Genomic DNA, 144,179 nt, shown 5'->3' with positions numbered 1-144,179 from the left:
AAAGAAAGGAGGAATGAAGGGAGAGAGGCAGGGAGGGCTCCCTTGGAAACCTGCTTTTGCATCACATTAAGAATTAACCTGAGACTGTTCTGCTCAGTCTTTGACTGTGATTTACAAAATGCAAATATACGCTTGTATCTGTAGGGTAATATGTCATAGACTGGGGAGATGTCATTCCAACAGGGGAAACATTGTTTGAAATACTAAGCATGTCTCTTCTCTCACTACCATTAATGATACCTCGGTCAACCACAGAGACCTCATGGCATGACTTTTTTTTTTTTTAAATAAATTTATTTATTTATTTATTTATTTATTTTTGGCTGTGTTGGGTCTTCGTTTCTGTGCGAGGGCTTTCTCTAGTTGCGGCGAGCAGGGGCCACTCTTCATCGCGGTGCGCGGGCCTCTCACTGTCGCGGCCTCTCGTTGCGGAGCACAAGCTCCAGACGCGCAGGCTCAGTAGCTGTGGCTCACAGGCCCAGGTGCTCCGCGGCGTGTGGGATGTTCCCAGACCAGGGCTCGAACCCGTGTCGCCTGCACTGGCAGGCAGATTCTCAACCACTGCGCCACCAGGGAAGCCCTGGCATGACTTTTATTAGGGCCATGTCCTATTAGCCATGCCCAAAATCTAGATTTTGCTAGGTCCCACTGCTGAAGATATGAAAAAGGAACATAATTTACCATTCTGCAACAGTGACGAACATAGAACTGGGTAGAGTTTGGCTTTAACTTACTAAGCTATAAAGGTTTGGTTTATATATATATATATATATATATATATATATATATATTCTGTGCTATATAATATCAGAACAGCTATTATCAGGAGTTGTTATAATAAGCATCATAATAACTACCACGTAGTGAGTGACCACAAATACGAGGCACTTGGCTAAGCTTTTTTTTTATTATTGTGCTCAATTAATTACAACAGCCCTGCATGGTAGTGTTGTTCTGCCTATTTTGAGGACAGGGAAGTAGAGGTTAAATAACTTTGTAAGGAGGGGATCCAGTTATTTCAACTCCATCAGTCACCAAACCTCCTTCTCATTCCACAATCCCCACACATATTCAGAACCACTATATTCATTGAAACGTTTTTGAGTGGCCACTACCATAAATGGTATTTGGTTTAGAGTACGTGTGAGTTCCCAAATTTATTTAGACAAAACTGCCATTAAAGTTTTCCTGTGGAAGTCCAAGCCCTAGAACTTATTTCTTTCTTTATCAAAGTCAGTTTCATGGATTTATAATTTATGTAAGACTATTCAAGTTGCCTGAATTTGAGGACTCTAAGAGCAAATGTTGGATCTCAGAATTTCAGGACAGGATTGATTAATTCATTCCACACTAACTGTGTAAGCACTGAGTTTGACACTGAGTATACAGAAGTAAGGACGTGCAGATAGCCTTGACCTTGATGAGCCCACAGTGATACGTTTCCTTTAAAGTCCAATGAAACAAAATGCAGTAATGTTATGAGGGTGGGGAAAATGTATTAAAGAGAACAAATGACACTAATCATTTGGAGGCCCCTGAATTGCTAGGTCTGGAAATTGTTGAACTGCTAAATTCAACACCAGATTGTCTTGGGACAGGTAAAAATATTGATCTCTCCCAGGACCGGCACTTAGGCTCCCTCTTTCAAAATAAATATCAAAATATCATTCTATTATGAATTCCCAGACAGAAATGGAAGCTCACTGATGCACTTTAAATTCCATCAAAGGATTAAAAAGGAGAAGAAATATAAGAGAAGCTTTGGACATGGTTGGGTATCCTTAGATATTGTTAATACATCTTAATTCTGCTTGCAAACACTCTTTATATTGAATAACAAGAAGAAATTAAGATGTGGTATAGTGAAGCATGCTTTGCCAGAAGCTGTTTAATCCATAACCTATGACATGGACTTTCTTATCTAATACTTCTTTTTGAAACCTTTCTCCGCTATACCCCTGTATAACTGTAAATACATCATCCTGTTTATTCCTCCTGCTCTATGCTTCCAACTCACGTCTCCTTCAAGTTAAGGAAATAGGCTACCCCTAGAGTAAAAATATTACTGACAACTCCGAAGTGAAGACAGTTCTAATGGGAAATACCTTAGTACCATTTCAGGGGGCTACCGGCTGTTTCTGGCAATCAGTTAGGAACTAGCAGATGTTAAATTGACATATGTTAGGAAATAGCTTTCAGAGACTCATGTTTCAAAACGTATAAAAGAAAAACAGATGATACCACCTTTTTTTGGCTTAAACTGGATAACTAGAAAATCACACCGGATGTGTTAAGATGTTTCCCTTTAGAAATATTTTCTGTTTCCTGAGAAAGAATGAGCAAAAGCAGAAGCGACATATGTGCTCCTCAAAGTGCTTTGGTCTTCTTTTGTAAATTTAAATTTCTATTGTGAATAAAATATTTGACCAAAAATAATGGGGCAAAAAAACAATGAATTCAGTATTTTTATAATTGGTATAGATTTTATAAACTGATGTATTATTCAGTTCTTCATAAGGATTAGTTAGTGGGAGATCTAAATAGAATCCTAAGGGAAAACACATCATGGAGAAGCCTGAAATATGAAAAACAATTGAATGAGATAACTTATTCAATTCAATAAGAATTGAAATGTTAATCTCACTCCCCTGACATTTTTATCTTAAATGATTCATACTCACATAGGTAAGGTATTAACACAGAAAAACATACTTAGGTTGTTGGCATTTTCACTGTACAGATTACAATTTGACAAAGACATTTATTGTTTTTGCCTGTTTTGTCATTGCTCTCCTTCAGGTGACAGCACGTCTAATATATATTTGAGGAACCATCCCTTTTCCAGACTCTATGTAGCTGTTCTCCACACCTGGACTGGCTGGTCTCCAGGGGTGAGTAGTAATCTGAGATTGGCCAATCAGTGGATTCTAATCTCATAGCTGCAACGATTGACTCAGTGTTGGGCACATGGCTCAAGTTAGGCCAGTAAGACACATCCATGAAACTCTTGGTAGGGTCATGAAAAAAAATGGACTTCTCTTCCTATTGGAATTCAGCTTGTTGGATATAATCATTGAGCTCCTAGAAGACATTTTGCCACCATGAAAGAAGGGTCTATTCAAGAATTAAGCCAACACAGAGGAAAGCAAGGGGATGGGGGAGGAGTAGACAGGGGAAAGGAAGAGCAAGAAAGAGGAAGAGAGAAAGAAAGAGAGAGAGGGAGAGACTGAGAGAGACTGAGTCCTGATGGTACCTTTTTAGCCTGTGCATCTAACCTATTCTTGAACTTCTCAATTAGTTAAGCTAATTCCCCCTCTTTGCTTAAGACCAGTTTGCACTGAGTTTCTTTCATTTGCCATCAAGAGAGCATGAAGCTACATGAGAAATCACCTTAGACTGAGGGAATTAGGGACGTTCCATGGAGGAAGTAGTACTGGGCAGGATCTTGAAGGAAGCTAGACTGGAGTAAGCAGAGATGGAGAGAAGGGCATTGCTGAGCTCAGCTGCATGATCCAAGGCATTGGGGTCGATCTGAGAAGGGAAGTTACTGCAGGGTCATAATCTCAGGATCCATGAAGGACTCCACATTGGCTCTTAGTCCCAGTTACCCCATCTAGACCCCAAACATCCTTGTTGACAGCACAGTATTCCATGAGGTGGGATGTACTCTCCTAAAGAGAATGGATGTGCTTTCATGTGAGGAGACACACAGCCTGGAGCCTGCATGAATAGACACTGTGTACAGTAGTAATGGAGACATAAGCAGAGGGACCAGCCTGTGAAGCTGGGAACCCCACATCCATGGTCTGAAAATCCTGGCCCAACCAGCATGGGACCTTCAGGACTTCCCTATAAATATATTGGTTGCTCAGGGAGAACTGTGGAAGTCTAGATTGGCTGGAAAAAGGTCACCACCTAGGATGGTGGCTTTATAACATTTTTGAGCAGAGTAAGAAAGATATGTTATATCAGAGCACATATACAAATAAACCAAACAAAATTTACACGATAGGACTTACTTTCACTACTGGTTATGAACCCTGAAATTTTCTATTCTATTTCATTCTACATTCTATTTCTTTCCTTCTTTTTTTGAATGCTAGTTGAACCCACTAAAGTGATTTCATGGCCCACTTTCAAACTAGCAGTTTTAAAAACATTGACCTAAAAGAGATGTTGGGAAGTACCAGCAGATGTCACTGTAGGTGACCACACCAATGTAACAGCTGCAGCAGGTGACCATGGCAACGGCAGCTCCCTGCCAGGACAGCATCCAATTTAGTGTGTTTATTGTCATTTATTTTTTTATAGGCCATGTAGTAATAAGGTTCTACAATTCAAAAATGTAAAAGGACACACAGGGAAAACTCTCCTTCCCATTCCTGCCTCTCAGCCCTCCTCAAGAGCAATCAATGTTACTAGTTTCTTCTGTCATCTTCCAAAGATATCTTCTGCATATACAAGCATAAATATACATTCTTTTTCCCCTTATTTTACGTGAAGAATAGCATAATTCAGGACTTCCCTGGTGGCGCAGTGGTTAAGAATCCACCTGCCAATGCAGGGAACACGGGTTCCAGCCCTGGTCCGGGAAGATTCCACATGCCGCGGAGCAATTAAGCCTGTGCGCCACAACTACTGAGCCTGCGCTGTAGAGCCCACGAACCACAACTACTGAAACCTGCATGCCTAGAGCCCGTGCTCCGCAGCAAGAGAAGCCACTGCAATGAGAAGTCCACGTACCACAACAAAGAGTAGCCCCCGCTCGCTGCAACTAGACAAAGCCCACGTACAGCAATGAAGACCCAATGCAGCCAAAAATAAAATAAATTAATTAATTAATTTTAAAAAACAGCTCTTAAAAAAAAAGAATAGCATAATTACAACATTGTTCTGTACCTTTCTTATCTCCCCTTAGCATATCTTACTGATTATTCCACCAATACAAAAACAGAAGGCATCCCCATTCTGTTTATGGCTGCATAGTATTTCACTGTACCTTGTGCCATTATTTATTGAACCAGACACCTACTGACTACATATTTAGGTTGTTTCCAATATTTTGCTCTTGCAGACACTGATGTACTGAATAATTTTCTGGCTCATGATTTTCCCCATATGAGAATATTGATGCCAATATCCTTAGAAGTGGAATTCCTGAGTAAAAGGGTATATACATTTGTAATTCTGATAGATATTGTCAAATTGCCTTCCAGAAACTACTTTTCTAATTTGTACTAGTTTTACACTTGCATGTTCTTAATAATAGTGTTATTTAAGTTTCCCAGTGTTTGCCAATGATTAGGTGAAAAGTGGTATCTCAATATGGTTTTAATTTACATTTCTTTTATTATGAAAATGACTGATCATTTTTTCTATATACTTAAGAGCCAAGGGTATGTTTCCTGTTACTCTTTTTTTACTTCCTTTACATCCACTTTGAAGAGCAATCATCAGCTGACAAGTAAAGCAAGCACTAGTACTTGGCTTAGCTTGTCTAAATAGCAAGTAACTGTGTATTTATTGAGCAAATACTATATCCTTGAGACCATTGTGCAAAGTACTATGGAGTAGAAAAAAATGTATCCTAGTTATCATTAATCTGTGTGGAGACAACCTAATTATTTCAGCTGCTTTCATAGCTGATAACACCCTCAAAGTCCAGACAACTCCTAGTCCAATATCAACCACTGGATCAGATGAAATAATCTGCAATCTAAATCCTAAACATACTACACTAGGTGATGGTGATTCAAAGATGAATAAGATAGAGTTTTGAGGGGAAAAAATAAACAAAATATAGCAACCAAATTAAAGCTATCTGTACTGAAAGTTGTTCCTGGTACAACAGAGGATAAAGTTGGGAGTGGCCAGTTCTGCTGGGGTGACAAAGTTCACTGAAGGAGTTGTTGCAGATAAGTCCTCAGAGCCCTTTCTTGAGAGGTCTGCTTGGTTACAAAACCCTTTCCACCTCACCATCCTTGCTTGCTTGAGTTCTCATAACTTATCTGATTTTCTCAACAACTGAATGCTAGCTTTGTTCATTCCTTCAAATTACTTGCCCCATTTGCTTTACATTGGTCACTTATCATCCTTCTAAGTTGTAACCATCTGAAGGCAAGGATTAGGTCTTACTTATACCCAAACCTGTGCAACGTAGGCATTCAGTAGATACTCTTGAATGGGTGAAAGGAAGGGTGAATGGATGAGTACATTCCTTCCAAAAGGTCCTGTCTAGTGACAATTACCCTACTCACCACATTATTGATCAGCCAAAGCCATTCTTTGCAGGTGCAACACTCTGCAGATGTCAAAGCCAGCCCTGAACCCTGCTCAGAAGCCACTGAGGGACCTATCTCTCTAAGGGTGTCAATTATGGAACAACCCCTGATTATGGAATATTATCAGGACCCTAGATTATCAAATGGCTGTATCTGGGTCAAGGAGGTGTTACAGTTTTTATAATGTCTCAAAGAATTATTTAATTCATAATTTTGGAAAAGACAGGTAAATAATAAAAATGTTTACTGAACTGCCAGCTTAGGTATATGGTTATGTATATATCCCAAATGTTCCCTAGGATTTGTTTATGAAAATAATGAATATGTCTACTATAGGTACAGTCTTGTTAACTAGTAATCTCATTTTACCTGGGAGTTACATGCATATAATTACATATACAAATTTAAAAAAATAAACCACTAGAACATTTCCTATAAGTGCCTGATCTTCAAAGGGACCACAACCTTGGACCGCCAGCTAGAAGGCCCATGACTAGTTCTTTGAGCCTTAAGTTTAAGGACCCCTCCAGATGTCTCCCAAATTTCTCTTATCATACTGCCCATCTTGATTCCAATGGCTATGCTGGCCATGGGAAGGCTTAACCCAATTTGGTCCCCTGAATGGTACTGGCCACACAGTGTTCCATGGCTGGCTCTCTCTTGGCTCCTCTGACCATTGGGTTTAATGATTTCTGTGGCTTATATTCTAGTACATTGCAAAAATATGTCTTCTGTCCATGTTTTGAGACTAGGAGGAATAGCTTACAGAAGAAGCTACTTTCTCTGCGTTCTTTTCCTCTTCCCTATAAAAATTGCTTTTAGTTCCCCGGTCCACAGTTATGACTTGGTAACTAAGGCTGCTGGCAGGAATTAACAAACAAAAATCTTTATCTTTTGGCTAGTTCTGAGTCAATGGAAGCTCAAAGCTCAAAATGTGCTTTTCCCCTTGTTTCTCAAGTTAGATTTTGCCATCAGTGTTGTTAATAGCAATGTGAGATAAGAAATCTCTTTTGTGGAAATTTTTTAAAGCTTAATTTTCTTGCTTCTCTGTTTATCTATTTATTTATTTATTATTTTGGCTAAAGTAAGTTTGCCTCACTTCCAACAGTAAAGTTACTTTTCAGGGTTTTGCCTGTTACTTATTTGAGACTATAAAGGGTCCAGGAGCCACGCTGAAACTCATAAATATTGTACCAATGCTCAGACCTGCCAGGCCAGCTACTGTATATAACCCTTATGTTGTACCCAGTAGGTCAACCCACAGACCTCAAATGACAGCTATATGGTCTGTTCCAAGTGCCCTGTGAAGCAAGGAAAAGTATAGGTATGTTAGATATATGGCCATTGATTCTCTTTTGTACCCAGGATGTCTTCACATTAATAAAGCAAACCAACAGCAAATTTCTCAGCCTTCTCTGACTGCACTTTAAAGTTTGGAAGAGAAACTTTTGTTTCAAAAAAATTCATTCTGGTGAAATTCAAAATAGCCTGAAACTATAAAATTTGGGGAAATTTGGGTTCTTATTTTAGGTTAAAAATGCTCCCAGACGAGAGAGAATTTTAAGTTATGAAAATACCTCATTTATCTCTGTGATGTTTATAGAGTATTTTTATTAGATATAATTTCATTTTTGTTAATGTAGGTTCTCAACTCCATCAAATGCTTAATGCAGTAAAACTTTTAAGTTTTATTATCAGAGGCATGCAAACCTTTTTGATGGTAATATTTTTAAAAGCTACACAAAAGTCACGGCAGGAGACTCTCTCTCTGCTTGGCAATACTAAAAACTGATATATTCTTACATCTGCAGTCCCTCCTTATTTGCAATATCCAATTAAAATAAAACAAATTATGACGTTAAATCTTGAAAGCAATAACACACCAGGGATGTTCACAAATCCCATTACCGGATGGTCAGTTGTATGTGAGTACATGGATGGTTGAAACATTTCCATCATAAACAGAAGGAATCAGAGATGAGTAACAGCTCTAATTTGGTTTCAGTCATAGAGGTTCTCCTTCTCCAAGAATATTTGGTACTAGAAAAAGTACTTTCAAAGGGCTTACACTTAAAACTGTGGCAAAGGCAATGCTTTGTGTTCACCTAGTCTATTTCATTTTCTCTTCCTGAACACAAGGAAAAATAGCATTTTACAACTTTCCTTATGGTTGGTTGTGGCCATGTGGATAATTCTGGCCACTGGCCTGAAAGTGGAGTGGAAGGTGCCTCTACCACAGCAATGACGGCCACCTGTTGAGATGGCAAACCCACAAGATGGGAGCTGCCTGAATCCCTGAGTCACTACATGGTGGACAGTATCATTCTTGCATTAGCATTTTATGAACAGGAAATAAACCTTTGTTGTGTTGAGTCATAGAGATTTCAGGATTCGTTTACTACTGCAAGATAACCTAGCCTGTCCTAAGTGTCCTAATCAGAAAAACAAATTTTCAATATAAATAGTGGAAAAATTATTTGATTGGGACTTTATCTTAAAAAGAAAAATTATGGAAATCAGTTTATTTTCTCTTATGACTAATAAAATTTAGATTATAATGTTATAATTGTGCTTAAAATGGAGAATGAATCAAGTGTTGGGCTTTTGACATTTTTCCCCTTAAGGACTCATATATGCCTACTAGACTTCAAAAGACTACTCTAAGGTTGGAGTATGTCCCTTTATCACCCTTTGGGACTATATAATACAATACACAACCTAAGGATTTCTCTTAGGTAAAAGTGTGGAATTTAACCATTGGAAGGCAGTCTTATTTTTAAAAAGTTAAAAACTGTTAACTTCTTGGAAAATTCTTTTGGAAGTTTTAGAAAAGTTGGTATATAAGCAAGTATTTTACATACTTCTTAAAAAGAATAGATACTATCATTTTTACTGAACTTCAGGGAATTTCCTAACTCTAGATTTTAATTAAAAAATAAAAATAAATTGGAATTTATTTTGGGCGGCTCAGCTAAAATCAGTGAAAAACAATCTCTTGTTTAGCTACAAATAAGCCCAGAAAGGAGGGTCTGACAGGTTAGATGTCATCCCAAGACCTCACACAGGGGGTTTGATACAGAAAGAGAAAGTGACTGCAGCAAATGGCATAGAAACATTTTGAAAGCTTGAATACACAGAAATTATAATATGTAACCAGTGCATTAAAAAAGTGTCCATATAGGCAGCGCTAAGAACCCATAATGTTAGAATATACCACATATAAAACAAGAAAAAAAATCCTTAGCCTATCTGATGGAATATTTTGGACACAAATACTTTGACAAATATTCCTTGGAAAACAGAATAATTCTATCATTTTCATTATTTCATTTTCCCAAAGGAAAGTTGTGTTTTTAACATTCTTCATTCTTATATAAACTCCGTGATGAACATAAAAATTTGATACCTCATTAGGTATACATAAATCTTGTATTTCAGGTGCACTTCATTTACTTTAAAATAAAAGGATTCCAGAAGCTTTGTGAAATCAAGGAAATGCCTTATACAATTGGAAAACATCCTCTGTTTTCCAATTCAGTATAATAAACAAAGGAAAAAATTATTTTCACAAGAATTTATTGTACAAATTTCATGCAAGTGTTGATTAGATCATTTGACCCATTAAACTCAATTTTAATTTCATATAAAAGTTTTAGAAGTTTGTATATTTTGCTAATTTGATATGAACATTAATGAGTTACAATTAGTCTAATTAATGTTAATTTAATTTACTGAATATGTATTACATTAACAATTCAAAACTCAATAACTTTAGAAGGTATGCAAAATGTAAAAGTTAACCTTCCATCCATATTCCTCATCTGCCCAGAGCCTACTCTCCTCTGTAGGTAACCAGTGTTCTTAGATTTTTATGAATCATTCCAGTGTACTCTATGTGCATTGAAGGAGATACAAATATAAAGCAATGATTGTTTTCACTTCTTAGCTTACTTGTTTTCTCTGCAGCAGTGAACAAGGCTCACTATGCTCTATGTCTGGAAACAGTGGTTCCTTGGCTTCTCTCCTGTTTTTTCTTGTATCTCTCTAGCTGTTCCTTTTCCTTCTCCCTTGCAGGCACGGCTTCCTTTGTATGTCCATTTACAAACCAATTCTTCTTTTTTCACATGACATGTTCTTCCCCAGTGAAGATCATCTATTCCCATCAGGGAGTAAATAAAGGTATTGGCATCAAAGTAATTTGTGGACTAAGAAAGTCTTTTCAGAAGAGATTAGTCTGCAGGATAAGGAGGAGTTAGGTAGAAAAGAAAAAGGGTAAGGATATTTCTAGATGGAGGGAAGAGTATACATATCTAGAAAGACATATAGATAAAAGAGGAACAAAATTTGCAAGTCTAACTTAATAAACATTTGCTGTGAATATTGAATGAAAGAATGAATATTATAAAAGGATTTTTTACCAGAAAAAAAGTAATTATTTTGCTAAATCAGCCGTGCAAATTATACAACCTGAATGAAATTAAACTAAACCTATAAGAACTGGATCTGTGAGTAATTTGAATGAATAAAAGTGAAACTATTGAATCCTCTAACTAGTAAACTAGTGTCTCAATCTGCTGGTAATTGTCAACATAGCACTGTGCTTTAGGTCAGCTTGATATGTGGGAAGCTCGTCTGGACAGCTTTGCAGATTGACAGTCTGTGAACCTCTCTCCAGATGCTATAAAAGATTTTGCAGCAGAACCTTAAAGTATACTTCACCACAGGGTGGAAGACCTTCATTTTTAGTTGTACCGCTTTTTAAGCCTATCAACCATAAGGGCATGTCAAAATCCAGTTGCTTTCAAATGTTAATACCCCAATGACACATGGAGTGTTGTGTATCCCCTTTGCGGATACAATTTTTAAAATAAACATTTTCATTTTCTTAGACTTCTCATTATCTCAGCTGAGAGAATAGAATAGTCTCTCAAAGTTACAAATTCATATCCAAAAGCCGGAATGAAAAGAAGCCACTCTCAGCCTCTCTGCCTCTGTGAGGACAGTATTTTGACTAGGTAGGTCATGGGATTTTTGCCTTTAACAGAATACTTCCTGTTGTTTAATCTTTATGTTTTTTTGAACTGACTGTTTCCATGTCTGTAAGATTCCTATAGCTGCATCAACAATGACTAAGAGCTTGAGGAGCAGTTCCCTGTGCAGAGTCAGAACTTCAACCGAGTCCTGTTGTTCCATTTCTCTGGACCGCATCGTTCTCATCTGTGCTAATATCACAGACCTGTTAAGAGAATCATATAAAATAAAATTGCTTCTTTACATCGTAGAATGCTATCATAGAGTTGTTATAGAAATCTCCTAAACTTACAGGAATTACCTCCTGTTTGGGTTAAATTTCTTTTTATTGCAATGATAAAGAATTAACAGGATATCCACAGATAGAACATTTCATACTCCCTTCATTCCCTATGAATTCCCAATTAATAGTTGCTCCTAGTTCTTTGTCTAATGGTGAGAATCTTGTCTGAGCTGTCCTGAGCCCCAGAGCTGAGGTCTCTTAGGTGGCAACTGGGGAGTATATAACAGAAAATGTTTATTCATAGTTCTAAATCCAAGTCTCTATCGGGTGGGGGGGGGCTCCCCACATAAAGAAGAGTATATTCTGACCCTTTTTATTATTTTCCACATGGTAAAACTGTGACCTCAATGAGAAATTCAATTATAGATTCATTGCAGGAGTTGCACAGATATTACCCACATACTCACACTCCAGACATACAGCCTCTTTTTCAGAAAAGGGCCCTGTGACCCTGGGATACTTTGCTGAAAAACAATGGTCATGAGCTAATAATTCCATGTTCCCATAAGAAAAAAAATCATCGCATAGAAACACCAGAGGTCTCAAGCCCATTTGGGAATTTTTAGGAAGCTCTCTCATAACAAGTAGTATAGCATGATTGCATAAGAACTGCCCCAAAGTAAGTAGAGCTGGATTCTAGTCTGGTCATCCTACTCTGTATTATGTAACTCGGACAAGTCACAACTTTTGCAGTGTATGTTTCTTTACCAGCAAAACAAGTCCATATGATCTCCAAGACCCCTTACAACTCCAACATGCCATGATTTTTCTCATTACAGCTGTCTTTAAATACACAAACGCTGATGTCATGTATTGGAGGGGAGAACAAAACAGAGTTTGACATTGAAATTATTGCCCTCGGTCATCCATACCTAAAAACTTAAGGTCTGAATAAGCATACTTTATAACTTTAGCATACCTAAATGGTCAAAATTGTAGAAAGGTAAATAAACAGTCTCATAAAAGCAGTAAGTTATAAAGAATCTGTTTTATGGAACAAGATTAAATTTTTTGCAAAGGAAAAACTAAAAAAATAAAAAACAGAGTTTGAATCTCTGTCTGTTTCAATGACTTAAAAAATTACAGTTTTTAATCAGAACGGCAAAATCTTTAGTGGTGATAATGAAGGACCAATAATGATTTTCTCTTCTTCATGCAAACGTAGAAGGATGTTATCTGCATAGAGGCTAATTTTGTACACCACTGAACCAGAACAGATCCAATGACTAGGCCTGAACATGTATCTCAGTGAGATTGCAAAGGGCATTGATGAGAGAGGAGGTGAGAGGAGATGAGGTCTCTGTATCAAGTAAATTATCTATTTGCATCTAAAAGCCACAGTGTCTATTCAAATGCCATGTTTTTGAAAGGGACAAATATTCCTTGGCTAGTTCAAAAGCTATGAAGCCATTTTGGGGTTTCTATTCAATAGAATAAAAGGGAAGAACCAAGAATTCTAAGTTCAGTTCAGGATTGAAATACTCCTAAGTGTCAGCATGCTGCTAAATATATGCTACATGCATGATTTCCCAGACATCAGTATGTCTCTCAGTTTACTGATAACTTTGAAAAATTAATTTGATTCAGTATCAAAAGTTGTCAACGTATTATTTTAAAGTAGTGACATCAGGGTTTAAGTATAGGGGAAGTCATCTTAGAAAGGTTGAACTTAAGAAAAAAGCCTTGATTTTCTCCATACAAAGATAATCTTAATAAATTCAGATAAAAAATTTTTTTTAAATTAAAATCACCTGCAAGCCCACCAGTCCATTAATATTATCATGTGTTTTCCTTTGAATTTTTTCATATATAGGTGGGGTTGCTTTTTTTTTTTAACAAAAATGGGACCATGGTGCACATATTGCTTTTTAATTTGCTTTTCTCACCAACCCTGCATATTGAACATCTTCATAAATCCCTGAATTTTCATGTATAAACAGTTTCAAACTGGCACTTTGAAGAGACCTAGAGCTTCCTCTGAGATTCCTGAGGTGTTTTCAGGGTTTGGACTGTGGCTGAGTGGACAGAGTGCCTCCCCACCCCAACCCCATCCCAATCCGACCTTCATCAATAGGAGATTTTTTTTTAAATATGCTTTACTTTTTTAAAAAACAACTTATCTCTTTAAAGGGTTCTGCTGCTAAAAAGAAAAATTAAAAATCACTGCTCTATATAAATTTTAATGTCTGTAATTTTGGGCATATACATATATATATGTATATCATATTCTGACTAATAGATCCCTTTTGACATAGTAGGTAAGAGTCACACTTCCTAGGTTTGAATCCCAACTCTGTCACTGACCAGCTGTGTCACTATAGTGGTCTTAAAATACCCACAAATTCTTTGACACTCCTGCCATAAGTATAGATATAGATAGATATTAATCAAGAACCTGTATTAATCAGAATGCATTCAACTTCAATGACAAATAATCCAACCCAAAATGATTTGTGCAAAAAGAAAAAAAAAGGAATTTATTTATTGGCTTACATAGCTATTCATATTAGCTTCAGGTAAGGCTGGATCCAGGTACTCATCAAATCTCAGTCTGTTTCTAACTCTTGATCATTCAGTCATCCTTTCTTTTATGCTAACTTTATTTTCAAATTTATCTTCTTGTCAGGGCCCCTGAAATTTCTAGGTTTATATCTACCAGTTTTACATTATAGTCAGAGTTCTTACTTGTAGCCACAGACTCTGAGTCTGAGGATTAAACAGAAAGTGAGCTTATTAAAAGACTACTTTGTAGGCTACAGAATGGTAAAGGCTAAAGAACCATGCCAGCAGCCAGGCTTCCAACAAGAATGGTCTAAAGAAACTACCACGATGCTGCCACTGACACCACCAACACTGGGTGCTTTGTTTACACTGGTGCCAAAAGCTCAAATGCTGATGGTAGTAAGGCCACTGCCAGTCCAGAACTCAACCGTGCAACCACTGCCACCCTCAAAAGCCATACATCTTAGTCGTTATCCTCGACAGTCAAATAGGGCCCCCAGAGCTTCCTTCCTTGAGTTGTTGACTTCCCAATCAAAGTTTCACATGACAGAGTGATTGATGGAGGCATGTAGGTCATACGCCTGTTTCCTCACTGCTAAAGAGACTGGATTTTCAGTGTTCTACCTTGGTGAGGCAGACCTCATAAAGTAGAAATTCTGTGAAACTTGGGCATTTGTTCAAAAATGCTGGGCCAAAAACACGATGAATATCCAGAAGAACAGCTCCAGGGTCGAGTGACTGTGCGGGAGTTACTGGCTTAAATACAGAAGCAATTGCTCTATTATCCACACCCAGAGCATAGTTTGACTTCAGCCTCGTCTCCTCTTCAGAGTCAGAATATTAGCCTGTATGAACCAAAACCAAGATGGAACGGTGTCTTCTTTCCAGAATCCTTCCAGCAGGCAAGCTATTTCATACAACTAACGTATTGTGAGCTTTAAAATAAGTGCCATGTGAGAAAGGAAGTTAACCTGGCAAATGGTCAAAACGTAAAATTGCAAATGAGTTAATGACATTTCATAATTTTAAACTTTGCCTCTTTGAAAAATAGTTGAGATTTACCACTATCTCATACATGAAAAGTTTAAGAAAAGAAGAAGAATGCGCAGATGCCAGCATCTGAACAATTTTTAGCTGATAACATAGTTCCTTTGGTATTGTTAACATGCTTGGATCTCTCACTCAGATATGTGCTATGGTCTTCACAAAAGGGTTTTAGGACATTAATCACTCATTCTGGAAACAAATTTACCCTCATTTGATGCTGATTGCTATTATACAGTTAATAAGATAAAAATGCATCAAATATTAAAAATCAATTAAGTTACAGAAAACATGATGAATGATCCAAAAGGACTGAATGCCGTCTAGACTAAGAACAAATTTTTGCTTTGATTGTTTTATGGATATATCTTTTATAATTAATTTAACCTGGCAACTCAACATTTTTGCACCTGTCTATTGCATTTCATAATATAAAGATAAATTTCTAAGGCTATTATCCATGCTTTTCTTGCATGTTTTTCTCCATATGGAAACAAATTTCTTACATGCTTTTCTCCATATGGAAACAAATTGAAAGTGCTGTGCTTGTCAGAAGCTAGATTTGGTGTGTATAGAGAACTATATATAGAGGTGGCCCTCAAGAACTTAGAAATGAAGGAAATGGATTGCTTTATGAGACAAACTGTAAAATGAGCATAATTACCCTATCTTTGATGGGCAAATTATCCTGCAAAAGAGATAACTTTCTAGCCCTTCAGAACTATAAAGTTTGGATGACGTTTATATCCATACCTGTCATGTCAGCTCAGGAAATCCAGAAAAGGAGAGTCATGGAGTGTAGTTTGGGATCCTTCCCTGCACACACAAAGGAGAGTTATCAAGGATAACATTGGCAGTGTCCATCTCAATGGGTTCTTAATGAGAGGGAGTCTTAGGCATCATACTTTGATTACTGTCTCTAGGGCAAGACTATGTCCATGGAGATTTGGACACATCAGCCCTGATAGTAACAATCATTTGATTTATCTATTGCCTGTTGCTAAAATTTTTATGTTCAGATAACCTTTTAATCACATAAACTTGATTATAAAGAGGGAAAAGCTCTTCATTCTGACTGTGGGTCTTCTAGTTCCCATGACAGTTGTTTTTCATTTTTAGTTAGTAAATTCGCATTCTGATATCTCCTGCAATCTCCTGGACAGCTTATGTTAAATTAGTGTCACAGGACTTCTAGAAATTGACCATTATCAGTGGCCTCTCCCTGAGCCCACCTGCAAATGTTGATCTATCTGGGAATTTCTGTACTTGATCCTAAACTAAGCCACCATGGCTACAATATTAGAAACCAAATCAAGGTCTGTAAACCACAGTTTGCTAAGAAAAAAAAAATTGGGGATGTCTGATATCACAAGGTGGATTTCAACATCCACCACTGTGTAGGCGGCCCAATCAACTGAAACCTACAAATGAGCATATTCTCAGAGCCTGGAACAGATAGATGTATGTGGCTCAAGCAGCCCTTGAAGTGAGATGTTCCTCCCTGCATAACTGTTAGCTTTATGGTGAACAGTGTGTGTGTGAGAGAGAGAGAGAGAATCTAAATAGATTTTCCTGATGCCTGACCTAGAAATCAAACTAATACCAGCTCATAATTGTCACTGTGGTGGCCATTGTGATAGGTATCGATCATGCAAGTAAGAAAGGGGGAGCAGGGTCGGAGTATGTCTCTGTGTAGCTGTGTATCATATATCCTGGGCCTGACCTACTAGAGGATCCTGATATATGTATAATTCCCCGGCCAGCATTGCTGCCTCCATTATGCCCACTATGGTCACTATTACCCTCTTTCCAAACTCCCAAACCTAGGAGGGGACTGTGTTTCCATTTCAAGCTGTCCATGAACAGAAATTTTCTCAAATGTGGGTTTTGCCACAAGTCAAATAACAATTTACTAGCTGACATTAGCGGAGTGCTTGGTATGTATCAAGTGGTTATGACTGACCCTGTTAGCTAGAACTACTGGGATGGAGTGGGGTGGAAGAACACTTTTTAACAAAAGGTTAAAGGCTATCTCCAAAAGAGGAAAGATGTTCTGCAAAGACAAAATTAGAAATGTTTTAATTTGTATTTCTCTAATATAAGTGAAATTGAACAGCTTTTCACATATTTAACAGCAATTTTTATATCTTTTTTTGTGAATTGCCTGTTTCTCTCTTTCCCCCATTTTTTCTAATGATTTTTGATCCTCTCCCCCTCTATTTTTTATCTTATTTTATTTTGAAAATAGACATTGTTTTAGAACAGTTTTAGTACTAGTTAAATATTCCATATGATGTCCCACTACTGGCATTTGTCTTATGTTTTCCTCATGATAAGACTGGGGTCATAGGTTAGGGGGAGGAAGACCCCACAGGTCAAGTGTTGTTTTCATCACATTTCATTGAGAGTATGTACTACCAGCAAATGATTTATGAATATTGAGGTTGATCTTGATCACCTGGCTGAGGTAGTATATGTCACGTTTCTCTGTTGTAAAGTTACTCTTTTTTCCCCACTTTCCATACAGTCCTCTTCAGAAGGAAGTCACTGTGCACAGACTGCCCTTAAGGAGTGGGGAGTTATGCTTCCCTTCCTTGAGGTTGGAGTATCTACATAAATTATTTGAAATTCTTCTGCACAGATTTGTCTCTTCTCTCCCATTTGTTACTTTATTTAATTGTTTGTTTCTATCAGTATGGACTCATTGATATTAAGTTTCCACTCTGGGCTGTAATCCATACTACTTTATTTTCTTGCTCAAATTGTTCTCACTTTGGCCAGTAAAACCTTGGGTATGGAGGTTTCTCTTTTAAAAGGTTTTAAACTACTAATTCAATTTCTTAGATAGTTATAAGACTAATTGTTATATATCTTATCTTTTGGTGTTAAGGAATTTGTCCATTTTATCAAATTATTGAATTTACGTGTGTTGGGGGTTATTTTAGTGTTCCTTTATTATCCTTTTAATTTCTGCAGAGTCTATAAATATCCTCTCTTGAATTCCTCATATTGGTAGTTGGTGTCTTCTATTTCCATTTGTCAGACTTGCTAGAGTTTTATCAATTTTATTAATCTTTTCAAAGAAACAGCTTTTAATTGATTTTTCTCTATTGTTTTTATACTTTAAGTCTCATTAATTTCTGGTCTTTATTATTTTTTAATGCTTGCATTGGATTATTTTGTTCTTTTTCTAGTTTCTTGAGGTGGAAGCTTTATTTATTTGAAACTTCTTTTCTTATAGTATAAGAATTTTAATACTATAAATTTACCTCTAAGCACTGCTTTAGCAGTATCCCACAGATTTCACTAAGTTGTATTTTCATTTTTATTTAGTTCAACATTTTTTATTCCCCTTGAGAATTGTCCTTTGAGTAGTGAATTTAGGACTGTATTTTAAATTCCAAGTGTTTAAAGATTTTTCTGTCATTTTTCTTTTATTGATTTCTAGTTTAATTCCATAATAGTCAGAATGCATTTTGCATGACTTCAATTCTTTTACAGTTGTTAAGGTTGTTTTATGACCTAAAATACGATCTATCTTGGTAAGTGTTTGTGCACTTCAAAAGAATGTGTTTTCTGCTGTTGTGGATGGAACACTTTATAAATGTAAACTAGATTCAGTTGGTCGATAGGATTCAGGTTCTCTCTGTCCTTGCTGATTTTCTTTCTACTGGGTCTATTTTACTGATAGGAGAGTATTGAAGTTTCTCCTCCTTTCTTCAGTAACAGAACTTCCAAATTATAGCCGGGCATTTCACTGCCTAGCTAGAAGTCGCATTCTCCAGCTTCTTTGCAGCTGAGTGTGAACTTGTGATTAGTTCAGGCAATGGGATGTGAGCTGAAGTGATATGTCACTTCCTAGTTATACCAAAAAACAATGCAACTACCTTACTCTTATCCTTTCCCTTTTTATTTGTCTGGGAAATGGGAAGAGCTAGAGCATAACTATCTTCATCCCACAGATGGAAACCACATGTTGAAGATGGCACAATAGCCTTGTACTGCCCAACTTTGGACTATTATGTTGAGAAAGAAATATGCTTTTATCTAGTTTTAAGCAACTCTGCTTTGAGGGGGTTTGTTACTTCTATTTAGGTTACGTACCACTAGATACCAAAATTTAATGAATTATATTTATATATTTCATCATGTATAAAAGCCAAAAATACAATTTTCAGTGAAAAGAAGTTGTTGAATGATTTATACAGGTTTATATAAGTGTGAAAATATGAAAAAGAAAACTACGTATTGTTTATATATAAATAAATAAAATTATAAAATGTATGCACAGGAATGATACATTCAGGTTAGGACATATATCTAGGGAAGGTGGGAGGGAAATGAGATTTAAAAAACTGCACTCAAGGGACTTTGTTATATTTTATTTATTTTTAAAAATACTGAAGTAAATAATTATATCAATAAATATAATTGCAAAACTGTATGGTATACATGTATATTCATGATAAATTTCTCTAGATTTTTATAAATGTTTGAAATACTTCACAACTAAAAAATAATTAAAAATAAAAGCCTACATGGAGAAAGTGGTATTTCCCTTGAAGGATATATGGGATTTACACAGTCATATTTTATCAGTCTGTATTAGTTTCCTACTGTTGCTGTACCAAATTGCCACAAAATTAGTGGCGTAAAACAACACAGATTTATATCTTATAGTTTTGACGGTGAGAAATCCGAAATATGTCTCACTGGGCTAAAATGAAGATATCAGCAGGGCTGTGTGTTTCTGACGGCTCTAGGGAAAAATCCATTTCCTTACCTTTTCCAGCTTTTAGAAGCTGCCCACATTCATTGGCTTATGATTCCTTTCCATCTTTAAAGCCAGCAATTGCGGGTCACATATTTCTCTTTCTGATTCTTATGCTTCCCTCTTCCCCATTTAATATTGTGTGATTACATTGGGCCACCTGGAAAAATCTCTTCATCTTAAAATCAGCTGATTAGCAATCTTAATTTCATCTGCAACCCTAATTCCCCCTTGCCACGTAGCATACTATATTCAGAGGTTCTGGTGATTAGGTTGTGAACATCTTTGGGGAGCCATTATTTTGTCTACCACAGAGGCCATCAGTATTCTTTGTTTACAAGCAATAGAAATGGTCTCTAACTTAAGCAGATAGAGAATTTATTAGATGGATAAAGGTTTAGCTCATAGAATTACAGAGAAGCTGAATAATTTTGTGTTGGAATGGATGTGAAACAGAGCAGCTCTGGATAGCTAGAAAGTAGGAGATGTTTGACAATCTTTTTAATAGACACTACTATCTTGATGAATAGTTCCAACTATGTTTATTCTTATGCTGCTCAAGATTGAAATTCCAGGGAGAGAGAGATTCTGACTGGCTTTCCATAAGTAATGTATCTACTCCTTAGCCAGAGTTGGGATGAACACCTTGATTGATGGACCCACAAACATTGTATGCAATGAGAGGAAGTTCTTCCTCAATGGAAAATCTAGATATTATTACCAGAAGAAGGAGAAATGTATGTTAGGCAGGCAAAATAAGAGATGCCTCCTGTAGTAGGAAAAGGTATTCTGAGTAATAATAGCATTGTTAGCCAGTTGTAGTGGAATCACAATAAATTATATATATTATGCATAAGTTTAGTTTGGCTAACATAGAGCATGTAAATAGCCCTTCCAGTATAACAACAGGAAAGTAGGCTCAGCTGTGTAGAACTGTCCCTGAGTGTGCTGGTGAGAGATTTTACCCAATGTCACAGGGCATAGACAGCTACCAAATGCTTTAGGATTGAGGAATACTAATAGCCACTGTAGTTAAGCAATCTCAGGTCAATGGCTTTGGGAACAAACGGAATAGCAAGTTAGATTCAAAATACAGCTATGCCACTAATAGCTAAGAACAAATCTTACCTAGTTATTTCCATTTTCTCTTGCATTAGAAACAAAGTTTCTAGTTAGTGAAAGACAAGTATGATTTCCTAGAAATCAATTATTCCTTCAGATCTTTGGGGAAGAAGGCAAGATTCATGATTTTCTGTAAAGATATATCTAAAAAGTCCTACACAGAGACTCAGCATAACCTTCCATAATGACAATCATAGAAGCAAGCATACACAAAACCTTCTTTATCCTATCCCGTTAATTTTTGTCTTTCAGGCCCCTTAATTATCTACCTCATCGTTCTTCCTACCCAGTAGCCATTTTTTCCCAGTTATTCAGTAAAGGAATTTGTACATTCATCCTAGCCAAATCCTTAACTAGAATATGCTCCACACAAAATTGTTAGATGATTTTCAAAGAAACTAATTTTAAAAGTCACACGTTTGAAGGTTGATGTTTAGGCTTCACAAAGAAAAATTGCTAAAGTAAGTAATTCGATGCTCAAAAATATTTGCAACTTCCATCCACGACAAAGATAAAAAGAATTCCTGGCCAGAACTACTACTCCTCAGGAATCCTGGAAGCAATATGAAACTCAAGCTGTGAATCTGAAAAGGAATGTAAAGTATTAACAAGTACTATCAATGTACCATCATCATTGCCTAGAAATATTTTCCCCTTGCTTCTGAAACATCATCCATTTTTATCTGGATTATAACAGCTCCTCTTCTGTCTCCCTTGTTTTGTTGGCCAGTGGAATAGATGAGTCATTTCACCATCTGGGCTAGAGGAAAAGGAGATGTATGGCTGAATAAAGCTGAATATTATCTGCATAATGATGGCCCTGCAGTCCAAAATATCTCTCTTTCTCAGTGTCCTCATCTACACTTAGTCTTTCTTCAAAACAAAATTAAGGGGTATTCTACAAAAGCAATTTCTGGCTACTTCTTCCCACCTCTAAGTCAACATTTCCAAACTTTTGGCAATATAAACTCCAGGCAGCATTGACTTTTCAAAGTCTTAGTAATGGCTGAAAAGCCTGGATTAAATTAATTTAACAAAACAAATACACCATATTTTTTGAGGTGCCATTCAAAATTCTTCATAACAACATTCCTCAAAAGCAAAGTCAGCACTTGAAGAGATAAATGTCAGTCTTTGCTTAGAGGTAGAATTAGGGTTGCCCAAATGTTGCAAGTTTTCAGTTCATCGTGTGTGTGTGTGTGTGTGTGTGTGTGTGTGTGTGTGTACATTCATATATACTTTGCTGAATGCCAGGATACAGCGGAGAAAAGAAAAGACACATATCTTGTCTTCATAGAGTTTATAGAGGAGTGTGATCAAACATACAGACTATCTACAGAATACATATGTATTTCTAGGAATATAAGACCTGTGTTTAAAACACAGGTAATCGTATTTTGTTTGTGTAAGACTACTTTCTTTTCATGAGTTAATGCAAGCCATATGGTTCATAGCTTTATATTGTTGTATTATATATATATACATATATATGCTTATGCTCTATTTTCAATTTTTAAAATACAACTAAGAATTTCAGTTATCTGAAGAAACAAGCCTACTAATAAAATAATAGCTTGAGTACTGACAAGCATTGCTGAGGAAACGTGACAAATGCTGTGAAGAGTCTGTTAAGTTATACAAGATACAGTTGAGGGATCTGGTAATGTTCAGTATGAAAAACAGATGACATGTGTATACAGAATCTCAGAAATTTAGAGCTGAAAGGGGCTTTATTAAGATAATTTAATCCAAATATTTCATTTTGCAGAAAGAATGATATGGTAACTTCTTTTAGACTATGGAATTGGTCAGTCGTAGAATCAGGATTGCAACTGAAATCTCACAACAGTTCAGTGTTCTTTCTTCAGTTTCATTCTACATTTTCATGGCAGCTGACTTTCAGTTTCGGAAATGCTGTTATCATCATCATCATCAGTCAGTCAATCATTATCATCACTAATATTTGTTGAATGCTCACTCTGTGTTGGTTACTGATCTAAGCACTAAATTACTACCTTATACCTCATAATAACTCTCTAGGGTAGATGCTGTTATAATCCTTGTTTTTCAGATGAAGAAAATAAGAATTAGAGAGGTCACCCAGCTAGTAAGAAACAAAGTCAGGAATCAAATATTGGTCTGACTCCAGTAGTTAAAATAAAACTTTTAAGTATTGCACTCTATTCTGAATAACTAGAGTCATCAGATCTAGGATTCATGGGTGGATGTTATAAGAGAGAAAAGTTCATCTTATATAAGGAGGAAATTTCTAACATCACACTACTAACAAGTCCGTTGGAATGAAACCCCATTTCAATGAGCTCCCTAAATACTGCAAGGGTTCAAATGGATCTTGGGGAAGGATTTCTGCATTGAGTAAGAAGCTGAACCATTGATAATCAACTCTTTTAAATCTTCAGATTTTTTATCTTTCAGAAATCATTTGATACAGTGTTGTAGATCTCACAGCCTATTTATCTCTGCATTTTGCTGTTACTATAATTAGAAGAATCTATTTTCTAAACATATTTAAGCATTCACATTTCTAAAAGTTATGCCGAATATTGGTTCTGAATATCGGCTATGTGCTCTGAGGAGGCCATTTATTACTTCTTTTGGTTACCTGGAAACCAAACTTCTTTGCTGTTTGAGGAATTTCTTACTATACAAATCCTAAGGGAAGGCAGAGCTTCCCATTATAGTAGCAGAAAATGCCAGATACCTGCTTTCCTACTCTCTACTGGCACATGACTTAGGCTCTGGTAATCAGATGCCCCCTCCAGTGATTTTGACTCAGGAGCTGGTGATGTAAAGAAGCATGGTCAGGGAAGAATTCTTTTGGCAATAACAGCAACCAATTTTCAGAGGCAGAGTTGCCAAGAGCAAAATCCAGCACTGGTGCAGGCTGTATCATCCAGTGCTCAGTGGGGTGGCAGCAGTGTACTGATAGCGTGGTTATATGGCATATCTTAGACTATGATTCTGCATGCCCAACCTCTATTTGTCCCTGCCATTTTCCCAAGTTACTTCTCCAGTCTTCTATACACTTCTGGGAACTACCCAATATATATTTTTAATTGAAGTATAGTTGATTTATAATATTATATTAGTTTCAGGTGAACAACTTAGTGATTCTAATTTTTACAGATTATACTGCATTTCAAGTTATTATAAAATATTGGCTATGTTCCCTGTGTTGTACAATATTTCCTTGTAGCTTATTTATTTTATGCATAGTAGTTTGTACCTCTTAATCCCCTACCCTGATCTTGCCCCTCAACCCTCCTCATTCCCCACTGGTAACCACTAATTTGTTCTCTATAACTGTGAGTCTGTTTCTGTTTCTTATATTCATTTGTTTGTTATATTTTTTAGATTCTACATATAAGTGATAACATACAGTATTTGTCTTTCACTGTCTGACTTATTTCACTAAGAATACTATGCTCTAGGTCCAACCATATTGTTGCAATGGCAGAAATTCATTCTTTTTTGTGGCTGAGTAATATTCTATTGTATATATTTTTAAAACGCATCTTCTTTATCCATTCATCTGTTGATGGACACTTAGGTTGCTTCCACATCTTGGCTACTGTAAATAATGCAGATCTGAACATTGGTTTGCATGTATTTTTTGGAATTTGTGTTTTCATTTTCTTTGGATATATACCCAGGAGTGGATTTGCTGGATCATATGGTAGTTCCATTTTTAGTTTGTTGAGAAACCTCCATACTGTTTTCCACAGTGACTGCACCAATTTACATTCCCACCAAGAGTATACTAGGGTTACCTTTAATCCACACCCTCACCAACATTTGTTATTTGTAGTGTTTTTGATGATAGCCATACTGACAGGTGTGAATTAGTATCGCATTGTGGTTTTGCTTTGCATTTCTCGGATGATTAGTGATGTTGAGCATCTTTTCATGTGCCTGTTGGTCCTGTGTATGTCTTCTTCGGAAAAACGTCTATTCTTGTCTTCTGCCCATTTTTCAATTGGGTTACCTTGGGGTTTTTTTTGATACTGTGTTATATGAACTGTTTATATGTTTGGATAGTAACCCGTTATTGGTCATATCATTTGCAAATATTTTCTCCCTTATAGTAGGTTAGCTTTTCATTTTGTCAGTGGTTTCCTTTCCTATGCAAAATCTCTTAAGTTTAATTAGGTCCCATGTGTTTATTTTTGCCTTTGTTTCCTTTGCTTTAGGAGACCGATCCAAAAAAAATATTGCTATGATTTATGTCAAAGAATGTTCTGCCTATGTTTTCTTCTAGGAGTTTTATGGTTTATGGTCTTACATTTATATCTTTAATCCATACTGAGTTTATTTTTCTGTATGGTATGAGAAAATGTTGTAATCTCATTCTTTTACATGTAGCTGTCCAGTTTGCCCAGCACCACTTATTAAAGAAACTGTCTTTTCTCCACTGTAATTCTTGCCTCCTTTGTCATAGACTAATAGAATAAGTGCATGGGGTTATTTCTGAGCTCTCTATTCTATTCCATTGATCTATATATCTGTTTTGTGCCAGTACCATGCTGTTTTGATTTCTGTAGCTTTGTAGTGTAGTCTGAAGTCAGGAAGTATGATACCTCCAGCTTTGTTCTTTTTTCTCAAGATTCCTTTGGCTATTCAGGGTTTTTTGTGGTCCAATATAAATTTTAGGATTATTTGGTCTAGTTCTGTGAAAAATGTCATGGGTGTTCTGAAAGGGATTGCATTAAATCTGTAGATTGCTTTGAATAGTATGTACCTCTTAATAAAATTAATTCTTCCAATCCATGAACATGGGATATCTTTCCACTTATTTGTATACTCTTCAATTTCCTTCATCAATGTCTTATAGTTTACAGAGTATAGGTCTTTCACCTCTTTGGTTAAATTTATTCCTAGATATTTTATTATTTTGGGGGCAATTGTAAATAGGATTGGTTTTTTTAATTCTCTTTGTGATAGTCCATTATAGTGCATAGAAAAGCAACAGATTTCTGTATATTTGTCTTATATCCTGCAAATTTACTGGATTCAGTTAGTAGTTCTAATAGTCTTCTGGTGGAGACTTCAGGGTTTTCCATATATAGTGTCATGACATCTGCAAAGAGTGACAGTTTTATTTCTATGTTTCAAATTTTGTTGCCTCGTATTTCTTTTCCATGTCTGATTGTTGTGGCTAGGACTTCCAGTACTATGTTAAATAGAAGTAGCAAGAGTGGTCATTCTTGCCTTGTTCCTGATTTTAGAAAAAAAGACTTTCCGTTTTCACCATTATGATTTTAGCTGTGGGTTTTTCGTATATGACCTTTATTATGTTGAGATATGTTCCCTCTATACCAACTTTGATGAGTTTTTATCATGAATGGACATTGAATTTTGTCAAAAGCTTTTTCTTCATCTATTGAGATGATCATATGGTTTTTATTCTTCAGTTTGTTAATGTGGTGTATCATACTGATTGATTTGCAGATACTGAACCATCCTTGCATCCCTGGATAAATCCCACTTGATCATGGTGTGTGATCCTTTTTATATATTGTTGAATTCAGTTCAGTAATAGTTTGTTGAGGATTTTGCATCTATATTCATAGAAATATTGGCCTACAATTTTGTTGTATGTGATGTCTTTGTTTATAGTATCAAGGTAATTGTGGCCTCATAGATGAATTTGGGAGTGTTCCATCCTCTTCAATTTTTTGGAATCATTTGAGAAGGATAGTAGTAGATCTTCTTTATATGTTTGGTAGAATTCCTCTGTGAAGCTGTTTGGTCCTGGACCTTTGTTTGCTGGGAGTTTTTTAAATTACAAATTCAATTTTACTACTAGTGATTGTTCTGTTCAGATTGTCTATTTCTTCCTGATTCAGTCTTGGAAGATTGTGTGTTTCTAGAAATTTATCTATTTTTTCTATGTTGTCCAATTTGTTGGCATATAACTGTTCATAGTATTCTCCTATTATTATTTTTATATCTCTGTGGTATTGGTTATTTCTCCTCTTTAAGTTCTTATTTTGTTTGTGAGCTCGGCTAAAAGTTTATCATTTTGTTTATCTTTTAAAAAAAACAGCTCTTTGTTTCATTGGTATTTATATTGCTTTTTTGGTGTCTATTTTATTTATTTCCTCTCTGATCTTTATTATTTCCTTCCTACAGCTGATTTTGAGCTTTGTTTTTTCTTCTTTTTCTAATTCTTTAAGATGGTAGGTTAGGGTGTTTATTTGAGACTTTTCTTGTTTCTTGAGGTATACCTGTATTGCTATAAACTTCCCTCTTACAATTGCTTTTGCTGTGTCCCTTAGATTTTGGAAGGCTGTGGTTTTATTTTCATTTTTCTCAAGGTATTTTCTGATTTCCTCTTTGATTTCTTCATTGACCCATTTGTTTTTTAGTAGCATGCTGTTTAGTCTCCACATTTGTGTTTTTCTCATTTTTCTCTCAGTAATTGAATTCTAGTTTCATAATGTTGTGGTCAGAAAACATGCTTGACATAATTTTTAGCCTCTTAAATGCATTGAGACTTGTTTTGTGGCCTAGCATGTGATCTATCCCGGAGAACATTTCTTATGTTCTTGAAAACAATGTGTATTCTGCTGTTTGCGGGTGGAATGCCCTGTAGATATCTGTTAAGTCCAACTGATCTATTGTATTAATTAAGACCGCTGTTGCCTTAATGATTTTATGTCTGGATGATCTGTCCATTGGTGTAAGTGGGGTGTTAAAGTCCCCTACTATTATTATATTATTGGTGATTTCTCCCTTTATGTCCAATAATATTTGCTTTATATATTTAGTTGCTCCTGTGTTGGGTACATATATGTTAACAAATATAAAATCCTCTTCTTGTACTGATCCTTTTATCATGATATAATGTGATTCTTTGTCATTTGTTATAGATTTTGTTTTAAAGCCTATTTTGTCTGATATGAGTATTGCTACACCCACTTTCTTGTCATATGTTTGCATGAAATATCTTTTTCCATCTCCTCACTTTTAGTCTCTGTGTGTCTTTAGCTCTGAATTGAGTCTCTTATAAGCAACATATAGGTGAGTTTGTTTTTTTTTTTAATCCAGTCAGTAACCATATGTCCTTTGATTGGAGCATTTAGTCCATTGACATTTAAATTGATTATTGATAGTGCTTAATGTAATTTTTTAACTTGTTTTCTGATTATTTTTATAGTTCTATGTTCATTTCTTTTTGTTTTAGTTTCTTTCCTTGTGGTTTGATGTTTTCTTTAGTGGTATGCTTGTTCCTTTCTCTATGGTTTTTGTGTATCTACTGTAGGTGTTTGATTTGTGGTTACCATGGGGTTCATATATGTTGACCTAGAACTATATTTACTTGTTTTAAACTAGTAGTCATTTAGGTTCAAAAAGAATCTAAAACATCTAAAATATCTACATTTTTTACTCCCCTCCCCTACATTTTGTGTTTTTGATGTCATGTTCTACATCTTCAAGTTTATCCCTTCACTGTTTATTGTAGTTATTGTTTGTCTTACTATTTTTGTCTTTTAATCTTTGTACTATTTTATTTAAGTGGTTCATCCACAGCCTTCAGTATACATTTGCTTTTACTAGTGGGATTTTTCCTTTCCTATAGATTCTTACTTCTTGTTGTAGCCATTTTTTTCTACTTAGAGAAGACCCTTTATATCTTTTAGGGTAGGTTTAGTATTGATGAATTCCTTTAGTTTGTGCTTGTCTGAGAAGTTCATTACCTCTTCTTCAATTCTAAATGATAATCTTGTTGGGTAGAATATCCTGGATTGTATGTCTTTCCCCATAGCACTTTGAATATATCATGCCACTACCTTCTGGCCTGCAAAGTTTCTGCAGAAAAATCAGTTGATAGCCTTATTGCGGGGGGGCAGGGAGGGGATGTCTCGTGTATATGACTCTTTTTTTTTCTTTTGCTGCATTTAGACGTCTTTCTTTAACTTTTGCCATTTTAATTATGGTATGTCTTGGTGTGGGTTTGTTTGGGTTCATCTCTTTTGGGACCCTCTGTGCTTCTTGTACCTGGATATCTGTTTCATTTTTCAGGTTCAGGAAGTTTTCAGTGATAATTTCATCAAATCCATTGTGTACAACTTTTTCTCTCTCTTCTCCTGGGGACCCCTACAATGCAAATATTTGTACCCTTCATGTTGTCCTAGAGGTCCCTTAAACTGTAAAGTTTTTGTTGTTCTTTTTGCTGTTCTGAATGTGTGATTTCCATCATTGTATCTTCCAGATCACTTCTGCATTTTCCCATATCACCCAGTCTGCTATTAATTCCTTCTGGTGTATTTTTTATTTCAGTTATTGTATTCTTCAGTTTTGACTGGTTCTTCTTTCTTTAGTTCTGACTGCTTCTTCTTCATATTTTCTAGTCCCTTGCTAAAATTCTCACTGTGTTCACCTACTCTTTTCCCTAATTCACTTAGTATTTGTATACTAATGCTTTGAACTCTTTATCTGATAAATTATTTGTGTTTCATTAGCTGTTTTTCAGGGTTTTTCTGTTGTTCTTTCATTTGAAATAAATACATTTGTCCTCTCATTTTGATGAAGTTTCTCTTTCTCTATGAAATTAGGTGAAATAGTTACCTATTGCAGTCTTGAAGGGGTTTTCTTATGTGGGAGTGTCCCTTTACAGTCTTTGTGTACCCAGTGACTTTGGTGGGAGAATTGGATCTGATGTGAACATGAGTCATGCCCTCCTCCAGGGTGTGCTGATGGCTATCACCTTGGTAGAAAGTGACATTGGATCTGGAGGGACTAGAGTCAGAGGCAGTTGTGGGCCAGGGCTTCTCCTCTGCTCAGTGGCCAACACCACCCATCACCTTATGGGGGCAGGGTTGGGTCCCAAGTTGCTGGAGCAGAAGTCTTGATGGTTGGGTCCAAGCTGGCTCTGTTCTCTGTAAGAGTGTGCTTTCCTCCATTGCAGCACTGACACTTTTGGCCCAGAGGGGAGCAATTCTGGAGCAAGAGCATCTGGAGCAGGTGCTCGGTGTGGAACGGGGTGCAGACTGTGTCAGAGTCCTGGACTGCTCCTGATCTACTGCCTTTATAGGCACCAGCAATGACCACCCTTACCCCATTCAGATGCCATTCTGGGTCAAGGCTTGTACTGTGCCTTAACAATTCCACACTACCATCAGCTCTGTCAGCCCTTACCTTAATGTGGTGTTGTGCCACAGAGCAAGTGTGGCCAGAGCGGGCGCTTGGCTCAGACTGGGGGGCACACAGTGGCAGTCACAGGAAAATGGCCACAGTCCTGGGCAATTTCCATCTGCTTCCTCTGCCTTGATTTGGGAGTAAGCAAGTGTTGGCTCACCCTTCACAAGAAGAATCTAGGTTTCTAACAGCCCTCCTGCTAGTCTTACTGGTTTTCAAACCAGCTAAGCAAACCCATCTTCCAGGTTTGGATCCCAGGGCTGTGGTGCCCAATAGGGGACTCAAACCACTCATTCCCCAGGGAGGATTCCCCTCTTCTTCTGTGTTCCCTGATGAGTGAACAGGTCCTGACCTTTCTACCTATTATGTGTGGATTTTTTCTTACATCCTTGATTGTGCAAGAATCTTTCTGCCAGTCTCCACTTTGTTTTCAGTGAGCATTGGTGTACCTACAGATGTATTTTTGATGTGTTCATGGGGGGAGGGTGACACCATGTCCTCCTAATCCACCATTTTGATCTCCACACCAGTTTCTTTTTCAGTACTTTCACTTACCTCTTTAATTAACCACTTTGGGTTAATTACAACCTTAACTGATACAGTCCCCATCATAAGGAAACAGAATTCATCACTTTCAGTTTAAATATATACTCTCTTTCTCTTACAAGTATGGATTCATTAGAAATTAAATGAATCCCTACTGTTTTTAGTGCTCCTTGCCTGGCAATGCTGAAGACATATCCGAGTATAAGATCCAGAGAAAGACTTCTAGGCTTGAATAATCTATTAGATCAAAGAGTATTTTTGAAACAACATGTTATCTCCTCTTCCTCTTGAATCTACATGAAAATAATATTTTTTAAAACTTATAAGTATAAACCCTAAATTATAAAGGTAATAAGAGGAAGGACATCAGCACATGAGAGACTTCAATTAATTTATAGGAAATAGAAATCAAATGGAAAATGTAACTGATGGAACCAGTCAGAAAAAAGCTAAAATCTCAAGGATACTTAGAAGGAGTTATAGCTGATGTGGGAAATTAGCAAACTTAAAAGAGCTTCAGACATACTTGGTATTCAGCAAGCTAGATATTAGAAGTACGAAAAGCATAAGTAAGATACGGAACTGAAAAAAGATAATTGAAAGCTCTATATAAATGCTAAGCAATAGAAATATACTTTGAGCCACATATATAATTTTAAATATTATAGTACCCAAAGTAAAAAGAAACAGTGAAGTTAATTTTGATATATTTAAATTAACCCAACACATATCTGAAATACTAATATTTCAGTAAGTAATCAATATAAAAATTTTAATGAGTTTTCTTTTTTGTACTAAATCTTTACAATCTGATGTGTATTTTATACTTACAGCCATCTTAGTTCAGACTAGCTACATTTCATGTGCTCAGTAGCCACATGTAGCTAATGGTTACTATATTGCACAATGTAGCTCTATATGAAATTCCATGGGGAAAAGTAAAACAGTCAAGTGTCCATCTCCAAGACAGAATAGTTAAATGTGCTTTCACTCCCCTGAAGAAACTGAATGGCCCTGGAGCAATATTTTGGCATTTTAATATCTGTGATTCTCACAGCAAAAGAGCTTCCTCCGCTTAAAGACAAATAAAAGGCTGTCTTCCAGTAAACAAGCCCCATTCATATTCACAGAACTTAAAATTTACTTATTATTTTCAAATCAGAACACAAATCAAGGGTCATCATATATGTAAAGAAAGCTTGTAATAAAAGGGAGAGGAATATTGAGATTAAAAAATACTATAAATAACATCGAAGGAAACATAACAGAAGGGAGCTTTAAAAAAATAAAAGAAACCTTTAATTAGAATTTTTGGGGTCAGCAAGATGGCAGAATAGGAGTTTTCTATCATCATTTCCCCCACAGAACATTGATTCTGATAACCACCCATGGATAAGAGCACCTTTGTGGGAGTCCAGGAGTCCAGTGGAAAAGTTTCAGCACGCCATTGGAACAAAAAAATCCAAGAATAGGTGTATTGAAGAAGGTACGAAGAATAGTTTCACTGTACCCATGATAACCCTTCCCCAAGGCAGCACAGCTCAGTGCTGAGAGAGGTCCCTTTAACCAACAATTTCTCCCACAGGGGAAAGTGAGAGCACAGTGAATGAGTACCCACAAAAATGAGACAAATAGATGTATCTATCTATGGAATATTATTCTACCTTTTAAAAAATTGCCATTTATACATGTGTGAACCTGGAGGACATTATTCTAAGTGAACTAAACTAGACACAGAAAGACAAATACTGCATGATCTCACTTACTTGTGGAATTTCAAAAAGTCAACTCATAGTAACAGAAAGTAGGATGGTGGCTACCAGGATGAGAGAATAGGGGAGATGTTGATCATAGATACAAACTTTCAGTTATAATATAAACAAGTTCTAGAGGCCTGATAAATAGGCCTAATATAATATATAGTGTCTATAGTTAATAATGATGTATTGTATACTTGAAATTTGCTAAGAGGGTATATTTCAAGTGTTCACACACACATGCACGCACACACACATAAAGTAACTGTATGATGTGATTACTATGCTAATTAGCTTGATTGTGGTAATCACTCCAAAATGTATATGTATAGCAAGACATCAGATTGTATACCTTAAATATATACAATTTTTATTTGTCAATCATACTTCAGTAAAGCTGAGTGGGGTGGAATTAATCTTTGGAAAGATTCAAGAAAAGATTACATCCAAAAAATAAGAGCAGTATGGCATAAAAAAGGAAAAAATCTTAGAAATAAAAAATATGAGGGCTGAAAAAATAATTCAATAGGAGGAATTAACATTTACAAACTCTTAGAAAGCTGAAGAAAATTTTAGAGGATGAAAGAGTGAGAGCAAAGAATTGAAAGATATCTAGAGAGAGAGCAAAGAAAAGAGAGTGAAGGAAATTATCAATTATAATAATATTAAAAAAAATTTCCCTGTGCTCAGATTTAACTCTTCATACCAAAACTTACCCAGTGCCTAGCACGTGAATCAAAATAGACCCACAATTTAGAACAAATTGTTGTAAAAGTTTAGAACACGAAAGATAAGGGAAATCTTATCTAAAAAAAAAGTGCTAAAAGCTTCCAGAGAGGATAAACTACAGGTCACCTACTATATCATTTAGAAACAGTTTCAGAAAACTGAAATCCACTCTAGTAAAATTTATTATATGATAAAAAATGGCTGGGAGGAAGGGCTGATGAAATAGGCTCTGATTTGGGCATCCAAGAACTATCCACAAAGTCACACTGAAAAGCTGGACCACCAAAAGAACTTCTGCCCTTGCCATGAACAGAAAAACAGAGTATCAGGAGCTGTTTGGCAATTCAAAGAAATGATCACCTTAGTTCCCAGCTCCAGAACTGGCATGTCTGCTCTTAAGTTTTGTGGCAGGCCAGAGTTAGGAGGTGAGATATCCATTTTGTTGGTGTCGATTGTGGTGGAGATGATGTTAGCATACGGTATTTGTTTTTCTCTTTCTGACTTACTTCACTCTGTATGACAGACTCTAGGTCCATCCACCTCACTACAAATAACTCAATTTTGTTTCTCTTTATGGCTGAGTAATATTCCATTGTATATATATACCACAACTTCTTTATCCATTTGCCTGTTGATGGGCATTTAGGTTACTTCCATGACCTGGCTATTGTAAATAGTGCTGCATTGAACATTGGGGTGCATGTGTCTTTTTGAATTATGGTTTTCTCTGGGTATATGCCCAGTACTGGGGTTGCTGGATCATATGGTAATTCTATTTTTAGTTTTTTAAGGGACCTCCATACTGTTCTCCATAGTGGTTGTATCAATTTACATTCCCACCAACAGTGCAAGAGGGTTCCCTTTTCTCCACACCCTCTCCAGCATTTGTTGTTTGTAGATTTTCTGATGATGCCCATTCTAACTGGTGTGAGGTGATACCTCATTGTAGTTTTGATTTGCATTTCTCTAATAATTAGTGATGTTGAGCAGCTTTTCAGGTGCTTCTTGGCCATCTGTATGTCTTCTTTGGAGAAATGTCTATTTAGGTCTTCTGCCCATTTTTGGATTGGGTTGTTTGTTTTTTTAATACTGAGCTGCATGAGCTGTTTATATATTTTGGAGATTAATCCTTTGTCCATTTATTTGTTTGCAAATATTTTCTCCCATTCTGAGTGTTGTCTTTTCATCTTGCTTATGGTTTCCTTTCCTGTGCAAAAGCTTTTAAGTTTCATTGGGTCCCATTTGTTTATTTTTGTTTTTATTTCCATTACTCTAGGACATGGATCAAAAAAGATCTTGCTGTGATTTATGTCAAAGAGTGTTCTTCCTATGTTTTCCTCTAAGAGTTTTATAGTATCTGGTCTTACATTTAGGTCTCTAATCCATTTTGAGTTTATTTTTGTGTTTGATGTTAGGGAGTGTTCTAATTTCATTCTTTTACATGTAGCTGTCCAGTTTTCCCAGCACCACTTATTGAAGAGACTGTCTTTTCTCCATTGTACATCCTTGCCTCCTTTGTCATAGATTAGTTGACCATAGGTGTGTGGGTTTATCTCTGGGCTTTCTATCTTGTTCCATTGATCTATGTTTCTGTTTTTGTGCCAGTACCATATTGTCTTGATTACTGTAGCTTTGTAGTATAGTCTGAAGTCAGGGTGTTTGATTCCTCCAGCTCTGTTTTTTTCACTCAAGACTGCTTTGGCTATTCGGGGTCTTTTGTGTCTCCATACAAATTTTAAGATTTTTTGTTCTAGTTCCGTAAAAAATGTCATTGGTAATTTGATAGGGATTGCATTGAATCTGTAGATTGCTTTGGGTACTATAGTGATTTACACAATATTGATTCTTCCAATCCAAGAACATGGTATATTACTCCATCTGTTGGTATCTCTTTAATTTCTTTCATCAGTGTCTTATAGTTTTCTGCACACAGGTCTTTTGTCTCCCTAGGTAGGCTTATTCCTAGGTATTTTATTCTTTTTGTTGCAATGGTAAATGGGAGTGTTTCCATAATTTCTCTTTCAGATTTTTCATCATTAGTGTATAGGAATGCAAGAGATTTCTGTGCATTAATTTTGTATCCTGCAACTTTACCAAATTCATTGATTAGCTCTAGTAGTTTTCTGGTGGCATCTTTAGGATTCTCTATATGTAGTATCATGTCATCTGCAAACAGTGACAGTTTTACTTCTTCTTTTCCAATTTGTATTCCTTTTATTTCTTTTTCTTCTCTGATTGCCGTGGCTAGGACTTCCAAAACTATGTTGAATAATAGTGGTGAGAGTGGACATCCTTGTCTTGTTCCTGATCTTAGAGGAAATGCTTTCAGTTTTTCACCATTGAGAATGATGTTTGCTGTGGGTTTGTCGTATATGGCCTTTATTATATTGAGGTAAGTTCCCTCTATGCCCACTTTCTGGAGAGTTTTTATCTTAAATGGGTGTTGAATTTTGTCAAAAGCTTTTTCTGCAACTATTGAGATGATCATATGGTTTTTATTCTTCAATATGTTAATATGGTGTATCACATTGCTTGATTTGCGTATATTGAAGAATCCTTGCATCCCTGGGATAAATCCCACTTGATCATGGTGTATGATCCTTTTAATGTGTTGTTGGATTCTGTTTGCTAGTATTTTGTTGAGGATTTTTGCATCTATATTCATCAGTGATATTGGTCAGTAATTTTCTTTTTGTAGTATCTTTGTCTGGTTTTGGTATCAGGGTGATGGTGACCTCTTAGAATGAGTTTGGGAGTGTTCCTTCCTCTGCAATTTTTTGGAAGAGTTTGAGAAAGATGGGTGTTAGCTCTTCTCTAAATGTTTGATAGAATTCACCTGTGAAGCCATCTGATCCTGGACTTTCGTTTGTTGGAAGATTTTTAATCTTTACTTGTGATTGCTCTGTTCATATTTTCTATTTCTTCCTGGTCCAGTCTTGGAAGGTTATACCTTTCTAAGAATTTGTCCATTTCTTCCAGGTTGTCCATTTTATTGGCCTAGTGTTGCTTGCAGTAGTCCCTTAGGATGCTTTGTATTTCTGCAGTGTCTGTTGTAACTTCTCCTTTTTCATTTCTAATTTTACTGATTTGAGTCCTCTCCCTCTTTTTCTTGATGAGTCTGGCTAAAGGTTTATCAATTTTGTTTATCTTCTCAAAGAACCAGCTTTTAGTTTTATTGATCTTTGCTATTGTTTTCTTTGCTTCTATTTCATTTATTTCTGATCTGATCTTTATGATTTCTTTCCTTCTACTAACTTTGGGTTTTGTTTCTTCTTCTTTCTCTAGTTCCTTTAGGTGTAAGGTTAGGTTGTTTATTTGAGATTATTCTTGTTTCTTGAGGTAGGCTTGTATAGCTATAAACTTCCCTCTTAGAACTGCTTTTGCTGCAGCCCATAGGTTTTGGGCTGCCGTGTTTTCATTGTCATTTGTTTCTAGGTATTTTTTGATTTCCTCTTTGATTTCTTCAGTGATCTCTTGGTTATTTAGTAACGTATTGTTTAGCCTCCATGTTTTTGTTTTTTTCATTTTTTTCCCTGTAATTCATTTCTAATCTCATAGCGTTGTGGTCAGAAAAGATGCTTGATATGATTTCAATTTTCTTAAATTTTCTGAGGCTTGATTTGTGACCCAAGATGTGATCTATCCTGGAGAATGTTCTGTGCGCACTTGAGAAGAAAGTGTAATCTGCTGTTTTTGGATGGAATATCCTATAAATATCAATTAAATCTATCTGGTCTATTGTGTCATTTAAAGCTTCTGTTTCCTTATTTATTTTCATTTTGGATGATCTGTCCATTGGTGTAAATGAGGTGTTAAAGTCCCCCACTATTATTGTGTTACTGTCGATTTCCTCTTTTATAGCTGTTAGCAGTTGCCTTATGTATTGAGGTGCTCCTATGTTGGGTGCATATATATTTATAATTGTTATATCTTCTTCTTGGATCGATCCCTTGATCATTATGTAGTGTCCTTCCTTGTCTCTTGTAACATTTTTTATTTTAAAGTCTATTTTATCTGATATGAGTATTGCTACTCCAGCTTTCTTATGATTTTCATTTGCATGGAATATCATTTTCCATCCCCTCACTTTCAGTCTGTATGTGTCCCTAGGTCTGAAGTGGGTCTCTTGTAGACAGCATATATATGGGTCTTGTTTTTGTATCCATTCAGCAAGCCTGTGTCTTTTGGTTAGAGCATTTAATCCTTTCACGTTTAAGGTAATTATCGATATGTATGTTCCTATGACCATTTTCTTAATTGTTTTGGGTTTGTTTTTGTAGGTCCTTTTCTTCTCTTGTGTTTCCCACTTAGAGAAGTTCCTTTAGCATTTGTTGTAGAGCTGGTTTGGTGGTGCTGAATTCTCTTAGCTTTTGCTTGTCTGTAAAGCTTTTGATTTCTCCATCGAATCTGAATGAGATCCTTGCTGGGTAGAGTAATCTTGGTTGTAGGTTCTTCCCTTTCATCACTTGAAGTATATCATGCCACTCCCTTCTGGCTTGTAGAGTTTCTGCTGAGAAATCAGCTGTTAACCTTATGGCAGTTCCCTTGTATGTTATTTGTCGTTTTTCCCTTGCTGCTTTCAATAATTTTTCTTTCTCTTTAATTTTTGCCAATTTGATTACTATGTGTCACGGCGTGTTTCTCCTTGGGTTTATCCTGTATGGGACTCTCTGAGCTTCCTGGACTTGGGTGGCTATTTCCTTTCCCATATTAGGGAATTTTTCGACTATAATGTCTTCAAATATTTTCTCGGGTCCTTTCTCTCTCTGTTCTCCTTCTGGGACCCCTATAATGTGAATGTTGTTGCGTTTAATTTTTAATGTTGTCCCAGAGGTCTCTTAGGCTGTCTTCATTTCTTTTCATTCTTTTTTCTTTATTGTGTTCCGCAGCGGTGAATTTCACCATTCTGTCTTCCAGGTCACTTATCCGTTCTTCTGCCTCAGTTATTCTGCTATTGATTCCTTCCAGTGTAGTTTTCATTTCAGTTATTGTATTGTTCATCTCTGGTTTTTTGTTCTTTAATTCTTCTAGGTCATTGTTAAGCATTTCTTGCATCTTCTCGATCTTTGCCTCCATTCTTTTTCCGAGGTACTGGATCATCTTCACTATCATTATTCTGAATTCTTTTTCTGGAAGGTTGCCTATCTCCACTTCATTTAGTTGTTTTTCTGGGGTTTTATCTTGTTCCTTTATCTGGTACATAGCCCTCTGCCTTTTCATCTTGCCTATCTTTCTGTGAATGTGGTTTTTGTTCCACAGGCTGCAGGATTGTAGTTCTTCTTGCTTCTGCTGTCTGCCCTCTCCAGGTGTAAGATTTAGAATAAATTGTGTCACAGGCTGTAATTGGTATAGTATTTGTAACCTCTTTTTCAACTACCTATTTCATGTTTCTTTTGCCCTGTTGGTGGTCAAAGTTCTTTTTAACTGTTCGGTGGGGAGTCTCAAAACAAACTTGCAACACGTGTTTGTAGATGACTCAGGCTCTTCCAGGATGGGTGATTGAATTACAGTATAAAGAAGTACCTCTCCCCCATCCCCTTTCTCTCCCAGCAGTAGGTGGTCCTTATGTCTACAGGAAATATCAATAGACTTCTCTTGAGTTACTCCATAACATTTTAGGCTTTATCTGTTACATTATCTAGTTTTGCTTAATTAATACAAGATTTCTTATAACAAAATATTGTAAATACATGGCACTGACCTAGAAGTTGGTCAGCAGATGGTAAAGTATCTGACAGTAGATGCTAGAAAAATGGAGATCCATGCTATGCAGTCTCAAAGCATTTGGTTAAAAAAGAGCTATCACTGTGGTAATTTGGGAGGCAGATAAGGTGCCTTCAGAGTCTACAAAATTTTGAAAACAGAATGTCAGACGTGTGTGCTGTTGCCACCGATGGTTTATCAAAGTATAAGATGAACGAGATGAGCTCAGGCAAGAAATGGTTGTATGTAAATAGGAATAGAGAAATTCAGAAGTTTGGAGCTGCAAATTACTGGAAAAGTGGACTTCCACTCTAAGCTGTGAGATAAAAGACTGAGAAAGGTTTTGATCAATACAGGCCAATTAAGACTAATCTTTAGTCTTTCCCACCCAAGCCTGATGGCCTCAAGGTAATCACCATTAAATGGAAATAGAGAGGCATGGAGGTTAGAAAGCAAAGAATTAAACAAGACTTAGGAATAAAATCTGGGAAAGAAGTCTTGATATGGCTAATATCACCTAAGACTGCATGGAAGAAAAAATGTCAAAAGTTTAAGATTTGAAAGGAATTTTATTGATAAAGAACCATGATTCTAGATGGTTCATGACTAAAAATGCGTTTCCTTGTTCAAACTTTAAAACAGTCATCTGGTGTACTTCTGGTTGCAACCACAATTGATATACATCCATCAGACTAACCTTCCCACTGAAAGTAATTATAAAAATGGGGAAAATATATAAAACAATGTTTGAAGGCATTGAAGAGGTACCAATACAGGTAGGAGTTAAGAACCTATGATTCTTGAGAGAAGTGAAACATATGGGAAGCTTCACATTCATCCTGGATTTTTCCTTGAGAGCATTTACCATATTGTGGTGCCAAGTACTAGAGTTCAAGCCAAAAGTGGCATTCTTAGTACACAAGGAGACAAGAAGTCAGAAGACAGAGGGCTGTACATAAATGATATTATTACCAACGGTTTACACAATCCAGAATCAGCATTCCAGGGAAATAAGATGGGTGTTTTCAGTAAAAAAAAAAAAAAAAAAAGGTGTGAAGAATGGAAATGCATTTTGTTAAAGGGGAAAATGCTAGTTTTGTCCTAGAGCTGGTTGTTTCTGAATGGAAAAGAAAATAGGGGACGGATTAATATGGATACAGAAAGTTATGCAAGGTTTGTGGAAGAGGAACACTGAGGGAGTTTTGTGCTTGGTCAGGATTGGCTAAGATAAGATGGAATTTAATTAAGAAAATGGATTTAAAGGTAAAGTGTTACTAAACCTGAATTTTGTTTTCTCTCTAAGAGGACAAAGTTTTCTTAAAATATTGAACTGCTTTTGATTAATAGGTTGTGTGAGTTTCTTTGTATTTAAGTGATTTATTACAACTTTTGAGATCTTTTATTGTCACTTTGGTTGCGTGAATGCATATTGTTTCACATCGACTTAAGATCCTATTTGACCAGGTGTTTTAAAACTTCTTGATATTTTTGACAAATTCCCAAACGTCAAATTTTAAATAAAGTTCATTTGACTTCTAGCTAACTTTGAGGTTTTCCAAAGGGTCCCTGAAACACCTCAAAATATTTGTTTTTTCTCTATCTCAGAGAGTAATATTAAAATAATTAAACTTATTTGGTACGTTGAATTACAAGGGAAACATTATTGAATGAGTGGTGATAAAACTTCTTTGGTTGTATTATGTGGGTAAATGTTATTAACATAGATATTCTAGAAATTATATGGAACTCCTAAAATTGTGGTATGTCCTGGTAAAATGTTATCAGTCATATTTCTAGTAATTATCTTAAATTGCTATATGTCATAGCAGTAGCCAAGTTTCTTTTCAATTGCATTGTAATCAGTTCTTTAACCTCGACTTTTTAAGTCTTTTGTCATTTATTGTTGTACTCTGATGCTTTTTCAAAAATGCTTTATCTTCAAGAAGATTCATAGAAATGACTTTTTGACAAGTACAGGTTTCTGATAACTTTCAGATCATACCACTGAACTGGGTAAGGAATTAAAGAATTCTAATGGAAAACCTGATGACTTCAAAAAACTATTAACAGAAGATTAAGATCAAGGATAAGTTACATAGGACTGAACAAACTTATGAGTATGGTTATAATTTTTCTTTCTGTCTGAAATATCACTGTTTTTTAACCTGTGTTTTCCAGATATAAGGAAAGCTTTAAATTATACCTCAATAAGTAGAACTGAAACATTTATCTTTCCTCTCTACCTGATCCCTCCAGAATTTGGAAACTCTTAAGTTCCCAGAAGCTTTCTCACGCATAAGGAAGGCCAATTTCTAAAAGGTGCCAGAATCTCAAGGTATTTGGCAACCTCCAGAAGAGAAGAATTCACCCAAATCCATCACCCAAATCTGTAGATATCACAAGTGGAATCTATGACACACCCCTGGTGTGGCTTTCCTGGCCTTGAGAGTTTTTGTTTTTTGTTTTTTTAAAGTTCAATCTGAGATTACTTATGAAAAGTTCCAGCACAGCCAGTTTGAAAAAGCCTATGTCATCAATTAACCAGACTTATTTCGCAAACAGATTAGTCTTAATTTGGCTATATTTGGTAGAAATGAGGGTAATTTTAGGGAGAAAAAGATTATGTTTTAGTGAATATTAAATTCTAGTTTTGTTAATTGAGGTCTGTATTTACTGGCTAAGACTCACTTTCTAGATAGCTCCTTGTAAAGTTTAGTCATTAAAAGGACACTCTAAGTTTGTTTCTGAAGCTTATCACAGTGATCTAACTTTGGCTGAAAGTCGGATTCACCATGACCTGCAACCAGGAGATTATGCATACTGGAAAAGATTTCACATAAAGGACTCTTTACAGCCACCTTGGAAGAAACCATCTCAGGCCTCTCCTGGATGAACTGCAACTCCTGTTTTTGACACTTGACTACAACTAAGACCAGCACTACCAGGGATGAGAAGAAGATGACATCTGAAGTATACAGCTAACCCAGGACACCGGACTAGGCCTGTATACTGATTACTTTGACAATTGCTCATGCTTTTGCTTATAAACCAAATGTATTTCTTCTTTGTGCTCAATCTTATGCAAGTTTCAAAAACTAATCAAATTGCTGGGTTTATGGCCAATTACCTATGTCCGTTACTCCCTGTTTGCCTTGGTGGATTTCTCCTCTCCAGGGTTCTAACTGGATGGCTCTTAGAAATTTTTATTTTAAAGGAAAGAACTCTAGCACCACTCAAGCTAACGTTACCACCAATATCACTGAGACCCTCTTACCCCGTCAATTAATAATGCCTATTCTGACCTTGGCCATAAATACTCATTTTTATTAGATATTGAATATTGGGTGGCTCCTAACAGGACCTAATGGATTTCTGGAACAAGTTTATGACCTTGGCTCTCTCCAGGTTGCTTAGGAAGGTATATAATTGGTGAAACAGCTCCTGCCAATCTGCCAATCTGCCTTTAATGCAGGCACATGGGGCTTGATCAGTTTTCCAATCATCAAAAGAAGGGTACGATCATTTGATCTCAATATTTGTTCCTTCACTTGGAATAGAAGATATCATTATTCATATAAAGGCTTTAGCAAAATTCACTCAGCAAGCTTTGAATGATAGTAATCAAACCATTAGCTGCTCAATTCGGAAGTCTCCATGATGAAAAAAGCAGTCTTACAAAATTGCATAGCCCTCAATATTTTAGCTACTTCCCAAGGGGGAACTTGTGCTGTAATATGTACTGAATACTGCATCTTTATACCTGACGAGTCTTCAAATGTAACCAGTCTTATGACCCATAGGAAGTGTCACATTTCTGCTCTGAACAATCCTCTTCCCAGTTTAGGGGAAACATTAGGAAAATGGTTTGATTCAGGAGGATCTTGGCTTAAATCTTTGCTAATGATGTGGTTGATCCTACTGGCAATTTTATTTACAGTTTGTGGAACTTACAAGGTAAGAGTTTCTTGCCTTTCACGCTATGTGTCTCTTGCTCATACTAAGATAATGATGTCTAAATGACTTGAAACTATAGATTACACCAATAGTTCTCTATAAAATAATGGACATATACAATGCACATGTGAGAAAAATTGGCTTAAGTCTTACTGGACAACCTAGAATTGACTGTCAGTCCTTGCCAAACATTCTGCTATTATAATCCCCCAAAAAAAGAGAGAACCAGGCTGTTAAGACTTGGCATCGGGACTTCCCTGGTGGCGCAGTAGTTAAGAATCCACCTGTCAGTGCAGGGGACATGGGTTCGAGCCCTGGTCCGGGAAGATCCCACATGCCGCAGAGCAACTAAGCCCGTGCACCACAACTACTGAGCCTGCACTCTAGAGCCCGTGAGCCACAACTACTGAGCCTGCGTGCCACAACTACTGAAGCCCACACACCTAGAGCCCGTGCTTTGCAGCAAGAGAAGCCACCGCAATGAGAAGCCCGTGCACCGCAACCAAGAGTAGCCCCTGCTCTCCACAACTAGAGAAAGCCTGTGAACAGCAACCAAGACCCAATGCAGCCAAAAATAAATAAATAAATAAATAAATCTGTTAAAAAAAAAAAAGACTTGGCATCAAGGGACATGATGACGCAGTGCAGGCAAGCAACCACCCCGGAAAATATTTGCTCACCTACTGCTTTCTATCGAAAGGTTAATGATCAAAAGGGGGAAATTGTGAAATAAAATTCATATTTCATGACAAGACAAGAAACATTTAACCATAAAAAAATTTTTATTCTTCTCCCTTTGGCTTCCTCTCTCCCCTCTACTGTGCATTATATATTGACCAAACCTCCCCCATCAGCAGAAATATCTGCTCAACCATAAAGAGCAACATTTTCCTGACATCAACAAGACAACTCCTTAAAAGATAACATTGCTTCTTGATCTTGTAAGGGACCACGATGATGCTTAGATATGGATTATGTAAACCGTCAATAATACATCATTTAATGCACAGCCCTGTCTCAAAAAGCTTATATAACTGTGCCTTGAATTCTAATGGGCAGAGTATTCTCAGAGCTTTCTGAGTTGCTGTTCCCTGGGTTATAATCCTCAATTTGTCTTGAATAAAATTTTCCATTTCTTTCTTATATTGACTGATTAATTTTTCATCAGCAGTGGTGTGTGACCATTGATGATTCTGTTTGGTTAGCTTCATGCTCATCTAATGATTAGACAGAGATTTCCTTAGATGCCTTGAATCAGTATGTCTCCCAGGGTTTGTTGAGGGTATGTGTGTGTGTGTGTTTTGGGCAGGGCTTCAACACCAAGCCAGGCAGTTGACAGTTCTCCCTTAGCCTTCACTTCTTGCTTATGCAAAGCCTCAAGGTCAGCCTTAGGTGAATGTTTAGGGCCTTCTCAGGTCTTTCCTGAGCTTATGCACTGCTTAGCACAGCCCTGGGCATGTGTGTGAGTTTCTGGATTCTCATGAATATGTTGGAGCTTACAAAGTTCCTACAGACAAATCTCTAGCTTTTCCTTTTAAGCTTTTTGGTTAACCTATTGTCTGCCCCAACCTGTTTCCACTGCCTAAGGTGTGGCAAAGTTAATCAAGTCCCTTTCATTGTGTTATTTTTGTTTGTTTGTTTGTTTGTTTGTGTTTTTTTTGTTGTTGTCTCTTTGTTTTGTTTTGTTTTTTACAAACACTTCTGGGGAAAAGGCTTTTCCCCAGAAAACCACTGGTTTGGCTCTGAATCAAATCAAATCAGGATAGGCTTGCAAGTGAGATCTTCTGGGGAACCACCAGATAGGTTAAATGATGACTCTTCTCTTGGAATTAGGCTTTGGAGGAGTTCCAGCCTCATTCTGCCTTGTCTGGTATCTGCCAGGCTGCTCCTTTTCACCATGATTGTCAACTATTGTTTTTCAGTGCTATAGTGGAGTTGGAGATGATGGGATTAGATTATAACAAGCCAAAACATTACAAACCTTGCTCTTCTTACTGAGATTCAGCTGTTTTCTTGAATAAATGCTTCCTGGGTTGCTGCAAGCCCTTGGTTGATTTCCACAGTTCTGAAAAAGTTGACTCTGACAATTTTGCCAGTTTTCTCATTGCTTTTATGGAGAAAAGAATTTTCAGAGGTGCTTACATCTCCATTTTTGCTGATGTCACTCTAAGGATATAATTTGAATTCAGGTCCTCTCACTCCTTTACCAGTCCTCCTTCTGTTACATCTGTGGTTCTCCAACTTTGTGTGCATCAGAATCACCTCAAAGGCTTGCTAAGATACAGGTCGCTTGGCTCCACACCTAGAGTTTCCAATTCAGGTCTGAGGTTGGACCTACCTGAGAATTTGCATTTTAAAAAAGTTCCCAGGTAATGCTGATGCTGTTGGTATGGGGATCACTCTTTAAGAACTACTGCATTACATCCTGTGGTACCTTCAACTCATTGCCTTAGGGAGTGTTTCCCACCTCTGAAATCAATAATAATACATATGTCATTAATACATATCTCTCTCTATATATGTAATAATATAATACATAAACCACTATAAATATGTATTTAGTACTTACTATATGCTAGGTATGATATGTTTCACATTTATTAGGTTATTTAGTCTATAGTACAACAGCTCATGAGTAGGCTTTATTACTTTCCACATATTTAAACTGGAAATTGAGGCCAGAGGTGTAAGAGTCCAGAGGCACTCAGCAATAAATGCGGGAGCTAGTATGAGAGTATAGTCTTTTGATTCTGGAATACATGCTATAAGCCTCCACAAGAGTGTTTCTCAAAGAGTAACATAGATCACTTCTGATGCCTTGGATAACTTTAGTTGGGACATGCATGCAGGATTAAAAATAATGACTCACATAAGTGAGAGAGTGATTCCTATTTTGGTTCTATTTTTCTATCCTTTGATTACATCATGATAAAAATGCCATTTGCCTACCTGCTTTTTAAATGTTTCTAGTGCTTGGTAACCCTCCCTTTTTACAGGGAGTAGTCTTTAGGCTGAGAGACCTTAGTAGAAAACATACTCTCTATCCCCAGAATTTTAAAACATTGTTTTATGTTCACTTTTCTTTCAGTTACTTTCAACTTAGGAGAGGTGATACAGGTTTTCCATTAATAGTAATTTATAAAGGTTTTACTCTTTTTTTAAAAAATTTTATTTATTTATTTATGGCTGTGCTGGGTCTTCGTTTCTGTGCGAGGGCTTTCTCTAGTTGCGGCAAGCGGCAGCCACTCTTCATCGCGGTGCGCAGGCCTCTCACTGTCGCGGCCTCTCGTTGCGGAGCACAGGCTCCAGACGCGCAGGCTCAGCAATTGTGGCTCACAGGCCTAGTCGCTCCGCGGCATGTGGGATCTTCCCAGAGCAGGGCTCGAACCCGTATCCCCTGCATTGGCAGGCAGATTCTCAACCACTGCGCCACCAGGAAAGCCCAAAGGTTTTACTCTTAAAGAAATTGAAGGAAAGACACATTTATTTAAAGAAAATAAATACTACTGCGAGTGGTATACACAGATATGGTATGAAAGAGATTAAAATTTGGGGAAACCCTGCCCCAACAAACTGGTTAGTGTACCCAATTGAATCAATATGCAACAACCTAAAAGGAGATCAAGGAAATGTGATTAAAGTATCAATTCTCTTTCAAAGAAGGAGAGACTTGGATGGAGAAAGAGCCACAACTTCTAGAGCAACATGTGTAAAGCAGAGAAATATCAAGTGGGAAATGGTTTCTGGGTAAGAAATGTACTACAGGAGTGGGCTGAGAGTTAGTTTGGCTTCACAAAATGTCAAGCAAATTCTCATAGTCCAAGTTTTATAGGAAATCTGGGATAATTTGTTTTCATCAACAGCAAAAAAATTAGTCTTGGTTCACTGGCAGGAGATTTCGCAGTTGCCAGGGACAGCACAAGAAATGGGGTTCTTAACTCTTGGCGGAGGGGATGCGATAAATGTATCTTGGGCATTGGGCATGTGTGCGGAGGGGGTGAAGAGGTGAAGAGAGTTGGGGGTAAGATGGGAGGAGAGTGGTACTGTAATCAGAGAAGCGGACACGTTCAGGATGAAAAAGAGGACCTATGCAGGACGAAGAAACAATTTAGCATCAGTGACATGACTGACTAAACTGTTATCCTTGTTTAAATTAAGCAAGGTATCCAGGGACTACAGCTGTTGTATTTATTTTGGTTGCATGTGATGTTACTTCCCGGCTTGACAACCCATCAGCCCCAAGGTGCAACTGGAAGGCTCTGGTCAGGCCATGGCTATACAGAGGAAACGCAGGCATCCCCTATAACCCGCCCCCACCCCAAAAGAATCAGAAAAGAGGGGACAGGCGACTGACTGGGGGACTGCGGAGTGGGAGGGGAGAAGGCACTATATAGTGCGCAGGCAAGGTGGGCAGGGAGGAAGACCTGCCCTTCTTCCGTCTGCTATTTTCTCTTGGCCCACCCATATCTGAACTGCAAAGGTTTGAACTTTATGCCAGGAGACCCTAATCTTGTTAGTTAAGTTTCCAGTCAAATTAGGATTGATTCTAACGCCTCCATCTTGGTTGTTGCTGTTGGAATTTCTGAAAGTCTAGCTGCGCCAGTTCTTCCTTTAGCTCTCCACACCCCCTTCCCTTTCCCTGAGACCCCGCCCTTTTCTCCCAGCCCAAACCACAAAAGGCCTGCTGTTCCAGCCCTAGCATGGTGCCCCGCCCCCCCCAAACGTCGCAGTGCTGCAGGGAAAGGAGGCGGGGCCAGGCAGGGGTGGGTTTCGTCCTTCCGCTCTACGGCCAATCGGTGAACTTCTCCCTGGGCGAGGAAGGGGGACCAGGGTGTAAAGACAGTCCAAGTATTTTTCCCTTTTTCTGCCACGTCCCAACCATTGACGTGAGCCCACTCCTCAGGTTCCGATTGGGTATGTGGATTTGTCCCTCAGAGGTCCTTTAGGCCTATTGGTCGACTCTGCTTTGGGGGCGGGGCTTGAGTTCCCTCGTCCTTCTCCTCTACCGCGGCGCAAGGGGCGGGACGCGCCGCGGCCGCTTCTGCTTCCGCCGCTGGCGCCGCCGCCGCCGCCGCCGCCGCCGCCGCCGCCGCCGCCGCCGCAGCCGCCGCCGCCGCCAGCCGCTGCGCGTTCGGCGGGGGAGGAGTCGGAGGCGGAGAAGAAGGCGGTGGTGGCGGGTGGAGGTTCGAGGGCTGTTCTCGCTCCGGAGCCGCTGCACAGTTCGGTGAGGGGATTTGTGTGTGTTTTTTTTAATCTGGCTTGTTTTCAAGTTGGGAAGGTGAGGGACAAGGCGAGGAAACTGCTGCCTTCACCACCTCCGTTTCTTAATTTCTGTCCTCGAGAAGGAGTGGGGCCTGTCCCTGGCCCGCCGCGCCGGCCATGGTGGGTGGGGTTGATGGCTGGGAGAGGCCTTCTTCGCCTTCTGGGCCCTGTCCAGCCCGAACCTGGGGCCACGCTCTTGTCGGTGGCCGCAGCGCCCGCTGCCTCCGGCGATGGCATAGATTGGTATCGGGGTCTCCACCGGCCGCTCTTTCTCGCTGCCTCTTCTGCTGTCCTTGGTGCCTTGGCCAGGGACCCCGCTGCCTTTCTTCCTACAATCGCGACTGTTAGAAGAGTGTGTCCCCTACTAACACCTCTCACCCGCCCTCTCTGCCCATTTCCAGTCACCCTGTGTAGAGCTGATCCATCTTACGCCACAGGCCTGCATCAGCACCCCTTCCCCGAAAAACCTTCCGTTGCCGTCGCTCTACTGACTGTATTTGCATTTTTCCCGATTGTCACCGAGGCTCTGTCACGCAGACACCCTGTACAGACCATAACAATCGTTCTTCTCCCGATATTAGCACCATTCCATCAATGCTTCTCCCAGTTAGCGCTGTCAGGTCAGAGCCCGCCTCTGGCGGATGCACCTTCAATTTCGGCCTCCCTGAGATTACTGCTTGTTAATCATTTTGCGCACATTCAAAATGGTGCGTTTAAAGCCGCTCAGACCAAGTTGAAGAGGGGAGGAGGAAGTCTTTTTTACTGAGAGGAAGAATCTATTTAGGAGACTTAACCTCTCCAGGCATTTTTTTTTTCTTCTTCTTCTTTTTTAACGTACGCATAGGCACTGCTTTGAGTCTGCTGGTTTATTATTTTTTTAAAGGCTTAATATGTTGTTATTTTTATCATAACTGGTAAGTTAAATTTCTTTACATTGGCAGCCACCTCTGGTGAAAACTATAGATCATTTGCAGAGTATGTAAATAAACATGAAGATAAATGTTTTAAAGATTTTTATAAACGTTTAAACTATTTTTTCCCATGTCCTCTGGAATTTATCACTTTTATATGAAATAACTTTAATTTTAAAAAATTAATTACAGACATACGAACTAAATGTAAAATTCAGCAATACAGAAAATGAACTTTAAGTAAAATGTGAACATTTCCTTTCATCCCCCAGTCTCATTCCAGTGTCTAGAGTTAACAGTATTGTACTTTTCTCATGTACACTTTTAAACACATATGCATACATGTAAAGTTGGGGGAGCTTGGTGGGGTATACCAAACACATTGGTATATCACTTGCTTTTTTCACTAAGTTACATACCTTGGCCATCTTTACTTGTTAAACCTAAGTCTCCCTGATACTTTTAAAAAGCTAAATGATATTTCAATAGCTTCAATGGGCTGTAATTTACTTAACCATTCCCTTACTGAAAGACATTTGAATTAATTAGTTTCTTTTTCCTATCACAAATAATGCTTTATTTGAAGCCAACTTTTACATTTATTTGTTTTTAGTTACAAACTTTAAATCTTCTTAAATTTTAAGACTTCAGACAGTATGGAAGACTGTAAGGTAAAAAGTGTACCTCCCACTTCCCCTTCTAGTTCTACCTTCATCCTAAGAGTCAGCTGTTCAGGAAACTTCCTCTTTATGTGATTATTTCTGGAGCATGGATTCCTAGAAATGGAATTGCTGGGTTAAAAAGAGAATGCATATTTAAAATTTTGATAACCATTTCTCCCTCCTTATTACTCTTTTCGAAGTTATTCTTGACTCTTATGCATTTCTTCTCCAAATGAACTTTCGACTCAACTTGTAAATTAAATAAAAAATCCTCAGGTATTTTGAATGAGGTTATATTGAAATTTTAGATTAATATGGGGCAAACTGACCTTCGTGATACTGAGTCTCTCCCCTCAGAAATATATGTATGTATGGTATGTCTCTACATTTTATTCACACCTTGCTTAGGGAAAGTTTTATAGTTTTATTCCCATATGTATGACATTCCTTCTTAGTATTCCTAGCTATTTTATGATTTGATAGCTCTGGTGGATGGAAACTTTCTAGTAACATCTTTTCTCTTTTTTTCCCCCTACAGTTACACGAAAGCTTTTGAATTTTTTTCTGCTTATCATGTATCTAATCACTTTAATAGAGTTGATTATCTGAAAATACAGTTTTGTGGCTTTCTTTTAAATTTTATAATTTGTGTGTTTTCCTCATTGCTTTGGCTATTATACGTTTTATATAATGTTAAATAATAGCAGTGATAGTTCAACTTGGTGTTGTTTCAGACTTTAAGGGGATTGTTTCTGATGTTTTAGCCATCAATTATGATGTTTGCTGAAGCTTTCTGATAAATGGAGAGTATAATAGGTTAAAATGTGTTCTTGTATTCTTAGCTTTCCAAGATGATTTTATTGTTTTTCATTTCTGATGACATTTTAAAAAACCATAAATGGGTATTGAATTTTATTGATGTTTTTGATATCTTTTGAGTGGTCGTATAGGGGCATCACCAGTATTCCCTGATTAATATTTTCCCAAGAGAGCTCTTTTTTAAAGAATCAACTTTATTGAGGATAATTTACATACAATAAAATGTACAGCTCGGTGTGTTTTGACATGTATACATCCATGTCTCCACTACCACAATCAAGAGTAGAATATTTTCATTACCACAGTAAAGATACAGAATATTTCTGTCATCCCCAAAAGTTCCCTTCTGCCCTTTTGCAGTAAGTCACATTTTCACCCTCAGCTCTAGGAAACAGTTTGTCCTCTTTTTCTCACTATAAATGGGTTTCGTTTGTTCTAGAATTTTATATAAACAGAATTATGTAATATGTATTCTTTTGCATCCATGTTTTTTTCTTTCACTGTGATGTTTTTGAGGATAATCCATATGTTTGTATGTTTAGCTGGTTCACCACTTTTTTTGCTGAGTAGTAGTTTATGGTATTGATTTACCACAATTATTGACCATTTCACCTATATATGGATATTTGGATTGTCTCCAGCTTGGGGTTGTTATTAGTAAAGCCTCTATGAACATTCATTCATGAGTTATTGTGTGAACATACGTTTTCATTTCTCTTGGGTAAGTACTTAGAAATGGATTTGTTGGGTTGTATTGTAAACAAATGTTTAATTATAAGAACCTGCCAAACTGTTTACCATTTTACAGTTCTAGTTGCTCTACATTCTCATCAACACTTGGTTGTTTTATTTTTTTTAATTTTAGCCTTTCTAGTGGATATGTGGTAGTATGACACTGTATTTTAAATTTGTATTTTTCTGATGATTAATGATATTGAGAATTTGTTCACGTGTTACGGGTCATTTGTATGTCTTCCTTTGTGAAGTACGTGTTCAAATCTTTTGCCCATTTTTAAACATTGAGTTGTTTGTCTTACTGAGTTGGAGGAATTCTTTATACATTTTTCTATACAAGTCCTTTGACCCACACAGATGCATATACAGAGAGTGCAGTCTGGAGCTTACCTTTTCATTTTCCTAACTGTTTAAAATAGAGGGGCTTTTAATTTTGACTAAATTCACTTTGTCAGTTTTTCCTTTTATGATTTGTGTTTCTGTGTTCTGTTTGCTCAGTGCAAAGTTACGCATATTTCCTCTTACATTTTCTTCTACAAATGTTATAGTTTTTATGTCAAGGTGTATCATCTATTTTGAGTTAATTTTTGTATATGGTGTGAGGTAAGGGTCAAGCTTATTTTCCCAATTCTAGCACCATTTTTGGGGAACACTTTCCTTTCCAACATTGAATTAACTTAGTCAAAAATCAATTGACCGTGTATGTGAGTCTGTTTCTGGACTGTCCCCTTGATCTTTGTATCTGTCATTTTGCCAATGCCACATTGTCATGATTATTGTTGCTTTATAGTAAGTTTTAAAATCAGGTAATGTAAGTCCTTCAGCTTTATTTTTTTCCAAAATCATTCTGGCTATTCTAGTTCTTTTGCTTTTCCATAAAATTTTTTAGAAATGACTAGTTGGTTTCTACAAAGAGTACTGAGGGGATGTTAATTGAGATTATATTGAATGCATGGATCCATTTGGGAAGAATTGACATCTTAATATTGAGTCTTCCAATCAGTGAACACAGGATATCTCCATCTATTTTGTTTTAATCAAAGATCTTCATTTCCCATCATTAGCACTTTATAGTTTCAACATACAGATGTTGTTGTTCATATTTTGTCAGATTTATATCCAAGTATTTCATCACTTCTGATAGTATTATAAATATAATTTTCCTAAATTTCCATGTCCAGTTGTTCACTGACAGTATTTAGAAATACAGTTGATTTTGTATACTGACTTTGAACCTGGCAACCTTGCTAAACTCACCTATTCTAGTAACTTTTTTTTTTTTTTGTAGATTCTTTTGGATTTTCTCATGTAGGTAGTTGTATCATTTGTGGATATAGAACAGTTTTGTTTCTTTTGTTTTCAGTTTGTGTGTAACCACCTCCCCTACCACCCTTTTTTTTTCCTTATTGCACTGGCTAGGCCCTCCAGTATGATGTTGAACAGGAGTGGTGAGAGCAGATATCCTTGTCTTGTTCCTGATCTTAAGAGAAAAGCTTTCGGTCTTTCATTATTAAGTATACTAGGGCCTTTTATCAGGTTTTATTATATACTACATACTATTATATTAAGTATAATAATCCTTTTATCAAGTTAATGATGTCCCCATTCTGTTTCTAGACTGCTGAGAGTTTTTTAATCATGATTGGACATTGTGCTCAAATGTTTTAACTGTACTTATTGAGATGATCTTATAGTTTATCTTCTTTGGTGTGTTAATAACATGGATTACATTGCTTTATTTTCAGATGTTGAGTCAACCTTGCATTCTCTAGATATGCTTCACTTGGTTGTGATGTATTATCATTTTCATAAATTGGTGGATTAGATTTGCTAATAAATTGTTGAGTGTTTTTTGGTATCTGTGTACATGAAGAATACCTTTTTGTGTAATATTTTTGTATCAGAATAATGCTGGCCTCATAGGTTTAAAGTGTTTATTCCTCTTATATTTCCTGAAAAATCTTGGATAGGATTAGTATTATTTCATAAATGTTTGTCAGAGTTTGCAAGCTAACTCTTCTGGGCCTAGTTTTCTTTGTTGAAAGCCTTTAAAGGATAAATTTAATTACTTTAATAGGTATAGGATGGGTAGGGTTATCTAATTTTTTCTTAAAAACTTTCAGTCTTTGACTATGTGAGTCACCTACTCTATGAGCTTTAGTAGTTTGTATCTTTCAATGAATTTGTTTCTTTCATCTATTAATTGCCATGAAGTTGTTTCTTTATTGTCTTTTTAATGTCTATAGCATCTATAGTGTTGTCTTTTCTTTCATTCCTGATATTGGCATTGTGTCCCCTCTTTTGTCTTTATTAGTTTGTTCCACGTTTATCAATTTTGTTAATTTTTCCGAAGATCCAGCTTTTTATTTTATTACTCAAAAAACAAATGTTTTCAATTTCATTGATTTCTGCTCTTTACTATTTCTTCTTGTGTGCTTTGGATTTAAATCCACTCTGTTACAATTTTTTAAGGTATAAGCTTAGGCTGTTGATTTGAGACCTTTCTTCTTTTCCTTCTAAGCACCACATTAGATGGTCCCACAATTTTTCTTTTTAATTTTATTTATTTATTTATTATTTTTGGCTGTGTTGGGTCTTCATTGCTGCGCGCGGGCTTTTTCTAGTTATGGCAAGCGGGGGCTACTCTTCTTTGTGGTGCGCAGGCTTCTCATTGCGGTGGCTTCTCTTGTTGTGGAGCACGGGCTCTAGGCGCGTGGGCTTCAGTAGTTGTGGCTTGCAGGCTCTAGAGCGCATGCTCAGTAGTTATGGCACATGGGCTTAGTTGCTCCATGGCATGTGGGATCTTCTGGGACCAGGGCTCGAACCCGTGTCCCCTGCATTGGCAGGATTCTTAACCACTGTGCCACCAGGGAAGCCCTGATCCCACAAATTTTTATGTTGATATTTTCTGAGTTCTTATGTGACTTTCACATTGACCCATGGGTTGTTTAGAAGTATATTGTTTAATTTCCAATTATTTGGTGATTTTGCCTCTCTTTCTATAATTGATTTCTATGCTTAATTTTGTTTTAGATGGAAAGCATACTTTGTATAATTTTGTTTGAATTCTTTGAAGTTTTATGACTCAGAATATGGTAAGTCTTGGTAAATGTTCCATGTGCAATTAAAAATAATGTATATTATGCTGCTTTGGGGTAGAATATTTTATAAATTCTACATTCCATATTAAATACTAAATTATATATTTATATGAAACATTCTGTAATTGTCAGTTGACTGGTGGTACTTGTTAGTTTTTCTATTTCCTTACTGAGGTTTTGTCTACTTGTTTCGTTGGTCACTGAGAAGAATTGAAGTCTCCAAATATAATTGTGGATTTGTCTGTTTCTCCTCTTTGTTCTAACTATTTTTGTTTCATGAATTTTTAACCTTTGTTGTCAGATGCATATATGTTTAGGATTGTTATGTCTTCTTGGTGAATTGACCCCTTTATCATTATATAGTATCCTTCTTTGTCTCTGGTAATATTTCTTCTTCTGCAGTCTACTTTATCTTATATTAATACTGCCACTCCATCTTTCTTTTGATTCGTGTTTGCATGATTAAAGAAAAACCGAAACACCTTTAAAAGCATTTATTTAAAAAAAAAAAGCACTTTAAAGGCACACATAATATGAAAGTAAAACGATTGGATAAATATTGTTTGCAAACACTCACCAAAAGAAGGCTGATGTGCCTATATTAATATTGTACAAAATAGACATAAAGGAAGAAGTATAAGAGATAAACAGGAAAGTATCATAATAAGTAGGTCCATTCATCAAGACGACATAATAATCCTAAGTGTGTGTTTACCTAATAACATAGCTTCTGAATATAGAAGTTAATATAATTAGCAGTAAAGATAGGTATGCATTCATAGCTGGAGATTTTACATATACATTTGATGTAACTGATAGAACAATTATATAAAAATATCAGTATGGGAATAGAAAATTTGAATGACATGATTAATCAACTTGATATAATTGACATTCATAGAACATTTTATCTAAAGACTGAAGACTATACTTTTTTTTTCAAGTGCACTTGGGACATTTGCCAAAATATTCTGGTCCTTGAAGTGTGATCAAATTTCACAGAATTGAAATTATACAGTACATGTTTTCTGATCACTGTGGAATTAATTACAACTCAGTAACAGAAAATAGCTAGCAAGGCTCCAAATGTTTGAAAATTAATCAAGACATTTCTAAATAGCCCATGAATCAAAATGAAGTCACGATGGAAATTAGAAAATATTTTGATCTGAAAAACAACAGAAGTATTACATCAGAGCTTGTTGAGTGTAACTGAAGCAGTGCTTTGAAAGGACTTTATTGCTTTATACAGGCACGCTTCGTTTTTATTGTGCTTTGTTTCATTGCACTTCGCAGATACTCTGTTTCTCTACAAACTGAGGTTTGCGGGCAACCCTGCAATGAGCAAGTTTATCGGTGCCATTTGTCCAACAGCATTTTCTCACTGATAGTTAGCACTTTCTTGGCAGTAAAATATTTTTTAATTAAGTTGTGTCCATTGGTTTTTTTTTTATCCACAATGCTGTTGCATGCTTAATAGACTACAGTATAGCAGAAATGTAACTTTTATACACACTGTGAAACCAAAAAAAATTTACTTCCTTTGTTGCGCTGTTCACTTTATTTTGGTGGTTTGAAACTGAACCCACAATATCTCCGAGGTATGCCTGTATGCATATATTAGTAAGGAAGAAAAGTTCAAAATCAGTGGTGTAAGCTACAACTGAAGGGAGCAACAACTCAAACCCAAAGAAAGCAGAAAGAGGGAAATAGTAAATATAAAAGTAGAAATCAATGAAACAGAAAAATTTACAGTTTGTTGAGAAGACTTTTAAAAAATAATAAACCTGTAGTGACTGATCAAGAAAAAATTGGGGGACAACAGAAAATACCAATACTAAGAATGAAAAAGTGAAACATCACTACAAATCATATAGATATTAAATCGTTAAGGAAAATTATGAACAATTTTATATTAGTACATTTGATAACTTGAATGAAAGGTCATAATCTTTGAAAAACAAATTGAATTTATTAAAAACTTTTCCACCAAGAAAACCCCAGGCCCAGATGGCTTCACTGGTAAACCTTTCAAACATTTAAGTAAGATAATAATGCTAATTTTACACAGACTTTTTCGAGAACTGAAAAAGAAAACATTTCCCTGAACATTTTATGATTTTCGCATAATCTTGGTAGGAAAAACCTAACAAGAACATGAGAAAGAAGAGATAATTACAGGCCAATATTTCTCAAGGACATAGATACGGAGATAATCCAGTGATATGTAAAAAAGATATCACAGATTTGTTCCAGGAATACAAGGTTGGTTTGTTGTTTTACAATTAATCAATGTAGTCCGTCTCTTTAACAGTGTAGAAGACTCATACGATCATCTCTGTAGATAGAAAAATCATTTGACAAAAATCACCATCTGTCGTGTTAAAAATCCTCATCAAATTAGGAATAGAAGAAAACATTGTTAATTTTCTGGAGTATCAACAACAATAAAAAAAACCCTACAGCAAATATCATACTCAATGAAAAACCTTGTTTCATGTCCCATATCTTTTTTTCTATTTAACATTATGCTGGAATTCTAACCAGTGCCCTCAGGATAAAAAAAGTTAATTTTAAAAAATGGAAAAAAATTTAAAAAGTGTTTACCAGCAAAGTTTTAGAATAAGTGAATTTAGCAAGGTGACTGGATACAAGGACAACATGCAAAAATTAATTGTAAGTTGTGTGCTAGCAACCAAAAAGTATGAAATAAAATTAGAAAAGTACATTTAGAATAGCATCAAAATATGTAAGATACCTAAGAATAAATATAATAAAAATTTGGGCAAAACTTCTACACTGAAAAATATAAAACAGTGCTGAGACATTTTAAAATACTTAAATAAGTGGAGAAATATTCCATCTTCTGGTTCCTACCAGTTCCATATGGTAGGAACTCAATATTGTTAAAATGTCAGTTTCCCCCAGGTTGAGCTATAGGTTCAATACAATTTCAATTAAAATCCCAGAATTAAAAAATTTTAATCAAATGGATTCCAAAATTTATATCAAAATGTAAATGTCTCAAGACTTGCTATAAAGTTACAGTAATTAAGACAGTGTTATATTAGCACCAGGTAGACAAAAAGACCAATGGAAGAATATGAGTGTCTAGAAATAGACCTTCACATATGTCGTTTCTTGGTTTATGACAAAAGCTCCACTGAAGTTAAGAAAACACTTTTAATAGTGTTAGATAAATTGGATATTGGATATTTGGGAAAAAATGAACCTTGATTTTTACCTGATACTATATTCAAAAGCTCATTTGAGTTGTATCATAGATCTAAATGTAAGAGCTAAAATTATCAAGGTTCTAGAAGAAACCTAGAAGTATATCTTCATCACCTTGGGGTAGGCAAAAATTTCTTAAATGGAACATAAAACTGATAAATTAGACTACAATCAGTCGAATTTCTATTCATGAAGACATCATTAAAGAGAAGAGGCAAGCCACAGACTGCAAGAATATACTCACATTAAGTAAATCTGGTGAAAGACTTGTATCCAGAAAATATAAGTAACTCTTGAAAATCAAAAAGAAAAAGGCAAACAACACACTTTTTAAAATATGCAAAAAAGCAGGCAGATCTTCACAAAAGAAGTTATCCAAAAGACCAATGTGCATAGGTAAAGGTGCTCTACATCACTGGTCCCCAACCTTTTTGGCACCAGGGACTGGTTTCGTGGAAGACAGTTTTTCCATGGACCGGCGAGGGGGGATGGTTCAGGCGGTAATGCGAGCAATGGAGAGAGATGGGGAGTGGCAGATGAAGCTTCCCTCTCCCGCTGCTCATCTCCTTCTGTGCGGCCTGGTTCCTAACAGGCTGCGGACTGGTAGTGGTCCACGGCTCAGGGTTTGGGAACCCCTCCTCTACATTATTACTCATCAGGGAAATGTCACAATGAGGCGCCATCACACCCCTGCCAGAATGGCTGAAATTAGAGACTGACAATATCAAGTGTTGCCAAGGATGTGAAACAATATCAAGTGTTGCCAAGGATATGAAACAACTGATACTCTTATATATTGCTTGTGGGAATGTCAAGTTGTTTCAGCCACTTTACAAAACTGTCAGTATGTGTTATAGCTAAACATAGCTCTGTACTGTGACCCAGTTATTTCAGGTCAGATGTACCCAAGAAAGGTAAACAAAACAAAACATGTACAAGGATGTTCATAACGTGAATGAATCCCAGAAACATTGTGTCACGCAAAAGTAGACAGACACAAAAGAGTTCATGATGTATGATTCCACTTGTATGAAGTTTAAAATAGGAAAAACTAAACTGGGGTAATAGAGGTCAGGAGAGTGGTTGCCTTTGGGTTGTGAGGAGTCAGTGTCTTGGAAGGAGAGAGAGAGAGAACCCTCTGAAGTGACGGTATATGATTTACATCTTGACCTAGGTGGTAGTTATTCAGATATATACCTATGTAAAAATTCATTGAATTGTAATGTATACTTGAGTTTTATACTTTATTGTATGTAAACAATTTTTCAACAAATGATTGCAGAGAAAAGGAAAATAATTTAAAAGTTTTTATCATGAAAATTTCTAAACAAATTTCTATAGAGTACAAGGAACCCCCATGTACATATCATCTTGCTTCAACATTTTGCCATGCTTGTTTCTGTATCTCCCCAACCCCCATTCACATATGTTCCTTTTTTTTTTTTTTTGGTAGTGCTCACATCTAAATGTCTATCACAGATACATTAATTTATTCTGAGCATATTTTGTGTTTTTTAACATCAAATGAAGTTTGCTACCTTTTCGCTACCTTTTCGTATACATAACATTTTATTTTTTATTTTCCTTATTTCCTGTACCCTTGTTTTTTCTTTTCCTGACTCATTGACATGAAAATAAATCTCTGCAGCTTTTTTTTTTAATTGAAATATAGTTGATTTACAATGTTGTTAGTTCTCTGCAGCTTTTTTATTCTGAGCTGAATTGACTTGCACATCTCAAAAGAGGGTAGGTTGAGCAACATCCTTATTTGTGACACATTTGAATCAGAGATCTTCCTATCTAAATGAGAGGCAAATTTGAAGAATGTTCTTCATCTTGTTTTTTAATGAATTGATACTATATTTTTTCATCTTACTTTTCTTTTGTTAATCTTTTTCCCTCTTAGCCAATTACGCTTCCAGTAAAACACAGAAAATATTGTTCTAGTGTGTTGGGTATTGGGTGTATGCTCATTCAAGTCTTTCTTCAAAGATTGCTGTTGATAGTCTTTTAAAAAAACAGTATTTTATAACACTTCTTTTTTTTTAACAGAATGAGAAGTTTATAAACACTTGGTGAGATAGAGGGTTTACCAGAACAGAATTTGAAAATACAGTTTTTTACCTACTTAAATATAACATTTTTGGATTATTTGTTTCTGATTATGTATGTTTTATGTTTGAGTTATGTTTTGTAATGTAATTTTCACTGTACCAATGCTGAGTTTACTGTTCCTCTTTTACAGTGGTTTACAAAAAAGTTTAGAGAGAAGAGTAGTAGTTAATCAAGTATAGCCTTCTATCAGGTTACCTCTTGTAACTAGGGATAGCAAACCCATTTCATCTTGGAAGTTTAACAGTTGTACCTTAAAATTTCTCTCTGATTTAGGTATTATCATTTCTACAGCTGTTCCTTGCAGAATTTGCCAGTCATAGCCTGGAAGTTTGCTTGTGTAGCAGCTTGTAACTTTCAAGTCTTGTGGTTGATAATAGATTACTTGATTTACTGCAGTTAGTTTTAGTAATGTGTCCAGTTGCTTACAGTGATATATGGGAGTAATGTCACCTCAGTCCTTATTTATTGTTTACTAGTTAGATGTACTGAATATTTTGCAGTTGTATATATGTATAAGCAACCATTTGTGCTTGTGGATAGAAGACATGAAAAATCTGGAGATACATTAAAAATAATATGTAAGCGTGAAACAGAATCAAGTGCAAGCTTACATTGTTCAAAATGAATACTTTATAATCTCTTGGGATATTTACTTTGCCTTAGCAGCTGAAAGTGGAACGATGAGATAATGTTAGGAAGCTAGATTTCAATGTAATTGGTTCCAACATATATGAAACAGCTTTCTAGTGGCATTTGTCAGAGTTTGTCATAAACTCATTTTGTCATGAAGTTTTTATTTCTGAATTTATAGCTCAAGTGTGGTAATAATTACAAAATTTTGTATGACTAAAGAATTATCTTACTAAAAGGAAATGCAGGCTAGATAATTATAAAAGTTTGTTTTAAGATGAATTTTAAGAAACATTTCTAGGGCACTTTGGAAGCATATATGTAAAGCTAAATATGGGAGAATATAAAATAAATATTCCAGTGGGCTTGAGTAATCAAGACTTCCTTCTTCAAATAGTTGGATCAGATTGTATTTGTTTCTGAACTAATTTTTTGTTTTGTTCTGTTTTTTATATAACAGTATCTGAGTTTTAGGTGTCCAACATTATGATTCAACATCTGTGTTCATTACAAAGTGATCATTACCAAAAGTCTAGTTACCATTCCTTACCATATATTGTTGGTGGGAATGTAAATTGGTGCGGCCACTATGGAAAACAATATGGAGGTCCCTCAAAAAATTAAAAATAGAACTATCATCTGATCCAGAAATTCCACTTATGGGTATTTATTTGAAGAAAATGAAAACACTAACTTGAAAAGATGTATGCACCCCATGTTCACTGAAGCATCATTTACAACAGCCAAGATATGGGAACAGCCTAAGTGCCCATCAGTGGATAAATAGATAAAGAAGATGTGGTGTGTGTATATGTATGTGTGTGTGTATATATGTGTATGTATATATATATATATATATATATATATATATAGAATGGGATATTAGCCATTAAAAAGAATGAAATCTTGGTATTGTGACAGTATGGGTGGACCTTGAGGGCATTTTGCTAAGAAATCAAACAGAGAAAGACGAATACCATGTGATCTCACAGATCACATGTGGAATCATATGTGGAATCTTAAAAAACAAAAAAACCCAAACTCATGCATACAGAGAGCAGATTGGTAGTTGCCAGAGGTGGGGGTTAGGAGCAGGCAAAATGGGTGAAGGGGGTCAGAAAGTGCAAATTTCCAGTTATAAAATATGTAAGTCATGGGGATGTAATGTACAGCATGGTGACTAATAGTTAATACTTCATAGTACTATGTGGCATATTTGCAAGTTGCTAAGAGAGTAGATTTCAAAAGTTCTTTTCACAAAAAAATTTCATAACTCTGTATAGTGACAGATATTAACTAGTGATTATTTCACAATATATATAAATATTGAATCATTATGTTGTACACCTAATACAATGTTATATGTCATTAACACCTCTTTTTTTTTTTTTTTTTTCCAAGTGAGTTTTTTCTGGCTCCCAGCAAATGGATCACAGTGGTATAGATACAGGCTTTCAGTTGAAACTTTTCCTCTGGAAGTTCAACTGATTTCTCTCGCCTTCTGCCTAAAACTTCATTTAAATTATTTAGATGTAAATTCTAAAAGTAAGTGTTCCTGATCCAGTAGCTTTTCAAGGTGATAGGTGGAGTGTAAGTGCTAAGCAGCAGTTCTGACACTGTCAACAAGCAAAAGACCAGTATAATTCATTTTGGTACTGTCATCCCTAACGTGGCATTTTCCAAGCTGAGAATAAGTAGATCTTTTAAAGGGAGAAAATGTACTTTCATGAGATGGTATTAGAAAATCTTCGTTCTGGTGATAGGTGGAAATATAACAAAATTCAGAATCTAAGTACACGTAATTGAAATTGCTTGTATTTATCTAATACAGGATAATTTGTTATGCAGCAATAGACCTAGCAGCTCAGAACATTTATTATCTCATAGTTTCTATGGGTCAGAAATTTACGAGCAGCCTGGCTGGGTGGTTTTGGATCAAGGTCTCATGAGGCTACAATCAAGATGTAGGCTGGGACTGCAGTCATCTGAAGCCTTGACTGGGGCTGGAGGATCTGCTTCCTAGGTGGTTCATTCACATGGCTATTGCCAGAAGACCTCAGTTTCTTCTGGCTTTTGGCGGAAACTGCCAGTTCCTCATCACATGGACCGTTCCATAGGACTACTTGAGTGATCTTATGATGTAGCACCTGGCTTCTCCCAGAGAGAGTGAGCCAAGAGAGAGTAAGGAGGAAGCCACAATGTCTTCTGTGTCTGAATCTTGTACATCGTACACTGTTACTTCTATCATTTTATCTTCATTAGAAACAAGTCACTAATTATAGCCTACACTTAAAGGGAACAAATTAGGCTCTGCTTTTTGAAGGGAGAAGTATCAAAGAATCTGTGGACATATTATAAAACCAGCACATTATTCTAACAGAGGTATGGTGATGTTACTGAAGTGAGTGGGCTACATCGCAAAAATAATAATAATGTGTAAGTTTTAAGTATTATACAAGCTGGTCTATTAGTTGACTACTCAGTGGTGTAGGAGAACTATGATTCTGAAGGCAATTCAAGGTGTAGGCTTAGTATGTATCAACTTCAGTGTATATTGTGTTCATTTATATATGTACACTCATTATTCTGTTTGCTTAAGTCTTTTGCTTTATTACTATTTTATTTTATTTTTTTAACATATTTATTAGAGTATAATTGCTTTACATTGTTGTGTTAACTTCTGCTGTATAACAAAGTGAATCAGCTATATGTATACATATATCCCCATATCCCCTCCCTCTTGCGTCTCCCTCCCACCCTCCCTATCCCATCCCTCTAGGTGGTCACAAAGCACTGAGCTGATCTCCCTGTGCTATGTAGCTGCTTCCCACTACCTATCTATTTTACATTTGGTAGTGTATATATGTCAGTGCCACTCTCTCACTTCGTCCCACCCTACCCTTACCCTCCCTGTGTCCTTAAGTCCATTCTCTATGTCTGCGTCTTTATTCCTGTCCTGCGCCTAGGTTCTTCAGAACCATTTTTTTTTTAGATTCCATAATACATGTGTTAGCATGCGGTATTTGTTTTCCTCTTTCTGACTTGCTGCACTCTGTATGACAGACTCTAGGTCCATCCACCTCACTACAAATAACTCAATTTCGTTTCTTTTAATGGCTGAGTAATATTCCATTATATGTATGTGCTACATCTTCTTTATCCATTCTTCTGTCAGTGGACACTTAGGTTGCTTCCATGTCCTGGCTATTGTAAATAGTGCTGCAATGAACATTCTGGTACATGACTCTTTTTGCATTATGGTCTTCTCAGGGTATATGCCTAGTAGTTACTGGGTCATATGGTAGTTTTTTTTATTTTTAGATTTTTTTTTTTTTTTTAAACATCTTTATTGAAGTATAATTGCTTTACAATGGTGTGCTAGCTTCTGCTTTACAACAAAGTGAATCAGTTACACATATACATATGTTGCCATATCTCTTCCCTCTTGCATCTCCCTCCCTCCCACCCTCCCTATCCCACCCCTCTAGGTGGTCACAAAGCACCGAGCTGATCTCCCTGTGCTATGCGGCTGCTTCCCACTAGTTATCTATTTTACATTTGGTAGTGTATATATGTCCATGACACTCTCTCACCCTGTCACATCTCACCCCTCCCCCTCCCCATATCCTCAAGTCCATTCTCTAGTAGGTCTGTGTCTTTATTCCCATCTTGCCACTAGGTTCTTCATGACCTCTTTTTTTTTTTTTTTTTTTCCCTTAGATTCCATATATATGTGTTAGCATACTGTATTTGTTTTTCTCTTTCTGACTTACTTCACTCTGTATGACAGACTCTAACTCCATCCACCTCATTACAAACACCTCCATTTCATTTCTTTTTATGGCTGAGTAATATTCCATTGTATATATGTGCCACATCTTCTTTATCCATTCATCGGATGATGGACACCTAGGTTGCTTCCATGTCCTGGCTATTGTAAACAGAGCTGCAATGAATATTTTGGTACATGACTCTTTCTGAATTATGGTTTTCTCAGGGTATATGCCCAGTAGTGGGATTGCTGGGTCATATGGTAGTTCTATTTTTAGTTTTTTAAGGAACCTCCATACTGTTCTCCATAGTGGCTGTATCAATTTACATTCCCACCAACAGTGTAGGAGGGTTCCCTTTTCTCCACACCCTCTCCAGCATTTATTGTTTGTAGACTTTTTGATGATGACCATTCTGACCAGTATGAGGTAATACCTCATTGTAGTTTTAATTTGCATTTCTCTAATGATTAGTGATGTTGACCATCCTTTCATGTGTTTGTTGGCAATCTGTATATCTTCTTTGGAGAAATGTCTATTTAGGTCTTCTGCCCATGTTTGGATTGGGTTGTTTGTTGATATTGTTTGTTATTGAGCTGCATGAGCTGCTTGTATATTTTGGAGATTAATCCTTTGTCATTTGCTTCATTTGCAAATATTTTCTCCCATTCTGAGGGTTGTCTTTTCATCTTGTTTATGGTTTCCTTTGCTGTGCAAAAGCTTTTAAGTTTCACTAGGTCCCATTTGTTTATTTTTGTTTTTATTTCCATCTCTCTAGGAGGTGGGTCAAAAAGGATCTTGCTGTGATTTATGTCAGAGTGTTCTTCCTATGTTTTCCTCTAAGAGTTTTAAAATGTCCGGTCTTACATTTAGGTCTCTAATCCATTTTGAGTTTATTTTTGTGTATGGTGTTAGGGAATGTTAAATTTCATTCTTTTACATGTAGCTGCCCAGTTATCCCAGCACCACTCATTGAAGAGGCTGTCTTATCTCCATTGTATATTCTTGCCTCCTTTATCAAAGGTAAGGTGACTATATGTGTGTGGGTTTATCTCTGGGTTTTTCATCCTGTTCTATTGATCTATGTTTCTGTTTTTGTGTCAGTACTGTACTGTCTTTATTATTGTAGCTTTGTAGTATAGTTTGAAGTCAGGAAGCCTGATTCCACCAGCTCCGTTTTTCTTTCTCAAGATTGCTTTGGCTATTCAGGGTCTTTTGTGTTTCCATACACATTGTGAAATTTTTTGTTCTAGTTCTGTGAAAAATGCCATTGGTACTTTGATAGGGATTGCATTGAATCTGTAGATTGCTTTGGGTAGTATAGTCATTTTCACAATGTTGATTCTTCCAATCCAAGAACATGGTATATCTCTCCATCTGCTTGTATCATCTTTAATTTCTTTCATCAGTGTCTTATAGTTTTCTGCATACAGGTCTTTTGTCTCTTTCGGTAGGTTTATTCCTAGGTATTTTATTCTTTTTGTTGCAGTGGTGAATGGGAGTGTTTCCTTAATTTCTCTTTCAGATTTTTCATCATTAGTGTATAGGAATGCAAGAGATTTCTGTGCATTAATTTTGTATCCTGCTACTTTACCAAATTCATTGATTAGCTCTAGTAGTTTTCTGGTTGCATCTTTAGGATTCTCTACGTATAGTATCATGTCATCAGCAAACAGTGATAGTTTTACTTCTTCTTTTCTGATGTGGATTCCTTTTATTTCTTTTTTTCTCTGATTGCTGTGGCTGAAACTTCCAAAACTATGTTGAATAATAGTGGTGAGAGTGGGCATCCTTGTCTTGTTCCTGATCTTAGAGGAAATCGTTTCAGTTTTTCACCATTGCAAACTATGTTGTCTGTGGGTTTGTCATATATGACGTTTATTATGTTGAGGTAGGTTCCCCCTATGCCCAGTTTCTGGAGAGTTTTTTATAATAAATGTGTGTTGAATTTTGTCAAAAGCTTTTTCTGCATCTACTGAGATTATCATATGGTTTTTATCCTTCAATTTGTTAATATGGTTTATCACATTGATTGATTTGCATATATTGAAGAATCCTTGCATTCCTTGGATAAACCCCACTTGATCATGGTGTATGATCCTTTTAATGTGCTGTTGGATTCTGTTTGCTAGTATTTTGTTGAGGATTTTTGCATCTGTGCTCATCAGTGATATTAGCCTGTAGTTTGAGAAGGATAGGTGTTAGCTCTTCTCTAAATATTTGATAGAATTTGCCTGTGAAACCATCTGGTCCTGGGCTTTTGTTTGTTGGAAGATTTTTAATCACCATTTCAATTTCAGTGCTTCTGATTAGTCTGTTTATATTTTCTATTTCTTCCTGGTTCAGTGTTGGAAAGCTGTACTTTTGTAAGAATTTGTCCATTTCTTCCATGTTGTCCATCTTATTGGCATATAGTTGCTTGTAGTAATCTCTCATGATCCTTTGTATTTCTGCAGTGTCACTTGTTACTTCTCCTTTTTCATTTCTAATTCTGTTGATTTGAGTCTTCTCCCTTTTTTTCTTGATGAGTCTGGCTAATGGTTTATCAACTTTATCTTCTCAAAGAACCAGCTTTTAGTTTTATTGATCTTTGCTATCATTTCCTATATTTCTTTTTCATTTATTTCTGATCTGATCTTTATGATTTCTTTCCTTCGGCTAACGTTGGGTCTTTTTTGTTCTTCTTTCTCTAATTGCTTTAGGTGTTAGGTTAGGTTGTTCATTTGAGATGTTTCTTGTTTCTTGAGGTAAGATCAGATTGCTATAAACTTCCCTTTTAGAACTGCTTTTGCTGCATCCCATAGGTTTTGGGTCATCGTGTTTCTAGGTATTTTTTGATTTCCTCTTTGATTTCTTCGGTGATCTCTTGGTTATCGAGTAGCATATTGTTTAGCCTTCATGTGTTTGTATTTTTTACAGTTTTTTCCTGTAATTGATATCTAGTCTCATAGCATTGTGGTCGGAAAAGATACTTGATACGAGTTCAATTTTCTTAAATTTACCAAGGCTTGATTTGTGACCCAAGATATGGTCTATCCTGGAGAATGTTCCATGAGCACTTGAGAAGAAAGTATTTTCTGTTGTTTTGGGATGGAATGTCCTATAAATATCAATTAAGTCCATCTTGTTTAATGTATCATTTAAAGCTTGTGTTTCTTTATTTATTTTCATTTTGGATGATCTGTCCATTGGTGAAAGTGGGGTGCTAAAGTCCCCTACTATTATTGTGTTACCGTTGATTTCCCTTTTTATGGCTTTTAGCATTTGCCTTTTGTATTGAGGTGCTCCTATGTTGGTTGCATAAATATTTACAATTGTTATATCTTTTTCTTGGATTGATCCCTTGATCATTATGTAGTATTCTTCTTTGTCTCTTGTAATGATCTTTATTTTAAAGTCTATTTTGTCTGATACGAGAATTGCTACTCCAGCTTTCTTTTGATTTCCATTTGCATGGAATATTTTTTCCCTCCTCTCACTTTCAGTCTGTATGTGTCCCTAGGTCTGAAGTGGGTCTCTTATAGACAGCATATATATGGGTCTTGTTTTTGTATCCATTCAGCCCCTCTGTGTCTTTTGATTAGAGCATTTAATCCATTTACATTTCATGTAATTATCAATATGTATGTTCCTATTACCAGTTTCTTAATTGTTTTGGGTTTGTTATTGTAGACCTTTTCCTTCTCTTGTGTTTCTTGCCTTGAGAAGTTCCATTAGTATTTGCTGTAAAGCTTTTTTGTTGGTGCTGAATTCTCTTAGCTTTTGCTTGTCTGTAAAGGTTTTAATGTCTCCATTAAATCTGAATGAGATCTTTGCTACGTAGAGTAATCTTTGTTGTAGGTTTTTCTCTTTTATCACTTTAAATATGTCCTGCCACTCCTTTCTGGCTTGCAGAGTTTCTGCTTAAAGATCAGCTGTTAACCTTATGGGGATTCCCTTGTATGTTATTTGTTGCTTTTCCCTTGCTGCTTTCAATATTTTTTCTTTGTATTTAATTTTTGATAGTTTAATTAATATGTGTCTTGGCGTGTTTCTTCTTGGATTTATCCTGTGTGGGACTCTCTGCATTTCCTGGACTTGATTGACTATTTCCTCTCCCATGTTAGGGAAGTTTTCAACTATAATCTCTTCAAATATTTTCTCAGTCCCTTTCTTTTTCTCTTCTTCTTCTGGGACCCCTAAAATTCGAATGTTTATGTGTTTAATGTTGTCCCAGAGGTCTCTGAGACTGTCCTCAATTTTTTTCATTATTTTTTTTTTTATTCTGCTCTGCTGTAACTATTTCCACTATTTTATCTTCCAGGTCACTTATCCATTTTTCTACCTCAGTTATTCTGCTGTTGATTCCTTTTAGAGAATTTTTAATTTCATTTATTGTGTTTTTCATCATTGTTTGTTTGCTCTTTAGTTATTCCAGGTCCTTGTTAAACGGTTCTTGTATTTTCTTCTATTTCCAAGATTTTGGATCATCTTTACTATCATTACTCTGAATTCTCTTTCACGTAGACTGCTTATTTCCTCTTCATTTGTTTGGTCTGGTTGGTTTTTACCTTGCTTCTTCATCTGCTGTGTATTTCTCTGTCTTTTTCTTTTGCTTACCTTACTTTGTTTGGGGTCTCCTTTTTGCAGGCTGCAGGTTCATAGTTCCCGTTGTTTTTGGTGTCTGCCCCCAGTGGGTAAGGCTGGTTCAGTGCGTTATGTAGGCTTCCTAGTGGAGGGGACTGGTTCCTGTGTTCTGTTGAATGAGGCTGGATCTTCTCTTTCTGGTGGGCAGGACTGCATCAGGTGGTGTGTTTTGGGGTGTTCGTGAACTTACGATTTTAGGCAGCCTCTCTGCTAATGGGTGGGGTTGTGTTCCTGTCTTGCTAGTTGTTTGGCATGGGATGTCTAGCACTGGAGCTTGCTGGTCGTTGAGTGGAGCTGGGTCTTAGCATTGAGACAGAGATCTCTGGGAGAGCTCTTGTGGATTGATATTATGTCGGCCTGGAGGTTTCTGGTGGTCCAGTGTCCTGAACTGAGCTCTCCCACCTCAGAGGCTGAGGCCTGACACCGGGCTGGAACACCAAGACCCTGTCAGCCACACGGCCAGGTACGTGGGGAGTTTCTTGCCTTTTGGGAAGTCTGAGGTCTTCTGCCAGTGTTCAGTAGGTGTTCTGTAGGAGTTGTTCCACATGTAGATGTATTTTTGATGTATTTGTGGGGAGGAAGGTGATCTCCACGTCTTAACTCCTCTACCATCTTGAAGGTCCTCTTTTATTACTATTTTAGATTTTTAGTTTTCTGAATTAGTTCTACTACCACTAGCTTTCATTTAATGTGTGTAAGTATAAGAGTTGGAGTTAGAATATAAGTATTCCCAATTCTTTTGTCTCTTTTCATTATATTTTCATATTTCCATCAGAGAAAGGAGCACAGAATTGCCATTCATTCATTCATCCCTTTTTTCACAACTGTTTAAATTCGTATCTTGTTAGAGAATGTAAAGACACAGTGCGTTTAATAGACATAATGCACTTAAAACAAGGTCTTTATCTTTAAATTCACCACAGTCTTTCAGTTCTGCTGTGGGAGGTGTACACCCCACACCCATGCTTTTCCTTGTATTCTTTTGAAGGTTGTTTCCATTGCCTATCTAGAGCTGCTGGTGTACTCTCCTAATTAAAATGATAAATGATGATATCTAGGTAATTAACTGGAAGATCTAGAATTAATACTTCCCTGATTAACTCCTTTATTCTTAGACAGCAGCACATTTATGGAGTTTTTTTGTTTTTCTTTTTGGTTATTATTTTTGTTTTTACAATTAGGAAGACGTATATGAAGATTCCAAAGCATTTGAGATGAATAATCATCACAAGTAGAGAGAAAGCATGTTACCTATTAGGTGAATAGTACTAGCAAAGGAAACGTTTCTTTAGAGAAGACTCAGAAACCAAATGTTGCCAATAAACTTTAGGTACAAATTTGGCACTGATGAATTAATCATTTTAATCTTGACACACAGCTAGGTCTTTATTCTTTATTATTTATCCTCTCCTTCCTGTTTTGCTTTGTTTTCTCTTTTATACTTCAGAGATAGGAATGAGTTACATTTGTCTACATAGCTGGCCTCAGATAAAATAGAGGTAATTAGTGTCTACAGAGAGATTCTAGTCTACATTTTATTCATAAGACAGGAGCCACTATTGAAGATGATGATGATAGAAGAAGAAGGGAATAAGAAAGTGCAAGAAATTTTAAAAATTATTGTAGAGAATATTGGAAGGCTGGAATTTAAAGCAGATGAAAGCTACCATTCCGTAAATTGAAAATGAGAAAGAAAAGTTTAGAGACAAAGGATTAAACTACGTGGGCCAAATATAGTGAAAATAGGAAGGAAAAGAAAAAAGGACATCTTTGAGACAATCTAATGAAAGCCTTTAAATTAAAGCAGCCCTAGTAGGGCTATGTGTAGAAATTTTTTAAATGGCCTAAGAAAGTCCTTGCGAAATTATAGAATACTATTTATTAAGAGAAAATCCTAATTATTCCAAAGGGAAAAATTGGTTTACTTACAGAAGGATGAGAAATAAATTGGCAGAACAGTTTCTTAACAGCAACATGGGATGCTTAGAAAACATTGCCTTTTAGAGTTTGTAAAAAATGATTTTGTTTTGACCTATATCCAAAGTGTAAGGGAAAGATGAAAATACTTTGACATGCAAAGACTCAACGTTTACCTCCTTACATAAAATTCCTGAAACAATTACTTGAAGATCTTCTAGTAAAGACAAAACAAACAAATGCACACCCCTTCCCAAAACAAACAAACAAAAGAAAGGAAAACATGGGTTTCAAATCAGGGGACCTAACTCAGAAGTACCATCAAAAGTTAGCACAGAAGTAGTTGGATCTTGAAAACAAGTAGACTAAATTTATATCAGGATGTTGGAGGGCTCCAAAAAGAATCTTTTAGAAAGAAGTGGATTCATGTTGAAGAAAAGTATGATTAAGAAACAGAGCGATTTTCATGATTTTGTACTCTTAACAGTACATTCTGATAAGGCATTTATACCCACTATTCTACCAAAGGTGCCCCGTGTCAGGAACTCCAGTAATCTTCCATGTTGCTAAGTCTAGTGGTCAGTTATAGATCCTTGTCATACTTTACCTTTTAGCAGCATTGGCACAGTGGATCAATTCTTTGGTCTAAAGCACTGTCTTCATTTGACATCCACACTCCTGGATTTTTTCTTTTCTCTCACAAGCCCCTCTCACTGGTCGGTTTTCCTGATACCTCTTTTTCCCTGGCCTCTTAATTTTGGATCGTCTCAGGGTTCAGCCCATGAACTTCTTTCCTTCTCCAAGCCTACTTAGACATCTCTTCCAAGTTCAAGCCCTTTTGAATATTGTCTATATCCTGATAACTCCCAAATTATACTGGCAGTTCAGAATTGTCCAGTGAACTCCAGCATCCTATTTAACATTTCTACTTGAATATCTAATAGATATCTCAAATTTAACACATCCAGAACTAAACTCAAGATACTTTCTCCAAACCTACATCTTCCACAAATTTTCCTGTGTCAGTTAATGGCAACTCTGTTTTTCTAGTTGCCCAGGCTATAAAACTTAGAGTCAACCTCAAATCCTTACCTTCTTTCATAACGTATATCAGAAAACTTTGTTGGCTGTACTTTCACAATATAGCCAGAATCTGACCATTTCTCACCACCTGATTTTACTCTGGTCCAAACCACTGTGATCTCTTGTCAGTATTTCCATGACTTTCTAGCCAGTCTCCCTGCCTTTGACCTTGTTCCCCTTCATCTAAACACAGTAGCCAGAGTGTTCCTTTTAAAACAGAAGTTCTCTTTTCAGAGCTGTTTGGTGGTTTTCCCTCTCACTCAAAATAAAACCTACATTTTTTCTATTATCCTGTAAAGACCTATGTAATCTGTTCCACCTTACTCCCTTCTCCCTAATTAACTTTCTAACCTCATCTGTTACTTTCTCTCTTCCTCATTCCATCCCAGACTTCTTGCTAAGGTGAATTCTGGAAATTCTCGCTTCAGGATCTTCTGTTTATTCTGCTGAGAATGTTCTTTCCCTAGGTTTACACGTGGCTCTCTCCTCACAGGTGTTTGCTCAGATGATCCCTCCTCAGTGAGGCCTTCCCTAACCACACTGCTTTAAACTGCACACCCCTAGCAGCTCTTTATTCTCTGCTCTGTTTTGCTCCATAGTATGTATTGTCTAACATATCCTTATTTTTTACTTATTTGTTTAACGTCTATACCCCATACTGCAGTTTTAGGAGGACAGGAATATTTGTCTATTTTGTTCATTGTTACATCCTCAGCATTGAAAATAGTGCCTGGAATATTGCCTTATTTCAAAGAAAAAGCTTTGGGTAAAATACTCATGAACTTAAATCCATGGCTGACCTTTGAGTCTGCCATGTATTATACTGTGAATCTGTGAAGATTCAAGTTAATTGCAGATTATTTTTCTTACTATTAAAACAATATTAATCAGAGCTTGTGTTTTTGCCAGTATGGTAGAATTATTTTCTTGATATTCCTTTACCCGTTAGCTATTGTTAACCATCCGACTTGATTTAGCTATGTTAGAGCATTACTGTACAACCTATTGCTGAATTTATAATTTATATGGGAGAATGTGTGTACTTTTATGTATGTTAATTTATAGCTATACATGGCTAGATAGATAACATATACAGTTAAACTAATTTTCAGAACTGTCATCTTGTAACAACTTTAAGTTGGTGGTAGGCAGTTTAGCAATAGCTCAAGTGTTTAAGTAATTAAGGTATTTAATTAAAAAGCTAAGCTCTTGACAAACTTTAAAAAAAGCACAGGTTGCAACTTTTAAAATAGTAAATAAATGGATTAATTTCAAAACAGATGAAGTCTTTTTATACTTCGCATGGTAAATTTTAGTTTTTCAAATTTAGAATGGGTTTTTCTTTGGGATTAAAATATCCGAATGATCGATTGACTATTATTGTAAAGAATAAGTGTATCATTTTTATACACATTAATTATTAATTGTCATAAGCCACTATATATTTTTTAAATATACCACTATACATTTTTAAAATGAAGTTTGTATTCTTAGGGTTAACTTCTTTTAACAATGCCAGGGCTAAAGGAACTTTAGTGCTTGATGGAGAAGCAGATAGTGTGTAGTAGACCCCCAAACAGTTTGGTCACATACCCCAGTCAACACTTCTCCCAATATATTTGCTTATTTACTTATAAATTATTTGTGTGTTATTATCATTGTCATTCTTAAGGATGATATATACTTAAGGCAAGGTTTTTCAAGAGGAGATCTAAATCTCTTTTCAAATAGCCATCTTCATAGTTTTGAGGTTTTTTGATTGACTTGTCAGATCCAATTCTGTTTTTCTCTGTTATTATGGGCTAGCTAAGAGCTTCACTAGGAGAAGTAGTATTAGTTTTGCTATTTTTGTTTTGTGCCTGTATTATTAATATTTTGTTTAATCCATGGTTTCTTTGTAGGAATCTCCTGCAGCTTATCCATTGTGTGAGTAAAAACTAAATAACATCCATAATTCCACTGAACTGGGCACACAAAAACTGCCATATATGTCACAGTATACTGAAAAAGAGCCAGCAGGTAAGCAAGGTGTCTCTGTCAATTCCTCTACATTGAGAACTTCATATTTTTCCTTCCAGATTCCTTGAGTACCATACGTGATGTGTGATCATGGTCTTACTTAAGGCCAGTTTCGATCCATGTATTGAATATTTATAAAGCTTAATTTCTAATTTTTGATATAAAAATGAGTATAAATAGAAACTCATATTTTCTTTCCATACCCCCTTGGCATCTATTGTGCTTTTCACTTTGGAGACTGTTCTTGTGGAGGTGTTGTTAAGGGTACTGGTTCTGGAGTCATAATATTGGGTTATTGGACAAGTTTCTTAAATAATTCATTTTAACCCTAGTTTTTTATTCTTTAAAATAAAATACAGTATCCACCTCAACAAACATGTTTGTTTTTGTGCTTAAAAGCAATTATATTTCTTATTGCAATGCAATAAAACAAAAATGTGTAACTTTTTCATTTATTGACTATTCCGTATACTGTGAGAAAATATTTTGTTTAGTTCCTGCATAATATATGTAAAACTCAATTGACTAAGCAAACTTTTGCTCTATGTATATATGAGATAATGTCCTACTCAGTGAAAGATGCTACTGTTGCTACTATATATCCCTTAGGCATCAGAACTTAGTATTCGACTTGTTCAAATGTTGATGGTTCTTTCTTTTCATACATACCATATGTATACATACCATTGGTAGTTTTGAAAAGTTTGACTTGGCTCACCACTGTTTTCTTTTGGAGAATTTTACCTGACCCTGATCTTTGGGATATATTTTATTGTGGTCCCGTTAGTTCTTTATAATTGTACAGATAGCATTTAAAGAAATTACTTGTTACCTTTGACTGGAATTTATTCACTTTTAATGTAATTGAAACCATCGTATCATGTGCGTGCGAGTAATTCACTCAACAAATATGTATTGAGCACTTATACATAAGGTACTTTGATAACTTGGAGACTCATTCTCGAATCCTTAAGGAGCTTTTACAGTATAGTAATTCGGCAAGTGGAAAAAATTTGGGGTAAGTAACGTTATAAAAATCTGAAATACCTTAAAGGAACCAAATTTTAAAAGATATTTTGGGGGATAAGGGGGTCACATAACTCTCATAATATAGTATTTCATGTTTTCTTTTCAAATATGTTTTATATTACTAGTAAGGGGCACTCGATGTTCAGTAGCATATGATTTGGCAATATATGTTGAAACATTACCCCAAATGTCAGAATAAGAGTCATTGCTGTGCCTCTTTTATTTTTAACTCTGTTTTTCAGCAATGGATCAAGAAACCAGCAAGGCGGCCTGGCCCAAACCAGCAGGAGGATATCAGACAATCACAGGCAGGCGATATGGCAGAAGACATGCATATGTCAGTTTCAAACCGTGTATGACCAGGCATGAAAGAAGCTTAGGTAGGGCTGGTGATGACTATGAAGTGTTGGAACTAGATGATGTTCCAAAAGAAAATTCCTCAGGTATGCAACATGGAATTATTTAAAAGCTATTAATAACCATGTAAGAATTGATCTTGTAATATTTGAAATAGTGAGTGGGTTTTATGTGTGTCTCTGAGTAAATCCTATACATTTCCTATCAAGAAATTCATTTCAAAATTTTCTATTAACTTAATAGTATATACATTTAAACATAGAAAAAGAGAATATGGCCAATCATTCAAATATAACTACATTGTCATGGCAGTGATTACATGTTGTCACATCCTTCAGCCAGAGAAAATCTTCATCTTTCAATCCAAAAAAATTTTTAATGTGAACTGAGTATATTTTTCCCTGCATATTACATTTAAATAGCTTTTTGTTATTTTATTTGTATCTCAGTAATTTAGCTTGGTTAAGTTGATTCTTTTAGAATCATGTAAAATATAAATGTCAAGTAATACATCGTTATTTAATTAAAATTTCCTAATTATTCATTAGTTTGAAAAAGTATTTTGCAGGTATCCATGTACTATAACTACACATTTTTGGACTGGAATGTCATCTTCCTCTTGTCCTGAGCAAACTTGATAATTCTAGGTTATTTTTTTTACTGTCATTTATATACAAGAATCTGAATTATTAGCTAAGGTCATTCTGTTAAAGCAGCCTTTTTGTGATATGACAAGACTTCCCTTCAGTTATTTATAAATTTTTGTTCCAAGAGGTCTTAGCATCTTCATTTTTTGTTATTACGTTAGTGGTGGTAAAAGATAGTCATGTTTAAAGTAATTTGTAGAGTAGATAGGATTTTACTCTTGTCTCAGAATTCTGACAAACTATGACAAAGAGAATCAACATATTGACTCTTTTGTTGTTTTTCACTGATAGCTGTAACATAGTTAAAGTTAACTCATTGTAGATATATTTTAACAATTCATTTTGGGGATAGAAATCTAATATGTATCTAGGGACTGAGATATAATCTTCTGAATTGACATAAAACACAGTAGAGTCTCATTTCTGTTAGATCTATATATAGCCTGTTCTTATATATATTATAATCACCGTTTAAAAAATCTACGTATAATAAAGTAATTTAAGTCTGAATTGCACAGTCCAACGACTGGGAGGGCAGATTGGTTACCCTGTGACTTCACTTATGCCTCTCATTGTTAGTCTCTCATTAGCCTTTCTTTTAAATGTCTTTTACAGAATGTTTTAGGTATTAGGATTTAGGTGAAAAACCTACAGAAGACATCTGAGGGAGAGGATATTAAGAGGCTACACAGTGGCATAAATAAACCCATAGGGTAACCAGTCCGCCCTCCCAGTTAAGTTAGGGAGCCTAGAAGCACCTGTCAGAGAAATTCACTCATATTCTCAAATAAGTAATAATTGGTATGATTTCTAGTTAAAGAGTCATTATTAAATAGAACGTTATCTAAATTAATCCCTCTAAATATGTTTTCTTTTGTTCTCTGTGAAGGTTCCAGTCCATTGGATCAAGTTCATTCTTCTTTACCCAGTGACCCTTTATTTGAAAAAACTGAAGCAGAAATTCCCATTTGTGATACAGCATTGAATCAAACCATTGAAAGCAGTCCATCCTTTGCTGCAGTACATCATAGCGAGGAAGGCAGGGAGACCTTAGGAAGCAGTACGGATCTTCACAATCACTCTGAGGGAGAATATACTTCAGGAGTTTGTAATGCTTCAAGTGTCCAAAATGGAATTACATTGGTTCACACTGACTCTTATGATCCAGATGGCAGACACGGAGAGGATAATGACCGTCATCAGCTCTCTGCAGATGTTGTGGAAGGTGGTAGATATCAGGAAGCATTGGGCAATACAGTGTTTGAGTTGGAAAATGGAGAGGTAGAGGGATACACTGGTCTTTCACCGACAGGTCCCTCTTTTAACTGTGAATTAAGAGATGAGTTTGAAGAGGTAGATTCAGCACCTTTAGTGAAAAGTTCAACTGGTGATACTGAGTTTATCAATCAGAACAATCAGGAATTTCAGAGGTCCTCTTCTGAAGATGAAGTGGTTAGAAAGAAACAACAAAATAATACTAGCCAGGAGAGACAAAGAGAAAATTCAGTTGAAGATTCAGCCTGTGCTCCCAGGCATATTTGCAGTGAGCAAAATACCAGTGATAGGGGCAAAAACCAGGGAAGTTCTCCTGAACAGGTAGTGAGGCCCAAAGTTAGGAAACTGATAAGTTCAAGCCAGGTGGACCAAGAAACAGGTTTTAGTAGGCATGAGGCTAAACAAAGAAGTGTTCAGAGGTGGAGAGAGGCTTTGGAAGTTGAGGAAAATGGCTCAGATGACCTCTTAATAAAATGTGATGACTATGATGGAGAACATGATTGTATGTTCTTGGATCTGCCTTTCGCAAGAGTTACACAGAGGGAAACAGAAGATAACCAAATAACACCAGAAAATGGAGCCACAGGAAGACAAGAAGTTGTGGATAACACGTTTTGGAATGGCTGTGGAGATTATTACCAACTGTATGACAAAGATGAAGATAGGTAAGGTTTCGTGCTGTGCTTTTTGAGATGGTTTAGTGAGCAAAGTGGTTTATTTCTAGTACCATGATATTTGGTGGATGGGCTGTCTGACATGGTCAGGGAATTAGATATTTTGACTTGTCAAATATTCTTATTTACTGAGTGGTAACCATACATGTAAACTACTGGTTAGTTTTTCACAGAAACTCTCTTTGAGGGATTTCAGGAGTTTACAGAAATTATAAGTTCAGGTAACGGTTATTCATTATTACAAAAAGACAGAGCTACTAATTATATCAGTTCATGATATTTCAGTTAATAAAATGCAAGGTAAACATTTATTGTATTTAAAAAACTTTCTAAGCCAGTCTGGGTTTAAAAAGTGATTAAAATCACAAAATTTTGATTGGTAATATTGCATTAACTTTGCCAGTATTTACTAATATCACCTGTTTATTCTTCCTGTTGCTGTTCCTGTCACTGTTTATTTTTTACTTATTTTTGTTTAGCATTTAATTTTCATTAACAACTTTATGTGGTACATTCTATTATTTTTCACATTTGTAGATGAAACTGAGGCATAAGAGCACTTACTAACTTCCAAAGGTCACAAAGCTAGTAAAAGGTGGAGCTGGAATTTGATTATCTACTTATTGACTAACTCCAGGCTCTATGTTCTTCACCACTATAATTTACTATTTTCAAGAGAACATGTAACTTTTCTTATAATAAGCATTCTGATTCCTCTTACATAGATTCCTTTTTTTCCAAACTGTAGGACAACAGAAACAACAGAGAAATGGAGAATTTCTTTGTCCAACTGCTGACTTTTCATTACCCCAGAGTCACTTTCACCTGTCCTTTTAAGCTAGTGGGAACCCTTGCCATGCTCAATTACAGTGCAATTTCAAGATTTTATTAATTTAAAGAAATAGTTTTTTTTAACTAGAAAGTACTGCAAGGGAAGAATTTATCCTTTTGAATATGAATGCATTTTATATATTTTATTTCATATCATAAAGTTAATAAAATCTTTTTGATTTTCATTGGCTGTATGAATTAAGCTTCCGTAGTATAGTATAAGTAACTTGTAGAAACAATTGAAATTTTTCTACTGCTATCTTGAAGTTTGTAAACTTCAAGGGTTAGCAGACAATATTTATGTAACCTACTATTTTCTAAGCTAAGAATAAAGTTAGTTAAGAACTTGTGCTTGGGACTTCCCTGGCAGTCCAGTGGTTAGGATGCTGCACTTCCACTGCAGGGGGCACAGGTTCTATCCCTGGCTGGGGAACTAAGATTTTGCATGCCGTGTGGTGCGGGCAATTAAAAAAAAAAAAAAAGAACTTGTGCCTGATTTATTTCTGTTTTTTCAGTTTAGGTCCACAGTCTTTTATCCAAAATCCACAAAGTTCTAAAAACAGAAATTGACAACAAAACCTGACCTAATATTAACTTACTTGATGGCAGATCTAGATCTAAAATAAAACGAGGACATTTTCAAGTATTCATACATTTTGCTACAGAAATATGAAAGTGTTTGATTTCTGGGTGCTGGCTTAGACCCCACTGGGAATTGTTAAGTAGTATTTCTAAGCATTTTTTACTACATTTTGCTTTTTTGAAGAAAATCATTTAATTTGGCTGTGCTTTCTCCATTATAGACACTAATCAAAAATAAAATCGTCTTTTGTTTGCTTTTTATAGTTAGGCCTGATGTCATCTAATGAAGTTGATGAAATATTTACACTGTTTTCCAACCTCAAGAAAAAGGGTAGTTTTCTTGGCTCTTGGTTTTTTTTTTAAATTATTTTATTTATTTATTTTTTTAACATCTTTATTGGAGTATAATTGCTTTACAATGGTGTGTTAGTTTCTGCTTTATAACAAAGTGAATCAGTTATACATATATACATATCCCCGTATCTCTTCCTTCTTGCGTCTCCCTCCCTCCCACCCTCCCTATCCCACCCCTCTAGGTGGTCACAAAACACCGAGCTGATCTCCCTGTGCTATGCAGCTGCTTCCCACTAGCTATCTATTTTACATTTGATAGTGTATATATGTCCATGCCACTCTCTCACTTTGTCCCAGCTTACCCTTCCCCCTCCCCATATCCTCAAGTCCATTCTCTAGTAGGTCTGTGTCTTTATTCCCGTCTTGCCCGTAGGTTCTTCATGACCATTTTTGTTTTGTTTTTTAGATTCCATATATATGTGTTAGCATACGGTATTTATTTTTCTCTTTCTGACTTACTTCACTCTGTATGACAGACTCTAGGTCCATCCACCTCACTACAAATAACTCAATTTCGTTTCCTTTTATGGCTGAGTAATATTTCGTTGTATATATGTGCCACATCTTCTTTATCCATTCATCTGTTGATGGACACTTAGGTTGCTTCCATGTCCTGGCTATTGTAAATAGAGCTGCAATGAACATTGTGGTACATGACTCTTTTGAATTATGGTTTTCTCAGGGTATATGCCCAGTAGTGGGATTGCTGGGTCATATGGTAGTTCTATTTTTAGTTTTTTAAGGAACGTCCATACTGTTCTCCATAGTGGCTGTATCAATTTACATTCCCACCAACAGTGCAAGAGGGTTCCCTTTTCTCCACACCCTCTCCAGCATATATTGTTTGTAGATTTTTTGATGATGGCCATTCTGACCGGTGTGAGATAATACCTCATTGTAGTTTTAGTTTGCATTTCTCTAATGATTAATGATGTTGAGCATTCTTTCATGTGTTTGTTGGCAATCTGTATATCTTCTTTGGAGAAATGTCTATTTAGGTCTTCTGCCCATTTTTGGATTGGGTTGTTTGTTTTTTTGTTATTGAGCTGCATGAGCTGCTTGTAAATCTTGGAGATTAATCCTTTGTCAGTTGCTTCATTTGCAAATATTTTCTCCCATTCTGAGGGTTGTCTTTTCGTCTTGTTTATGGTTTCCTTTGCTGTGCAAAAGCTTTTAAGTTTCATTAGGTCCCGTTTGTTTATTTTTGTTTTTATTTCCATTTCTCTAGGAGGTGGGTCAAAAAGGATCTTGCTGTGATTTATGTCATAGAGTGTTCTGCCTATGTTTTCCTCTTAAGAGTTTGATAGTGTCTGGCCTTACATTTAGGTCTTTAATCCATTTTGAGTTTATTTTTGTGTATGGTGTTAGGGAGTGTTCTAATTTCATTCTTTAACATGTAGCTGTCCAGTTTTCCCAGCACCACTTACTGAAGAGGCTATCTTTTCTCCGCTGTATGTTCTTGCCTCCTTTATCAAAGATAAGGTGACCATATGTGCGTGGGTTTATCTCTGGGCTTTCTATCCTGTTCCATTGATCTATATTTCTGTTTTTGTGCCAGTACCATACTGTCTTGATTACTATAGCTTTGTAGTATAGTCTGAAGTCAGGGAGCCTGATTCCTCCAGCTCCGTTTTTCTTTCTCAAGATTGCTTTCGCTATTCGGGATCTTTCGCGTTTCCATACAAATTGTGACATTTTTTTGTTCTAGTTCTGTGAAAAATGTTAGTGGTAGTTTGACAGGGATTGCATTGAATCTGTAGATTGCTTTGGGTAGTACAGTCATTTTCACAATGTTGATTCTTCCAATCCAAGAGCATGGTATATCTCTCTATCTGTTTGTATCATCTTTAATTACTTTCATCAGTGTCTTATAATTTTCTGCATACAGGTCTTTTGTCTCCTTAGGTAGGTTTATTCCTAGGTATTTTATTCTTTTTGTTGTAGTGGTAAATGGGAGTGTTTTCGGCTCTTGGTTTTTAAATTGATTTTGTTGTTGTTGTTAATAGTAGCATTGTTTTCTTTGCCTAGAATGATTCTGGACTTTTAAGGGTTATAGGGTGTTGTCTTAGTATATTTATTTATAAGTTTTTTCCTTGAGTGATAATGTCAGTGCTCTGAAAAATGACAGATTTTTTATAAACAGAATATGCAGATGAGAAAAACACAGTTAACAGAAACTCTTTTTTCTTTTGACTTTTTAGTAATATATTGACTTACAGAACCTGTAGTTGGGGTGTACTTAAATGATGGAACTAATTTTAGAGTATTCTTTAAGACACATTGAAATGCCAGAAACACTTACTGTTTTGTTTTTGTTTGTTTTTTAAGGCTCTCATCAAGGATAACGATTCTACCTAGGATTCTGCTTATATATGCATCTGTAAGCCTTAAGATATGTTTTAGGTCCTCATTTCAATAGTCTGTACAATCTTGGGGAGTAGTTCTATTTCTGTGCTACTGTTTCCAGTTCCTCTACCCTTACTCTCTGCAAAAGATCACAGTTCCAGAATGCCTTGTAATATGGCACCAGATAAATGTTGAAATTTCGTAGCTGTGCACTCCTGTTTAGTTTCATTTTGCCACTTGTTCATCTTCCTAATGTTTTACTGTAGTTCTGCTAAGTTCTGGTGTTTGCAGATTGGAGAAATGGGGAAACACAGTGACTCTCCCACCAGTACCTTGAGAAGGAAAGTATAAATAGCTTCTGCTTTGAGTCTGTGAGGGTTTTTTTGCATTTTCTCTGCTTTGTAAAACTTGAAGATGATATATTTGAAGAGTTTTCTTGTCATGTTAGTATTATAATAGCTACAGATAGAACTCTCTTATAAAGAACATAAACTAAAATTTACTGTGACATTTCAAGGTATAGGAATTTTTGGCCACTTAAAAAGTATATAGTTTATTCTTTACAAGTGGAAAAATATTTTAATGAATATATGACCTGATTCCCTGAAAAATTCTAAATGATCACTTAATCACATCTGAAACATTACACTTTATGGGATAAGCATTATAGCTGGTTGCATTGCTCTGAGCTGTTTGACGAGAACTGAATGCCACCTTATTAAATTAGAACTGCAAGGGGAATTTTAACAGGCAGCATATAATTACCAGACATGGAATTAGACCAGAGAGTTAGGTTAATACCCTGCTCTTTTGAAATATACCCTGAGAACTTTAATAACTGTTTGAGGACAAGATCTTGAGTTTAAAAGAACCTTTCAGCCATGCCAGCACATTTTAACCTTAGGCCTAATTGTTCTTAAGAGAGGTGTGCTATCTCCTGACCACTTCTTATAGTACTTGAGGTTTTTTTGCAGAGTTTTTCTGTCCCTAGGCCTTAACCTTGCTTAAAAGGTAAAAAACCTTACCAAAGATAAAAATGTCAGGACAAGTCTTTTGTTGTTGTTGATGACTTTGGGAGAATAAAAGGAATATTGGTTATATAGTTGATTACGATTTGATATACTTAAAAAGGATTTATTGAAATCCTCCCAGGGGTCACATTTTGTTTCAGGTACTTTGTAAATACAAATAATGATGATTCCTGTTGCCTTGGTGGTCACCAGCCTTATGAGGAAGACAGAATATACAGATAATTATCATGAGGCTAAATTAAGCTCCTTTCCTCTCCTATATGTTCACTGAAAGCCATGAAGAAAGCTCCTCTGATCTTGCTATCTCCCAACAAGTAAAACATCTATGAACAGCCAAAACAAAGATCTTTCAGCACACGCTCTAATATTCTAGGAAAACTTTTTATCTTGTTTCCAAGTTCATAGAAGTTTAAAAGGAGTAAATTGGGGATAAATAACTTCGTTCCTCAGGCATGCTAGGGAGTCATAGATTACGGTATTTTGATATTAGGGGAAAAGATCAGAAAGTTGTAAAAGGCAGGCACAATTCAAAAAGATAAACCAGGGACTTCCCTGGAGGTCCCGTGGTACTGCCAAGGGCTCAGGTCCGATCCCTGGTCAGGGAACTAAGGTCCCACAACCTGCATGGCACAGCCAAAAAAACAAACCATTTGGGCCTTATTTACTAAATTAAGTAGACATAGATTTGAACAGCTTCCATTTGTATTACTTTATTACAACATAGTTCAGTGTTAGTACTAGTAAAAAGTCCCAAACTGCTTAGATTATGTTTAGTATACTATTTTGGAAAATGCAGAGAATTATATAATATGTTTTAATATAATTTCCTTCCAGAGTATTTTCAATAAAATTCAGAAAGTGTTTTTGATCCACAGCTGGTCAGATAAGAAAATTATCTAAAATTTCACTCTTCCCTAAGCTCCTATGTAGTTGAATTTTTGTGGATGTGATAAATATCAGAGAAGACAAACAAACCAATTCCTTGGGGGACTTAGGGAATAAGAGGTTGCTTTTGGCTGGTTTTACTTCTGTATCTTATTTCTACCTAGATTTGTACATAAAATGTTTTGTCTAGAAACCACATATAATTTTATTTACGTGAAAAAGGTTTTTCGATTCACAATTGAATCTGTAAAGAGTGTAATACTTGAGTAAGTTATAGTTTTCTGCTCTTGCATATAGTTCTAAATGTTAATGGGAGACAGTACTAATGAAAGACCATATAAAAGTCACAGTGGTATTTTAGTTTTTACTTTGAAAAATTTTAAATGTTTAACTCATACGCTTTTATAATCAAGAACAAATGGGTCCTCGCTAGTCCATGACCATTTTGTGTCCTGTTTGTTCTGTTGCTTGTTCTCCTTGAAAGGTTATTTTAAAATCTTTTCTCTTTTTGCTTTTAGTTCCTTATACTCCTGTCATTCTTAGTAGATAACTTTGTCTCTGCTTTCCTGGAGATACTGAAATAATTAAATGTGAACTTTCTTGTTTTCCTCTCCTCCATCAGAATACATATTAACATACTAACATATTAGAATATGTTGGTATTGGTTCCTATTTTAAATTTCTTCTTCAATGAAGAGAGCTGACTTTTTCTCATTCTGTGCCTGCAGTCATATCTGACACCTTACATATCTGTTACCTTTACTCCTGGGTTCCTTCTCTAAATTTTCTAAATCCTGGGGGCAGCCTTCATTGATCTTGCTCCCTCTTTTAACTATTTGCCTGTTTATATTTTCTCTTCCACTGCTGAATTTTCAGAATAAATGTTCCACATCCGCTGCTTCTATTCGTTCACTATCCACTATTATTAAATGCCTCAAAATCTAACTCCCTGTATTATTTCTGTATTCTCCCATGTTAACAGTGACCTCCCAATTTCGATAGCCAATTGATTTTTTTCTCTACCCATTTTCTTTGACTTCAGTGCTACCATTGAGCTGTTTGCTCACCCTTTTCTGCTCCATGGTTTCTCTTCCATTGACCTATGTTTGATGCTTCTTTGCTGCGTCTTCTTTGGGGTCTGCAAACTTTTTTTAAAAGGTTGACCAGATAGTAAATATTTTAGGCTTTGTGGACCAAAAGGCAACATTGAGGATATTATGTGGATACTTGTATGACCATTTTAAAATGAAAAAAGCACCCTTAGCTTCCGGGCCACTAAAAAACAGACAGGTAGCCGGATTTGGCTCCTGCTCCAGGGCATAATTTGCTGACCTCTGGTATAAAGCTGTTGGGTGACCAGGAGGCTGATACTGCTATTCAGTAAGACAGACCAGAGGATGTCAGGTAGATTTTCTTTGGTAGAGAAAAGAGGAAAATGGTGGTGTGCTGGTAGGAAATTCTAATGAAATTTCTAAGCAAACAGCTTATATAAGGAAAGAAGTAACTACCTTTTTTAAATGTTAACCATTTTCCAAAAATTGTGCAAAACATTTTATCTGTGGTATTCATTTAAACAGCACTGTAGACCTGAAAAGTAAATATTAATATCCTCATTTTACAGATGAGGAAAAGTGAGCTCAGGGAAGTTCATTCATTGCCCAGGCTTGTACTAGTAAGTACTGAGCAGATCCTAACCTAAACTCTATCAGACTTCAAAGCTTGCTCTTGCAATTGTGGTGTTCCACTGCCACGGTGAAAAAGGCTATCATATGTTGTAGATGGAACTTTCACCTGATGTTAAATGTAGTATTTTGTTTCTTCAGTAAAGAAATTGCCTGTGGTAGGTTTTTTGTTTTTCATAGTAAAAAATCTTAGCCATCGATTCATAGTTTCCTCTGACTAGCCCTCTGAGCCAGTTTGGACTTTTAGAGCTACAAATTAGTAATAGACATTGAGTTTGAAATTTGTCATAGATAATAACGTTCAGAATGAAATATTAATCGGAAATTATTGATATATTACTTTCTATCACTTATATCACAAATGTGTATTAATTTCTGGGGAACGTACTTTAAAGACGATTAATTGTTGGCCCTTTTTAAATAAACTGATATCACTGAAAGTTCTCTATGTAAAGTCGTTCGATAGCACAGTCTTAGTTAACTTCCAAGAGCTTACAGGTACTTCACGATTCAGACAGATCTCCTTAGATGCTTTTCTGGGAAAAGGAACTGTGATTTTGCACTTAGAAAAATACCTTTAAATGCAGTGTTAAAGAAGCAGCTGCACTTTAGTGGTTTAGACTGAACAAATAAGAAGGCTAGTCCATGAATTAATTGAAAAACAAAAGAAGCAGTGTTGTAGAGGAAGGTCTTGAAAGAGTGATCTGGTCCTGAAATGGGAAAAAAGGTGAAGTGATTGTGAAGACATTCTTGGTGGTGAGAGGAATAGTTGTGATGAAAATTCGTATTTGGGGGACAGCATTTGGAATAGAGCATATTGGAAGGAAAGAGTTGGATGTAAGGATGTACTCATAACTGGGATCAGCTGTAGTAAATCATAAGTGCCATTCGAAGTTCAAACTTTTTTTTTTCTGTATGCCAGTATTTTTTAAAGTGGGTAAAATAAAGTGGCACGCAGACAAGTGTTTTTAATTTTTATCATTATATATTTATATTAATATGAATCAAAAAAAAATATAGCTAGCACATCAAATTTGGAACTTTATGGATATTGCTTAAGAGATAACTAAAATGTATTTGAGTGAAAAAAAAACTTGTTTAAAAAAAAGGTTTGATAATAGTTGCTGATGACATTATTTACTAAGCACTGTTAGAATGTTTTCTATATATTAACTCATTTATTCCTCAAATGAACTCAATGAGATAGTGGATACTATTATATTTACCTGATAGGTGAGGCAATAAAGGTACACAGAGGTTAAGTAACTTTTTCACAGCTAATAACTGGTGCATTCAAATCCAGGCCAGCTGACTCCAGAACCTGTGTTCTCAACTGCTGTACCTTAAGACACAGTGTTAATGTACAACTGTAGCAAAAATTGTGAGGACTGTAGGCAAATGGCTTAAGTTTATGAAATGCAGCTTTAGTAGAGAGAAACTGTTGAAGATTTTTGGAGTAATGGTATAAATGTACTGTTTGATATAAATGGAAATGATAGGGATATTCAGAATGCATTCTTTAAGTGAGTTGAGGGAGTTGGGATTAAGTTTAGGGACACCAGTTAATAATTGATTGTCTCAATCTAGGTTTGGAGAAAAGCACTTGAACCAAGGTTTTTTAGGGGAAATGGAGAAAAAGGAGCTAGGATATAAGAGCCATTGAACAGAAAGAATGGAAAGTAAAAAAGGACTTAAATGTGGGGACTTTGTGAAGAGTCAAAGATATGTGGTTTCCAGCTTAAGGGCAGGATAATACCATTAGATAGAAAATCAAGAAAGGGACTTAAATGGCAGATGAATTTTGTTATAAAAATATAATTTTTAAAAGGAGGCTGAAAATCTAAAAATATTTGGTGGGCAGTTAGTGGTTATGAAAGCTTAGTATGGTGATCAGGGCTGGGGATATATATTTAAAAGTTATCTACTTCGAGGTGAGTGTTACGTGTAATGAGTAATAATGATGTAGGCCAGGGGTCTGCAAACTTTCTTAAGGGGCCAGATAGTAAATATTTTAGGTTTTGCTAACTAAGAGGCAAAATCCAATATAAATAGGTAAAAAAAAAACATTTTTAGCTCACATACCATAAAACAAACAAACAAAACAGGCAGCAGGGCCAGATTTGGCTAAAAGGCTATAGTTTGCCAGTCCTTGACATAAGCTTCTTAAATATGTTGACTGTTTATCATAGACTTTCTTTTTCTATTGAAATTTAGATATTCCATCAGTTATTTCATTAATTCAGAAAAGTTCAGAAGTTTCATATGTTATCTTTCTGGACAGGATCAATCTCTGAGAGAAATGTTTAAAAAATGAAATTCACTTTTAAGTAAGGATGTTAAAAATTGCCAGAAATTAATCTAGAAATCCAGCCCTACTTCTTAAAAACATTTCAAAACTGGAGTTGGTAATTTAGCTGTGAATTTGAGAAGCTTCATAGTCAAGGAAAGTTAGCTCAGTAAGCTCCTTTAAAACTATTTTCTGTGTTAGATTTTGACACTGATACAAGTCTGGAAATGATTTACTTGATCTTAGATTATTCTTTGGGTCACAGAAAATTTTACAGAATATAAGCAGTTTTGGCTCACACCCAGTGCAGGAACACCTTTTATTTGCTATGCCAGGGCTATGTTCTATTTCTTCTCCAGGATGTTTGGGCCCTGGAAATTGGAAGTTGATTTTATTTTTTTTACTTCTGCTCACTTCTCAGAGCTCAGATTAATGCTGCTCTTTGTTAATTGCATCTTGATCTCTTGGGTTTATCTGCCTGTAGAAGGAGACAATACCAATTATCACTTCCTTTCAAAAAAGTAAATTAAATTTTGTTATTTTTGGGTTTCTTAAAAGTCAGTGCACAAAGGGTAATATCTTTAAGAGAATTCTTGACCAGAATGGTTGATATGGTTAGAAAAAGCATTTAAGATTTATTTTCAACAATGTTAAGTAATATTTTACCTTCTGGTAATATGTCTGATGCTTTGCGAGTTGTTGAATGTAACCAAATTAACCAAAGTTAAATACATATACTATCTAAAAGTAATTCTTCGGAGATTTTTTTATTAACCCTTTTATCACACTTTTTCATTCCTTATCTAAATATTCTCTTGAGTTGAAATTTATTTTGTGTTCACAGTCCTACCAAAGGACTTCAGTAAAGATTTGTCAGTGCTGCTTTTTATGAATCGAATCTCTCTCCATTGTAAAGTGTTTTTTGTAAAAGGAAGAGAAAAGTAAGCTTCTAAAACATGGTAATAGTGAAAATTTATTCATAGAGGATATGATATCAGTTGTCAGTATGTAATTAGAAAGTTGTTTTAAGTCAGGTGAGTAATAATTCTATTATTTATTTCAGATAGCATTTAATCTGGCATTACCGAATACATTACTGAAAATTTTGTGTAGAAGTATGTCTAAAGTATAACGAACCTGTGTCTAAGCACCACGGAATTAGTTACTTTAATGAAGAAAATAATAAATTGATAATTTCATGACTTGCCATATGCTATATTCATTTGAAAAAGTTACATTCTGCTGAATATTTATCTCTGTATTTATTTTTAAAATATGTTAAAATTTAATTGGCACCTGATGAAACATGTTAGAGCATCAGTACTCCACTCTCTACCATGATGGCTGGTTAACACTCCAAATGATAAATGCACTTGTAATGACAGTATATTTCTGTTCTAAATTTGCAGTTCAGAATGCAGTGATGGAGAATGGTCTGCCTCTTTGCCTCATCGATTTTCTGGTACGGAAAAAGATCAGTCCTCAAGTGATGAAAGCTGGGAGACTCTGCCAGGAAAAGATGAGAATGAACCTGAACTACAAAGTGATAGCAGTGGTCCCGAAGAGGAAAACCAAGAATTATCTCTTCAGGAAGGGTATGTTAACAGTAAGAGTTGTTATTTTTATGCATACTGCACAAGAGTGTTATACATCACATTCAGATGTTGGATATGCTATTAATTGCATTTACAAGCCCTATGTAGGACCAGTAGATCCTGCTGAATTTTGTTATGCTTTCGGTATTTTCCAAAGAACAATTAAATTGAAAATACTGGTAATTACAGTGTCTTGTCTTCGATACAGTATGTGTTTCCATTTTGCTTTATTAAAGAAACCTTGGACATTTAAAAGATCATTTTGGTAAGTCAGGTATGAGTGAATCAGAGCTGCCATTGCTCTTCAGTGAAGATAATAGCAAGGGAGAAGGGAAGCCCTCAGAGGGAAGTCAGTGATTTTTTCATGAAAATGCAGGCAGTTGTAAAAGTTGAAGTTTTAATATTTCTCTCTAATTGCATTGGATGATATCTCCAGAAATTAGTGGTTGATGATATATATCTTTGTCTTTTCCTAACTTTAATGGGAATGCTCTAGTGCAGGGCTTGTCAAATTTATATTACGAAGGGCCAAATAGTAAATATTTCCAGCTTTGTGTGTCAGTCTCTGTTGGAGCTACTCAGTTCTACTGTTATAGTGTAAAAGTAGCCATAGACAATATGTAAATGAATGGGTGTAACTGTCTTCCAACAAAATTTTATTTATAAAACCAGGTGGCAAGCTGGAAATAACCTGTGGGCCATAGTTTACCAGTCCTTGCTCTGCTAGTATTTCCCTAGTAAGAATGATTCTGGGTTTTAGGTTGATTTCATACATATACAAACACACATGCACAATTTTTTTTGTCTTAAATCACACTAAGGAAATTTAAAAAAAAATTTTTTTTTCATTGGGGTATCGTTGCTTTACAATCTTGTGTTAGTTTCTGCTGTACAGCAAAGTGAATCAGCTATATGTATACATATATCCCCTCTTTTTCTGGATTTTCTTCCCATTTAGGTCACCACAGAGCATTGAGTAGAGTTCCCTATGCTATACAGCAGGTTCTCATTAGTTATCTATTTTATACATATTAGTGTATATATGTCAATCCCAATCACACTAAGGAAACTTTACCCTGTTTGTATTTTATAGGTTTCTGGCAAGAATGTTCGTTGAATTTTATTAAAGTCTTGTTAGCACCAATGGAAATGATACAGTGATTTTTTACTTTTGGCCTAATGGTCATGAACAATTATTCTGTTACTAGATTTCCTAATATTCAACCACCCTTACTTCTTCTATTTAATTAACCCAACATGATCACATAGTCATGGTTTATTGTTGTTTTAATGAGCTGCTAGATTCTGTTTGCTAATATTTTACATAGGATTTTTATATTGAGACCTGTAAGTATGAATTGTCTCTAGCTGTGTTCTGGTTGGGTTTTGTGTTTTTTTAAATTTTTTTCTTGATAAGTTTGATACTCGCTTTGCTAAAAGACCATATATATATATTTTGTGTGTGTGTGTGTGTGTATGTATCTTTTGGTGTTTAAATAACTATTTATTCCTTTAAAGGCTGTTAGTATTTGCTTGTGAAACCTTCTAGGCTTGGTGTTTTGTTGTGAGGGAGTATTTCTTTGATAATTAAATTTTTTTTCTATGATAATTGGTTCTAATTTAGTCTCTCAAGGGACCTATTTTGGTGAATATGTTTTCTTAGGAAAAAACTATTTCAACTTGGACATTAAAATTTTTACTTCTCAAAAAGTATAAATTTCCAGTTTCAGATTACTTCTGTAAGAAACTCTGGAAATAAAGCATATTAGAAAATTTGTAAAGAAAGAAATGTAAGAACATAATTGGTTTTGATAGTGGTAGGTTGAGGTGGCATTTTTCTCCTCTTCCTAACTTTATGTTTGATCATCTCTAATCACTATTAGTTAGTTTACTAAGTTTTATTAAATTTTTCATATGTAATTTGTGATAGTAACTATTCATGCAACAAATATTTATTGAGCATATAGTATGTGCCAAGCATGGTACTGGATCCTGGGATTATATCAGTGAACAAGACAAATAAGATTCTCCCATGAAGTTTACATTATGGTGGGAGAGGCAGGTAATAAACAAGATACAAATATGATAAATTACAAACTGATAATTACTGTGAAGGGACTAGAACACTAATGTGATAAAGTAACTGAAAGGGGCTTACATTAATTAAAGCGATCAGGGAGGACTTCTCTTAGGAATTGACTTTTGAGCTGAGCTCTAAAAGATGAGAATTAGCAGTTAGTTGAAGGAGAGCTTTCTAGGCAAAAAGAAAGATGAGAGCAGAGGTACTGAAAAGGAAAGGGCTTGGCATGTAAGAAGGTAGTGGGGCTGAAGCAGATGAGTGGAAAGAATAGTAATATGAGATGAAGTTGACAGGAACCAGACTATGCAGGACATGTAGCATCTGGAATTTATTCAGAGAGCAGTGAAATTTTAAGTGGGGAATTAACTGATTTGACACACATTTTTAAAAGATCACTCTAACAGCTTTGTGGAGATTGAATTGGAAGGGGACTAAAGTAAAAAAGAGGATGAGAGTGGACTAGGCTGTGAGGGGATGGTAGTGAGAATTTTAAAAGGTGAACAGGTTTGAGAATATTTTTGAGTTATAAATATTAGGAAGGATTGGGTGTGATATGAGGGAGAAATCAGTCAGTTATGCCTAGGTTTTTTGGTTGGAGCATTGGGTAGATGTTAATGTCATTGACTGAGATGAGGAAGCCTGAGGAGAGGACTGGGAAGTAGGAACTCCTTTTTGAAATTTTAAGTGCCAGTTAGACATGCATTGTAGATGGCAGGAGGCACTTGGATATTTAACTCACAAGTTTAAGGAAAGTATCCTGAATTGTAGGTAGATGTACAGGTATATGTATAAACAGAAACACATTTGAAAATCATCAGCTACTTGCATTGATATCCTACAATAATAAAACCGGTAATTTGATTAAAAAAAAAAAATAGAAGCCAAGTGGTGAGGGGGACAGAACTAAAATGCTGGACAGCAGTAGTATTTCAGTTGATGGGAGAAGATGATGGGGGAAGATCAGAGTTGAAGTGTATAGTCTGGGAGAGGTCTGAAAGTTAACTGTTGACATAAGTTAAATTTGTATGGTAAAATTTCAAGGGTAACAACTACAAGAATAAATACGGAGTATATGTATTGGAAACCAGTAGAAGAGGAAAAAAGGAATTTAAGACATGGAAAAATAACATTTAAAGTCAATCCAAATAACAGTGAAAAAAAAAAAAAAGGAAGAAAAAACATAAAAAAGGGAAGAAAAATAGAGATGAAAAAAGCAGGATGTAAGAAAAAGTCCTGTAATAAATATAAATTGCTTACTCTCTGCTTGTGAAAGAAAAGCTTCAAATCAGTTGATTTTTTTAAAGTTAAATTCTGTTTACAAAAGACACACTTAAAGCATTAATATACAGAAAGATTGAAAGTAAAAGGGCAGAAAATGATATTTCAGGGAATCACTAACTAAAAGAAAATGGACTAATTATACTAACATTAGCAATTTAGACTTAAAGACAGAAAAAGCATTAATGGGGAGAGTGAAGGTCACTATGTAGTAAGTCCAATTTACTAGTAAAATGTAGCAGTTTTAAACTTGAATGCACAGACTTAAAATATATACATCAAAATTTAACCAAACTAGAGAATATTGACAGATTTTCTGTCATATTAGAAAATTTTTAAATACCTTTCTCAATTAATAATTCATGGATATAAAAAATTAATTGCAGATTTGAACAACTTAAGCATGCTTTAATGAACACTGCATGCTGTGGAATACACAAACACACAAAAACTGAACATGTACTAGACTGCAAAGTACAGGTTAACACATTTCAAAGAATCAATATCCTGGAGACCATTTTCTTTGACCACAGTGCAATTAATTTAGAAATAAATAATACAAATATAAATTCTTAATATATAAATATACTTTATATGTATATAAAACCCTCCATGCATTTTAAATTATCCATCCTTTTAAAAAAGCAGTAGGACAAAGAAGAAATCATACTAGAAGTTTAAAATGCTCACCAACTCAATGATAATGGAAATACCACCAATCAAAATCTGTGGAATTGCAATGAAATTGATATTTAAAGGGAAATTTATCTTTATAAATGCTTATGTTAGAAAAGAACAAAAGCTGAAAATGGAGTAGCTATGCATTTAACTTAAAAAATAGGAAAGGAATATTAGAATCAACAAAGAAACTAAGGAGATAAGAATTAGAATTAGGGAAGATAACAAAAATCAATAAATCAGAAAACAGTTACGATAGAATCAAAGAAATCAGAAGCTGATACTTTGAAAAGATTAAGAAAAAGAGACATTCTACTTGATAGTGAACAGGAAAATAAAGATGACACAAATAAATAATACTGAAATACAAAAGTGGACACAGCTGCAAACACAAAGTTTGTATAGACTTTTTAAAAAGAGTACTATGAACTTTTTACCAGTAAATTTGAAAACTTAGAAGAAGTTGACAAATTCCTAGAAAAATAGAATTCACCAAAACTCACTCAAGAAGAAATAGGAAACCTAAATAATATGATAACTATTACAGGTACATAATCAGTGGTTTAAAATCTTCCCATGGAGAAAAAAACTGATCCAGGTGATTTTAGAGCTGAATTCTCTTAAACTAAACTTTCAAGGATCGTATCACACTACCCTTCAAGAGAATGGAAAAAGAACTATTTCTCCAAGTCATTCAAATAAGACCAATACAACCCTAATACCAAAAGAGTTTGTGAAGAAAATTATTAACCTATTTCGTTCATTAAAATACACATCAAAATCTTAAACAGAATTATTGGAAATCTGAATTTGTAAGTGTATTTTTTTAACAGATAAAACTCAGTTACCAATCTGAGTTTATTCCAGATATGCAACAGTAGTTTTACCTTGAATACCTGTAAATGTCATCACCAAATCATTAGCAAAATACAGGAGAAAATTCATATGATAAATTCTGTAGATGCAAGGGAAAAAATCACTTAGTAATGTTCAGTGCCTTCTTATGATAAAAATTCAGAAACTAAGATCAGAACAGAATTTCCTTGCCCTCATAAAAACTATCTAAAAAAAAAAATAGAAATCATTTCAATAAGGAAGCATTAAAAAAAATTCCCCCTTAAGATCAGGAGCAAGACAAGTTGCACCATTTCTGTAGCCATTGGGGGAGAAGTATTAGCATGGCAGGATGGGTGAATAATAAAAGACAGAAAAATAAAAGAAGATGTAAAGGAAGAGACACCGAAAAGGAAAGAACCAAACTAGGAAAATATATTTATAGTATAAAGTCTTAATATGCAGAATGTATAAAGAACTCCTAGACATCAGTAAGAAAAACTGACAGTCTGATTGCAAAATCATCAAAACATTGAGCAGGTAATTCAATGAAGAGGAAATATTAATGGTGAATAAAAATATCAAAAGATGCTTACTTAGATCATTAGTAATCAGGGGAGTGTACATTAAGATTACAAGGAGGTATCATCTTTTGCCCACCCATCGGATTAGCAAATATTAAGAAATATGACAATGTCAGGTGTTTTGGAGGATATAAATCAATTCTTACACACTGCTTGTTGAGTTGGATATTACCCAAGTATTAATTAATAAGAGAAAAATTAGTGGCATATTCGTACATGCAGTATTACACAGCAATGGTAATGAATGAGCCACAGCTATGTGCAAAAACATGGGTGAATCTTACAGATAGAATGTTGAGTGAGAACAAGCATTCCTGGGAAAATGTGTATGATGCCTATTTCATAAAGCTTAAAAACAAGCAGTAGTAAATATCGTGTTTAAGTATGCAAAAATAGTGAAAACATCTTTCAAAAAGCAATGGAGGTGGGGCTTCCCTGGTGGCACAGTGGTTAAGAATCCGCCTGCCAGTGCAGGGGACACGGGTTCAATCCCTGGTCCGGGAGGATCCCACGAGCCGTGGAGCAGCTGGGCCCGTGCGCGCCACCACAATGAGAAGCCCGTGCACCGCAATGAAGAGTGGCCCCTGCTCGCTGCAACTAGAGAAAGCCCGCGTGCACAGCAACAAAGACCCAACGCAGCCAAAAATTTAAAAAATAATAATAATAAATATTTTTAAAAATTAAAAAAAAAAAAGCAATAGAGGGACTTCCCTGGTGGTCCAGTGGTTAAGAATCCTCCTTGCAATGCAGGGGACGCCGGTTCAATCCCTGGTTGGGGAACTAGGATCCCACATGCCACGGGGCAGCTAAGCCTGCACACCACAACTAGAGAGCCCATGTGCCATAACAAAAGATCCCGCGTGCTGCAACCAAGACCCGACGCAGCCAAAAAAAATGAATAAATAAATAAATATTTAAAAAAAGAAAAAGGCAGTGGAATGACAACAGTATCAACAAGATAGTACTTTGCTCTGTGGTCAGGCCAAGGGGATAGGAAGAGTGTAGAAAACAAGGTATATGCTAGTCAGTGGTAATATTCTAGTTCCTGGCTTAGGTGGTGGGTTTATGAATGTTCAGTATAATATGCTTTATAACTAAAATAGATTGTATATATTTTGCATTTGAAAAAAAAGGAATTAAAAAATAAAGGGAATTGAAGGTGAGAAAATGGAGATACCCAATTCTTTACTAAAGTGGAGGGATTACAGGTGGATTTGGGGCCTAGAAAAGTGTTGTTCTCACCCCTAAAAACCTACAAGCATGATTGTTTGCTTGTAGAATGTTCAAGAAGAAAGTAACTAACTGATCATTATAGCAAAGGTAAAGTAAAGTTCTTGAGAAGATGAGAAGGGATCCAGAGCTCAGGGAGAGGGTCTATAGGAGCAGAGACTCCTCCATTGTAACTAGTGGGAAGGTAACAGGTAGGTACAAGTGTAGGTGAGTCTGTAGATTTGCTGCTGGGAAGAAAAGATGAGTCTCGAGTGACTTCAGTATTCTCATTGTTACTAGATGTTGGGAGATGGGGAGGATAAGAATGTGAAATTTAAGAAGGAAAAGTTAGGAAATGGGCTTTCAGAGAACCAGGCAACAAACTTACTAGGTAGACACTTAGTAATTGCTGGACAGTATTAAGTGTCCATTTGAGATTTATGTTTTTGAATTTAAAGTTAAATTAGAGACATCACACTTTTGTATTTTTATTTAGGCTTTTCCAGCTGTTCTGGTGACTTTACAAACTTTTAATGTAAATACTCTTAACATTTTTTAGTAAAAATTTAATAATAAAATTTTTCTATTAATCAATGCTAAATATATTAGAATGAAGAAACAATTCTTCAAATTAAGTGCTGGGAATCCATCTTTGCAACTGGATGCCATGGAATCCATGCAAAGGATTTGCAACAGGGTACCCTTGATTTTGTAAGCTGTAATTCCCTTTAGGCTTTTTTAACTCTTAAGTCAAATTTCATTTACTTTCCTCTGTACTTTACCTCCACGATAGGGATTAGAAATCTTAAACATTTGCTATACAATTAGAATTATTAAAAATGAGCTTATATCTAAAGCTTAGCAAGTACTTAAATGTATGTGTCTTGAGTTATAAAATGAAAACCGGTTAGTTAAATACCATTTAACTAGGAATGTTTATTATGCTCTCCAGAATTTTATAAAATAAATTTCTTATAATATAGCTATATTATTTTATGAAAGCCTTAGCCCTTTAAAATGTTGGTATTAACCTGAAGATTTAATATTCTGTGCTGTTTTTAATGGATACTCAAATTGCTGATTTTATTAGCTAAAGGAAGCCACTCAGATTTGTAAAATCAGAGTAGTTAGTGTTTTCAGGGATTTAAGTTGATTTGTCTGCCTTTCATTTTCTTCATTTCTCAGGAAATTCTACGATGCAAGATTATATAATAGCATATTTTAAAACTTTTTAATGAAAATTTCTTTAAGATACCCAATAGTATTAGTTTATTGGTATATCTTAATACTTTTAATATTGCTATTCCAGTAATGTTATTAAATTTAGTTTCTGTTTTTGAAGAATAGAGATCTTTAATCATGAAGCATAAATCATAAAGGGAGCAACAGTCTATTTATCTGAAGCGTTGAATTAACAGTATAGCCTGTAATTAAGAGAATATCATGTGGGTGGTCTTCTAGGATTTTCACTGGAAGTAGGTTGTGCAGATACCTGATGGGGCATTTTTGGCTTCCTGTTACGGCAGCAGCATTCATTTCCTCCAAACTGTGCTGAAATTGCTCAAAAGGAAAGAACAGATTGGCAATTTCCCTTCCCAGGTGAAATACTTGTGACGTTGGTAGTAGTGGCGGTAGGGCTTCTGCATCTTCCATCTACTGGGTTACTTTTTTAGACTTGACCATTTGGAGGTATGATTAGATAATATGTCTTTTTAAGTCTCATAAATTACTGTGTAACATTGTAATGACATTTTGTTGATTTTTGAATTACCAAAATGAAGAAAGGGACTTGGAGGTCTAAATTTTTGTGAATGTGTTACATATGGTGTGTGTGTGGTATGGGCATATGTGTATATATACAGGGAGGAAGAAAACAGAGATTGCTGAAATGTTTTCAAGATATTTTAAGCATGTAAACTTACATTATATACTTACATTCCCATGGGGATATTTGTTTCTCTTGTTAGCTACACAAAATGAAAGATACTTTTGACCCTATTGTTCAGAATCTCTTTTTTTTTTTTTTTAAAAAGATCAAAATTCCTTTTGTTATACTATCAAGCCAACTCTGGCCCAGCACATGGCTACTCTTCTAGCCTGATAAGTTTTGTGTTAAATGGTGAATGAACTTTATGTAACATGTTGAAAGCATATGCTACACAGCACTTATTTTCTGTTTCTGTAACTGTGTTATAATGAGTCGTGAAAGACAATCAAATGTTTAAGCAAAATATGTAGCCAAGAATTGTTTATGTAGTAAAAGAGTATTAATGGCATTATTGTTTATTGATTCAGAATTATTTCTTATTGTAGTTTTCTTCTTTGAATTTAAAAAAACTCATAAATTAATGTTTATTTCTTATACTGAATCATTTTTACCAATGTATTTGAGTTTTATGTTATGTATCTGAAGTACAGAGTAACAGAGTCATTTTGATGGCTGTATAATAGGAAACAGAAATGTATTTAGAAATAACATTAGAAATAACAGACATTTCCAAGGACTATTCTGGGCTTAATCTCTAAATTATTTGACTTTTAAAAGATTATTTTTCAAGGATTTATTATTACATTTGCAACACAGAGAGAGAGAGAGTACCTATGATGTGTCAAGCACTTGTTACAGGAAGTGAGGCTACAATGATGAGAGACAACATTGTATGCCCTTGAGAAGTTCCCAGTCTAGGAGAAGACAAGTGAGTCACCAGAAGAGTTACAGTACAATGTGGCAAGTACTCTCATAAAGGTGTGAAGAGAGATGTGCTGCCTAGGAATTTTTAGTTTGATTTTGTATTTTAAAACCATTTGAGGCTTAATTTTTCATTGGACCTAATTATTATGCACAAAAAGAAAGCATCTACTATCTTTATGTATTAGACATTAAAAATTTAACAAAATAAGCACATTTTGTTATGCTAATTTCTCTGATTTTACGAGACTAAATCTTATAAATGTGTTATTCTGAAGTGTAGTTTAGGATCTGAAATTAAAGAAACATTTATGAATTTAGCTATGCAAAGAGATACTGTTTCTTTGTATTTAAAATGTGTTGATTCTTGTATGTGGGCATTATCTGCATCTCTTTCATAAATATTTTTATCCCTCAAGTTAAATTTGCACATTAGAATGAGTAGAATTCTAATTAGAGTTGTTCAAGTTGAAATACATAAATTGTTGTATAACATTATTTCTCATCTTAAAACCCAAACTAAAATTAAACTTTGCCAAGACTATAATATTTTACCTCCTTTTGATATAGTAAAAGGTATTTTTTTGTTAAATAAAATGAAAAAGAAAATCCTACCAGTATAATTTATTTATAAATGGTCATTGCAGCCTTGAAATACCTTTTTTCTTATATATTATAATTATTAATATTTCTCAATTTGGTCTTTGTGTCCAGATTTTTGGTGTTTTGACTTTTCTGTAAGTGTTTTCTTTAATGTGTATGTTGTGAAATTTAACAATCTGTTTATCTTTGGCTTCAAGGTTTTGCATAATGTTTAAAATGACACTGAGATTTTTGTAAAAATGTGTCTCCTGATTCTTCTAGTACTTTTTTTGTTTAGTGGTGTTGAGGATGGACATGCATTTTTTAAAAGTAGATCTAGAATTTATTTAAGGCTAAATAATGACATAGAGATTTAACTCCCTCCCTCCAGGTGGACACCCAGTTGTCTCAATATCATTTATTGAGTGATCCTTTTCCTTATAGTTTTGAAATACTTCTTTCATCTTTCTTATTTTCTTTATTGATTTCTCTGTCCCTGTTTCTGTGAGCTTATTTTCTAGTGGGAGAATGACTAACAGTAAACAAATAAGAAAATGATAAGTAAAAGTAAGTTCTGTAATGAAAACAAGAAGAATGACATATAGTCAGTGACTGGTGATCTACTTAAAATGAGTGGTCAAGACAGGCTTCCCTGAAAGAAGTGACATTTACTCTGAAAACCAAGGAAGGAGGCTGTGCAAAACTGTGGTGAAAGTACATTTCAGGTAGAGGAAATGGCCCCAAGGTGAATGACCTCCATGTGGTCCAAGAGAAGAAAGAATAGTAGGAGTACAGTAAATGCGGGATGGGGGAAGAGTGGTGAGGAACATAGGAAGAGTTGGAAAAGAGGGCTGAGGAGAAAGCATGTATTATGTAGAGGTTTGTAGGCCGGGCTGAGCACTTGGGTTTTATTTTAACTGTGAAGGGAAACTACTCAAGATCAGGGCTTAAAGATTCAGATGGTCTAGGATGAGTTTTTCTTATTTTTCTCCTGCAAAAGAGGAAATACAGGAACATAGATAATATGTATATCAAATAAATAGGTTATCATGTAATTAGGAGCTATTTCTATATACATATGACCCTATAACAAATTTGCTTCCCTTTTAAATAATTTTACATTTTAAAGAAAACAGATTTTTAGAATCATCTAAGTACCAAGAATTTAGAACTCAAAGAATAAAGTATCTACTTGCACTAAATAGAACTCTTTAAAGAAAAAGTTTATGATGTGTTTTAAAAATAATATTTTTTCTTCCATTAAAATGTTTGTATTAGGGAACAGACATCCTTGGAAGAAGGAGAAATTCCTTGGTTGCAGTACAGTGAAGTCAATGAAAGCAGCAGTGATGAAGGAAATGAGCCTGCCAACGAATTTGCACAGCCAGAAGCTTTCATGTTGGATGGTAACAATAACCTTGAGGATGACTCCAGTGTGAGTGAGGACTTGGATGTGGACTGGAGGTGTGTAGCACAGTGTGATTACCGTCCTTAACTGATCATTGAGTAGAATTTGTTTTTGATTCTGAATTATGAAAACTGAATCTCTGATAGTCAGCTAAGAAATATCTGTTTTCTCATCTGTCAGTCTTCCTCTCCCTCAAAGCTCATTTCAGATGTCGCTTCCTACGTGAACTTCTTTCTTACTCTAGTCAGTGACCTCTTCCTTCTTTGACTGTTAGCTCTATGGAAGCTCACCTTATATCCTAGTTATTTATACACTTAATGGTTTGAGGTTTCCGACTTTTAAATTTGGCTTTTTTAAAAAAAATTTTTTTATACAACAAATACATGTCATGTATCCCAATCTCCTTAATATAACACTTAGTATAATCCTTTAAAAATAAAAAGTCCATGATGAATACTATCTGAAGAATTTCAAAACCTGTGATTGAATCATAAGACTATAGTTTTCCTTCTCCATATGCAAAATATGGAAAATATAATTGTACCTTCCCAGAGATGTTGAATGTATTAAATTTACTTTATGCTGACAAAGAACAGTGAGCTTCAAATAAAAGTAACATATAAATTAAATGGATTATAGAATTGTTATGGCTCATGATATAATGATCAGAATTTAACTGTTTTGGTTTATAAACTTAGACTTATTTTTCAAGTGTGCAGTAACCCTCTGGAAGCAGCTAATTATTGAGATGTAGAGGGAATGTTCCAACTAATCCCTTTTTGTTACTTTTTCTGGAAAAATCATGACTTGGTACTACTCTTGTTTTCATCTCTGCACAGATATATTTTTAAGAATTTGTCTTGTTTTTCCAGTTAAAATTCCATTACAGAAAATTTAGAAAAATAAAGGTAAGAAAAACTCATTCATACCCCTGGTAACCCTGCAGGTTTCTAGAACTTATGTTTTTAAGGCCTGCTTTGTGTCTTCACTTTCTCTTTCTGAGTGTTTAGTTACTTCTTTGTACTTCTCCAAATTGTTCCAGACATGAAACTCAGCATCTCCATGAATTCCTCCTTACCGTTTCCTTTTCTCACTCCCCAGGAGAAGAAAAAAATTATATGTTCAGAGCAGACTCTTATTGACCATGTTGTGGAAGTAGAAGTGGGGTTTCCTCACAGCCACACAAACAATTTGTAATTCCATCCTAAATATTCTCCTCCAAAACCTATTTTTCTGTCTTCCCAAACACTGTGGAAAATCAGTGGCTTCACCTAGTCCTCGTCTTGGTGATCTTGACACCCCCTTCATTTCTTCCCTCTTTTATGTCTGCCCATTCCCCTGTTACTGAACTCCTTGTTAATTCTGATGTCTGCTCTGATGACATTATACAAAGTCATTACAGTGCTCAGCAGGTGACAGAATTGCCTATTTAGTGTCATCTATGTGTGTTGGGAGGCAGTTATGGTTTTATATGAGGAATTTTGTTCTTTTGCACATTTTTGAAATTTTATGAATATAATTTTTACAGCTCCATTATATAGGTGCTCCATCCTATAGATGCACTAAAATTTAATTATTTCCCCATTGAAATAGTGCAGTAAACTCCCCCCCCATAAAACTTGATCTGTACTTCAGTTTATTTCTTTAGGACAGATTAACAAGAGGTGACATTACTGAGATGTGTGATATTTTTTAAGATCTCGATGTATTGGATATATTTCTAAATAACTTTCAAAACAGGTTTCACATAAAAAAAATTTTTTTCTCCACTTGTTTTTGCAGTCCATTGGTCCCATGAACTTTTTTTTTTTGTCTTAATTTATGTTATTTATTTATTCTTGGCTGCGTTGGGTCTTCGTTGCTGCGCGCGGGCTTTTCTCTAGTTGTGGCGAGCGGGGGCTACTCTTTGTTGTGGCGCGCAGGCTTCTCATTGCAGTGGCTTCTCTAGTTGCGGAGCACGGGCTCTAGGCATGCGGAGAGTGCAGGCTCAGTAGTTGTGGCGCACGGGCTTAGTTGCTCCGCGGCATGTGGGATCTTCCCGGACCAGGGCTCGAACCCGTGTCCCCTGCATTGGCAGGTGGATTCTTAACCACTGTGCCACCAGGGAAGCCCTCACATAAAAATTTGAAGGTATAATCGAGGTCTTTATTGAACAAAATTTAGCTTCAATTTGAAAACTTCTGATTCATGGATGATCTTTCTGGATATGGCTGTTGTATTAAGATTTTAGAGACATTGCTGATTGTTCCAAAATTTGGGGAGCTTCAAAGTACTTTTTTTTTTAATATGGAAAACAATTTAGCACTGATTTTAAGACAAAATTTTTGAAGGTTACTGTTCTGAATTTTGTCTAGATATGGCAACGCCTCCTTATTTGCTTTTGTGGTACTCTATTCAATTTATGTGGTAATAGCTAAGTGTTGATAAGGTGAAAATGTGGTTTGATTTTCATATTAAAATAGCATGTCATTTTGACAACTAAAAGGAAAAGCCATGACAAACAGCAGCAATTCTTATCTAAAGACAAAATTTGACACACTTTCTTTTCAGTTTTGCCACTGCTTAGGAAAAAATTTAAAGCCCTTTGGTTTTTTTATTTTAGCTTAAAGGAAAATGGAAAAAGTCCTCTATCAAAAGTTTGTTTGTTTATTTGTTTTGATTAAGTCACAGAAATATTGTAGAATAACCAGAGAATATTTCATAGATTGGTGTGGTAGGAGTTGATGTGGAGAAAACATAGATTTTGGATTTAGACATATCCCAAATGTACCATTTATTTATTCTTTGATAACAACTTAAGCTTTCTCTTGGTTAGAAATTGGGGTTATAATTATTATTTTTTAATAATTATTAACCTAATAAGAAATCAGGGTTGTAATAACCTAATAAGATTGTGAGAAATTAATTCTTTGCAGATATAACCATGCTTTAATAATAGAATTTTTAAACTCTTTTGAAATTATTTCAGACTTACAGAAAAATAGCAAAAGTAGTACAGAAAATTCCCATATATCTCTAAGATTCCCTAAATGTTAACATTTACCACATTCATGTTACCATTCTTTCTTTCCTTTCTTTATATTCATGATACTTTTTTTCTGACGCATTTATGTGTAAGTTGCAAACATTATGCCTCTTTACTCATAAATAGCCTAGAATGAATTTCATAAAAACAAGGATGTTTTCTTATATAGCATAATAAAATTGTCAAAATGAGGAAATTAACACTGATACAGTACCATTATCTAATCTACAGACCTATTCAAATGTCTATAATTGTCCCACTAATGCCATTAGAGAAATTTTTTTTGGTCCAATCCAAGGCCACCATGTTAGTTAACATGTTTCTTTAGTTTCTTTTAATCTGGAATATTTCCTCAGTCTTCTTTGTCTTTTATAACTTTGACATTTTTAGAAGTACAGGCCATTTATTTTGTAGAATGTCCCTCAGGTTGGTTTTGTCCAGTGTCATAATTAGATTCGAGTTATACATTTTTAGTAGGAATACCATAGAAACAATGTTCTGTTCTTCTCAGTTCATATCAGAAGGCACATGGTGTCGAATTGTCCCATTACTGATGATGTTAATTCTGATCACTTGGTAAAGGTTTTATCTTTCAGATTTCGTCACTGTACAGTTGCCATTTTTAGCTTTATATAAGCGTCTAGTGGGAAGATAACCTGTTTCCTTGCAAACTATCAAGCTTCCATCTACTAGTTTTAGTGTCCTTGGTGATTGTTGTCTGAGACAGTTATGACCATGGTGTTTACCAAATGAATGATACTAGAATTTTTAATATTAGCTGATTATTCTTAAGTTACCAAATTACAACCAAATACCATGCTCTGAGTGTCTAGATTTGTTTAGCCTAGAGAAGAAAAGAATTATTGGGGGATAGTTGACTCCAATCATTTGAAGGAGTTTTCTGCAAAGGGAAAGTGGGCATAGTTTGTGTTGCTTCAGCAGGCAGAACTAGAGCACTTACTTCACATAAGTTTCAAACTTCTATTAGGGCTCTCCCATACTGCATGCACCTGCTTATTAGAAAGCGGTAAGTTTTCCGCATGGAGGAAATCGTTCTACTGTTCCTTGAATGCCTACTCTGGTGCCATCTCTGTGCAAGGCACCTATGTGCATCTACTCATTTAATTTGTTTTACAGATAAAGAAACAGTAACAGTTAAATAATATTTTCATACTGTTTAACTATGACTCAGTTAAATGTGACATTAAATTCCTATCTGACTCCAAGACTCTTCCTCTTTGCACTACATTTCACTGATAGATGAATGAGTTCTAGTATTGCAGAGGAGGTTTATTCAGTAATCTTAGTTTTAATTCTAATTCTAAAATCTGTGATTGTATGAAAATGTCTGTTCCTTTGTACCATGTGATGTCTGCTGATTTCTAGATACTACTAAGCTTTAATATATTCTTCATAGGAATACTTCTGTATCTCTGGGCAATAGATTTGTAATTTTAATGGTGGCACAAAGATTGACATCATAACTATTTTGAGCTAGCATGTGTAACTGGATTTTTCTGACTATGATATTCAGTTTCTGATAGAAATGCGGAAGTCAACAGAAGTCTTCCTTTAGGTAGACAAAATAAGCTCAGTTTTGGAGATCTGGGATTTGAGGTGGTAGGAGTTCATTGAGGTAAAGTGCCCCACAGAAAACTAAAAATGTAGCTCAAGAATTCAAGAGGGATTTTGGAATTAGATAGAGGTTTAGGAATTATCTGTAGAAAGGATAATTGAAGGGGTGGACTTGAATGTAATTGCCAAGGGAACAAGATTTAGAAAGAGGACTGAGGATATACGTACGTTTTCTGAATCTTGAAATACTTAGTATTTCCAAGACTAGAGAAAAAGGAGGAATCCGTATATATGTAGGCATGGAGGAAGAAGATAAAGACCAGATTAAGACATAATATTTTTCTTCAAGGGGCTTACAACCCTTCAGAAAAAAATAATAATAATAAAAATGAGCAGTTAGGAGCTAAATCTTTTTCAAACTGAATAATAGGGGAGGAGCCCTAGTTTTTAGAAGAATAGAAGAGAGATTAATGAGATAAACTTGAGAAAATAAAATTTTCTTAAGCCTGAAGTAATTAAGCAGTACAAGGTAAGAGAAGAAAAAGAGGCTTTGACCAATGATAGAATTAAAATAAATGCAGTATTCTTAACATGTTCTCACCTAAATTTAGATTGGAAGCTAAAAGAGGAAAGATATGGTAAAGAATTAGGAGGGAAAAAGTACTACCTTTATCCCAGCCATAAACAGTTCCCAGAGCTAGAACTAGAAAGATAGAGAATTTTCTTACAAACTTTGTGCAGTGAGTGTGGCAGCCTATTGGGAATGGGAATGGGATCTTAACTCCTTATGCTTAGCATTTAACTTTTCTGTTGGGTTCTTTCTGCCCCTCACCCCATGAGATTTATATTAAAATATTTTAAGGTTTTCTGCTTGTAGCATCTTTATTGGCTTGTCAGTATGCTAATATAATTATGTCTTCACTATAAAGGTTTCCCAAATCACGGTTGTACATTTTTTTCCAGCCTGTTTGACGGCTTTGCAGATGGACTAGGAGTTGCTGAAGCTATTTCTTATGTGGACCCTCAGTTCCTCACTTACATGGCACTAGAAGAACGCTTAGCCCAGGCTATGGAGGTATTGTCGTGCTTATTTTAGTGCTCTGATACCCATATGTAGGTTGGTGGGATGCCAAGTGATAAAAATTAAAGGTTTCTTTAACTGCTTTTAAGAAAAGGTGAATAATTTTCTTATCAATTTAATAACAGTTACTGAATTGTGATTCAGTATGTGTATAGAAATTGTACTTGACATCCTGCCAATTTGCCTAAAATTACAATATTTTCCAGTTTTTACTACAGAATGTAAAGTGTTTGTTTTGCTTGCATTTAGAAAATGTTCTTCCTCTATAGAATTACTGTATACAGGTCTGTGAATCTGAATATTTTATACACACACACACAGGTATATTTGTTAAATGCCGTTAAAGATCTCTAAAGATATATTACAAATCACTTCCCTTTTTTGGTTCTTATGGCTTCTAAATCTATCTAGCTGCTTAATGTAGTTAGAAAAGTTATTCCCTCTCATCCCCACGCACATACACAGGTTAATAAATGTGGCACATTTGGTGCCTGTTTGTCTTGCCTTCTTTGCTTTATTTGATCAAAACACAAAAACTTGTTCATAATTGTATTTGCCTATGGTCAAAAGCCCAAGCATTTTCATGTTTGGGAACTTCCACTACACTAGTGGATTTTGTTGTGAGAAGTCTTTCTTTAAATCACTATTTCCACAGTGATTTCCAAAGTAGAGGAACAGTAATAACGTGAATGAGTCAAAAGTGAGAGAACAAAAATGAAAGACGGAACTTTCAGGAACACTATAATACCATTTTATCTTGAAATGTTATGAGATTAGAAAGCCCAGTTTAGATTTATAAATTAGGTATTAGGTAGAGAGATCCAGACCTATTTATCTACACACACATACGCATGCACAGGTACACACACAAGTCAGCTCTGCATTGGCATCACTTTTTTAAGTGTGTGTAATCTTCCATGGAGATCATTGCTGTCAATTATGCATTATAGTGTATGTTTTTCTCAAAGTGACCATAGCAGAAATACTATGTATCATGGTGATCATTTTGAAATGTATAGAAATATCAAATCACTATGTAGTGCAACGAACTAATACAGTGTGGTAGGTCAATTATACTTCAAAAACAAACTCAGGAAAAGAGATCAGATTTGTGGTTACTAGAGGCGGGGGGTTGGGGGAGGGGGAATTGGATGAAGGTAGTCAAAAGGCATAAACTTTCAGTTATAAGATAAATAAGTACTAGGGATGTAATGTGCAACATGATAAATGTAATTAACACTGCTGTATATTATATATGAAAATTGTTAAGAGAGTAAATCCTAAGAGTTCTCATCACAAGGAAATAACTTTTTTTCTATTTCTTTAATTTTGCATCTATATTGAGATGATGGGTGCTCACTAAACTTATTGGGATAATCATTTCATGGTGTATATAAGTCACATCATTATGCTGTATATGGTAAACTTACATGGTGCTGTATGTCAATTATATCTCAATAAATCTGGAAGGAGAAAAAGAAAAATACTATGTACTAGAAGAAAAGTCAGAATATCGTGAGACAGGATAACACACTTAGGACTTTTCCCAGATTATATAACTTGCCTTGCCAAATTCTGACACATGGGAAACAGTGGCACAGCATGACAACCTGCATCAGGAATAGAATATATAAAGATTAAGGATCACTAACTTCCTTGAGTTGAAGACATTTTAAGTGACCACATGGAATATACATCAATATTAGAGTCTGGTTTCACAGTGCTTAAATAGTTTGTTTCCATTATTATGCTAGTGGTTTATGATTCCTACAATATGGAGGTGTCTTTATAAAGAAGTTTTGAAAATTAAAAGTTTTATTATTTATTACTAATGGGAACTGTGACATTTGATTGGCATCTTGAAAGAAGAGCGAGAGAGACTGGTCATGCGAGGTCATGCTAGGTGAAGGCATTAGCAGAGTGGACAAGACAAGAGGAAGGAAAGAATGTAGTTTGTCCAGGGAACATAGAGTCTCCACAGTGTTGCCTCCTGCTCTCAGGAACCCAGTAGCACTGCCACTCTCAGTGGTTCTTACCCATCTATCCTTCTGTTTCAGATTAATAGCATTAAATGTCTCCCCTTCCCCGCAGCATAACAGCTTCTTCAGATTTAGTGCTCAGCTTTATTTTATTTGAATCTGATCGAGACATGCTTCTCTCCTAGAGAATCAATACAGTTCCTTCTTCCTACCACTCTCTAGAAATCTTTATTTTTCTACCATGCACTTATTCATTTTGAAAAATGAAACTGAAATAATTTATAATTTAGGATTTTTCCTTTTAAATTTAACACTAACATTCTTTAAATAAAGCAAAAATAAGTAATAAGACAAAGAGTGCTTTGATTTGTTTTTTTTCTCAGCAGCCCTGTCTCTTTCTGGCAGTGGTTGTTTTCATTTCTGTTATTTTTCCAGTACTAGGCTGATCTTTCTTTTCAGGTAGTAGATACTGGTGAATATATTGGCAATAAACATTTGCCTCATATCTCTGTCTCAGATATGAGGGCAAAATATTTAAGATATTTAACTGTTTGAAAAAATGATTTTAAAGCTTTTTACTCACTCCCAAAGAAATCTTGGGGAAAAAAAAAAGTATTCCTTTGCACATCTTTACGTTGACATCTAAAATTTTTTGGCATAAATCCTAAGTAATATTATTTACCCTATTATATCACTTTTGCAATAAAAATATGTTCAGGAATTTAAATGTAAAAAAATTGGTTTAGATTGAGTTAAAATTGTTTGTTGTGTCTATTGATCAAAAACAAACTGTTATAAAATTTGGTAAATAATTACTTAAACATAAAGTAAAATTTTACTAGAAATGCATCTCTTAATGAGAGAGAAGCTTTTTTTCCTTCCTAATTACTTTGTGAGTGAATTTTATTCCTAGAATGAGGCATAATTCAGCATCAACTTTATTTCTGTTTTTTATCTTTATGAATGTAAGTTGAAAAACCTTATTCAAATAAGTAAATTGGTAGGGATGGAAGGAGTTTATCATACCATTGTCACTGAATTCTTCTGAGATATTTACCAAAATCACAAAAACTTGGCAAGTTGTTTAAATCCTCCTTCTATTTTTTTTGAAAGTAGAAAATGGGAAGCCATCTACAAAGATTTGTTATCAGTCATTATAGTTCAGTTTGACCCCAGGATTTCAGATTACCCCTTTGAATGGGGAAGAAGTATGCTTTCATTTATAAAGTGGAAAAACGGTGAGTATAAAAAGGAATGTGGGAACAGGAGAGCCAGCTGGGTACTGTGACTGCAGGTACATTGTTAGGCAGATTCCTTTGAGGAAGGATTACATAAGATAGTTAATTGAAATTGAGTCTCTTAAGACTCTCCATGCCCGTGGACCCCTAGGAAAGTCTTTACATATTTACAGAGTACCTCATTTACACTAAGGTGTAGGCCTTAGGAAGATAGTACGTGAGGTAAGCGCATAAGCTTTTGAGTTAGATTGATTCTTTTAGACTATGTGACCTTGGATAGTTCACTTAACCTCTTTAATCTTCAGGTCCTCATCTACGAAATGGGAATAACAAAATTTACCTCATGGGTTATTGTGAGATTGTGTTAAATCACTTAGCAAAATACTTGATGCCATGGTAAGCTCTCAGTAAATGGATATATTCAAAGATACATTCAAATTAACAGTCAACCAGGTGGTAATCATCTAGCAAATCTGGATTCAGTGGTCATTCAAAATCAGTATTAAATCATTTGTTGTAGGTATTGATTCTTTAAAAACTAAATTATGTTTTATTCTTTAGAAACTAGATTTTGTGCTGACAAAATCTTTAAAACTAGATGTATTTAAAACTAGATATATTCCAGTTGGGCTGTTTAGGCCATCTAGTTGTCTTCCTGACACTTGGACTAACATTTGAATAAATATTGTACTAAGTTATAGACAGATTTTTATGGATTTTCATAGCAGTGGCTATAAAATTGTCTCTCTTGCTCTTGTTGCTTATAAGTGATCCCAGATCACCTTAAATATATGTCAGTACCAAGGCAATAAATTATTTTTACATATATTGAAATTTCAGGTATTTATTAACACTGCAAATATGCAGATAGCCTTCAGAAAGGAATAAGGAACCCATTGACACAAACATGTATTAAAGCATAGTTAGCCTGGAATAACCTACCCAAGTGGATCTTCCTGTAAATAGTATCCCTTCTTTTTGTTTATGTGTAGCACAGATAAGTTCTTGCAGAGTCTGCCTTGAGAAGTACATAGGGAATTGGAGGAGATTCATGATTATAGCTACAGTTATTCATGAAACAGAAGGGACAAATAATAGGCTCTTACTCTCCATTTCCTATCTCCTGATGGGAAAGTTTAATATAAAGAGTTATTAACTGTAACAGGGGATTAGAGTAAAAAGTGATTGTTTAATAACAAATAAAGATCATTCTAAAGAATATAGAAAAAGTACACATAAGGAACAGCTACCACCCAGGATCACCTAAGGAAGAGTTCACACTCTGCCCCAGGGCTGGGATCCATACCTTGATGGAGATGGCATAGCTGTGGCTCACTGAATATAGCTGAGAAGTCACTGTGATACTGGGGTGGCAGAACTTGCTGAAAATCAGCCCTGTAGGGTGATGTCTAACTGGAAACCCTCTACAAAAGAACTGTCCAAGGTGGGTGCTGGAGGAAGCTACTGGCCACGTGCATTGCAAGAGCTAGATGCTGGAGAAGCTGTGCACATTGCAGGAGTCTGGTGCTGGAGAAAGCTATGCATGCCGCAGAAGCCTGTCAAGGCTTCTCAACCAGGATCAGAAACAAAGCCCTTTTCCTCCTGCATTGTCTCTTCAGCATCCTCTATGAACAAAGCTTAACATCATGACAGCTGTCAGAACGGAATATATTTAAATGGCCCAAATCCATTTTCACAGAGCTTACAAAAACAGTGAATTTAGATCTGAGAAGCGATAATTGATTATTGGAACAGTCCATATTTTTGACTACTTGGATTCTGTATACACCTTTCTACACACATTTCAACTGCCGTCCAACAACAGTACAGCTATATTTCTACCTAACAAGATACAGCTATTCTAACAAAAGAAGAAATTTTCACCTTTTCCCCAGAATGAACAGATGAACAGTCCCAAGAGTCATTGTATTCATCGCTGGCTATATTAATTACTTCATAAATTGTCAGTCATACTGAATATTCTCTTATATAAAGATTAAATTGTAAAGTTGACTGCTATATAAAATAAAAATGGGAAGGACGGAAAAAAAGAAAATGGTTAGTAGATACAGATAAATATATACATATAACAAGCAAATAGAAAATATGCAAAGCTACTAGTCCTTGTTTCTGTATTTGGTCACAGACTGTAATTCAGAGCTATAGTGTCTTTCTTCCTTATTTTCTCTGTCATCAGCAAGAATCTCACCTGGTTGGGATTCTTTACTTGGTGGTGTGACCCAAACCTACATTTCTCAAGAGTCTGTGTCCTCAATCATCCTGCCTTTTTTGGCTGCTGTAGTTTTCTGGTAACTTTATACTATTGGGCATAGAAATACTAAGAGATGTATACTCTATACTTGAAATTATCACAGGACTTTCAAGTAGAGGAAGGCTGGTTTGTGGAGGGTGAGCTACTCCTACTGGTACAAGGAGGCTCAGAGTGACATGGGGATTCAAAATAGTCAGTTTCATCTGAGTTCAACCAGATGTCCCCATTCTAAGTCTCAGAATCCTGTTTTTTAACCAATCAGTGATAGAACTTTTGAGAAACTTGACTGAGAATTAATTTAATTTAAAATGTATGTTTGATTTTCAGAAGTAAGAGATTTTTTTCAGGGCTCTCATGGACATGCTCTGGTTCTCATACTGTGCTTCACTTTGAGAGTTAATGGGCCCAAGTCTGTCATTTTCTCTTTGTAAGCATGCAGGAGCACTCAGAAGGATCCATCCCACATCACAGGTTTTATAGTCATCATTACTGCCATTAGGTCAGGTGCAGCAGCCACCTGGGTTCCCAAGACATGTGCTTTAGGTGGCACTTCATTGTGTTCAGCCACAGTGATAGTTTAATTTTGATGCCACTGAAAACCATGGATTGATAGCATCCCTCTTCAGTTGGTAAAGAGCTCAGCAGTGAGCTCAAGCCCAAAAGCTCAACCAAACCAATCCCATTCTTACTTCATGGAATCATGCCTGATACCAATTCTGTATCAGTCTGAGCTCAGTCACAAGGGAGAAAACAATTAATTTGAATGGGGTAAGTTTAGTATAAAGAATTACTAACTATAGTTAGGCTACTAGGAAGTAAAGTGAATTCTAAAGAATATAGGAATAGCAGATTTAAGGAATAGCCTTAGGGCTGAGATGAAGCACTCTACCTCCCCACCCTCCAGGGCTGAGATCTAGGCTGTGTTGAAGAGGACACAACCATGGCTCTTAGAGAAGTGTTTATGCTACTATGCTGGCAGAACTTGCTGGAAATCTGCCCTCTGGATCTTGGCAAAAATCTACCTTTGGAGTGCTAAAGAAACTATTCACAGGGAAGAGACTAACTGGAAGCGCTCCTGCTACAAAACCACCCAAGAAGGGTGCCAGGGGAAGCTGCTGGCCACCTTATACTGCAGCTGTCAGGCACTGGGGAAACTGCATGTGCTTCCAGATCCAGGTGCTGGGGAAACCTTTCACGCTGGAGGAGCCTGGTGCAGAAGCCATCTGTGCTCCAGAAGCCCACAACAGGGAAGCCTCACACACTGCTCCCAACAAGCCCGCTAGAACTAAACAGCCCTTTCCTCCTGTGATGTCTCTTCAGCACCCTCTCCTGCAGAGCCTAAGATCATCGTAGCTGACAAAGGAAAAATATTTAAAGGGCCCAGATCTATTTTCACAGAACAGAAATGAAAGGTGTATTTGTCAGAGGCAATAATTCTGTTACTGGCACACTTTTTCTTTTTGCAATATCTATCTGCAAATCCAGAGTCAAATATGGTGTTCAATGTTATTAACTATGTTTATTAACTTTTATTACAATGAATTTATTTTGCTCGCTCTTTTTTTAGTCCTGACTTTGCTTTGGCCTTGGCCCTATCCTTTATTGTAAGTCATCTCAAATCCTTTTTGGAAAGACAGTTGCTAAAATATCTTGGCTAGATCTTGAGGAGTATACAAAAGATTATGTTTGCCATCCAAGAGAACGCAATGTTAACCATCAGGCAGAATCCTATTCCTACCTAGGAAGCCTAGTTTGTTTATTTTTTATTGTGGTAACAGGCACATAATGTAAAATTTACTATTCTAACCACTTTTAAGTATATAGTTAAATGGCATTATACATAAACAACCGCATTCCCTCCTTTCCTCATCCTGTGGCAACCGTCATTCTACTGTTTATCTTATGAATTTTACTACTTTAGGTACCTCATATCAGGTATACAATATTTATCCTTCTGTAACTGGCCTATTTCACTTAGCATAATGCCTTCAGTGTTCATCCTTGTTTTAGCATGTGTCAGAATTCCCTTCTTTTGCAAGGCTGAATTCTACTCCATTGCATGTGTATACCACATTTTTCCAGCTTTATTGGGATGTATTTAACATGTAACATTGTGTAAGTTTAGGGTGTACAGTGTGTTGATTTGAACTTACATATTGTGAAATTATTATCACAGTAGGGTTGTTAACCTCCATCACCTCACATAATTACCATTTCTTTCTTGTGAGAACATTTAAGATTTACTCTCTTCCAACTTTCAAGTATATAATACAATTTGTTGTCTATAATCACTTTGCTACCTTGGATCCCCAAAACTTATTCATCTTATAACTGGAAGTTTGTACCCTTTGACCGGTAACTGCCCATTTCCCCCAACTCCCAGTCTCTGGCAACCACCATTCTACTCTCTGTTTCTGTGAGTTCACCTTTTTTAGATTCTGCGTATAAGTTATATTATACAGTATTTGTGTTTCTCTCTCTGACTTATTTCACTTAGCATAATGCCCTCAATTTTCATCCATGTTGTCACAAATGGCAGGATTTCCTTTTTTCTCATGGCTAAATAATATTCCATTTTATAGATAGATCTATACACACACACACACACCCCCCCCACACCTTCTTTATCCATTCATTCATAAGTGGATGCTTAGGTTGTTTCTATATCTTAGCTATTGTGAATAATTCTGCAGTGAAGATCCTGATTTTATTTCCTTTAGATAACTATCAAGAAGTGGGGTTGTTGGATCATATGGTAGTTCTATTTTTAATTTTGGGAGGGGAACTTTCTGCTGTTTTCCATAGTCGCTGCATCAATTAACCTTCCCACCAACAGTGCATGAGGGTTCCCTTATCTCCACAGCTTTACCAACACTTTGATTTCTTGTCTTTTTCATGATAGCCATTCTAACAGGTGTGAGGTGGTATCTCATTGTGGTTTTGATTTGCATTTCCCTGATGATTAGTGATATTGAGCGTCTGTTAATGTACCTGTTGGCCTTTTGTATGTCTTCCTTGGAAAAATGTCTGTTCAGTTCCTCTGCTCATTTTTTTATTGTTTGTTTTTTAGCTCTTAAGTTCCTTACATGTTTTGAATATTGGTCCCTTATCAGTTACATGATTTGTAAATATTTTGTCCCACTTTGTAGCTAGGCTTTTCATTTTGTTGATTGTTTTTTTTTCCAATGCAGAAGCTTTTGAGTTTAATGTAGTCCACTTATTTATTTTTGCTTTTGTTGCTTATGTTTTAGTTGTCACATCCAGAAAATCATTGCCAAAACCAATGTCAAGGAACTTTTTCTCAGTATTTTCTTCTAGGAGTTTTATAGTTTCAGGTCTTATGTGTAAGTCTTTATTCCATTTCAAGTTAATTTTTGTGAGTGGTGTAAGGTAGGGGTTCAGCTTTATGCATGTGATTATCCAGTTTTCCCAGTACCATTTATTGAAGAGATTATCCTTTCCCCATTGAGTATTCCTGGCTCCCTTATAAGTTGTTCATATTTGCCAGGGTTTATTTCTGGTCTCTTGATTCTGTTATTTGGTCTATATGTCTGTTTTTATGCCAGTACCATACTGTTTTAATTACTGTAGTTTTGTAGTACAGTTTGAAATCAGGAAATGTGATGCCTTCAGCTTTGTTGTTTGCTTTGGCTATTCAGGATCAGGATCTTTTGTGGTTCCGTGCAAATTTTAAGATTTTTTTCTATTTCCGTGAAAAATGCCATTGGAATTTTGATAGGGATTGCATTAAACCTGTATATTGCTTTAGGTAGTATGGACATTTTAACATATATTTTAATTCTTCCCCATGAACATGGGATGTCTTTGCATTATTCATGTCTTCTTTCAGCAAAGTGGTATAGTTTTCAGTGTATAGATCTTTCACCTCTTTGCTTGAGTTTATTCCTAAGTATTTTATTAAGTTTTTTATGCTGTCATGAATGGGATTTTTAAAAATTTCTTTTTCAGATATTTTATTATTAATGTATAGAAACACAAGTGATTTCTATATGTTGATTTTGTATCCTGCAACTTTACTGAATTTGTTGATTAGTTCTAACTTTTTTTTTTTTTTTTTGTGGAGTCTAGGAATTTCTATACATATAAGATCTTATCTGCAAACAAAGACACTTTTACTTCTTCCTTTCCAATTTGATGCCTTTTATTTATTTTTCTTGCCTGATTGCTCTGGCTAGGATTTCTGTACTATGTTTAATAGGAGTGGTGTGAGTGGGCACCCTTGTCTTGTTCTTGACTTTAGGGGGAAAACTTTCCACCTTTCACTGTTGATTATGATGTTAACTGTGGGCTTTGTGTGCCTTTATTATGTTGAGGTATGTTCCTTCTATACCCATCTGTGAAAAGTTGTTATCATGAAAGGATACTGTGTTTTGTCAAATGAGTGTTTTCTTTTTCTTTTTTTTTTTTTTGCATCTATTGGGATGATCATATGCTTTTTATCTTTTCATTTTATAAATGTGGTGTATCATATTTATTGATTCATATGTGTTGAACCGTCCTTGCATCGCAGGGATAAATATCACTTGATCATGGTGTGTGATCCATTTATGTGCTGTTGAATATGGTCTGTTACTATTTTGTTGAGGATTTTTGCATCTATGTTCATCAGGATTATTGGGCTGTAACTTTCTTTTCTTGTACAGGCATACCTCGGAGATATTGCGGGTTTGGCTCCAGACCACCGCAGTAAAGTGAATATCACAATAAAGCAAGTCAACAAATTTTTTCATTTCCCAGTGCATATAAAAAGTTATGTTTACACTATAGTTACTCTATTAAGTAGGCAATAGCATTATGTCTAGAAAAACAATGTATATACCTTAATTTTTAAATACTTTATTGCTAAAAAAGCTAACCATCATCTGACAATGCAAGGTTGCCACAAACCTTGAATTTGTAAATAACACAATATCTGTGAAGCGCAATGAAGCAGAACTCAATGAAACAAGGTATGCCTCTTGTGTCCTGAACTGGCTTTGCTATCAGAGTAATGCTGGACTCATAAAATGAGTTTGGGAGTGTTCCCTCCTCCTCTTGAAAGAGTTTGAGAAGGATTGGCATTAATTCTTTAAATGTTTGGCAGAATTCCCCAGGGAAACCATCTGATCCTGGGCTTTTCTTTTGGGGGAGATTTTTGATTACTGATTCATTCTCCCTACTTGTATTGGTCTGTTCAGTATTTCTGTTTCTTTATGATTCATTCTTGGTAGGTTTTATGTTTATCTTCTAATATATCCAATTTGTTGGTGTACAGTTATTCATGATAGTCTCCTCTGATACTTTGTATTTCTGTGTTATCAGTTGTAATGTCTCCTCTTTCATTTATTATTTTATTTGGGTCTTGTCTTTTTTTCTTAGTCTAACTAAAGGCTTGTCAATGTTATTTTTTCAAAAAAACAGGTGTTAGTTGGTATTTTCTATTTTTCTGGTCTCCACACTTATTTCTGCTCTGATCTTTGTTACTTCCTTCCTCCTGATAACTTTCAGCTTAGTTTCTTTTTCAGATATTTTGAAAAACATTTTCAAACTATTTTCTACTTCCTTGAGGTGTAAAGTTAGGTTGTTTGGTATATTTCCTTTTTCTTAATGTAGGCATTTTTTTGCTATACACTTCCCTCTTAGAACTGCTTTTGTTTTGTCCTATAAGTTTTGGCATATTGTGTTTCCATTATTGTTTGTTTCAAGATATCTTCTGATTTCTTCTTTGCCTCGTTGGTTGTTCAGGAGTGTGTTGTTTAATTTCCACATATTTGTGAATTTTCCAGTTTTCTTCCTATTGTTGATTTCTCATTTCTTGCCATTTTGGTCAGAAAAGATAACTGGTATGATTTCAGTCTTCTCAAATTTGCCAAGACTTGTTTTGTGACATACATGATCTAACCTGGATAATGTTTCATGTGCATTCAAGAAGAATGTGTCTTCCGCTGCTGTTTTGTGGAATGTTCTGTATATGTCTGTTAGGTCCATTTTACCTAAAGAGTAGTTCAAGTCCAATATTTCCTTTTTGTTTTCTGTCCGGATGATGTCTCCATTACTGAAAGTGAAATATTGAACTCCCCTAATATCGTATTGTTGTCTAATCTCACTTCAGATCTGTTTTTATTTGCTTAATATATTTAGGTGCTCTTTTTTTGGGTACATATTCATTTATGATTGTTGTATTCTCTTGATGAGTTGATTCTTTAACATTGTATAATAATCTTCTTTGCCTCTTGTTACCATTTTTGGCTCAAAGTCTCTTTTGTCTGATATAAGTATAGCTGCCCCTGCTCTCTTTGGTTTCCACTTGAATGGAGTATCTTTTTCCATCCCTTCACTTTGAGCCTATGTGTTTCCTTAAAGCTGAAGTGAGTCTCTTACAGGCAGCATGTAGTTGGGTCTTGTTTTTTTTTCCATTCACCACTGTATGCCTTTTGATTGGAGAATTTAGTCCCTTTATATTAGAGTAATGATTGATAGATAAGAACTTACTAATGCCTTCTTATTATGTTTTCTGGCTGTTTTGTAGTTCCCTTGTTACTTTCTCCCTCTCTTATTGTCTTCTTTTGTGACTTGGTGATTTTTTTACCTTTTGTGAATCTAATGTAGACTTGTGCTTTGTGGTTACCATGAGGTTTACATAAAACATCTTAACAGCCTACTTTATGCTGATAACTTCAATTGCCTACAAAAACTCTACCCTTTTATTTCCCCAGTCTTATGTTTTTGATGTCACAGTTTATCTTTTTTTATATTGAGTATTGATTAACAAGTTATTGTAGTATAATTATTTTTAATACTCTTGTCCTTTAATGTTTATTCTTTTAGTAAAGTGGTTAATATACTACCATATTACGGTATCAAAATATTCTGAATTTGACTGTATATTGAATATTTATCTTTACTAACCACATTTTGTTCATCCATTCATCTGTCAGTGGATACTTGGTGTGTTTCTACCTTTTAGATCCTGTGATTATAGGTCCTATCTGCAGTTCTAATCTAATTGTAGCCATAAGGGCTAATCAAACCACGAAAGGATGAGGGTGACTCATACTAGATGGTCATATGATTTGCTGTTCTTTCCATTCCTGTTAGTGACTTTTTCCAGACATTTGAACCCCTAAATAAAGTTCACAACCCAGATAACCTAGGAATACAGGCATACCTCAGAGATATTACAGGTTCAGTTCAAGAGCACTACAATAAAGTGAGTCACACAAATTTTTGGTTTCTCAGTGCATATAAAAGTTATGTTTACACTATACTGTAGTCAATTAAGTGTGCAATAGCAGTATGTCCAAAAAAACGTACATACCTGAATTAAAAAACACTTTATTGCTAAAAAATGCTAACCATCATCTTAGCCTTCAGTGAGTCATAGTAGTAACATCAAAGATCACTGATCACAGATCACCGTAACAATTATAATAATACTGAAAAAGTTTTAAATATTGTGAGAATTACCAGAATGTGACACAGAGACATGAAGTGAGAAATGCTGTTGGAAAAAGTGGCACTGATAGATTTGTTTGAGCCAGGGCTGCCAGAAACCTTCAATTTGTAAAAACATGCAGTATCTGCACAGTACAATAAAATGAGTTGTGCCAGTACTAGTGAACCAGTAATGTGGGTGTGCTGACTCTATGCCACTAGTAGATACAGCCGTTCAGGAATGCATTATTTGCTTCCCTACCTTGAACATCTTGTAACCTTGGCCACATTTTATCTTTCATGAGTTGAACCTGTCCAAAGTATTTATTTTCTTTCATGTTATTGATCTCACACATAAGCTCATAAGTTGGAAGAGGTAACCACTCTTGAAAATATAAGTATGATGGGCAAGTAAGTGGTTATTGAGACAAGATAGATTTTTGTTGTACTTGTGAAAAGTAGGGATTTTTTTTTTTCCTGTGTTTTTTGATTTTTTGGTTTGGTGATGGTTTCTTTCGGAAGGAGGCAAAAAGGGCAGGGACTGAAGCAAAAGAAACCAGTAGGAAGAGGATAATGGTGGATATAATTTTGGAAGATACCTTTAAAAATAGTTTTTCGTTACTGTTTTAAAAAGTGTTTCCTAACAAAGAAATGCGACTTTTCATTTTCAGACTGCCCTGGCACATTTAGAGTCTCTTGCAGTGGATGTTGAGGTGGCCAATCCACCAGCCAGTAAGGAGAGCATTGATGGTCTTCCAGAGACCCTTGTTCTTGAAGATCACACTGGTAAGGGCAAAGTTGATCTCTAATGTTGAATGACACTTTGCATATTCAAGTATATTACCAAGGCACCTAGAAGATAAAATAGTGACTGTCAGAAACTTTCATTAGATTTTGTATGAAACCTAATTCAGACAAACTTTTACCTAGTGGAATATTTTAATTTATCAAGTGATAGGCTGGGACAAATGTTCACCAGTCAACTTTTCTACAAAAGCAATGTTTATTAAATTCCAAATTGTCATGTATTAAGCTGAAACACTTTTGCCAGTTAATTCACCAAAGTCTGGTTCTTTTGTCTTTCATAGGTATTGTCTATGAGTCAATATGTTGGTTTTCAATTTTATTAAAATTGAACTTTATGGGATTGATAAATCAAATTATTTGTTTTCAGCTATTGGTCAGGAGCAATGCTGTCCAATCTGTTGCAGTGAGTATATTAAGGATGATATAGCAACAGAGTTACCCTGTCATCATTTCTTTCACAAACCTTGTGTCTCAATTTGGCTGCAGAAGGTGAGTTGCAGATTTACTTTTTTAAAGTTAATAGTTTCTCCTACAAGTTAATGATGATAGTAGTGTCTTTTAAGCCTATTTTATTTAGCTATATACTCGTAGTAATTTTTAATTCAGTGTTTAAAATTGGTTACCTTTTAATGATTATAGATTAATGATATATCAAACTATTTTACCTTACTAACATTGTCTAAAAACAATATAGGCAAATGATTTTAGGATAAGGCTAATTAGATCTTTGATTATATCCCTGAAATTTGATGTTTTCAAGAATATCTTAAGTAAAGAAGCCTTTAGGACTACTCAGAGTACTATAACAGTGTACAGATATTCTGCTAATATGAGATGGTATCTCTAAAAATGTATATGAGGAAAAGCAACAAGATCCTACCATATAGCACAGGGAACTATATTTAATATCCTGGGATAAACCGTAATGTCAAAGAATACGAAAAAGAATATATATATGTATAACTGAATCACTTTGCTATATAGCAAAAATTAACACAACATTGTAAATCAACTATACTACAAGAAAATATTTTAAAAATTAAAATGTGTATGATATTTAATAACCTACCAAGTACCTCCTATTCAAATTTTTATATACTGTTTTTCAATGTTTACCTAATAATTTTTAAGTATATTTGAATTACTTAAGAAAAAAAAGTTTTACTTAAATCTTCTCAGTGCATTCTACTCTTGCATAAAGGATATTTACATGCAGTTCAGTAGAAATTCCCAAATCACATTCCCAGTTTAATTACTTATGGATATGGCTCCCTTTCTTCTCTATAACCACTCCCTTCCTTCTCTCCTCTCTTACTACCTACCCTCTCCTTTCTCTCTTCTTTTCTTTCCTTTCTCTTTCTTTGCTGTTGCTCCCCCTCTACTGCTACTTCATCTTTGTCAAAACTCTAGTTAATATCTAAAATCCAGTGCAGAAATGTTCCTGATTCCTTTATAAAATCTAAAGTTTCTGTCTAGGCTTTCCAGGCCTTCTGTGATCTAGTCTATCTCGTCAGATTTACTCCTCTGTACATTTACTCATGTTTGCTTAGCCTGGTGTGATCTTCCTCTTACTGTAAGAATAGATGATCTAGGTAGGTCCGCTTAAATTCGACCTTTTCTATCCTTAATATCCTCTTTTTTAAACTCCCACAATAGTATCAGAGCCTTAAGAAGGATCTAGTGGTGTCTGTGCCTGCTCTGTGTCACGTATCGCTGGATGATTGATGTGTGTTTTCCCATTTAATCCTAACAGTAACTCTGGGACATATTGGTATCCTTATTCTCATTTTCCAATCATTGTTATTCATCCAAGGTTACACAGCTAGTGTGTGGTTGATTGAGACTGTACTCATATATTTGACTCTAAAATGTTGCTCTTTTGGCCCCATGTGTATGGCAAGTGCACAATAAATGTTTGCTGAATTAAATTCTTGAATTGTAAATATTATGTATGTTGTACAATCTTGAATTGTCATTGATTTTGCTTTAACCCAAGGTAATAATCTCTTTAGTCTGTCTCCCGTCAGGATGCAGCTTATTGTGAAGCCTTTCCTCTAGGGAGAAGGTTTCCAAGTTCTAAATCTTTGTCACCTTCAACAGCCTGATTTCTTCAACCTTTTTTCTATTCGGGAGATCTCTGGGAAAAAGACAAGATTTGTGAGGGGATAACATATCTCCAGATGACACATCTCTATAACCTTCCATTGGTCCTAAAATAATGTACTCCCAGTCTAACTGCTTTCCCTGTTCCACCTTCCCTCATTGATTTGTTTTATCATTTAGAAGGCACCTAACTCTCCATATCTTTTTGAAAAGGAAGTATATGGCTTATAAAGAAGGTCTGCGGTCCATCTGCTTTGACATATCTGTGCTACACTAAAGTGAGGCTTTAGTATATATGAGGAAGATCCTAGGGGGATAATTTGGTATAATAAATGTGTGAATTAATTAGGTCTCTGGTTTCTCTAACACATGCATTCAGTTCAGGTGAAGACATGCCCTGTGACTCCTTGCTCACCCTTGTAGCACCAGTGCCAAGTGGAGCATGTAGTAGACTCTTAATTAATACTCACTAAATGAAAGATGAGTGACCTAAAAGATACAAGCATGATTGGGAGACACTGTTTACCCTCAGAGAAATTGAGTCTGATTGGGATGAAGAGGAAATAGCATCAAAATTTTGCCTCTCTGTACTGTGTGGATTTGAAGTTTATTTGGTTTTGTTTTTAAGTTATTTGACTTGTTTTGAGGATAATGATACTGTTCTGATACTTTGTAGCAGTTAAGATCTTTCCATTGGCTGTGAACTTGTTTTATTCTCCCCCAGTCAGGGACGTGCCCTGTGTGCCGCCGTCATTTCCCACCTGCTGTGATGGAAACACCTGCAGCTGCTTCCTCTGAGCCTGATCATGATGCCCCACCTGCAAACGGCAGTACTGCAGAAGCCCCCTAAACCTGAACACTTGAATGAGATCGGTCTATCAAAGTAAATCTGCAGATCCTTCTAAATCTGATGTGCAAATAATTATATATAAATATATTTAAAATGCTATATATAGTCTATGCCATAGTTTAGAAAGAGAATATTAACCTTTCTAAACTAAATTTAGGTTTGCAGAAAGTACTAAACATTTTCAAGCTGAATGTTGAAGTAGTGCATTCATTTTCTTTAGTTTAATATGTTATTAATTGTAATGTCAAGCTTATCAATTAACTTTATCCAGAAGAAATAATCATCTGTCTGGCACACATTATTGGTTTTGTCTGAAGTACTGCCACTAAGTGATTATAATTAAGCTTTCCTATTTGCATCAAATGTGAAGATTGTGATCACAACAGTAGTAAAATTTGGTTTCGTTGGAAATAAAAAAGAATTCTAAAGCATGCTTTTTCATTGGTCCCTTTGCTTTTGCTTCATCAAAACCTCTTGGTTCATAGTACTGAGTGGTTTTATAAGAAGATAACCTATTCTTTCATCTTTGTTTAAAATTAGGACTTTTTAGAATGCCAAACAAAACTTCTGGCTAGAGCATCACAAAATTTTAAAATCTTAAATGTAATCTCCTTGAAATGGTTAGGTAGTAAAATAAGTTATTATATTTGAAATGGTGGATGTGCTTAAAGTAAGGTTAGTAAAGCATATAAACAATCTCATGTGCTCAGTGCTTGGTACAGTGAGATGAATTAGATGGCCTTATGAAATCCTTTCTGTTTGGTTAAAATTATACTTGAAGGTCCAGAACACTCATGGCACATTTGTGTAATAAATACTGGATATAGTTAAAGGTAGTTTTGGCTCTGAAATATTTTGGAAAGTCTGAAAACACACATAAAGTGTTTTAAAACACTCATTCTGTTGTATACCGAAGGAAAACCTGAATCCTTAAAGAACTAGAAGATTAATTGTGCTGTCTTGTATAAAGCATAAAACTAATGGGGTCCAGGACAGACTTGGCCATACCTTTTTACAACATATCTAAACCTTACTATGTTATAATTTATTATTTTAAAATATTGTTGAACAAGGATTAGTCATATTACATTATCAGCCTTTGTTTCTTTACACTAATTTATTTTGGGAAAATTATTCACCTGGAACTAAAATAAAAACAAGTAGTTTCAAATTAAGCCATGGATGAAAAAGGAATAGATTGTATGATTGCCTAGTGACTGTATGAACAGAACTGAACAGGTAACACAGTTCCATTCTTAATTTCCTTTCCCTAAAAGAGAAAAGAAGATGCTGACCTCACATTTATCCTCTGAAAGAGATCTGTTCACAAGCTTTTACAAAAGTGAGGAAATCAGCTTTCCTTACTTTACATTTTTTTTAATGGGAAATTTGACCCACAGGGTCATCTTTGTAATTATGTAACCAAACGAAGAGCGCACAGCTTTCTGTTTAGGATATCACACCCAGTAGGCAAGTATGTATCAACATGGACATAATATTTAACTTATGGATGTGATTCGGTATCAACACCAGAGAATGATGGGTGTTAGAATGCCACATTTGAGCAAGTAAAATAGTAAAACACATAGTGTACATCCATCCAAGTAGTACAATGATAATTTAGTTTAGACACATAAAAAGAATGTTTATATGGCTTCCCAAATGCAAAATTACATTTTATTTGTGTAATTAATTTCTCTGCATATTTATATTCCATCTCTTTTCTTCATTCTTAAAAATGTATTTTCACTGTTGGCATATTTGAGGCTTAAATATAAGGAACATAACACTTGCATTCTAATTTTTGCATATATTGTAAATGTGTCTGGTACTTACAGCAAAATACTGTGTATCCTTTTATGGGTAAAACAAAACTGAACATTGCATGCATGTAATGTGGTGACTTTGTAATTTAGGGGTTCTTTGGGGCTTCTGTGACTTTGGAAATGCTTACATTCAAGCCTTAATGTTGCATTAGGTAGCATGTTTTCCTTCTGATGTATATAGTCACTGTTGTATAAACTATTCTTTGCTTGTTTTCTACTCTGTGATCTTTCCATACCATATTTCATTGATGATCAGTTAGTGTCAAGGAGTCAAATCAAATTAAAATTAATTCTCATGTGTATATTGTGGAAATTTGTGGCTAGTGTGATTTTTATTGTTGTTGTTTGTTTCCTTTAAATAATAATGATCAGTTGTGACACTTAGTGGTTAAACTGACATTGTTACAGATTTCTCTGTTATAAGCCACACATTATATTTAGGCAGTATAAAGGGACCTTGGTTTTCTTCTCCTAGATAGCAGCTGTCCCAAAGAAAATATTTCTTCTTTGGCTGTTAAGATTTAGCTATTATCTGCCAGTTGTTAAGAGGTTTTGGTTCCAAATTCGACCAGCAGTGTTGAGAGCTGAACTTAAGATAGCTGTTGTACTTTTTGCTTTCCATCTGTTTCTGCCCTTCATTCTTGGCTCCCTACTATCTGTAAACAGCTGCTATGAAGGAGAAAAGTTGAATAAGAGTTGGCTTAAAAATTCTTTTAAAAAGAAAATTGAGGTTTTAGAATTTTCATTGTAACAAGCTGATATAAGCTGAGGCTGACAAGTTAGGACACCTAAATATTGTTTGATCACATCTTGGCTCCTTTTGAAAAAGTAAAGAATATATGAAGGTAAATTAGAAATATAAATATTAATAAAAGTATTGTTTCTCTTATTTCTCTATTATATGTTAAATGACTTGACCTAATAATTTTATTTTTTTAAACGTTTTCTTCTTTCTTGTAATTTGAATGCTGATATTTAAAGGTAGATCTATGTGGTTTTCTTTCGTGTTTCTTAATTGTTTATCTCTAAGCTAACTAACTCTTTGTGATCTGCATTTATATATAAACTGTTAAATATATGTGAACTGTTAAAATGGAATGCAAGTTTTTCAAAAGCCCAGGTCTAAACGCAATGATTGGTTTATTGTTCTACAACCCCAATCCATCATTTTTCGTGTAAATCATAAACAATAAACAGGATATACTCAGTGGTCATTTCTAATATTTAATTGTGTAGTCTTATCACTTCTATAACATAACCCCCTGGAGGATTTAGTGTTTATAGCAAAGTACACAGCTACTAAGGAAGTCTGGAATAGGCTCCTGAGGACATGATTTTATAGTCCTTTAACTGTGATCTAAGAAGGAAAACCCTAAAAGAGACCTCAGCTGTACAGAAGTGGTTGATGGACTTCCAGAGTTGGAGCCACTCAGCACCCCTACAAGGGTTGGATTTTGTTAGAAGAGTATCACCCAAATGTTCCTATAAATAGCACATATGTGAAGCTAGGCAGAAAGGTTCTGTCTCTTCTGTGTGGCCACCTCTTCCTATCTTCTCTCAGGCTTCACACTTTTCTCAGATCTTGCATGATATCTATTCTAGACCAGCCTGGCATTGGCTATTTCCATCCCTCACTTAAAATGTGTTGCTCAGAACTAAACACAGTTCTTCTGTTGTCTGACTAGAGCAAGGTCCAGAAGCATTATTGCCAACATCAAAGTGATTCTCATATGACTGTTATGACTCGTATATGTTGATGTTATTATCATTACCATCATTATTAGGCAAGCATATCACATTGTTGTCTCTTGCTAAACTTCAAGGTATTGCTGGTAAGCCAAGTCTGTTCCTAATAATTACTTACACAATTTCTTCTTAACCCAATTGGACTACATTCATCCTTACTAAATTTAACTTGTAAAGGTCCATATGAATTCTGATTCTTCTCTCATCCTGTATCAGTCCCAATTTTGATGAAGCATGCCTTTGGTGTTTAGTGGTTTTGTCCAAGTGACTGATAAACACTGAATAGAACAGGATGAAATACAGACCCTCTTCAGAATGCCACTGTAGACTGCCCTCTAGATGACTTTGATCCACCAGTCAGTACTCTGGGTACAGTTGTTGAAGCAACTACCAGTCACTTAAGTGCTTTTGTCCCTTCATGGTTCCTAAAAGGACACCGTAAGAAATTTTGTCCTGTTTGGTCGACAAGCACTGTGGAAGTAGCCTAATCTGCTAGTATATTAAATCAAGAAAATAAGTGAAGTTAGCCAGAAATGCTTCACTCTTAGCGAAGCCATACAACCTCCTTTTCTAACTGCTCACATGCCATCTGTTAATCTTCCCTAGAATTTGATAAGTGATCAATGTCAACGTCATTTTTCTAATTTTTGGAATCTACTTTTTTTCCTCTCAAAAATTAATGATATTTGAAGTAACATGACCTTGACAAGTCACTTAATCACTCTGCTTCTGTTTTCTCTATAAAGACTGTGAATTAAAGGTTCAGTACTCCTGTTTGTGCATGGGTAAAGGTTTGAAAAAAATGTTCTTTGTTGATGTGCAAAGTCATGGGGAATAAAAAAGCATCTTAATCACCTCTCAGGAGCGGAAAGAATTTGACATGGAAACTTTTTTAAATCAAAAGAAATAAAATTTAATTAATGTCAGTTTTACTAAAAGGCTACATGCCTGGATATGGCAATTTATTCCATTTTGTATTCTTAGTTTATAATCAGTATGCAGTTTTTTAGTAAATATTAGAGAGGGGAGGTCTTTATCTTATTTTTTTGGAAAGATAATACCTCTTAGCCATTCACTGTCAGTAAGAGAAATTATGCAAGCCACCATTTCTTTTCCTTTGATTATAAAACGGCAATTCTTCTTAATAAGATTCACTGAGAAAAATGCATTTTTACATTATAAGAATAGTTCCCATTTATGAAGTGCTAAATATTAGACATTGTGTTAGGCTTTCTGTTTTAGCTAATCTTCATAATGAATCTGCAGCGTAGTTTATATTGTTCCAACTTTTACAAATGAAAAAATTGAGTCCTGGTTCTTAAACAAGAGCCTGAGGGTTCTGTGTAGTTCATGCCACCTTCCTGGGTAGGAACAACCTATATGATCAATGTTAATATTTACTAAGTTGTTTGAAATGTAGTCTGAGTTTTAAAAATGGGAAAAGGGGGGGGGTCTTTAAAATTCTGAAAAATATTTTGTTAGTTTTTCCTTTTTGTATTATTTTGCTAAATTGTTACAGAGAGACATTTTTGCCTTAAGTAATATACTGCTGACCAAAGTTATAATGTCCTACTTAGTGAAGTTTCTTAGTCACCATTAAGATCTGATGAGAACTTCCTACCTTTGCCGTATTATTTGGGATCCTTAAATTATTCTGCAGAAACTCTCTCTGGCCTGAGAGGTGTGTGGCATCCTCTTGTCTCTTCAACCAATGAGACCTTACTAATGCAGATATCTGTCTGTAAGCAACTAGCCCTACCCTTTCCAAAAGTCTCTGGCTTTCTTCTTTCGGAAGCCATGGACATTTGCCCTCACAGTTGCAATCACTCAGAGTGGAGAACTTACCCCCAGATTGCTTCATCATTAGGAACAAACATTTGACACAGGGTTTCTTTTTGATTTCAGTCCTTAAATGGTATTTTAAATTCTTTCCAGGCATTTAAGCTATGCCCTAGTTCTCTTGTCTATTCTATTTCCATTTTCTTGTTAAAAGACCTCAAGTGTTACAACAATTATAAGGGGCTTCACTACGTACCACCATTGTGATCAGCCTTTGGCCTCCACAAACAATTCCTCCTCCTGACCCAGAGCAAGGATCCTTCAACCCTGGTATTGCAGTACCCTAGGTTTGGTGCCACTAAAGAATGTCAAGAGTTTTTATTTTGGTTTAAATTCACATTTAAGGCAGATGAGGATAGGAATTGGGGAACTTACAAAATCAAACTGGTCTGGAAAGCAAGCTCTAGCCTAGATTGGATGATGATGACTCACAAGTGAACCGAGGTTATAGCCCAATCTAAATGAGTAAATAGCACCTGAAAGAAGATGTTTAAATTTTTTAATAAAAATTAGTTGGCTTATAAAATAATATATTAAACATATCAGGCTGGCATCCTCCCTGAATCTGTGGAAACAACACTTTCATCAAATCCAACAAATTAACTCCATATGCTGAGCTGCTATCTGTTTAACAAATGTTTATCAAGTGCCTAATCTAGCACAACGTTTAACAAGATCGTCAAACTCCCTGGCCTCCTGGAGTGTTCCCTGTATTGAGGAGACTCTGTTACACGTTTTTCCCAAAGCAGCTGGATTCACTGTATGGGAAGGAGTTCATCTTGGCCTGGAGGATGCCTGTGATTATCCAAGCAAGAAACAACCAAGGCAGGGAGAAAGAATAACACGTGCCGAGCCCCCCAAGGTGACTAGCTGCCAGCAGCTACCCTCATTCCCCAATGATCTATATCTGTGTTACTGTATTTATAGGTTGAAAATCTCTTAGGAGGTTATATGCCCTATGACCCCCAGCAGGTCATGATATCTCACAACCAGAGAATTTGGAAAGATTTTTTTTCCCCAGAGATGGGGCTGGCCATAATGGAGAGAAGCAAAACAAAGTGTTTCACCTTATTTGTGTTGTATTATTACCTTTGCCTCCTACTCCCTGTGCTCTAAGGCATTTACACATAAGCATCCAGTGTGCTTTTCCCCAGAAAATGGACCATAAAGCAGGCAATTCTGAGTCATTGCTTTCCTGCTGTCTTTTGTAACCATGCTGGAGGACCAGAGCTAACATACCTTGAAAACTGTCTTACTAAGGGCTGGACAAGGAGTAAGCACCACTGTCAAATTTGCTACACTGTGATTACCATAGAAGCTGAATGAACTGGGCAGCAAGGGCACTAAACGCTATGCAGATGCACAGTCGTGTTAGGACAGCCCCTGCCTGACTCAGCAGCAGCACCATGGTACACAGAGGTGCCACATCTACGCATACCACGGCTCACTCAGGGAGGGCAGAAATGTTGCGCAATCCTTTGGGTTCTTTGGGTCTCCTCCCCACCCCCACTGCCGTATAACGCATTTTTCTCCCCCAAATCAGGTCCTGGAGAAGCCCCTAGAGCTTATTTAATTCTTCTGGAGGTGACACTTTATAAAGAGGAAGCAGAGGAGAAGGCTGCATTAGATGGTGCCTGCCCTGGCCACCCTACTTGAAGCATCCCTTCTCATTGTCCAGAGCTGCAGAGGGTCTGAGAGTTTACCCTGCTTGTAAGCTAACACATTTCATAGATTCTGGCTGAATCTATGGGACCCCTGGATCAGAGACAAAGGTTTTATTTTTCATGGTACAGCGGGCAGCATGAGCTGCATAATCACCTAAACAGTTCCCGTTGCCCGCATGTCCCTCACGGACGATGCAGAGCTTGGCCCAGGTGGATGCTGCACACACAGTGAGTCTGTCACAGATGAGAAAATTCAAGCTTAGGAAACCCTAGTCTTATAAAGGGACTGCTGGTAAGCCTGCCTAACCTTGCCCTGGAGAAAGACATTATATGTTATCTTGGTCAGGAAACAAATCTGTCCTCTGACCTGGGGGGATGAGGGAGGGATAATATATATCTGTTTTCTAGGATTTTTCTATACAGACTCCAGTACAGAACAAAGCTTTCAATGCCTCTTGCTCAGAAGACATGAGAAACACAAGGAACCCATGAATTGTCTCCCGACACCTGTAGACCCTGCTAAAGGGATGGGATACTGCAGGTCAAGAAACCCCACTCACCCCAGCCACAGCTGATTTGACTGACGGGGGCACCAGACTCAAGGCCCGTCCATTCAGAGGTTAGCCAGTGGCCAGGGGCTAAAGGTTAGGCAGGCCAGCAGGTCCTCTCACTAATTTTGGTTGGGAAATAGGCAATTCCCAGTAGGAAATGGGAGATGAATTCAGCAAAAGGGTTGTACGAGGAGGGATTAAAGTTGTGAGTAGCCACGATCATGCTGAAGCGATGAGGCAGCAGAAAGTAAGAGCAACTAGAAACTACGAGTGGGAGAAGATATGCAAGAGTGGATTGGGAAGGAAGGCAACTGCAGTGGAGGGCAGGAAGCGGAGCCTCGTTACTGTGGACACTAGAATGGAGAAGCAGTCATGGCGCCTTACTTTTCATCCCCATCTGCTCCCCACACCAAAATGGGCATCCGTTATAGTAACACATACACAAGCCATTACTGCAGAGAATTTGAGTGAGTCTTTAGTTGAAAAAGAGCTCAGGTTATAAGGAACAGAAGAGGTGCAGAAAGATGTCGTAGGACAGTAAGTTGGCTAACATTTACTGAGTGCATACTATATGCCAGGAATGTTTGTAGGTAGTTTTACATGCATTATCTTAGTTAATCCTAACAAAAATTTTTAGATGTAGACTTCTAATCTCCAAAGGGCATCGAAAGGTTAAGTAGCTGCCAAGGGTCACACAGCTAGTAAGTAGGAGAGTCAGGATTCCAATCCAGTGCTCCTCACTGCTTTGTTCTATTGCATCCTGCATAGGCAAGTGAGTTAACACGCAAGGTAAGAATAAATGAAGTAAATTTCAGCTTCAGTACTGATAGTTCTCGTAGACTGACCTGCAAGTTCAATAGCCTAACCTAACATTTGGACCAAAAACTACTCTGAAGTTGGTAATTACCTTTATCAATAAGCCCAAAGAGGCTGAGAGGAGCCTAAACATATTAAATTGCTTTAGTCTCCTACCTGAAAAAAGAAAAAGATCTCAGCAGCTGCAGAAGTTTATGTTACTTTCCAATCCACTGCAGAGAGAATTCTGCCTCAATCATTCTTCTCTTGTCAGTCTCTGTGGTACCCACAGTACCAGTGACCACTACCCACATCTCTAAGTAAGCAAGAACAATAATGTGGTCAAGGAAGCCTGTTATTTTTCACACTGGTAAGGCCTGGGTAGAAAGCAGGTTGTGATTGAATGGGGATAAATGTCAAGTCCCTACTATTCTTCACCCTAAATCCACTCCACATGGTCTTGTTCTGTCCTAATTAGTCTCTGTCCCAGATAGCGAATCCTTTTGGTTAATGAGTACCCACGGCCTCATCATCTCCAGTTACAGATACCACAGGAAGCTGGGAGAGCGTTGCCCAAGCAACTTGGCAGAAGGTGCTTTACTATTCATAGACTGCTGTGCTTAGAATCAATGAAAACTTAACAATTAAATCACCAACATATTACCTCGCCTAAGGAGGAAGCAGCGGCTTGCCCATGATCGTACAACCAGAAAATGCTGGAGCTAGGACTTGAAGGCACGTCTCCTGACCATGCCCCAAACTGCTCTTGCTTTCTGGCCCAGTGTCATCCTCTGGTGAGTCAGGGCAGCAGCAAGATTAGATCAGAAATAGCTGGTATTTACCTCCAAACCTGCTCCATGCGTAGGTCCTCAGCTGTCAGCAGACAAAGTGAGAAAATAATGACAAATAAGCAGATGAAGACTTTTGCTTGTGAATTCCCGTTTTTATTCTTCCATTTTGGGGCCTTTTTAAGTTAGGAAAGACTTGGGGTGAGGAGGTAGGGGGAGAGAGAGAGAGAAAACAGAGTGGCGGAGCGGGGAACTAGAATGAGACAAAAAATAAAAGCAATGTCAGTGGTTCTCTGGCTTCCAGCACCTGCGGGAATTTCTCAATAGGTGTTCCGTGCTCTTGCAGAGCACAAACGTTAAACTTCTAAGGAGTTTTAAAATACAAATGTCACGAGTTTAAAAAATAAATTTTAATAACATTGCAAAAATACCCGAGAAATTAAAAGAACATATAGCAAATCCCTATATACCCATCATCTGTCTGCAGTGGATTTGACAACTTAAGAACTATTAACATTTTACCACATTGACAAAAAAATGCTCATATGTATATTTATGTATAGTAGTCATTCCTTTTCCTCAAAAAAGGGCCGTGTCCCTAGGAAAGTTGTTTTGACTTCAACCTCCACTACCTGATTCATTCTCAGAGGCCCTTCTAAAACCACATATGTCTCCCACTGTCAAGGATCATAAATAGGCTTTGCCTAACTTGTCAACTCTGATCAGTTTGCTGGAGGGAGTACAGTTGAATCCAGGCTCAGAGAGAGAGAGTGCCATGATTGGGAAGGTATGTCCACCTCCGGTGTGGGAGAGGTGGCTTGGGGGCTGAGAGCTGTGCTTGCTTCCAGCTCTACCTCACTACGCCCTGCTCCCCACCCCCAAACCTCTCTGTTTACTGTGGGATGTGCCACAGCTGTTCAGCCCAGCAGCTAGATAAGCTTCCTACCCTGCGAGCTTTAAGAGACTGCACTGTTATAATGCTCTGCTCCCAAATCACTGTAAAAGTTGAACTGCACTGCATTCAGGAAGACATGTCTTAAAGGAATTAGTTTATCCTTCTCTGGTTGGACTCCCTCTGCAGAAAATTCTACCTCTAACCTCTGGCCTGTTTTCCACCGTAGTTCCTCCCTGAAAAGTCTGTGGAAGCCCTCACGGGAAGCAATGTTTCTTCAGCTCCAGGCAGGAGGTGAGGTGCATTTCATCTCTTCTAGACTGGAGCCTAGCCTGCCTTTGCGTTTCTGACAGATTGCTTTGCAGGAGGCCCTTTATTAAAATGAAAGTACAGGGTGAAGCTTTGAGCTTTTTAAGGATAACACTGATTAATCATCCCTAGGAGCTGGTGATTGCTTCGTGGTCCTGAAGTAGGGAACCTGCTGGGTAAAAAAAAAAATCACATTGAAGGGAACACTCTGTCTTGTAAATTGAGTAATAGCATTCTCTGGTGTTAAAAGTAAGAGATGATGTACGCAAAAGTGAGGATAAGCTTCATTGCACCCAAGGAGAATATTCTTTCTTTTCAAATGGAAATACAAATTTCAGGTTGTTCTGTGCAGACTTTCTTGAGCCTGAGAAGAGGGAAGCTGAAGCAATATTTACACAATCCAAGTTACAAGGGAAGAGAAAAACTCCTCAATCCTGCTTGTTACTCCAGAGGTGAGAGGCACTAGCCTTTTCTACTGTTCTATCTCCCTCCTTCCCTCCTCCCCTTCCTTCTTTTACTTCTTTCCTTCATCAGCCAGATTGGCTCAGTTGAAATCCTAAATCCAACCATTTACTAGCTGTGAAATCTTGGGCAGTTTACTTGACCTCCATGTGTGTTGCCTCATCTATACAACAGGGATAGATAGTATTTCTCTTGTAGGGTGGTCAGGAGAGTTGAGTGAGTCAGTACAGGTAATGAGAGTTGAGTGAGTCAGTACAGTGATACTTGAGTCTGGTCAGGCCCCTAATGACTTTTAGGGGGGGAACACTTCTTCTCCACTCCCCATGTTTCCCTCCACGGGGCGGGAACTCCACTGCTGAGACACTCCCAACCTCTCTCGCTCTCACTTGCTGGGCAGTGGCTTAATCCGGTTAGAATTAGGGTGAGTAAACCGGCGTGCTTGTCTCAGCTTCTCTTCATCTCTTGGAAGTGCGTAGTCGCCTCTGCCCTTCCGAGGGCGGTCCTCATACGAGACTGGCTCTGGCCCAGCGCTGTAACGGCGGCGCCATCAGGCTAATCCCAGATTCCCTATTGAGACGAGCCGCGCTGCGCTTTGCCGCAAGTGAGGGTCCTGCGCCTTGGCGTTGCTTCCTCAAGGCGTTCCTGGTTCCCCTCCAGGGCCTGGGGCTGGCTGGACAGGCCGTGACGTCTGGGCAGGTATCCCTGTGGGCCCCAGACCCGGCCTTTGCTCCCTCACCCTCTACCATGCAAGTGGGCGCAATGAGCCGTGGCCCGGCTCTGGTCCCAGGAGGATGACCTGGCCAGCAGCTTTCTCCTGCTGACTGACAACATTTCTTTTGAAAAAGTGGACAAGATTAGGCAGCCAGAATCATGCTGATCCGGAGTGCCTCTCACTCACATCAGAAAGGCAGCAAGTTCAAGTCTTGGCTTGAGCTGCATGTGTGGGCCTGTGTCACTGAAGCCGCCTGGTCTATGGCACTTAAGGTGGGGGCCAGCAGGTGTCCTTTACCCTGTTCCACTCCCACCGCTGGCACCCAGGGCAGTCACCCACCCCCAGCAGGTCGTCTCTGGGGTGGCAGTGCCATCTCCTCTGAGGACCCTGGAGACCATTGCCCCACCACACCAGTGGGACCCTTTCCACCCGTGTCTCCTGCCTCCAGTCGTGGTGACATCGTGGTGCTCTCACAGGTTGGTCTTAAACTGTGCTGGATGAGGGAGGGATCGGCATTTCTCGTGCGGAAGGAACTGCTCTCTCCCACCAGCTGACACCCCTTCTACCTGTTGATGGTGTGGAAGAGGTCTACATGGAAAGAGATCACATTCGAGGAATGAAGTGATTGCAGCCTAAGGAGTTCAAGAGAGGATGTAGTTGGAAGATACGCTGTTCTGTTTATGGCATAAAATTCAGAACAGTACATTTAACGTATCTAGAAGATGAGTTATTTTTCCCATTTTCCTGCCTACTCTGGATAAGACTTGCACATGTGGTCATCATCAATGAAGCACAATAACAACCTTTGATGGCGTCTTTGGAAGCCGGTATCCACAGGCCACACTTTGAGCGATACAGTGGCATCAGGAGTAATGATGTAACCAGCATTAAATAATGGAAGGAGGAACCTGCAGAGGCAAGAAGAACTATGTTTCAATACAAACAGGTTCTGAAAGCCATGGCCTCATGAGTAATAATGCTATTGCTATCATTTCCTCCTTGTGGGAGATATGAAATTAGCCAGGTACGTTGCATATGATAATAAAGAACATGAATAAATGGTTCCTGAACCTGGACGGGAAGAAATGGTGCCTGCATAGTATGAAAAATATTCACATGCACTGATGGATAATAAACAAATATGTAAGTACATCTTCTTTTCTCATTATTGGTTCTAAATCTTGATTGATGAATCACAGTACCTCACATGGGTCCATGAGTTTTATAATATATTTTTAATCAAATTGTTTATATAAACAAGGACCCAACAAAAATATTTTTGGAGCCTAGCACACCTTAGGGGTTGTCCTGGAGAAAAGCACTTGCTCATAGAAAAAAGCTATTCCCCCGTCTTACCTTTATCAGTAACAGAGGTGCTATTTTTGCCACTAACTGCAACCCTTTTGTCTTATTCCTCAGTTTGTTTAGAATTTGGTCAGGAAAGAGGGGTGCTATTTATTCAAGCCCTCTCAAAGTCCTCAATAGTAAGCACTCCAAGTTAGTTATTATCATTTTTTAAGCATTCAGGTTACATTTTTTTAATATTGAGGTAAAACTGATGTATAACATCATGTTAGTTTCAGGTATACAACATAATGATTCAGTATATATATGTATTACAAAATGATCACCACAATAAGTCTAGTTAACACCCATCATCACACATAGTTACAAATTTTTTTTCCTTGTGATGAGGACTCTTAATGTTTGCAAATATTTTCTCCCATTCAGTACATTGTCTTTTCATTTTGTTGATGCAAAGGTTTTTTTTTTTTTTTTTTTTTTGCAGAGGCTTTTTTAAAAAAATTAATTAATTTATTTATTTTTGGCTGCATTGGGTCTTTGTCGCTGCATGCGGGCTTTCTCTAGTTGCGGTGAGCAGGGGCTACTCTTCGTTGCGGTGCGTGGGCTTCTCATTGTGGTGGCTTCTCTTGTTGCGGAGCACAGGCTCTAGGCGCGCGGGCTTCAGTAGTTGTGGCACATGGAGCTCCTGACTTCTTTTTTTTAATTTTATTTATTTATTTGTTTATTTATTTATTTATGGCTGTGTTGGGTCTTCGTTTCTATGCTAGGGCTTTCTCTAGTTGCGGCAAGTGGGGGCCACTCTTCATTGCGGTGCATGGACCTCTCACTATCGCGGCCTCTCTTGTTGTGGAGCACAGGCTCCAGACGCGCAGGCTCAGCAATTGTGGCTCACGGGCCTAGTTGCTCCGCGGCATGTGGGATCTTCCCAGACCAGGGCTTGAACCCATGTCCCCTGCATTGGCAGGCAGATTCTCAACCACTGCGCCACCAGGGAAGCCCTGCAGAGGCTTTTTGATTTGACGTAGTCCCACTTGTTTATTTTTGCTTTGTTGCTTTTGCTTTTGGAGTCAGATCCAAAAAATCATTGCTAAAGCTGAGTCAAGGAGCTTACCTCTTATGTTTCTTCTAGGAGTTTTATGGTTCCAGTTCTTACACTCAAGTCTTTAATCCATTTTGAGTTAATTTTTGTGTACAGTGTAAGATAATGGTCTAGTTTAATTCTTTTGCATGTGGCTGTCCAGTGTTCCCAACACCATTTATTGAAGAGACTGTCCTTTCCCATTTGTATATTTTTGGCTCTTTTATCATAAATTGACCATGTATGCGTGAGTTTATTTCTGGGCTCTCTATTCTGTTCCATTGATCTATTCATGTGTTTTTATACCAGTAAAATACAGTTTTGATTACTTTAGCTTTGTAATATAGTTTGAAGTTAGGGAGCATTATGCTGCCTCCTTTGCTCTTCTTTCTCAAGATTGCTTTAGCTATTCAGAGTCTTTTGTGGTTCCATACAAATCTTAGGATTGTTTGTTCTATTTCTATGAAAAATGCCATTGGAATTTTGATAGGGATTGCATTGAATCTCTAGATTTCTTTGAGTAGTGTGGACATTTTAACACTATTAATTCTTTTTTTTTAAACATCTTTATTGGAGTATAATTGCTTTACATTGTTGTGTTAGTTTCTGCTGTATAACAAAGTGAATCAGCTATACGTATACTTATATCCCCATATCCCCTCCCTCTTGCGTCTCCCTCCCACCCTCCCTATCCCACCCCTCTAGGTGGTTACAAAGCACTGAACTGATCTCCCAGTGCTATGCAGCTGCTTTCCACTAGCTATCTGTTTTACATTTGATAGTGTATATATGTCAGTGTCACTCTCTCACTTTGTCCCAGCTTACCCTTCCCCTCCCCGTGTCCTTAAGTCCACTCTCTACGTCTGCGTCTTTATTCCCATCCTGCCCTTATGTTCTTCTGAACCATTTTTTTTTTAGATTCCATATATATAACACTGTTAATTCTTACAATTCATGATCATGGATGTCTTTTCATTTATTTGTGTCTTCTTCAACTTTTTTCATCAATGTTTATAGTTTTTAGTGTACACCTCCTTGGTTAAATTTATTCCTAGGTACTTTATTCTTTTCGATGCAGTTCTAGATGGGATTATTTTCCTAATTTTTCCTCCTGATAGTTTGTTATTAGAGTATAGAAACACAACAGATTTTTGTATATTGATTTTGTATCTTGCAACTTTATGTATCATTGATTAGTTCTAACAGTTTTTTGGTGAAGTCTATAAGGTTTTCTATATGTATTATTATGTAATCTGTAAATAATGACAGTTTTACTTTTTCCTTTCTGATTTGGATGCCTTATTTCTTTTTCTTGCCTAATTGCTCTGGCTAGGACTTTCAGTACTATGTTGAGTAAAAGTAGCGAGAGTGGGCATCCTTGTCTTATTTCTGATCTTCGAAGAAAAGCTTGCAGCTTTTTACCATTGAGTAAGGTGTTAGCTGTGGGCTTGTCAAAAATTACCTTTATTATGTTGAGATACGTTTCCTCTATAACTACCTTGCTGAGAGTTTTTATCATAAGTGAGTATTGAATTTTGTCAAATGCTTTTTCTGCATCGATTGAGATGATTATATGGGTTTTTAAGCCTTCATTTTGTTAATGTGGTGTGTCATGTTGATTGATTTATGAATGTTGAACCATCCTTGTATCACTGGAATAAATCTCATTTGATCATGGTGTATGATTCTTTTAATGTACTGTTGAATTTGGTTTGCTAATATTTTGTTGAGAATTTTGGTGTCTATGTTCATTTGGGATATTGGCCTATAATTGTCTTTTCTTATATCTTTTTCTGGTTTTGGTATCAGGATAATGCTGGCTTCATTAAATGAGTTTGGAAGTGTTTTCTTTTCTCTTTCTTTTTTTTTTTTTTCTTGGAAGCGTTTGAGAAGGTTTGGTATTAATTCTACTTTGAATGTTTGGTAGAATCCCCCAGTGAAGCCATCAGGTTCTGGACTTCTGTTTTTTGAGAGATTTTTGCTTATCAATTCAGTTTCCTTTCTAGTAATCATTCTATTTAGCTTTTCCATTTCCTCATAATTCAGTCTTGGAAGGTTGTATGTTTCTAGGAATTTATCCATTTCTTCCAGGTTGTCCAATTTGTTGGCATTAATTATTTATAGAAGTCTCTTATGATTCCTTGTATTTCTGTGTATCAGTTGTAACGTCTCCTGTTTCGTATGTGATTTTTACTTATTTGAGTCCTCTGTCTTTTTCTCTTGATGAGTCTAGCTAAAGGTTTGTCAATTTTGTTTATCGTTAAAAGAACCAGTTCTTAGTTTCATTGATCTTTTCTCTTGTCTTTTTGTCCCTATTTCATTTATTTTCATTCTGTTATATCCTTTCTTCTACTAATTTAGGTCTTTGTTCTTTTTTTTTCTAGTTACTTGAGATGTAAACTTCATTTATTTGAGGTTATTTTTATTTCTTAAGGTAGGTACTTACCACTGTGAACTCTCTTAGAACTGCTTTTGCTGCATCCCACAAATTTTGGTATGTTGTATTTCCATTTTCATTTGTCTAGAGGTATTTTTTGATTTCTCCATTGACCCATTAGTTGTTCAGTAGCATGTTATTTAATCTCCACATATTTGTGAAATTTCCAGTTTTTTCTTGTAATTGATTTCTTGTTTCATATCATTGTGATCAGAAAAGATGCTTGATATGATTTCAGTCTTCTTAAATATGTTAAGACTTGTTTTGTGGCCAAACATATGATCTATCCTGGAGAATCTTTCATGTGCACTTGAGAATATGTAATCTGCTTCTTTTGGTTGAAATGTTCTGTATATATCTATTAAGTCTAATGTGTCATTTAAGGCTGATATCTATTCATTGATGTAAGTGGGGTATTAAAGTCCCTTACTATTATTGTATTGTTGTCCATTTCTTCCTTTAGGTCTATTAATATTTGCTTTATATATTTAAGTGCTCATATATTGAATGCATAAATATTTGCAAATGTTATATCCTCTTGTTGGATTGACCCCTTTATCATATGTAATGCCCTCCTTTGTCTGTGATTACAGTCTTTGTTTTAAAGTCTGTTTTGTTAGATATAAGTATAGCCACCCCAGCTTTCTTTTGGCTTCCATTTTCATGGAATATCCTTTTCCATCTCTTCGCTTTTAGTCTGTGTGTGTCCTTACATCTGATATGAGACTCTTATAGGCAGCATATGGATGGGTCTTAGTTTTTTAATCCATTCAGCCACTTTATGTCTTTTGATTGAAGAATTTAATCCATTTTTTAATGTAATTATTGATAGATATGTACTTATCCATGTTTAAAATTGTTTTCTGTTTTTTTATTCTTCTCTTGCTCTCTTCCCCTGTGGTTTGATGACTTTCTTTAGTGGTATGCTTAGATTCCTTTCTCATTATCTTTTGTGCATCTACTATAGATTTTTGCTTTGTGGTTACCATGAGGCTTACATATAACAATGTATATTTATAACAGTATATTTTAAATTGGTAACAGCTTAAGTCTGAACAGATTCCAAATCTCTACATTTTTCTCTCCCCTACCACATTTGATGTTTTTGATGTCAGATTTTACATCTTTTTATCTCGTGTATCCCTTAATTATTATAGTTATTTTTACTACTTTGTCTTTTAATTTTCATACTAGTTTTATAAGTGATTAATCCACTACCTTCACTATATATTTACTTTTACCAGTCAGATTTATACTTTCATATGTTTTCTTGTTATTAATTAGTGCCCTTTCTTTTCATCTTAGAGAAGTACTTTAACATTTCTTTTCAGGTAGGTTTAGTGGTGATGAACTCCTTTAGCTTTTGATGGTCTGAAAACTCTTTATCTGTCCTTCAGTTCTGAATAATAATTTTGCCAGCTAGAGTATTCTTGGTTGGAAGTGTTTTTCTTTCAGCACTTTAAATATATCATGCTTTCTGGTCTGCAAAATTTCTGCTGAAAAATCTGTTAATAGTCTTATGGGGGTCCCCTTGCACATAACAAGTTGCTTTCCTCTTGCAACTTTTAAGATTCTCTTCTTGCCTTTAACTTTTGAAATTTTAATTATAATTTGTCTTGGGTCTCTTTGGATTCATCTTATTTGGACCTCTGCGGGCTTTCTGGATCTGGATATGTTTCCTTCCCCAGGTTAGGGAATTTTTCAGCCATTGTTTCTTCAGACAAGTTTTCTGCCCCTTTCTCTCTTCTGCTGGGAGCCCTATAAAGCAGATATTAATCTGCTTGATGTTGTTCCATAAGTCCCTTAAGCTATCTTCACTTTTTAAAATTCTTTTTATTTTTTGCTGCTCTGATTGGGTGAGTTCCATTGCCCTGTCTTCAAGCTGACTGATCCTTTATTCTGCTTTATCTAGTCTTCCACTGAACCCCTCTAGTGTGTTTTTCAGCTCAGTTATTGTATTCTTCAGGTCTGTGACTTCTATTTAGTACTTTCATATATTTTCTGTCTCTTAGTTGAAATTCTCACTGTGTTCATCCATTCTTCTTTCAAGTTCAGGAAACAACTTTATGACCATTACTTAGAACCCCTTATCAGGTAGATTACTTATCTTCTTTTCACCAAGGTTTTTTTCTGAGGTTTTATCTTGTTCTTTCGTTGGAACATATTCCTCTGTTTTCTCATTATGCTTGACTCTCTGTGTTTGTTTCTATGTAGTAGATAAAACAGCCACCTTTCCCAGTCATGAAGGAGTAACCTCATGCAGGAGATGAACCTTGTTCAACCTTGTCTTAGCTCTTTGTTGTCCCTTGAACCTTTGGGGTTGTCCAAGTAGTCTGTTTTATTTTTAATAGCTCTCAATTTTTGAGGGTGTTCCAAGACCTGTCAGTGTCCCAGAGGGGTGGAATCTCAGCATCTAGATTCAGGCTGATTGGAAGCCACAGCTTCAGGTGGCAAATTTAAAGTATGAAAATATATACAGTCCTGTGTAACTGCAACTGTAAGCCCTGCCAGACACCAGAGCAGGCAATCTGGAGTGTCCCCTGGATGATAATCACAGAAATCAGGGCTTTACATGATCTATAGGCTCCTTTCTGGGAGGTACCAGCAAGGTGTAGTGAGGCAGAGGGAAAGCACAAAGATGGTGTCCTCTGGCCTATGTTCCCTGAGAGCACTTCCCTAGGCCCCTAGATGTGTGCCAAACCTGAAGCCTGCCCCTCAGGCTGACGCTCCAGTGTAAGCAAATAGGCCTCTTTCCTACAGAGGCTGTGGGTGTATTTCAGTCAGCTATCTGTGTAGTACCTTGGAGGTGGTAGCCTGCCAAGAACTGTCTTTCTGATTGTTACAGCCCCCTTGGACACAGGAATGCAAGATCCCCTGACCTCCAGAGCCTGGTGATGAAAGGGCATCCCCTGGGCTGCAGCTGTAAAAACTGAGGCACCAGATGTAAGAACTGGGGCATCAGACATGTGTGAAAGCTCCCCTTTGGGAGATGCAGACGGAGAGTGCAAAGATGATGCCTGTCAGCTGGAAGATAAAGATGGCACTTGCTGAGAAAAAAACAAAGATCTAGAGTAAAATAAAAATAGTAATGTCTGCTGGCTTTAGCAAGGCAGAGGGAGAGTATAAAAATGGCACCTGCCAACTCCTCCATCCCCAGAGAATATCCCAACAAGCCTCTGCTCCTCTGGCTAACACTTTAAGATTAGCAAATGAATCTCTTTCACATGAAGTCCAGGCACATTTCAAATGGCTGCTTCTGCCCTGGGACCTGGGGTAGGTGACAGCATGCACGAGCCCTTTAGGAGGTGTTTCTCAGTTCATTACAGCCCTTTGGTTCTCATGGAAATGAGCCCCATTGGTCAGCTGTTTTAGGGGCTTGTTGGTCGGGTGCATGTCTTAAAAATTGAGGTGTCTGATGTGAGGAATGAACCTTTCACTTCTCAAGGAGAAGCTCAGGGTTTGTGAGTTCCCTCCTGATTGTGGGTCCCTACACTGGGGGTGCAGTTCATGGTGAGATTGTGTCTCAGCCTTTCTGACTCACTTCAATGTGACCTTTTTCTAATTTGCCACATGTGTAGGAGTTGCTCAGCTAGTTTTAAGACCTTTTTCTGAGGAAACTGTTCCATGTGTGGCTGTAGATACAGTATATCCGTGGGAGGAGGTGAGTTCAGGATCTTCCTACATTGCTGTCTTGAACCACTTCCTCAGTTTGCATTTTATGTTTCATTTTTCTCCTTCCCTTCCATTCTCAAAAGCTTATAAACTCTTCTCTGAGATCTGCAAGATCCCTGGATTTTTTGTTGATGTTGTTGTTGTTTGTTTTTATGATTATTCCGGAGACCTGGACAATAGCACAGAAAGAAATCCCCTTCTTTCTTAATATCCTTCAGTAGTTTGGACTGAATGAAAATTCTTTGCTTCCTAGCCCTCAACTGCAGTGCTCTTGAGGCCCATAGACTGTACCTGGGCCCTGACTTGAGGGAAAGATGACAAGAGAGATGTATTCATGGGTTAAAAAACAAGATGCCCAGAAAGAAGTGTATCTACCTTAAGCATTTAATTCAAAAGGTCAAGGGTTATAGGAATGAAGGTATTCAACATAGCAAAATTGGAAGCAAACTAAATGTTCACTAAATGTAGGAAGGACATGATAAAGGAAGTCATTGCTAAACCAATCAATAAACCAATATGGAGTGCTTTGCCAGTATGTTAGGGAGGCCAGGGAGAGACAGGGAATAAGACTTCTGTGAAATAAAGTAAGGAGGAAAGGAGGCAACGCAATTTTATAAATGTATATCTTGTGATTATAACTAAGGAAAATTTAACATCTGAAAAAAAGGATGAGAATGAACTGATAATAGAGAATATGTTAGAGTAATTGGATTCTATTTCTTACTGCTTTAAAAAAATGTAATATAGTTATTTTACTTTAATATAATTTAATAAATGCCTTCTTTCTAAGGGAGGGTCAGCCATTGCCTTTCTCCCAGCAATCTGCAGCCCCAGGGTCCCCATGCCTGAGTCACACTAAGCAGTCTTGTCTCCTGTGACAAGACTTGCTCTTTTCTCTCTAATTTGTTGTTTCTCAAAGTATGCTCTTTGTATCATTTAAAACAGTCTTTGGGGATGGAGCTCAGGAATCTGTCTTGTAAACAGATTCCCGGGTGAGCCTCATGCTCACTAAAGTTTAGAGCAAAATTTTTTTTTTTAAGGCAAACGCCCTCA

General features: G+C 36.1%; 1 protein-coding gene across 1 annotated transcript; it reads left to right on the top strand.

Annotated features, from left to right (window-relative positions):
• The first annotated feature begins 47,967 nt into the window (after positions 1-47,967).
• PJA2 (praja ring finger ubiquitin ligase 2) lies at positions 47,968-123,521 on the top strand. The gene is made up of 10 exons (XM_061189505.1): positions 47,968-48,109; positions 73,652-73,769; positions 75,041-75,241; positions 76,692-77,742; positions 89,159-89,344; positions 100,557-100,742; positions 106,250-106,361; positions 119,962-120,076; positions 120,465-120,586; positions 122,925-123,521. Exons 2-10 carry the CDS (start codon positions 73,739-73,741, stop codon positions 123,048-123,050), a joined length of 2,130 nt encoding a protein of 709 aa, XP_061045488.1. The 5' UTR covers positions 47,968-48,109; positions 73,652-73,738; the 3' UTR covers positions 123,051-123,521.
• The last annotated feature ends 20,658 nt before the right edge of the window (positions 123,522-144,179 follow it).

Source organism: Eubalaena glacialis, chromosome 4 (assembly GCF_028564815.1).
Source record: "Eubalaena glacialis isolate mEubGla1 chromosome 4, mEubGla1.1.hap2.+ XY, whole genome shotgun sequence".
NCBI classification, from domain to species: domain Eukaryota; kingdom Metazoa; phylum Chordata; class Mammalia; order Artiodactyla; family Balaenidae; genus Eubalaena; species Eubalaena glacialis.
Note: the sequence above shows the minus strand (reverse complement) of the source record. Positions and strands in the feature narration are given on the sequence as shown.

What these genes read in the sequence shown, in the direction of transcription:
- PJA2 (XM_061189505.1), top strand. Translation starts at nt 73,739, where the DNA reads ATGTCACAGTATACTGAAAAAGAGCCAGCAG. An exon ending in TCCAAAAGAAAATTCCTCAG is followed by an intron (nt 75,242 to 76,691) that starts GTATGCAACATG and finishes TTCTCTGTGAAG; the next exon opens with GTTCCAGTCCATTGGATCAA. An exon ending in GACTTGGATGTGGACTGGAG is followed by an intron (nt 100,743 to 106,249) that starts GTGTGTAGCACA and finishes ATTTTTTTCCAG; the next exon opens with CCTGTTTGACGGCTTTGCAG.